Here is a 140128-nt window from a genome sequence, read left to right as displayed (position 1 = left end):
TTATGAGAAGCTTCATGGTAAATGTACAGTCACTTAATTCAAAGACATTTCTGATTGTCATAGAAACTGTCGTTTCGTGTTCCCACTGAGATGAGTTTTTTTTTGTTGTTGTTGTTGTTTTTTATGTTTGTAGTATGAGGATCCATTTGTGCCATAATTATGTTCACACAAAGACACACTAAGCATTTGTCAGCTGTGTTTGCAATGCATGCAGTGCAAACAGGCTTCCAACAGAATCTTGAGGCAAATGATTGCAGTGATTCTGTGACTGTGAAGCGACGTAAAAACTGCTGTCGGTATGATGGTGAAAAACCAACCATGGACAGACGTTGACTCTGGCTTCTCGTAAAATAAAGATGCAGTCAGACTGTCTCTTAAACTAATATAAGATAATCCATAGTCCAGTGATGAGGTGAGGTTGCGTCTCTTTCATTTGTTTTTTTGATCAAAGTCTAGAGCAAAGTCAACTGATGATTATTCAGTGCCAAAAGTCTGCTGAAGTTCTATAACCTCACCTGATCATTATTTTTCCATCATTTATGCTACAGAGCTGGCTTTTTAAAAGATTTTACTGTGTTACATGTCAAAATGCTCTTCCCTAAAAGCTCAGACTCACTTAGTATTTAATTCAGTTCAGGCACAGCCGACTGAGCGAGAGCCCTTCGGTCAACTAGGTGTCTGTGCAGACGAAGAAAAAGTCACAAGTTTTCCCTGGATGAAGGATCCCTAGCTTTTGTCTGGAGATCTCTTTTAATTTTTCTGCTTTGAAAGCACCCAACAGTTGGTGCTCCTTTACACGCCTGTGGCTGCAGTGCAGGTTTCAAGTTTCGAGTTTTATCGTCATATAAAGGAATGGAAAAATCATAACCAGCAATGAATGCCCTGTACTTAGAGGCACACGTGTCTGATGCCCACCCTGCAGCCGAGGTGGGTCAGCAGAGATCTGCTGCTGTTGGGCAAAAACACCCACTAGTCTGGGACTGACTCTGCTCCAGATGATGCCATGACGTCATGTGTCTTTCTATTTATTTTATCCCTTGTAATAAGTATAAATCCTATATTGGATGAGGCTCTCGTCTTTTTTAAGTGCTGCTCTGCTTGTCTCTCGTTTTTGTGAACAGACATGAAAGTTTAAAAAACGCGGCCAGTTTTTTCAAATCCGGTAAAACGAGCAGGGCGACTTTTCGGGCATGTTTTGGCCACATAGACAGCAGCCGTACAAATGTAATTTTGACACCAGTGGATCCTCATACTAGCACCTAAACTGACTGCTGCCGTTTGTATGATGCAAGGTTGCAAACGGCTCTTAAAAATGTCCAGAGTCGTAGGATTACGTGGCGGTTGTGAAGTCAGTCAGAACACTACTTTGACTTGTCTTTGAGGTGAAATCTTTCCTGCACTTTTTAAGAACATGTTTTAGATTTAGAGTGACGATGTTGATGTTTTAGAAACATGGTTAAAAAATAATAATATTTACTGTGTCTTAGAGTAGAATCAAACATGTAGGAATTGTTCACGTTCACACAAAAAAAAAACCACACAAAAAAATAAATGGGGGAGCACTCTGGTGAAAGCTAGTGAACCTTTCTAACCCACATAATGAGCCAAATAATAAGACTAGTGAGAGACGGGATTGGTCAAATATGATGGGAGATCTGGACTGGAACATGCTGTTTTGCAGGTTGGATTTTAAGTTTGAATCCCTCAAAATGAAAGTCTTGTAATGTTTACTCTCTTTGTGTTGCTGCCTCGTGAGGAGGGAGGTATTTATGTTTCAAATCACAGCAAAATGATTGATCATTACACACTCACACACTCGTATTTATTCCCCTTCGATATAAAAGTCCACCTTTGTTTCGTTGTTTCCTGTTAACATTTCTCCTGAAATGGACCAAGTGATGCAGCAGATGTCTTGTTGGGGGAGGCGTTGTGTGTTTGAGGATGTGGGGGGGGGGAAGCCCTGTGCTCTGGCTTTCCATTCACACTGTACAGAAATCTAGCATGTCTCTCCAAATGATTAATAAAGATGTCTTATTACCAAAGTCATGCACGGGACTTTTCTTAAATAAACTTTACTTCTTCGTTTCTTTCTTCCTTAGCTTTGGAGGACCAAAGCTGTAAAAATCCAAAATAAATGAAATAAATAAAACATTTTAATAAGATTTGTGTGGGGGTGCCTCCCAGGTGGGGGCTTTCAGGTATGTCTTACTGGAAGAGGCCCCAGGTAAGCCTACACTGGAGATAATATCCCAGAGGAGCTGAAGGAAGTGGTCGGGGAGAAGGAGATCTGAGCCTCTCTACTTGAATCACTGCGCTCATGAACTTTATAAACGGCTGAAAATAAGATTAATTAAAAAATATAATTGCAAATACAATGTATTTATATATATTTTAAATAATTGCTACCTGATTGTATCTTTATACTATATTTCGTTATTTTAATTTTATATTTTTAATAGGTCATTTATGTATTTCTTTATATAATTTTAATTTGACAGTTTTGGCCATTTGTACTTAGCCAGAGAAAAAACAAAGACTATATAAAAGATGGACATGGCTGTCATTGTTCTTGAAACAAGGACGTAGAGCTGCTGTAAAACAATCTGTAAACGGTCAGAGCATTTCCAACCCAGATCCAGTCCCACCTACCTAAAAAAAAAAAATAAAAAATAAAAAATCTTAGTTTAAGTCTTTGTTGGCAGCCTAAAAAAGCAATGATACAGTAAATTAAAAACTTCTTTTTGTATTACTAACACAAAATATCAAAGGTTTCCTTTATACACACTGGATAAAAGCCAGACTTTCAAAAGGTGTCTGTCTTAAATTTTAACCTTTTGAAAACTACAACACAAAAAAATATGGGACGCAATAAAAACCCTGAGATGATTGGATAATGCTAAAACTGCTGTACTGTCATGACTTTAAGCTTGCTGTTATGTGCACTCTCTCATTGTGTAGGTCACAATAAGGAATTATTGTGTCAAGTTATCACACGTGTCGTGGCATGCATGGTTTCTACTTTGACTCAATAACGATTATCTCCAGTTTCTACTCATGACGGTTTGCTGATTTCATTGCTGTTTCCAGCTGTAAAACAGAAACTAAATGGTGACTCTTTCTAGGCCACCTGTGCAGGTAATAACGTAGTGTTTCAATCACAAGAATGAAAGTTGATCTTTAATTTGTTTAATTAATCCCAGACGTATTATTCTGTACTGCGAGTGTTTGTGTGAATTCAGATACTCAAACAGGAATGTACTATTGTTTGCAATGCAGTACTGAGGAAATGATCTTACACCATGACGTTGTTGCAAAGTTTCCCCGCTGGAGCTGAAAATATTTTTGCGGCTCCGGGGTAAATAACTGCCTCATTAATCAGTCTGACCAAAGAAACCTGCAGGTGCTTACGCGGGCCTTCAGTTTTTAGGTTGGTGTAATTTACCACAGTATTTAATTCTGATGCTAGGCCTAAATTATCCTCCAGGAAAAGTGTAATTTTATATTTTAGCATTCCAAATCTAACTGAAGTCAGTTATCTACATTATCCCACCACTGCTGAGACAATCTGGGAGTTGTTTCCTGTTCTGTTCAGCTTTAATCTTGGGTATTACCACCATCAGGCCTGCACTGAGAGCCAGTAAATACATTGCAAAACTGAAACTGGTTCTTTCCCATATACACAATCATGCGTGTGCGTGTTTGTTTGTTGCTGCCTTCCTGATACATTCCCGTCCAGCCCGCCCCCGTGGCTGCCAGCTTGTTTTGAACTTGGAAGCAGCTTCCTGTTTGGCAGTCATTTAACACTTAAACGTGGGAATATGGTATCTAAAGGCAGAATAACACACCGCCTGCCAATACATGACTAAGAGTGTGCAGGCTAACAGTTGAGTCCAAACCAGTGTGACAACTAACAGATTTTCAGCTCCATCCAAACAGCACTGACCTTAATGTGACTGAGACAACAAACACATCATAGTCCTCTCAACGTATCTTCTTTAAAATATGTCGGGCGGGTTTAACGTGCACATAAGGTGGAACAAAAAGAAAGTGATGATCCAGTTTGCAGATATCATTGAACGTGGAATATGTGCCAGATGCTCGGTGAATGGAGTTTTATAATCCACTTTCGTGGTTGAATGAGTCTTTTGTGGCAGGTTTTTGTTGTGCGTCTTCTCCACAGAAATTATATTCAGAAATCCCCTCCTGGCTTCACTTTCTTCACTCACTTAAATACTTCATGTGTCATAAATGGTGCATGCGGTAAAGGAGGAAAGCTCATGATTCTTTCAGATGTCAATAAAACCCAATGGAAACTTGTTTCAAAAATAGTTTTATTAAATACTTCATGTCCTAGCTATCATAAATACAGAAAACAATAAGTTATGATGGCTATTCAGGAGCTGAAATGGAGAGGGGACCATCTGTTCTGAGGGGGTCTAGGTCTACGGGTGTTAGCCGCTCTGGGACAGCTGAACTAAATCCCACAGCAACGGCTGGGAGAATTAATCCTAGAATAAATAATGGGGAGACGGAGCACCTTTGGCTGAGGACAAAACCGTGTCCTGACAGGATCACAAATGAATCCTCCTCCCCCAGCGACCACAGCTTCCCTTCAAAGTTGTGTCTTCTCTTCCTGAGAGCGGCCACTTGTCAGTTTTCGTATTTTTAAAAAGTCTCTTCTGTTGAAAGTCTGCGCCAGGATTTCATTTCCCTTTAAGATTAAACAAACAGAAAAATTTAAGTGATCATTTTTACTAATAATCTGTAAATAAAAGCTACAAACTCAGGACGTACACATTGCTGCCAGACACGATTCTCTCCTGGTGTTGCTTCGTCAGGCTGAACCTCCTGAAGAACGTGGGCAGTTTGAGCTTCGCTCTGGCGGATCTCGAGGAAATGCTGAAAAGAGAAAAGACTCTCGTGTCAGACTGGGCTTTGGGAAGAATGCTGTAGAGCCGAGGCGCTAATGAGAAGCTGTGTGGACAAATGGACTGCTCGGCACTAATGTGTAAATGACTCGGTATGACAGGAATTTTATATTCAGCACTCCCTCCAAAGAGGTTTTGTTCTCATTTTCTGCCATTTAAAACATTTACAGTCCTCAACTTCCACGTTGTAATGTTTAAAGACTCAAAATGATAAACCCACCATTCTCCTTGTAACTGTTTATCTTCTATCCTCTCCTGTGCAGCTGTTTGCTTCTCTCCGTCCTCCTCTTCCTCTTCTTCTCTTACGTCCACATCCTCCGGTATCTGGTCCCACAGCTTGCTGTTGACCCACAGAGCTTCTCGAAGACCTCGACCTCGGCCTATGCAGGTCACCCGGCGACACAAAGGGCAGCCCACGGTGAGCAGACCGTTCCTCTCCGTTGACATCCTCTCCAGACACGAATCGCAGAAGGTGTGCCTGCAGTGGAGCACCCGGGGGATCCTCTCCACCCGGGAGTAGGGCAACAGGCAGACGCTACATTCGCCATCCTCACAGAGAACCATGGTCAACCCCGACAACTTGTGGAATGAATGATTTTTCTACAAAATCTAAATTTTTAATGGGTGTGAAAAGGCTTTCTGCAAGTCCGGTGTTTAGAAACAATGGTGAAGATGATGGCTCCTGCAGGTCCCAAGCTCACCAAAGTGACTCTCTAATACATTAAAAAAAAAACATTTTTATTAGCTATTAGAAGCATTGCTGCATCAAATTTAAGTTACATTTGTAGTTAAGATGTCCAATTAAGATCTAATAATTTAATATTTAAATAAAGGTTAATCTGGATTATTGTAGGATTATTGATGTTCTATTCCAGACAATGGAGCTGATTAGAAAGGACAGCAATATACCAAAATACACTACCATCTACTATCTTATGCTGATTTGAAAGAAAAATGTTTCAATAATAATAATAAAGAGTGTACTTACAGCTGGCCTTTGCGTGTAATTTATTGTCCGTCTTTGGCTGCACAGCTCAGCCTCTCTGCAGTAAATGGTGTCAGAAAGCCGGCTCGTCTGCCTCCTGTTAGGAGTGTCTGTTGGGTTTGTGGGGGCGGAACAGAAACGTCTCTAGCTCTTTCTCTTTCTCACGGCCCCATACCCACCCAGCATAACAGCTGGGGAAGCAGAGCGGCTGGGACGCTCTTTGTTCAGTGTTTGACAACAGGCAGGTGGAGAAACGGGGAAATGACGCAATGGAAGGCGGGTGTAGTCAAACAGAAAAAGTAATCTAGTTAGCTTTAACATTAAAAACATCCTTATGTTTCAAGATAAATTGAAAAGGGTTGATATCCTTTAGGAAAAATAGAAAAGGAGGGCTCGTCCGGGATTTGAACCCGGGACCTCTCGCACCCAAAGCGAGAATCATACCCCTAGACCAACGAGCCAGTTGCAGGGAATCCCGTGGTAGCGTTTTTATATGTTAACACATCCATGAATGTACTTAATCAACAATCATCGCATCGCTATAAGAGAATATAATCGCAACCTCAATATAAGGACTAACCGATGTCAGCAAATTCCTGAAAACTGTTTGGACGGAATCGACGTAAGAAATATTTTTCCTTCCAAAAATACAACTGACCACAAAGAGTAGGGACCCTACACTATTTTCTTGGTTTCTACCGTGACTGGCACAGCATATAAATCACCGGTTCTGAGACCGTCCTACTTTGGCAAATCGTCCTATACGTACGATAATTTGAAAGTGACTTCTGACAAACCGTAACCATAACCCTAATCATAACCATAACAAATATTCACATTGGCCTAAAAAAATGAAGTCAATTTGGTGTTTGTGTTTTTGCGCACGCGTGGCGCATGCGCAGAAACAACGGGTAGAGTTTTTAGTGTGGTGGGACGGATTCCCAGAACACCAGAACACAACCACAAGCCAATTCAGAAGTGAAAACGCGCATTAGCTTGAAAACTGGTAGCAGTGCTGACCACTTACGTAGACTCCACAAAAATTCACTGCAGATGTTTGGAGTAAATATGTCAACAGTCCTTAACGGTACAAAAATTGGGCTCGTCCGGGATTTGAACCCGGGACCTCTCGCACCCGAAGCGAGAATCATACCCCTAGACCAACGAGCCACGTGTTCATAAAATGTCTGACAATATCCTTTAATCTTCTAAGAAGCCAACAAGATGACCTATATTATGATAATATTTGTTAAAAAATCGTTACAGGCAACAGGGAATTTCCAAATACGAACTTTCATAGCTAGGCGTGTGGATAACAGGTCTGTTTTGAGTATTTTAAACAAGCTGCTTCCTGTGCTCTGAAGTTACGTACAGCGTGTTGACATCACATGCAGTGGTGGAGTTACCGCCATACCTCAGGAAGCGCGCTGTTCGGCAGTCCAGCTAGTGATGTAAACAAATAAAGTTGGATGAGTTGACACGGACCAGCCACAGCCAGCAGCTAACGTGAGCTAACAATGCTGTAAGCAGAAACCACCTCCGTGTAGCAGTGAGGTCAGCCATGGTTTAGCTCGCTGTGTATTATGGGTTGCTAGTAACGTGTATGGTTGCTAAGTTATAGTAAACTTCTTGCGTGGGGAAAGGGCACGTGAAGCACCCGTAAAGCAAGTCCGCTTTAAGTTACTAACAGGGCTGACGTTACTTTGAACCAGATGGAGGCTTTTCTGGGGTCGATGCACAGCCCTGATCTGAGGTAAGTTGCACTGCGCTTAAAGAACTAACTTGGGCCATGAGCATTTACAGAAATTACACCCTTTTCATTATTTGGCTTTGTCTTTCAGCTCAGTCCTTTCATCGTGTGAGCCGGAGCTTCAGGAACTGATGCGACAAATTGACATCATGATCAACGATCAGAAGAAGAAGTGGGAAGATGAGAACCGCGCCTTGGAGCTCAGGCTGAAAAGTAGAGAAGAGGAACTTTTAAACTCAAGGAGCACAATTGAACGGAGGGACCTGGAGGTGAAATAGAAGAGCCTAAGAGTTTATACTAAACAGGAGCAAAGTTCTAAAAGATAAATGATGATGTGTACACGTGTTGATCCAGTGTTGGTACTCCTCCCTCGATCCTGTTAGTGATGTTTGTGGACAGGATGTCAAAGTGTAGCTGGTGTGAGGTGGTGTCCATTGTGGGAACCTCAAAATCACATCCCTGTGTTGTGCAAATGATCAGATCAGCGAAACTTCAAGATATAAATATAAAAGGACATACGTATTAACATTAATGTTTCTGGGACATTAACAGGTCAAAGGTGCTGCTAGGTGTGCACATATACTTTGTGGCAGAGTGCAGTGAGGTGTGTTTAGTCTTGATCAGTATGTGTGGGTCTGACTCAAGTAGATGAATTAAAGAGTCTGATAGCAGCAGACTCTCAGACAGTGAGGTTAAAAGAATCTCCAGGCTGATGAGCTTCACGCCGACTACAGATTCGGCATTCCTGATGAGGTTATTCAGTCAGTTTGCATCCATCAGATATTGTTCTTCATCACAGCATGACCATCAGCATGCACTGGAGCAGTTTGCAGCCAGGATGAGGGCATGCACCTACAAGTCTGAGGCTATGATCTTAGTCACAAGTGATGGGAACATGGAGTGTGATGTGCCTGCAAACTCCTAAAGTGCGTGCTGAAATCTGGAGAATGACCTAACGAGTGTGGCGGTAGATACAAGCAGCTGAAGTGAGTCTGGGCGTAGCGGTAGGATTAGGAGCCAGGACATCTGGAGGGAGCTCAGAGTCGAGGCACTGCTCCTCGCTGTTAAAAAGAGCAAGTTGAGATGGCCTCTAGTCAGGACACTTGCTCCCTTTTGAAGGTTTCCCAGCGGCGTTGCTTTGTCTGCTGCCGCCACAAAGCAACGTCAGATGAGGAAAAGAAAAATGGATGTTGTTGATATGATTAAATTAGCCTTTATTTAAGTAAAACTAGATTTGGATCCTTTATTTTTGTTGATGATGATAAAATTTGTAGATTGTGAACCTGGAATTTTTGTGGGGCACCAACGATGAAGTGGGGTGGTGCGTCAAGGCTCAGTGTGAATAAATAAAGAGCATTTTGAGTAGAGACCAAAAATAAAAATATGCAGCTGGTAATGAGCATAGCCTCAATATAAGATAGTTGCTAACACAGCTCATAAATTGAGTGCTCATATTAACTCTTTCCAACACCATTACTGTCCTCACCCATGACTGTAGATTGGATTACTCCGCAAGCAGCTTGAAGATGTCAAGACGGGTCCACAAGAGTTAGCCGCCAAGTACGAGCAGCAACTGCGCAAACTCCGTGAAGAGGTGCGAAAACTTGTCTGTTACAAATCTTTTCTGCTTTTGCTTGGGCAGAAGTTTACAGTTTTTCTGTTTGTACTCACTCTCCTGCATGATTTCAAATATAGTAAGTGCGTTTCTATTCCTGCAGTTGGATAAGTTAAAGAGAAGTTACCATAAGCTTCAGCGCAAACACCTCAAGGACGCTAACGCAGGAGTGAAAGAGACAGACCTCCAGAAGGTGAACCCTGACATCACCCCAGTCATGCCATTGGATTGCTGCCGTCTTCTGGGTATGTGAGGTATAATGAAGCTCCCCTCTCTCTGCAGGAATATCATCAGCGCTCTCTGGAGTGGGAGCAACAGCGCACCCAGAGCCGGCAGGAGCTCACAATCCTGGAGACCGAGAATAAGAGCTTGAAAGATGAGCTCTCACACATAAAAGTAAGTTCAGTGACTTCAGCATGTAAAGAAAGCAGAGGCTTGTTTGTTTTATTCACCACGTGTTTTCTGTTGTTTCCAGTCCCAGTGGGCAGCGCACCAAGTGGAGAGGGAGCACAGGGATTGCTGTCTGGAGGTGCAGCGCCTGCGCTCTCAGCTGGAAAAAGCTCAGAGAAGTCTGCACACGCAGGAGCTGGAACTGGAGCGTCTCCGACCACTTGAGAGTTGGAAGGTAGGTTCAGAAACCTGGGGAAGGTGATAGGACTGAAGATTTTCAATTACACAACACTCACAACAAGTTTCTCCGACATGTATTAAGCCTGAAAGAAAATGAAAAAGACTTTAGTCTACCGATCAACTTTATCAGTGTCGAGAAACTGAGCTTCAACATTTAATCCAGTTCCCATAAACCTCTTAATGTTGATTTTTCAGTTAAGCATTTACAAGCTCAAAGTTCCTCATAGGTGCCAGGTTAAAATATCTTTTAATCAGCTGATGATCCGCTGTTTTGCAGGTGCTTTCTGAGGAATGGGAGGAGCTGGACTCCCAGGATGCTTTTGTGCGGCAAACCAGTCTTGAGCGCCAAAGACTTCGTAACGAAACAGCCAGATTCAACCAAGCACTGCAAGCTAAAGATCAAGTCATTCGGTGGGTGTATGTCTAGTGATGTAGTTCAGCAACTTATACAGAAGGGGGCGTACTGCGTCCACACTGTAGGCAGGATATTGCTTTGTAGCACTGTAGCTTTCCAAGTGACTGACTGAAGTATCTGCAGCCAAAACGAGAGCTGATCAAATTCTTTAAATGCTAAGCAAACTGGCCATCTACCTGCAGACTGTGTCAGTTGTAGATGTAGGGAGTGTGAAAAATGTGGTATAACTGGTCTGTGGGCTACTCCTGCTTGTGCTGTTGTTGGTCTGTCAGCGACTGTTAAATACGACCCGAGTGTTGAAAACCACAACAAGTGTCCACTGCAGCCACGGTCTGTACTTTTCATACTGTAGTTTTTCTAATCTTTAATGATTGTTTCATGGTTCTCCCGTCCCTAGTGAACAAGCCTGTTTATTTAAAATTACAACATCAGTAATGAAGTGATACTTTTATCCAGCCTGCATGAATCAACACATCCTCCCTAACATCTTTTCTTCATCTTCTGATGTTTTCTGTTGGGAAAAACAATTAGCTATTGTCCATCATAAAGGTTGCCATCCTGTGAATGTTTGCGTGATGTTCTTGTGCAGCTCTCTGGAAGACTGTCTGGTAGCTCAGGGCTGCACCGGTGTGGAAATCCTCAGACGAGAGCTGGAGAAGACTGCAGCCAAGCTCCAAGGTGCCCAAGCATATCAGGGTCATCTCAAGGCTGAACTGGCATGTCTCAAAGAGAGGTAATGTTAGTCCGCCCCTTCCTGTAGTCCAAAACCCAAGTTCGTTTTTTAGTCTTTTACTCCTTTTAGTCCTGTCTTGTGCTGAAGCAAATAGTGAGTGAGTGGGAATGGGGTGCGCCTGATTTATATCACAAGAAGAAAAATTACAGACCGAATCACTTTTCTCCAAATCAGACGTATTTTAGGATGTAGCTATCAGGAGAAAAGGAACCGTGGGAGCAAAAAGTTGCAGAGTGATGCTAATATTTTTTAGTCCTTGTGTGGGAATATTGAATATTTATGCAATGTAGCTTTTGAATGTCTTTGGACCTCGGTGATCCTTTTTAAATGTGTATATGCACTGAAATCGACCTGAAGTAAATTAAGAAAAAAAAATGCAGAGCACACAGAGTTGTCAGTGGATTTCATTCAGATCTTTTTTCTGTGCGAGTCATTGCTTTTATTTCTCTGGACTCAGGCTGCAGGTGGTGAGTAAACAGAGAGATGACAACTTGAAGACGGAGCAAGAACTGCGAAGCCTGAAAGCGGAATGTGACTCTTCTATGGCTGAAGCGAAAAGGGTCTGTGTTTTTGTTTTTGTTCATTTTTTTTTTTTTTCATTCTTGTTCTTGTTGTTTAACATCAGCTCTGCGTCACTACCTCATGTCCTGCCTACGTTTGATCTACAGCTTAGAGAGGACCTTGAGCGGGCCAGGCAGACTCACAGCGGCGAAGTTGAGGGAATGAGAAAGGAGGTGTCAAAGCTGACCAGCGAGCTGCACGAGCGCGACCTCGCCGTCGCCAGTCTGAGCGCCTCCTCGTCCAGCGTCAAGCAGCAGCTTCGCGATGAGGAGGAGCGATCAGAGAAGAAGTCTGCTGAGCTCAAAGTGAGTTAATTCAGTTGAATGCAGTGCCAGTTCACAAAAACAGTGATTATGTAGGTAAAGACTTCTTCTAGAGAGAAAACTAGAATGATCAGACGAGCCTCTGTGAGCAGCAATCCCTTTAAAAATGGAGATTTTCCAAGGCCCCTTAAAGCATCTTCTGCTAATAACAGCAAGTTTATAAATGATCTAGATTAATGGACTGCATGAATGCTGTACTGGGCAGGGACTGGACAGTGAAACTTGAAGCTTTTAACCAGAAAAATGGTAGACCCTTAACAAGCTGATGGTGTAACGTCCTGTCCTTTGCTGCTCTCCGTTTGTGTAATCGGCTCTCTAGAGCACAGGTGTCGAACTCCAGGCTTTGAGGGCCAGTGTCCTGCAGATTTTACATGTGTCCTTGATCAAACACAGCTCATACAAATGGCTTAATTACCTCCTCAACATGTCTTGAAGTAGATCTGTGCGATATGACCAAAATCTCATATCCCCCTATAAGAATTCTATCGTCCCGATAACGATATAAATCACAAAAATGTAACATTTTCTGTAAATTCTGTGAATCTCGGGCAGCTCGACTTGCGGGAAGTGTTTCCAGCTGCGCGTCACGTAGCTGGAGTCGAGTGTTTTAACCGATGCATGAAACTATACATTTTTAGACATAAGTTGTAACGGCCGCCGTTTTCTTTGTGAGTATTTATTACACGGCGTGCTGCGGGGAAAAGCCTGTTCTAACGTTTGAGTCTAAGGTTTATTTTTTAGCACCTGGCGGCTCTTTTTTTACTTCTCATCCGTAAACAATCTGCTCTTTCACGTGATTCAGTTTATTTTGAAAAGTCTGAACAGGATCTTGAGCTTTATTGTGAAAGGTTTACGTGGAACATAAACAAGTGGACACGCGATGGTGTTACCGTTGTTGTTGCTAACCATAACGCATAAAAACAGGTGCTTGTCCGTCTGTAGTGTTGTTATATTAAATATAAGAGATATAGAGAACTTTAAGAAATGAATATAGCCACTACAGTGTCCATCAAAACGATGAAAAAATATTGCCGTAAACAGTTTATTTTGAGACACCACGAAACAACCGATATCGAACAGCCCTATCTTGAAGTTCTCCAGAGGCCTGGCAATGAACTAATCATGTGATTCAGATGTGTTGACCCAGGGTGAGATCTAAAACCTGCAGGACACCAGCTCTCGAGGCCTGGATTTCGACACCCCTTCTCTAGAGCCTGTTTGTTTCCCACCTAAGAAATATTGGTACATTTATATTCAACATGAGGAGTATAATCAATCACAAAGGCTGAAAAATCTTTAACTCATGCGAATGGATTCATCTGTGTTCACATACACTTGCTTTCACTTTGCATTTAGTATAAATTTGTTTTTACAGGCGCTTTGATAAATAAGACACTTACTCACAAACCTCGATTTCCTGACGGCTGGTTTGCTATTTCTTAGCATTTATTCTGTATCTCTGGCAGATTAATGCAGCCTGTTTTATGCTAAATGTGAAATTATGTTGTATTCTTTGAGGTTCATCACATTTTTCTCATTCTTTCACAGATGACTCATGCACAGCTGGAGATGGTACAGGCTGAGAACCAGCACCTGAAAGGTCTGCTGCAGAGACTGCAGCCTCAGTCACCAAAGGTTTGTCTGCTTCGATATCAGTCATCACTCATGTTACAGACAGGAGCCTTTTCTTTGTGCCTCTTCTGTGCTTTTTTACTAAGTCCGAATCACTCCTCTGTCGCTTTTAACCCCCTGAATCACTCATCGCTCCACAGAGGGGAGGCTCCCCGCTTGCCTCCCTGAGGGAGAGTTATGTGTCTTCTCTGAGCAGCCTGGAGCAGGAGAATCGGCAGTTAAGGCAGACACTCGCTGAGATGCAGTCACAACTTGAGGCCTCCAATCAGAACAGTCAGGATAAATATGAACACGCTGTGCTCAGCCATGCTGCGACTGACCAAGAGCAGCCTACGTATAACAGGTAGCGAGTATATGTACACAGACAGGCTACTTTCCATCAGCGGTCGCCTGTAAAAGAGGAAAATTTTCAGTATTTTGTAAAAACTAAGATATAAAGTGTTTTTTCCATATTAGATTTAAATAGTTTGGGGTGTTGTTTTGTCACAGGCCACAGGAGAACATGCAAGTCAGAAAAGCTCAGGCTCTAGAGAACACCACTCGCTATGAAGGAGAGATCCAGATGCTCTTTAAAGAACTTCAAACCTCGTCCAAGACGTCCACAGGTCTGTCCCGCAGCCAGTCCCAAGGTAGCAGGCCTCATTCATCTGCCTCCTCGTCCTCCAGCAGCAGCACCACAACAAGACTGTCCACGAGAAACTCTGTGCCGGTCCTAAGCTCCAGCAAATCTGCAGCTGATGGACAAAACTTGAGCCCGGGAGACTCTCTGACCAGCAGCGATAAAGAGATTTCTTCTCCCTCTTCCGAGGTGAGCCTCATCAAAATTGATGTCCTGTAACATTTAGTTTAGTTTTTTGGGGTGATGAATCCTAAAGTTGCATTTTTTTCCCCCTCTTTAGGACCTTTTGTCTGCATCGCTGACAGACACAGTGGTCACTCGTTTCCTGGAGGAAGAGAACCTACGGACTGAGGAGCTGCTGCAGAGTTTGGACAGCCACATCTTCGGGATGAAGGAGAAGAACAACAAGACGTTCTCCACGTTCCTGCACAGCAGCTCGGAGCTGGAGTCTGCCCAGATGTCAGTGCAGGATGGTCAGTGATGGAGTCACAACAGTGCCAGCTGTGTTCTTGGGCTTTATTATATCATCATGAATGATCGCAGATGGGTTAGTGCGTCCCTTGATTGAGTGTTTTTTCATATTTATGCCTCGAGTTAAACCAAGTGTTCCTTAACAACCGTCTGTAGTAAAGGTTGTAGGCTGTTACACTTGAATGTGTGTTTATCTGTGTGCTAGAAGAAGCTGAATGTAGATTACAGGTCTGAAAAGTGAAGCCAGAAAGCACAAGTGCCTTGAAGCTGTATTTTTTTTTCTAATGGCCAGCAGGGGGCGACTCCCACAGTAGCAAAACAAATCCATTTAATTTGAAGTCTGGGAAAAATGGCCAGTGTCTCCCTTTGCCTGTGGCTTTGTGTAACACTTTCCTGATAAATCTATGGGCTCAGTCTGTTGCTTGAGGTCATAATGAGAACAACGTGATGTCTACTTCGCAAATGGTCATCCCCTTTAGTGTCCAGAAGGCAGTTAAACTTATATGCTTTAAGGCATGCCTCCCTTGTGATTGACAAGATGCTGCCCTAAATCCTGCACTGCAAGATTCAGGAAGCAGGAGGAATGTGTTCGAACACCACGTAAGTCAAATGTCCAGGTAGAAGGACAAGATGATGAAGTTTGAGTAGGAGAACTCGGTTGGTCCAAACTGCTGTTTTTGTTTTTTTGTTTTTCTTGACCTGCATATTTTATTTTGTCTGGAATGCAGCATCGATGGGACATTTGCATTTCCATCCAGACAGACTGATGGTGCAGCGAGCCAAAGGAGGGTCCATCCTCCCCATACGTCTGTCATAACTTAGAAAATACCACATCGTTTACACTGCGTCCATGATGGAGGGAGAGTCAAACACACACACACACACACACACACACACACAAACACAACCCATCATCAACACCCGTCTGCAGAGGCCCTCCAGCCCGTCGAGCGCAGGAATGCGTGCACCGTGCCAATGCTGGCATGGACCTTCATCCCCTGCGGCGTGCTTCGTCCTCATCATTAGAAAGCTGATGGAATGTTAATTTCTTCCATGTGCACCGGTGAAAAAGCCGAAGGGGGGCGTGGGGACAATTTACTGCTCTCCCAGTGAAGGACGCTCTGATCGAATGGAAATAAAGTGGGAAACAAATCTCGAGAAGTATGTGTCTTTCATTTTTGCCTTCATAATGTTACAATAACAAAAGAGAAGTGATGTTCAGCTGAGCTCGCTGACTTCTCACTTTGGTATTCGTGAGCCTGCTTTATGAGCGCTTAAAGCTCCAACAAACAGCGCTCAGGAATTTGGCAAGGCAGGCAATCCTCTGGCTCTCTGCAGAGGGAGGTGAAAAGGTTTTTATATGTGCTGAGATTCCTTGAAGGGGCCTAAGTAAAAGGGAGGAGGAATTGATTTACTTATGTAATAATTCACAGAAAATAAATTCAGGCTGTAAGATGATTAGTTTAACGAACTGAAGTCTTTTCACCTTCTCGGGGTTGATGCTGGTAGCTTGATGCAGCACGAGAGGACACCTACCACCTCGAGGACTTGCTTTGAGGCAAGTCTTTGAGAAATTACTGCAAAAGCTATCTGGACTGGTGAAGTCAGCACCGCTCGGCATGACTTTGTCATTTTGCTAAAATGGTGCCAAGCAAACTTTTAAAGCACGTTTGATCAAATTTGACTCGTTTTTATCGTTAACTGTTCAAAATACATCCTCCCTCAAAGTGGATGGATTTCAAGATGGCTGCAAAGTGATGAGAATATTGATGACTGTGCAAGAAATTATAATGAAGTCATCAGAGTCGGCCCTTTCTCCGTCCTTCATTACTTCCGCGATTCGTTTCAGACAAAAGAGAGATGAAGTGCGTTGACCTTGTTTCCCATCCTTTACCTCAGAGAACCAGCAGAGGGAGACATCACAGGTGGTTACAGATCTGCACAAGTCAATGGCAGCGCAGCTGCCAAGTTTAATTCTCCTGTTATCTGGTGATATGCTGTAATTCGGAGAGAGCTGTGTGGGCTCACAAGAGGGTCTAACACCTCACCGAACGTCCTTCGAAATACCAGACATCAAATACACATGCAAATTAGTGAATCCTCTGTGGGAATATCGGCTCACAGTTATCAACTGATCTTGATGGATTGAGATATTCAGGGTATTTGTTTGAGGAATTTCTGCTATCTGTAAGATCTTGTCACGGGAATAAAGAATGAAGCTTGATTGTTTGTGTAAAGGCTGACTTATCTCTGAATGGCTGAGGCAGTGCAGGTTCGTGGGGATTTCTCAGAGCAGACTGGGTTGATTTGCCAGCAGATTTTGAGATTTCTCAGCATTAAGTGGTTGCAAGCTTGTAGCATTGAAAGAGATTTTCAACCCTTTCAATGTTTGAACTTATCGGAGGTCAGAGATTGCTTTAGAAATGTTACCAAAAAGGCCTCAAATGTGGGTTTAGCGTGACTCAGACGGTTAATCGCTTCTCACACATTGTTGTACCTTGATGGATGTCATATTTAATATGTATTTTTATGAGTTGCTGAACTTCTTTCACAAGATAATAACTTTTCCCAGAATTGTTGCTGCCTGCATGTACTCTTTGTTGCACATTCCTCTCTGAACATGCCAGACGTGCTTCGCGTGTGTTCCACCTCTACTTCCAGCCATATCCCTCATATGACAGGAACGTCCCATTGTTCTTAAGAGTGTGTGTGTGTGTGTGTGGACAGTGTTGGGAGATGGGGGTCAAAGGGAGTGGGTGCAGGTTGCTGCTGGACTCTTCTCGTGCAGCAATATGGCGGCGGACGTTTGCTGCAGGATGCTTGGAATGCTGCAGAGACAGAGGGGCGCGCTCTTATCGGCGCGGCAACAGAGTCAGAGAGGCGACGAGGAAAAGGCTCATTCCTCTAACACACAATGAGCATGTTAACAAGTGTCCCAGTTACAGTGTGTGTTTGTACTGTAGTATGTAAACAGAGGTGGAATAAGTGCTGGGATCACAACTTTTTCTGTACAGTAGCATGCAAAATTTTGTCTTCATACCCTAAACATTGTATGACGTAAAGGCCCTGAAAGTGCATGAAAGTGGGTTTGAATTTGGGACTTTTAATTCATTTATTTTTGCATCTCATAATCTCTTAAGTAATGGTGATGTCCACAAGAAATTTCCAGCGCTAACAAAACATCTAAGGTCGGCTTAGAAGAAACTGTTTTTTTTTCTTGGGAGTATCACTATCATGGGATAGAGTTTCAGTAAACTGCACCAGTTTAGTCTGAATGATGCCGATGATTAGAGACTGGATGTTGGATCAGTTTTCTAATCATTCACACAGCAAACCCTTGAATGGTGTAACCCACACATCTCCTGGATCACTCAGTTCTACTTTGCAGGCAGTGATGTTGATGCTAAAGTAGGTACAACATTTCAAACCTGGTAAGACAGTCAAAGAAACCCCCAGCCAGTACGGCTTTGCTCCAGTTAATCAAAGCCAGCTGCAAATCTGCAGGCTGTCTGGCAAAGAAACCACAAACATTGTCAGGATTGCCAATATTACTTCAAACATACCAGCGGTGCTACAAGTTAACACTGGTCCGGGTGTGACTGCTGTCTGTTGTAATTCACGGTACCAGCTTTGTCATAGACTTCAGTATGTGACTCTTCTCCTGCTGAGTCTCAGCCAGTCTGGCCCTCTGCTGGGAAGAAGGAGGCCCACCTCTGTCATACACAGTAACAGGAATACTTAGACCTTTGATGCTTTATGTGCTCATGTTTCTTTGAGTATTTCCAGAGAATCAGAAAACTTGTAAGACTGACAGTAAGATTTATACTTTGGATCCATACCAGGCTGGTATTTGTGTGTATGTGCCTGCAGGAGTTTTGAATTCCTTCTGCACTGTCCTTTAGCCCTGAAGCAAAATGAATTGAAATTCTTGAAAAAAATAGAGCAGATAGTAATTTTTTGATATTCAGCTGAGTGAGAACGGGAATTATTTGATGTTGTCTTATATAAAAGCTATTTAGAGCATTCCTTGTCCACCGATGGCTAATGAGGTCATCCGTTTGGATCGCCTCCTGCAATTAATTTGCAGATCTCCCCTTGCAAACACCCCCGGGCTACCCTCATTCTTTCTGTCTTATGCAATGACATGCACAGGTTGAGTGCGACCTCGATGCCGTATTTTCTCCTTGTGCATTTAGGTGCAAGCGATCATGATGATGATGCGATCACTTTTATGTTGGATTTTTAGTTACATATGTAGTATTTTCCTACAACCTAATATGCACGACTTGTTAAAACACTTAATAAAGCGATTGTTTGAGATTAAACATGGGGTGATTTGCTTGATATGGTAAAGCCTGAAGAGAAAGTAGAGAGAAAACAAAACAATAGACAGCAAGTGATTATAATTTACGCCCTAAAAGCATCCTGGGATACGCTGATGAATTGGTAAGGGGAAAAGTCAGTTTACATTCTTTCAGTCGCAGTGACATAAACAGCCGAACATGTTTTGATTTGTACATCTTTCCGAGAGAAGAGCCTGAAGACGTGACGTCCTTCCTCATTTAGAGTAAAAAAAAACCCCTTCTCGTCTTTCCATGACACTGTGGAGATGTAAACCAAAGGAAGTTTTCTGCTTTGTGAAACTATTTTAGCTCTTTCACTGTCACTTGGATTTTGCACAGATGAACTGGCTAGTTTGTGGTTAATTAGCTTCTCTCGCTCTTAATACAAAGTTAATACAAAAGATAACCGTAGCTACCATGACATCACATGTTTGTTTGTTGAAGATTCAAAACGAACCTTTCCTCCGTCGCCATCTTGGTTATAAAAAAACCCGGATGTGACGAGGTGGGCAGGTTTGTGAAACTGATTATGATTAACAGCTTGCTAGCCAATGATTAATACCACAGGTGATCCTTCATTTTGCTGTGTGTGTGACAAAAATGATAAAAATAGACTTCTTTTATTCAATATAAACCCCAATGAGTGACTGAGCCTATGAACTCAACAGGAATGTATTTACAGAGGTCAGAAAACTGTTTTCTTTTTGACATTTATAGACCTCTTTGCAGCTGCAGCTATCGCCATCTGGTGGCATTCAGACAGAATGCAGGTTTTAGGCACTCGTGCATAATCTTCTGGCCCAGATGTTCTGACCCATGTTTATTAATTTAACCAGCTAAGTTAGCACTCCACTCTCTTGTCCAAATATGGTAATGTTTGGGTTCGGAAAACTTGCATGGCAACTTATTGTGAAGCATCGGAATGGCAAAAACGCAAACGATGACCCTTTGAAATAAATCTAGAACCAGAGGCTGTTGTCGGATTGTAAATAAAAGGTAGATGTCACCAGTTTATAAGTAAACTATGTCGAAAATATGGTGGACGTTAGTGTTTGTTTCATGAGTTATTTCAGGGACAATTGCGGAGAATGCTTGGGTTTACTGTGAATAAATGATCGTGAGCCAAAAATGCCTGTGTGGGAAAAACACACAGACAAAGTGCTTCCTTCACTGGTCAAACATGCCATCAAAAACATGTCTGTTTTCATATCAACCAAACAAATTGAAAAGAAATCTGATAGCTTAGTGGATTGTGTACAAATGTGTATACACGCGGTTCTCAAGAGGGAAGACTTCATGGTCCATTACTTTCAGGCAGCTGTTGTCACTTGACAAAGAGGTGGGGGCAGATAACAGCAGCGTTATCAAAACTGAATCTCTCTACTTCAACAACACCCTTTTCTCCCAGTTTTCCCTGAAGTATGCAGGAGGCTGAAACATCCAACCCTGCACCAGTCAATACTTCTTTTATGTCTTAGATTTGCACCTATGTGCTGTGGCAGGTACCTTCTCATTTGCTCTACAGAAATGATTGACCCTCATCAGTTTCCCCCCCTTTCATGCTTGGGTCAACTCTGAGGCCACTGTGTATTTAAGTCTTTAATTACACAGGCCATAAAGTCGTCAGTGTTGTGGGAGATCAGAGAGAAAATCGTCATCACCTGTGGTGATCACTCTGCAGGCGGTCCGGGTCATAAATCAGCGGGGTCTAACGGCCGCTCCTCCTGTTGAGGATTCAGATCTGACGTTTCATTTTTAATCAGGTGTGCTGTGGTTTAAACTCATCTGCGGCTTTAAATGTGTTTGAAATGTTTGGGAAGAAGTGACAAAGCTTTAAAAAATGCAAACACAGGCCAAGAATGAGCGGCATCTGTTTGCTACACAAACATTATCTGAGGTATGTGAGTGCTGCAAGTGTTTAATGTCAGTTGGTAGTTGTTAGGTATTTATTTATTCCCTTGTTGGGACAGGTCACAGCATCAGTAAGGTAGAAATTTAAAGTGGAAATGTTTGCTTAATGTAGCAGAAAATGAAGTAAAGAGGGTTTTTTTTCATTTGGGCCGTAGAGGAAATTGAACTGCACTATATGTATGTTAATAATACATTGAAGTATGTGAGTATTTGGACAATACCACCAATTTTCAGCATAAACTAAACGGTTGCACAAAAGTATTGGAATAATTAACGTATTACAGACATTCAAAGTAATCGGAGACATTTTAATTTAAACACTCTTGTTCATCAGGCTCTGTTTATGTTCAACTTTTATTATCAGAGCCAAGTATTTGGACTGATACAATTCGCCACAGCAGGTTTTAAATTTGATTTCAGTCATAATTTAAGGGGTTTAACATTACAACACAGCTCACCATTTTCAGAGGATTAAAGGTAACTGGAAAAGTGGTTAACAGTTTTATGGCCTTTTGCATTCAACTACGTGAAATTAAGCAAACTTGCATTTGGTAGCTGCTCCCTGGAACTCTCAATATGAGCTTTAGACATGTCGATCCAACTGAGTGTTTCTTTTCCTTCTCGCCTCCTTGCTCCACATTCAGAAAATTAAATTCTAAGGAGTATGTTCTGAATGCTTCCTATTTATCATTGCCCCCCTGCCGTCTAAGAATGCCATCGGGCACGTAATAACCACCTGTCACTGCACTATTAGCGGGTTGCAGGTCTCCTCCCACGCTCTTAACATGCTCTCCCTGAGCTACACGTTGCTCCAAAGAGAGTGAATTTGTATGCAAATGGCTTTGCTTCCTGTTCTCTATCTGCTTGGGCAAAGGGTGGGATTTCCTCATTCCTGACGTCTGACCCTTCCACTCATCTGTCTCACGTTTCCCTTCCCTTTAACGGCAGTCTGCCATCTGGAGATGGAGGTTATCACAGCAGACCTGTGGCCTCTTTACATTTGTTTACTTAAGACATTTATTTACCAAACCTTTGTGCTGACGTAGTTCTTGAGAATATGAACAGGTTATGTCTGTTGGTGTAGAAATCCTCATGTGCGCGCCTTTAAAGAGATCATTAGGGGAAATCTGCTACAAATGTCAAATAAAGACTCACCTCGATCATCTGAATGCTGTGGTTAGTTAATAGTGGAACTCTGATAAAAGTATAGTTTCTTTTATCATCATTAAGTATCTGGAAGTTAAGTCATTTAGAGCATTTTTAATGCTTTGTGCACCACATGACAGAATTTGAAGCCACAATATGTTTTTTGTTCAACACGATTAGCACTGGTGTGGAGATATATCGTGGTTTGAATAAACTGCACCAGTTTAAGGTCTGTGATCTTGAGGAACAGAAACAGGTACCTTGGATGTTTGATCAGGTTCTCATAATTCACTAGAGAAAACTTCAAAAAGTGCATTTAGGATAAACATTCAAGGCTTTTATCACCATGTGAGATAGGTGGCTGCTCAGAGCAAGTTGGAGCAGATGAAATGTCTATTTTTTGTTGTTTTAACCTACATTTGATATCAGGCTCATCTTCTAGCCGGAATTCCTTCTGTGTAAACAAATAAACACATTTCCAAGTAATTTTTTAACACTCGTGAATGTAGCTTATGTCTGTGAGACAGTTTAATATAGTTCGTTTGAAGTTATGAGATCTTAAAAAAGTATCAACCGAACCTTGTATACTTTGAAGGTCTATAAGTTGAACAGTTTTTGCAGCATAAAGTTGACATTTTGCACACCTACAATATGCTAAAGTTACTGTAGGGTTTGTGTTTTTCATTTAAAAAGGGACCTGAATTAACACAGATCCATCATGGAGACAAGTCAGATTTAGCCACACAGACTGATATTCACTAGGTTCTTTAATACAAGAAAATATCAAACTTAAATGTATGAATAATAAAGCAAAGACATAACAATATAACTGATGCTGAATATTAAAGACCATTTTAACAGCTCAGAAGTACAAACATGTTGCATGTCAGTAAATATGCAGTAACATTTTCATCTTTCATTGTTATCTGTGTAATAATGGTAGATATTAATATTTTGAATTGTCCACCATAGAACAAATAACTATAAATATGGCTGGTACCAATGTAAATCTTTGCTGGCGTCCAGTCTGTCGCAGCCAATCATGGTTGAAGTTTAGGATATACGCAGTCTGCCCCAGAAACACTTTCTCCAAACACTACGGTGGAAAACTGGCAGAAATCGGCCCTCAAAATCCAGCGAAACATCCGTAATTTTAGAAAGGAATGTCACATTCCTTTGCAGTTGACTGAGCCCAGTCTTTCAGAGTGCCTCCTATCAGGAAGTGCTGCACAATGGGAGCAAATTGCCAGAAACACAAAGTCAGACATTTGGGACAAAGGTGGGGGCAGACAGAGGAAACCGTGTCAGCCCTCATACAATAACCTTTGCTGCCACACTCGGATTCAATAATAAATATATCCAAACATGAGCCAAAGTCGGATCCTCTGGGGAGAGACATTGATTAAGAATAAACTCAGAAGCTTTACAGCCAAAGTGATGAGTTACTCCTCTTTGACAAAAGGGACGATTCTGATCTGATTCAAACTAAGCAAAGGTTTTTCAAACTTTAATTCAGGCAATGACAAGATACAGAGAAAACACACACACAGCACGCCTACAGCAAATGTTCTCATTCATATTTTCTGATGCATTTATTTATATTTTTCAAACTTACGGGGTTTCAGATGCTCTTAATGTCTGTCCTGCTAAAGCACGCTGTTAAAAACATGTCAAGTATTTGCGTTGTTTAAAGTCTTCAGTGTTTAATACGTGACCTAAAAAGACTACTTTACGTAAGCTGGATGTAGAATGTGAAAAGTGGCATTAGTCCTAAAAACGTGTATGAAGACAACATCCACCAGGTGCTCGCTGTGTTTTCAGCACTTATCTGCTGTATTTGATGCACTGGTCACTAAATTAGCTCAAAATGCTGCTGGTTATAAGCACTGACTAAAACCATGATTCTTCAGGCTCATATGCAGCCGTGTGTCCTGTTATTATGTGAAAAACAAGAGCTTAGACATCATATTGTTATTCGTGATTATTTGGCAAATTGAATAACAAAGTGTAGTAAAAAATATAGTCCTACTTCAAATATTAATCTTTATAGTTTTATAAATGACATTTATTTAAATGTCCTTGTTATGTTGAAAGACATAACACTTTTCAGAACCTCATAAATTTTAATAGTGGGTCGTTACAGCTTTTGATGACTGATAATGTATTGTTAACTATGTGGTGTTAGTGTGTTTAATCATTTTCAGATTCAGAGATTTGCTTTTGTTTTGGGGGGTAAGGGGATTATAAATGTAGTGATTAACCCTTTTATTACTGGCTTCACAATGGATATCTGTGTTCAGCAGTTCCAGTATCAAAGATATTTGGTGTCCGGAGGTCGACCACCTGCTCTCCGTCTGACACGCTGCCATTTCCAGGCTTCCAGCACCGAGACATCCATCTCTAGTGCTTGGCAGATGGTTCAGACTGAGAGGTTTTGCCCTCACTGTGGCTTTAGGAGGCGTCTTTATCTGGCCTGGAAGCTGTATCCCAGCCATCTGCTCACAAAGAGTCTGCATGGATTGGGGAGGGGGCAGGCGAACTTATATGTGCAAACACATACAGCAACAGCGTTGACACGAGGCTGATTGCTCAGGCTTGTGGCACTTTGTTGGATCCAAGAGTTTGGATCAGGCAAAGAGATGGTAACAGGTTGATTTTCTTTCTTTTTTTACAGACCGCAGCAACATACTCCAGGTGTTTCTCTTTGTATTTTGGAGTGGCTGTAATGTACGTGCAGCCTGCTTTCTGTTTTGTATACACTGCATTCTTGTTGCAGGAGTCCATATGGTGGGGGCCTGACAGGTGCATCTGCCTCTGAGCTGCAGGGCAGTAGATACTGAGCAGCGCTTTGTTTCCACAAAACATCTGCCTCTTGGCCTGAAGCCCTGTGAAACCCAGCTAAACCCCAGTGTGGTTTCAAAAGTCAGCCATTCATTAAGATTCTCACAAAAGTCAACTTTTTATGTTGACGCTGGCTCAGCAGCAGCAGAGTTAATGGAGATGCACATGCAGGCCTGCATATTATTAAGTGTTGTTATTATAAGCCAATCTGTTTTATTGCATTTCACAAATCCTTTCTTTGTCTTTATTTTTAAAAATCCAATTCTAAGTCAATTTTAGCTGTTTTAAGGGGTATTGCTAAATGTCTTGGCCACTGTGATACAGGAATTTGCCAGCTTTTGAGATGAAGTTTATTTAATTTTACATGTTTGATAAAAATCTGCAGAGTTCATTTGATAACCTCCTGTTTCCCAAATTCTTTAGATATAATTTTTCCAACATTGGGCAACATTCAAAGGGACGGCTTCAGAAGAAAGCTTGTGTTGTCTGTCGACACAAGTTGTGTGTTGTGAGCCAAACAAACGTTGCTTGTTTCTCCCGAAACGGCTGAAATGAGCTCAACATCTTCCAAAGGTTTCTGCAACAGTACCCACGAGGAATGTCTGTGGATCAGCTGTTCTGGTGTTTACACAGCTCGGATGTCACATCGGCACCTTCTCATTTTATATCAGAGACATCATTACCTCAGCGATATTTTTAGACTTGGAAGGCTTTAAAAATAAAATTACCATTACTCAAAAAATACAAAGGCACAGTGATAATAGAAAAGCCTTTCACACCGTGTTCTTTGTGTGAACTTGAGAAGCGGTTGACTTGAAAGCTTTCACTGTGCTTAACGCAGCAGAGAAAGAGTCTGCCCTAACCTGCCTTTGAAGGTGGCCTTCGAAACACTTGGGCTACGGTCTCTGAGGCGAGGAGGCGCGAATTACAACTGCCATCCTCATCTCATTCTTTAAGCACCTAGAACCAGGAGTTATTCATAAAGCGCGTTGCTCTGGCTGGTTTCACTTTTATTAGTGTGAGAAGAAGAAGAATTGATCTGTTCTGGTAAATGAGATGACGTGTAGGTGAACCTGTAGGCATATTGCCACAGCGGTCGCTCTTAGATATCGTCCCATAAAGCAGATTGTCAGCAGCATTCAACTCCAGTATGCTTAATTTCAAACTGTAATATTTATTTACAAGCACATCCTGGGTTTTTTTCAAGGAAAGATGTTAACCTCAGCCACAGACGGTATAATAAGATGGACTTTATCCCCATGACATCATTCTTTTATTCAGAATTTAATAGTTATAGTATTCTTCAGTCTTCTTGGTTCAGAGTGATGTCAATTTTGTCCTTGAATGGTGATCTCGGGGCTCCAAGCGGGTGTCCACATGCCTGCTACTCTTTGTGACATGATGCAATGCAAAAACTACCCATGCACGCCTTGGGCCGATTTCTATAACAGAAATGACTCTTCAACAGCAGAGTCTTTAGCTGTGTTTGGAACAGAGTATAACTGCCGCCTAAGACGTGCACATGCTTGCAAGTAACACCTCAACCTGCGTAACGGCCCAGTCATCAGCGCTTGCGGCTAGAATGCCGCGCTTGTATCTCAATGGTTTTCCAGTGAAACAAAACTTTAACTGTTGACCTGAATCACCCTAAACTGAGTCTGGAGCTGAATCAGGTGAATGCCGTTGCTGTAAAGAAGCCCACAGGGCACTCGTGGAAATATGTGTCCTTGTCTTATCTGTAAACAGCATCACCCACAGGCACAGTCCTGTTTACTGTCCCTCGCTGGTTCAGTGTCACTTGTTTACCTTCATGGTGAGGTGAGGAATTTCTGATGTCATCAGGTGCAAGAGGCCGTTTCATGTTAGACCTGCTGTAAGTCAGACATTTGTAAATGTTTTTCACCTCCAAACCAAACATGGCTGCTCATGTGTTTGGAGTGTGAGGACACACACGGGGTGTCTCCACTATCTGCTGCTTTCAGAATTGGTAAATACTCACACATACAATGAAAAAATCCACTTCATGTAGAAGGGGTGTATTCGGGGTGTAGGAGTTGGCATGCTTTTTTACGCTTATCTTAGTCCGATCCTGTAAGTGATTCACAGCCACTGTCAGCTAAGAAAAGGTTTGAAGTCATGAATTGGGACAGCCATGCAGCAGTGTTATTCACTGAAGAGCCCCCCCCCCCCCCCCATTAAAAGAAACTGTCAGTGGCTGCCGGTTAACCTCCAGTTGTTCCCTGTAGAACAGCAGACTGGAGGCTCAGTTAGACCCTATGCACATGGTAATGTGAGGAATGCGGCCATTTCCTCCTTTCTGGAAAACAAAAGGAGCTGCTGAAGCACCAGGCTTGTCCCACCTCACATACCAAGGGCAGCGCTCCCAGATCGCAGTCTGCTTTGTGTTGGCCCAGTCAGCCCATCAACAGGTCCCAGTGACTGATCTTAGGTATCACTTCTGATGGCAATCGTCCTTGAAAATATGGCGTAAATTAGACTTTCTACCTTTCTTACCCGAGGAGTACACAGCCATAACACCTGCCACCTGTAAGAAACAAGTATGAGACACATGTAAACCTGGAATATATACAAAGAAATTAAAGAAATGCTTGAGAGAAATATTTTAGTTAGAAAAACTTTACATTGTTGAATTCATTGAAAACAAAATTATGTTGATTAAAGTGAAAAATCGAAGTCACTGCTTATGTCACAATGTGACTTGGTTGCCCTAAACGTTTACGTCCCTTTAGGCACTCTTAGTAACATTTAGACATGGGGATGGGTATTCTTCCACCAGGAGGAACCTAGGGCCCAATACAACATATGGTAAATGGCCTGTATTTATATAGCGCTTTACTAGTCCCTAAGGACCCCAAAGTGCTTTACATATCCAGTCATCCACCCATTCACACACACATTCGCACACCGGTGATGGCAGCTACATTGTAGCCACAGCCACCCTGGGGCGCACTGACAGAGGCGAGGCTGCCGGACACTGGCGCCACCAGGCCCTCTGACCACCACCAGTAGGCAACACAACGACTGAGACTGTCCAAGCCGGGGCTCGAACCGGCAACCTTCCGATTACAAGGCGAACTCCTAACTCTTGAGCCACGATCGCCCCATATGATCTGACAAGGGTATGAGGATTTTATCCTAGTATCTAACAGCAATCGGCAAACCACCTTCCCAGACCATCACTGACCTAGCTCCAAACTGGTCAAGCTATACGATGTTGCAGGCAGCATAACATTCAGCAGAGCATCTCTAGAAACATGCAGGAGTACCCCACTGGAGATCATTCTGTAGGGCTCTGGCAGTGCTCCTCCTGTTCCTCCTTACACAAAAGACCTTATACCAGTCCTCCTGGTGGGTTGATGCCCTTCTACATGCCTGTCAGCTCAGGATATATCAGTGACCACATTCTTGACACTGTGCTGGGAGACATGACAAACCTTCTTGGAGAAGATCTTGAAGGAACCAGACATCTGAAAGGGCTGCTTATTCTACCAACAGTGACAGCGATACCAAATCTCAATGAAGTGAAATGACTTTGTGATTATACCGGAATTGAGTTTGGTTGTACGCAACTGTATTTTTTTAGGAGATGAGGTCTTTTGATGGCCACCACTCGATGTTTAGGCATACGCTAAAAATAACCCTCCAGCTAAAGGTTTGAGATTTGCTTCTAAAAAACAGAAATAGCTGAGTGGGTTTTTACTTTAGAGCAAATAAAACTGATAACACACTTAAAATGACTGTTTTACTACAGTGTAAATGTGATGAAATGCTAAAAAGAAGCTGCAACCAGAAGCTAAATGGCAAAAAGTAGCAAAGAGAAACTAAAATGGCAAACATAAGCACACAAAGCAACACTTCCAGATGCATTTACCCTTTATACCTGTATATGGATGAAATATTGTAAATGTGTCTACTGTCAAACTTTAAAGGCGATTTAAAAAATGCTGCAGCTAATTAGCCTAGCTTAAAGACAGGATGCTAGGAGACAGGGCTACCCAGCAATTACAGTGGGGCAAAAAAGTATTTAGTCAGCCACCGATTGTGCAAGTTCCCCCACTTAAAATGATGACAGAGGTCAGTAATTTGCACCAGAGGTACACTTCAACTGTGAGAGACAGAATGTGAAAAAAAAATCCATGAATTCACATGGTAGGATTTGTAAAGAATTTATTCGTAAATCAGGGTGGAAAATAAGTATTTGGTCACCTCAAACAAGGAAAATCTCTGGCTCTCACAGACCTGTAACGTCTTCTGTAAGAAGCTTTTCTGTCCCCCACTCGTTACCTGTATGAATGGCACCTGTTTGAACTCATCATCTGTATAAAAGACACCTGTCCACAGCCTCAAACAGTCAGACTCCAAACGCCGCCATGGCCAAGACCAAAGAGCTTTCGAAGGACACCAGAAAAAGTATTGTAGACCTGCACCAGACTGGGAAGAGTGAATCTACAATAGGCAAGCAGCTTGGTGTGAAAAAATCAACTGTGGGAGCAATCATCAGAAAATGGAAGACATACAAGACCACTGATAATCTCCCTCGATCTGGGGCTCCACGCAAGATCTCATCCCGTGGGGTCAAAATGATCATGAGAACGGTGAGCAAAGATCCCAGAACCACACGGGGGGACCTGGTGAATGACCTGCAGAGAGCTGGGACCAAAGTAACAAAGGTCACCATCAGTAACACACTACAACGGCAGGGAATCAAATCCCGCAGTGCCAGACGTGTTCCGCTGCTGAAGCCAGTGCATGTCCAGGCCCGTCTGAAGTTTGCCAGAGAGCACATGGATGATACAGCAGAGGATTGGGAGAATGTCATGTGGTCAGATGAAACCAAAGTAGAACTTTTTGGTATAAACTCAACTCGTCGTGTTCGGAGGAAGAAGAATACTGAGTTGCATCCCAAGAACACCATACCTACTGTGAAGCATGGGGGTGGAAACATCATGCTATGGGGCTGTTTTTCTGCCAAGGGGACAGGACGACTGATCCGTGTTAAGGACAGAATGAATGGGGCCATGTATCGTGAGATTTTGAGCCAAAACCTCCTTCCATCAGTGAGAACTTTGAAGATGAAACGAGGCTGGGTCTTCCAACATGACAATGATCCAAAACACACCGCCCGGGCAACAAAGGAGTGGCTCCGTAAGAAGCATTTGAAAGTCCTGGAGTGGCCTAGCCAGTCTCCAGACCTCAACCCCATAGAAAATCTGTGGCGGGAGTTGAAAGTCCGTGTTGCTCGGCGACAGCCCCAAAACATCACTGCTCTCGAGAAGATCTGCATGGAGGAATGGGCCAAAATACCAGCTACTGTGTGTGCAAACCTGGTAAAGACCTATAGTAAACGTTTGACCTCTGTTATTGCCAACAAAGGTTATGTTACAAAGTATTGAGTTGTATTTTTGTTATTGACCAAATACTTATTTTCCACCCTGATTTACAAATAAATTCTTTACAAATCCTACCATGTGGATTCATGGATTTTTTTTTTCACATTCTGTCTCTCACAGTTGAAGTGTATCTCTGGTGCAAATTACTGACCTCTGTCATCATTTTAAGTGGGGGAACTTGCACAATCGGTGGCTGACTAAATACTTTTTTGCCCCACTGTACTTAGCTTGGCAAAACTCTCAGTCTTTGGTAATGACTCACCTGTATATTCTGTTTTTCCCAAAAATATTTCTATAAATATGTCTTTAAAAGAATAAAAACTTTATTAAACAAAAAAGGTTTTTTTTCTATCGTGGGTTTATTCTACCAAGTGACTGGCATTTCTGTTTGCTTTGTTTTAATGATTTATGGTCTGATTATTAGGTGTTTGACTTCTCATGTAGCCTGCGGTATAATGCTGAGAAAGAAGTACCTGGAAATTACTATTGTTTGTGGCGTGGGAAAGGTTGCATAATCTAATTTCCAGGCAACAGGAATGCACAGTCACTCATACGCTTCATGTTACCAGCACAGTCTTTCCACATATAATTGGTGTGTGTTTGTTTAGCTGTCCTCTATGGATAGAGATGACTTATTATCACAGAGATCCTAAGCTTTATAAAACTGAAATTCAGGTTCAAATTTGTATAAAAGGAGACTATCAAAAGCATCACTCCTCACATGATCTTTGATCACTTTCATAATGACTTTATAGTTTCAACTGCCATTTCAAATCTTAAATTCTGTTTTATTAAGTATGATCCCAAATGGAGTCAAAAAGGGGGCTGTTGTATCATGTAATTGTTTAACCCATGAGCGTGTAGTGTTCTTCACTTTGTTACGTTTGGTTTCAAAATATCAGTGCTACACTACCCAATGGGTGACATTACCTCGTCTATGTTAATCTTTTATATATTAGGGTTTTACCTGCTAATAAAAATATTAGCACCCTCTGAATAGGCTTTGATATTATATTAAAATGATCAGACTCACTGCTTTCCTTCACTCAAGCTTAAAATGCATTTTTTTGCTTATCAGATGGCTAAAAAATACCAGGGGAATTCACAGGCTTCTGTAAAGCCAAACTGATTCTTTGCCCCAACTGTATGTGGGTCAGTTATGCTTATGTGCATAGTGAGGGCAAAAGGGCAGTTTTGGAGCCAGAAGAACCTACGCTGAACCAAAGACTGAATGTACAGAAACCGGCATCATTCTGTCTCATTACATATAGACAAATGTGTGAGGTGTCATAAACCTAAGCTTATCCAGAGGATCATTAAATGGTGAAACCTTTTTATCAGTTCTTCAGCATTCTTTAGCAGCTCTTGGACTTCAACTGCCATGCAAATCGATACCTGCGACTGTTTAAGATAAAGCAACCTGCCCTGTCGGCTGCGAGCATCACATTAAAAAGAGAAGACTTGTTTACACTCACTACAACCTCAAATCACTGAATCAGTTTGATGGTGTTCATGCACTCAATAACATTACTGCTGCACAGCCCCCACTGCCAGCTGATCCCAGGGTCTACATCCACATGCAGCCGGTGCTTGAGGTGGAGGGGAGAACAGCAGATGGCAGGGCTGCCCCCATCATGTCTGCTTTCTTGGGAGAACAATGCATCTCTCAGAGCTCTTATTAAAGGAGGGGAAGGGGGGTTTCAGTCCGCGGACAGCTGGCAGGCAGCATGCCTCACGTCGCCCCTCTCCCCTCCATGTCCACACATACACACTGCAATTAACTGGCACGGGCTGCGGCTTAAATATTTACCAGGTCCATGCAAACAAAAGAAAAAAAGATTAGTCCAGGTCTCAGTGATATGACATCATTTTTCATCTGCAGCTCAGTGTAGCAGGTATATAATCTGTTACCGAGTTTGTGTCAAATGTCAAGTTTGTGTATAAGGATCACAGAGCAAGAGGACCAAAACGCAGGACAGAGTAAAAGCTCCAAATCCAAATCTTTTATCGGGTCTGAGGTCATTCAGGGGTGGGCAGACAACAAACCAGGTGAGGATGAGCAGGCAAATGAAAGGTCAATAAAACAGGTACAAATGTACAAGGAAACAAAAATTCAAGAAGAGAAGAACTTTGAACAGGGAAAATAGCTGGAATGTTTGACTGTGATCGTCTATAGTTAGATAGCCATAAAAGGTGGACATGGGTTCTGGGGCTAGAAAGCGAAGCCAGTATGGAAGTGCCTTAAGCATGCATTCTTTTTTATGAAAAGCAGGGGGCGAGTCTATAGTTATAAATAACAACTGTATAACATTGTATAAAAAACTATGAGGAAAAAGAGGCTACAGTTTACATGATCTATGAGCTCAGTAAAAACTCCCTTGATGTGATATTCTGGTTTGTTGCTGGTTAAAAGTCGCATTTAATACAACACGATGTTCAGTATGGAGATTATGATCTTCATAAATCAGGAGAAAGCTGGAGATTGTGATGGGCAGGCCTACCTTGTGATCTGCAAGTTTCTGTTGGGTCCATCCTTTTCATAAAGATAACAACCACAGAAATGTTTAGCCTGAGGCTTAAAAAAAACAAACAAGACTTTGCCTAGCTTCATAGTGTGTTAAATGTATAGCATAACTTGATGTACACTTTCCCAAATATGTAATGAGACGTCTTTGTGAATGAGACCTCAGCAGCCGTGATAGGTCTGGTTGGTCGAACTGAATAAAATAGGCCTTTATTGTCACTGTACATGTACAAACAAATTGTGGTACGTACATGTGGCATAAATGCAGTTTGCTCATTAGCACAAGGATAACACTTCTATGGAACGTAGGGCTGCTTGCTAATGAAGCTAGTTAAAATAGTTTGTATTGTGCTGCCAGCGATGCATGCAGCTCTTTTCATACCTCTGATGTATGCACTGATATGTCATTGGCCATCTTTCATATACAGTCTATAATAAAACTCGCCAATAAGCTTGGAATCACGTAAAGTTGCTGCTGTTGTCTGAGCTTGGTTCTGCTGCTTTAGATAAAGCAGTGTTTAAAAGCCTCACTGTGGAAACTGGCGGATTTTTCTTGATTTTCTGACATGAAAACAAAGTTACTGAAGTAAAAGAAATTAGTAATAAAATCAAGGATTCAGTTTGTGATGAGAAACGGAGACAGACTGGCTTAATTTGGCACATCTAAGTTAATGTCTAAAAATAAAATATAATGATAATATAATAAAACTAAATAGCGTTTTGTGACATTTTTTTTATTTTGACGCAAAAATTCTTCAAAATATAAAATTTTTTTAACATTGCATTCTTAAAGTATTTGAACGGCTATTTTACTGCTTTTTATCTTTTTTGTGCGGCAGTGCCACAGAAACGTTCAAACATGAGAATGCAGGGACTTAAATCTTCCTCAGCTATAGAAACTGTGCATTCAAATGTCCTGAAGCCGCACAACAAAAAACAACAACGAGCTCTTTTACATGACACAAGCAGCCAGCTGAGGGGCTGCTGCTTCTGCTGCTCTGAATCCATTTTTTTAAACACACCGCCCCTCTCTCTTCCTCTTCCTCCTCCTCATCCTCTCCCTCCTCCCCTCTGCTCTGCTTTTGATCCCACAGGGACTCGGAGCCTTTGCATTCCTGTCATTCCAGCCGCAGCGAACAATCAGCTCTCAGTTATTTATTAGTGCGCCTCGCAGCTCCGCTCCGCTCAGTCTGCTGCCTGCTACCCGTCAGCGCGCACACATGCGCACGGAGGAAAGGAGCTCCGCACACTTGTGGACGTTTATTTTGAACAATAAGCGCAGATCATTGATTTGAGATACGACGGCACCGCTCACTGTGCGATGAGACAAAAAAATTGGTGAGTTTAGCATTTTATCTGAATAGGTTTATCTGAACGTTTTCTGTCGGTTTGTGTGTGGACGGAGTCCACTCCGGATGGAGTTACTTACTTAACAGATTACATCTGAGTCCCGTTTTAATTCATGAGCCACACACAGATCCATCCATTTACAAAACAGTCTCATTCATGCAGGAGCTATAAAGGCACAAACCATTCAAATGTAGAGTTACCCATAAAGCTTTTGCATTTTGTGTTTTATGTGTTTATAATTCAAACTCAAATAGTAAAGAATTTAAAGACTTTTCACACTTTGTAAAAACAAAACAAGAACATTTACTTTGGCCAAATTGACCCTGTGGCGGCCGGTTCTGGTCACCAGGCCCTACGTTTCACACCCCTGACATTAATGTCTTTAAACTGATTTTTAAATAATCTTTACTGCTGCTTTTTCAGCTTGGAGGATTAGACTTGATGATGTTTTGCGTAATTCACTCTTGATCTCATGTAGCTGTGTAGCTATTTTGTGCGGTCAGGACACATTGTGGTGGTTTAATAAGGCATTAATTTTACTCTCTATCCAGATTTTCACGTTGAAAGTTAAAATGAGTTAATTGTATAAAGTAACCAGTGCATTTTAAAGCATCCATCATTCATATTCTGAAGACTTTATATGTCTTCATCATGTTTTGGGCATTATCTGATCCTGAATCACTGGAATCTTTTGAGTCTGTGCGACCGTTGAGTATTATGCTTGTGTGACTGGAGAAAGTTATGCATTGCAGCATGTGGGCCATAAAAACTGGATCTCCAGTGACATCACTATCAGGGGTATTTCCAGCTACAGCTCGTGCACACACAGCATTGTGTAACAGAAGTGTGGATAAGTTTGTGCAGTGTTGAGTCTGACCACAGTTCTTTTCCTTTCAGATGTGTGATTTGTGAAGCGCCCACGCTGCCACATCGAGGCTTGTTTTTGTTTCGTTTTTTTTTTAAACTGTCTTTTCATTGGCTGACATGAGAACTGCCGAGGAGTCCTCTGGAACGGTCCTGCACCGTCTCATCCAGGAACAGCTCCGCTACGGAAACCTGACGGACACGCGCACGCTTCTAGCCATCCAGCAGCAGGCACTGCGTGGAGGCAGCAGCGGCGGCGGCACCGGCAGTCCCCGCTCCTCTCTGGAGAGCCTCACTCAGGAGGACACTCAATACATCCAGATGTCAACAAGGCAGGAGCCTCAAGGTCAGGAGCACCAAGGAGACAGCTTGCACTCTGAGAGCCCCGTGTGCCACCTGTACCATCTCCACAAGGAGGAACTGCCTACTTACGAGGAAGCCAAAGCCCACTCCCAGTTCCTGAAGGGGCAGGCGGAGCACAATGGACCCAGCATGGATGTAGAGGGAAGTGGAAGTGAGGCACAGTGGGATCTGAAGAGAGAGCACGCTCGCTCTCTCAGTGAGAGACTCATGCAGCTTTCTCTGGAGAGAAACCGGTCTAGGAACAGTCTGCCTATGAGTTCCTCACACAGCTACCCACAGCTCTATAATCATCACAATAATGTTTTAAATGCTGCGACACCTGACAGACAAAGGGCTCAGCCGTGTGCAGAGCAGCGAGGACCACCCCCAGACTATCCTTTCTGTGTCAGACTTCCTGGATACATGCTCAGCCACTCACAGGAATATGTGCAATACAACCAAGACCCCCATCCTCCCCTCTACACACAACAGCACAGGTAACATCCACAAACACATGCGCTATCAAAAAAAGAAGAACAGCCCCAGAGAAGTCTGCTGTTCTTTTATTTTGGCGGTCTTTTCAGCACTGTTGCTATCTCCTGTCTGCAGGTTTGTGTCTGCTCAGTCGCAGGAGACTCACAACAGCATCACAGCAGCTTCAGACTGCAACTCCCCTCAGAGCGACACATTAATGCGGGAGAACGAGCGGCTCAGGAAGGAACTGGAGGTGTACACGGAAAAGGCCACCAGGCTTCAGAAGGTGAGAGGATGGTAGTGAATGGTTCGTTGAGGTCGTGAGAAAACAAAAGTTTTTAGCTGGGGCAGGAGGTGACGGGTTTTCTCACTAATTCAGAGCATGGAATCTCTACAACGCATCTCCTTTTGTCTTTAAAAACATGTCGGCATGTGAGGAGATAAATGGCTGGCACCTGGGATCACGAGTGTTCAGTCTGGAATGTTAATTCCATTATTCATTCACGTAGTGTTAAAGAGACATTTCACAGCGGGTGGCATTCAGTAGACTAATTAGCCTCATTGATATTAACATTTGCAACATAAACCAGACAATATGCAGGAATTCCTCCCCCAGAGACTCATTTTCTCTCTTTCTTCCCAGTTGGAGTTGGAGATTCAGAGGATATCTGAGGCTTATGAGACCCTCATGAAAGGCTCTGGAAAGCGAGAAACTCTGGAGAAAACGATGAGGAATAAACTAGAGGCAGAGGTTAAGAGAATGCATGACTTCAACAGAGACCTGCGAGGTAAGTTTCCATTTTTATTTGTCTGTCTCCTGGCTTTAAACCTACTTTATGCGTATGTGCTCATTGTGGTATGCTGGTCATCTCTGTGCAGAGCAACTCGACGTGGCTAACAAGCACAGAGCGGACTGCGCCGACCCGAAGCAGCACGTCTTTGTCAAACTCTTGGAGCAAAGTGAGTCTGCATCAGTCTTTTGTTACAAACTCCTCTCACGCTGCAGTTCATCACAGATTCAATCACAATTCCCTGTGAAACACTGAACAATAGCAGGAACATAGCTGAGCAGGGATTGGTTTCCTTCTTTAGTGATGTGGTGCTGTCTACATGTTGTCACACAAATGGGTGTATCTCCCCTGTAAGTTACTTTTGGCACCTAGACTCCAGACCTTTTTTTATGCTGCAGTAAATGTGGCCTGGATTCCTGAGATGTTTTTAGGGCTTTCAGGGTGTTTGCCACTAGGAATGCCCCCCCTCCCTTTTTTTTTTTTTTACTGATGTGCTCAGTTTTGCATCGCTACTAATGACCTCCCTTCTCAAGGGGAACTAATACGTCTGGGTGTCCTGGCCTAACTCTACATGACCCATGACTTGCTCATTCTCCTTATTTGGGCATTTCTTTTTCATGCCATAGCTTAATGATGATCGGCCAGTTGTGAATATTTCTTTGCTCCCTTTTAGCTCTGTGCAGAACTGAGCTGTAGAGAAATCCCTACAGCGAGGATTAGGTGGAATAACACTTATGTTGGAACATTTGGGCAGTAAATGCAGTCGTGTCAGTGTCTATGATTATCTTTCCCAAACGGTTATCTCAGCATAGCAGAGAAAAGCAGTACAATAGTGGGATGTGTAGTTTATATGTTTGTGTTATGAGAACCACATGAAATATATTTTGAGCTGCTTGTTTACTTCACGTCCTCAGAGGCATTCCAGAGCTTTTACCAGTACAAGGCTATGCCTGTGTGCGTAAGTGGATAAGAGGAAGTCTGCATTCCCTCCACAGGCATGCACTCATGTTGTGTAATCAGCCCCCTTTTAAAGAGGCACATCAGTTAAACTTTCTAAAAGGGCTCATTGAAATGCAGACTAGCTTTCAAAGATTCAATGAGAAATATTGTTTTTACTGATCCCATGTTTACGAGGGCAATAAACTTAGCAAAAAATGAGGTGTCAAATGTTTTGATGTTGAACCACATGCCTTTATGTCTGTTGTTGGGTCACATTCCTTAGAAAATGCACTGAAATGCTCCCGGACTGAAGGCTTCACTGACCCCAGCGAAGGCCATGGGAGCTTCTCTTTAGAGGAGACCAATTTTACTCTTTTTTTTTTTTCCAGTGATATAGTTTTATAGGCTTAAAAAATCAAACAAAAGCCAGGAAGAATCTCAAAAGATTTATTTTTAAGTTGTTAAGAGCCTCGTCACCTTCATTAACCTGCTGTTTCCTGTATTGCAGATGAAGAGCAGCAGCGGGAGCGCGAATGTCTGGAGAAGCAGATTCAGCACCTGCGAGTGTCCAGGGAGGAGTGCCAGCGGAAACGGGAGCTGATGGAGCAGGCTCTGGCCTCGGCGCAGACTCGCAACCGTCAGCTGGAAGAAGAACTTCAGAGGAAGAGGGCGTACGTGAAGAAAGTGGAGAGGCTGCAGAGTGCGCTGGCCCAGCTGCAGGCCGCCTGTGAGAAGCGGGAAGAGCTGGAGCTCCGGCTACGCACGAGGTTGGAGCAGGAGCTAAAAAGCCTCAGGGCACAACAGGTGAGGAAAACAAGCCCCCCCCCCCCCAATGGTTCAGTTAGCAGATTTTAACAATGTGAACATGTCCAAGCGGCTTATCCTATAGAAACACTTGGCTGGCTCACAGGGTGAAAGGGACCAGCATTAGTCTGCTAGAGGATTCCTGCGTAGTTAAAGTAGTAAAAGTGGATTGAGGGATAAACACATTTTCAGAGAGTCATATTTAGAGCATTTTGTTTCCTTGGGTGTTAAACGATCTATTCTGTCTACCGTTTCAGTCCCAGAACCAGAGCACTGATTCCACAGCTTCAGAGCCGAGCTCGTCCAGGTTGCAGCAGCATCTGAGGGAGAAGGAGGAGCGTATCCTTGCCCTGGAGGCAGATATCACCAAGTGGGAGCAAAAGTACCTGGAGGAGAGCACCATGAGGCAGTTTGCAATGGATGCAGCAGCCACAGCTGCAGCACAGAGGTACAGACAAATCTGTCAAAATGGAGTGAAGATTCAAAACGTAAAAATTGCGGGATTATTTAGAAAACCGTATATTTTATTTTCAGAGATACAACTATCATCAATCACTCCCCGCGGCACTCTCCGGACAGTAGTTTTAATGAAGACCTGCCGTTGTCCCATCACAGACGTCAGGAGATGGAGAACAGGTGATCATCTTTTCATCCATACTTCATTGTTTCCTTCTGCCTGCTCTGTGGTGTTTTTTCTAAACTCACGATGTTCTCCGTGCGTTCAGGATCCGCGCTCTTCACGCTCAGCTCCTGGAGAAGGACGCGGTGATCAAAGTCCTCCAGCAGCGCTCCAGGTTGGAGCAGAGCAAGCCTGAGAAACAGGGGCTTCGTTCGGCCAGATCCGTCCCCTCCATCAACATAGCGACCGGCGGCATGGAGAACAAAGGTGAGCTTCTTCCCTTACTATTCGTGCCGAGCTGAGGAATCTGGAATCTTTAATTACACACGCTATCCTGTGACAACTGCCAGACAGAATGCGCACACCCTGAAAAAGACAAAAACAAGTAGGACACAGCCCTGTTTTTAAACTGGAATGCATATCATCTCTCACTCCAGAATAGCCCCATCCAGAATAGTCATGGGAAGAGCTCTGCGCGGCAGATGTTCAGGAGCGCGTAAATGTGGATGTAGGCGGGTAATTAAGCAGTTTCTTCTCTTTGTCTGCAGGAAAGAGCCTCTCAGATGACCAGACAGGTTCAGCTGTGCTGCAGCCCAAGCTGCTTGCTGCTGCTAAGGTCCTGAGCCGAGACTGCAGCACGCAGAGCGACGAGGCCTCACAGGAGCCTGAGGCCACAGCAGAGCACGGCAAGCTCAAGATGTGTGAAGCAAGCTCAGCGGCTACACCTGGTGGGTTTTTCGAAGTGCTTAAGGCCCAGTCAGCTCCTCACAGCTCATTTTAAGAATGTGTCATTGAATTAAATAGAAAAATCACTCCGACAAGTAGCTTTGCATTGTTTCCTCCAGTCAAATCAGCAAACATGAATATTACAGCTGAAACACTCGGATCAAAAAAGATCCACAGAGGCCTCTGGCCACGCTGCGTTTCTACCATAATATGGTTGAGAGAAAATAGTTCCTCCAGGAACCACGTGGTAACTGGGTCATGATTTCTAGAAAAAAAAAGATGTTGCTACTTAGTTTTCACATCAGGTTTTTGGTGCTTTCAGCACCGCAGGGCAAGTGCAGACCTCTTCACAGAGGATATTTCCAAAAACGAGCAACTCCAAAACAATCTGGACGTATAAATAACAAATATTTATCTAAACGAATGACACGTGCATCGGCAGTTTGCCTTCCAGTGTTGTTTTTTCTAATCTATAAATTCTGTCCTGCCTGTAGAAACCTCGGAGGAGCCAAAGCTTCCGCCGAAGATGCTAAGGAGCCTCAACAGCTTGGGCGCAGACGTGGTGGAAATCCTCATTTGAGCGCTCGCTGCGGCTCGTATGACTGACAGCAGCTCTGACACAGACTCTTGGCTGAGACTTTAAAGGGCTTCCTCGACGTCTGGCTTAAATCAACATGTGTGTGCTGAGATTTCCTTCTGCTGTTTCTGCACAACTCATAAACGGGCAGTTGGGATTCGTTCACGGTACCTGGACAGTATTTCAGCGTGACAGGAACTGGGCTGCTGACTGTGCATATATTGTGCATGTTTCTCTTTTTATTTTTTAATTATGTATTGTATTTATACATGTAAATGCTGCTCATAATTGATGTGATTTTTGTTTGTCCTAAATGTGCACCACTTTCTTTTTCTAATTATATACACATGACTCACTTCTTGGTTTTGTTTTCCAGTAGCATCCCTGTTACCATGCCCTCTGAAAGTAATGGGAATATTTATAAAATGACTCAGAATTTAACAGAGCTAAATTAACAGTTGCCCTCCTCTTTAAAATACATTCGGAGGCCTTGCTCGCAGCTCAGAGGGGGATTTGGAAACATTTTTTTGAATGCGAAGCCTGCAAAATGCCTGCTCGGTTCTCTCTTTAAAAAGCCTGTGAGGATTGACGCCGTTTCTCTGGGGTCCGGTTTTCCAGATCCCCGGCTAATGTTTGGGGCCTCAGAAGGTGGCTACCCAGCGTTTCGCTCCCCTCCCATGCCACAGCGGAGCTAATCTTCTCACATTCCTCGCTGAGGGAATGCTCCCGTTAAAGAAAAAGGCTATCTAAAGTCTGACCCTTCGCCCTTGTTAAAATGGCAGGCATTCTCCACATGACTCCTTTTCTGGGGTGGTTATTTCTTCTGAGTCGTGGTAGCTGGATCTACCACGAACGTCGAAACGGTCAACTATAATTGGCCCACATTTGCTACTCCATCGCTGTTATATTCAGCTGTTTTTCAAGTATCTCACATTTCTGGGTAGACTATACTGTAAGCCTAATATGGACTCTTCTATTTATTTCTCCCTGCGTGATGTAGGATCACTGAACACTGATGAATGTACACTTCTGTTTTCAATGAATGTGTTTTCTATTTAACTGGAATGTGCCACACTCCATGGGGAAAGGACATTAAAACTCATCATCAGTGGATTTCTGAAGAAGCCAATAAGCTTATCCAGTTTTTAAATATTAGCGTGTGAAACCTCACGTTTACCCGATATTCTCCTTCATCCTCCATCACAGTGCATTTGCTGGTCAGTGCAGTGTGTCAGAGTTACTGCCCTTTGCTTATTCTGCAACATGTTTACACAAATGGCTGTTTGAAGTGAGAGAAGTTAATATATTTTGTAATTATTATTTTTTTCATATCTACTTTAAATGGTCTTGTTTCCTGGTGCCAAAGATGGACTCTATCTTTAAGTTATAGTTGATGATGAATACAAAAGGTTGTGTTAAGTTGCCTCGCTTCAGCTGGTTGACCCAACGTGATGTTGCTGTGAACTTTTGTAAAGGAAACATTTGTATGTATGCCTTAACATTTCACAATAATAAAGTTTTAATATATTCCTGATAAAAGGCTCTCTGTTCTCTTCACCGAAGTAAAGCCGTAGATGTCACCCGCTGGTTTGTAAACATTTTAAATCTGAAATTTTGGTGCTTTTGCCAGCTTTTTTGGAACCACAAGTGACCATATTTGGACAATTAGAAGGATTTACTTCACCCGCTAACATCAGCTAGCTAGGTTTACTGAATCCAAATAGGGTGCACCAACGGTTCCTCATTAGTTCAAAGATAAAAAGTTTAAAAATCACCTCTTGCAGTTGTTATGAAGGCAGATATCAGCTATAGAAGCAACCATTTATATCAGGCTGTAAAGACGGTGACCTCGCCTTCTTCTTTTAGCTGCCCCCTTTAGGATCGCAACAGTGGATCATCTGCCTCCATCCCTAGCAACCCCCTTTGTCACACCAACCGTCTGCCTGTCCTCCTTCACTACGTCCATGAGTCTCCTCTATTTTCTTCATGCCTGGCATCTCCATCTTCAGCGTCCTTTGTCCAGTATATCCAATATCTCTCCTCTGCAGAAGTCCAAACCATCTTAGCCTCTCTAACTTCATATCCACACTTGAACTGCTCCTCTGACATACTCATTTCTAGTCACTCCCAGTGAAAATCTTAACATCTTCAGCTCAGACACTTCCAGAGTGGCCTCATTTCTTTTTGTCGCTGTGACCCTTTCCAAACATCTCAGTGACCTCAGAAATCTTCGAGTTTGAAAAATTCAGCCAAAATCCTCTATCCTCTGTCCACTTGAGGCTGATCCCCAAAGTGACAAAAATCTACTAGTTTTGTAGTTTTGGTCTCTTTAGATATACTGGATTTAGGGGATGACCAGGCTGTTGGGGTTAAACATTTGTACTTACTGTTTGACTCCAAGTTTTCTTTAAAATGTCTCTCCTCAGTCATCAGTCATCTTTCCAATAAATCTACTACACCAACTGAGCCAAGATTTTCTCTATTCTTCTGTGACTTCTATGACTGCTCAGCTGTGGTTGGTCTTCTTCAAGCAGAGACACAATATGATGTACAAAAACTCTGCAAGTAACAAAATGTACCGTATTAGTTTCACAGCAATCTTTTTCTATCTTGCTGTTAAGATAAAGGCATCTTGCATGACAAATACCAGAAGCTGTACCTCAAATCCTAAGAAAATTAAGTTCTTGAGGATTTTAGATTTCATCTCACACAAAGTGATTCTCCAAACCTGCCCAGCAGGAACTAATCCACACGAATTCTCAGAAAATAAGAGAACCTGTAATGTTACTCAAGTTAAATGGAAATACAAATTTAACCTCAAATAATCAGATCAAATGCCAAGTAATTGATTGTATTTTGATGTGGATGTGCTTTCTTATATATTCTCAAGATGTGCAGGGACATGTAGGAATTCCTCGGTAAACTTTTAATTTTAATGTAAATATTTTTGTCTTCCTTGTTCCCCCTTGCTGAGGTTGGAATTTCATTCCTCGGATGCCAGACATTTTCCTCTCGCTGCCTTTACTTGTCATAGGCGAGTGCCACTTTTCTCAGGCGGGGAAAAGCTGCAGTAATAAATCGCCATGTGTTGAGTACCATTTTCAGCTTTGGCACCATGCGGTCTGTGATTTCCCATTATTTTGGTCCTATCTGTGCAAATGCAGATCACATTTCCTGACTCGTATGTCAGTAACTGTGAGTGAGGTGAGGCTCAGCTGAGGGGAAAGGTTAGGATTACGTGAGCACTAAGTTTGAACAGCATCATAGTGGGAAATTTAGCTGAAAAGTCATCCTCATCCAGTCTGCATGGAGAAAGGTTAAACCTTCATGTATGCATTCCACATACATGCGGACTGGAGCATAACTTACAAAGACTGTTGTCAGGTTATCGCCGTGATTTCACCACTGTGACTCCTGCCAACTGTGCGCGTGATTCAATCAGAGTGGATCAAGAACAGATGTCAATGTTCTGAATTTCGACTTTGTTTGTTTTTCATGGTATGAAAGTGCAGACTCCACATAATTCACGCTTCATCTACAGTCAGAAAAATGTTAAAGTCAAGCGCCATTTGAAGCAATGCGAGATACAATCGAAGTGTGTGTGAGGAATGAAGGGGACAGTTGGTAACAAATCATTTGTCCTCCTTTCCTTTTGAGCACATTTTGTACTAAAGGCATGTGTGAAATATTTGGAAAAATAACTGTGGGGCTCTGTGTTTTGCCTTGATTTCCATGGAGATTCCAAAACTTCCTGCCTACAGCAGCCATGGAATGTGCCCCCGCCCCCTCAGCGTTTCCACATAAATCAGGGCACTGACTTCTAATTTTAGGGATGTTAGAGAGACGATGCAAATCTCTCAGAGGAGGCCACTGGAAGCAAATTTTTCGGCCTGAGTCCACTGCAACATTATTTGCTGAACTGCTCGACTTAATTCAATTAAGCTTTATTTATAAAAAGTCCGTTTACAATAACAGTCACCTCTATGTAGTACGGTAAAGACTCAACAACATTAGATCAAATGAGCACCACTTGGTGATGGTGGAGACGAAGAACTCCAGCAGAAGACGCATCCAGCAGGGAGGAGCTGACATCTTAGAGAAAAGGAGCTTACTCTGCTCTCCTACTTCAACCCAACGTCACAGCAAAGCTCTGTCGATTTCAGCGGAGCATTGTTTGGGTGACATGTCACTCTGTGTCACGTTCTCATGAGGATGATGTCTTTTTATCTTGCTAAAGTGTTTTGTCTTGGTTTTTTTTTAAGACAAAAGTCCAAGTCATCATTATCAGCTTCTGCAGTGTTTTATCAGCACTGTTCATGTGCAGCATGTCTTTAAGCTCCATCCATCTATTTTCTTCTTCTTACCCAATGGGCTGGGGCCTAGAGTGAGAGGGGGGTACACCCTAGACAGGCCACCAGTCGATGGTAGGACCAACATAGAGAGACAGACAACCATTCACACTTACATTTGTGCCATTAATCATTTTATAATCTCCAATTAACCTAAGCCTATGTATATCCTTGGATAGTGGGAGGAAGCTGGAGCACCTGTAGAGAACCCATGCAGACACGGGAGAACGTGCAAACTCTCTGGCCAGATGGTGACTTTGAATCCAGTTCAAACTTCAACTCCACTTTGCCCATCGGGGACCCTCAACATGAACATCTGAACATGATCCTTCATCTGCTCTATGTTGATGTGTATATATTAGCCTAACTATATCTCTGTAGCTAGCCACCAGCTACCACATCATTAAATGTTAACATCTGGCTAATGTAAGTAACTTTCTGCTAAACCTTACAAATCCTTTTTTTTCATGGATGCCTGGACATGAAACTTTACTGTAACATCTGGGAGAACAGCCAAACTGAGTTGAAAGAATCTGGAGTTTTGTGAGCTCTCTGTGGTGCCTCAGTGTTTGATTGAGTTCAGACATAATGACTTGTTTAATTAATTGAGTTGTGAGATAATGAAGCTGCCATGTTTAAAGGGGTTCTTGGGGAGAGTATACTTCATTAACCACGGAGAACCTCTCTTTGGTGCTTTAGCTGGTTGCTGTCTGGGTCTGCTAGTGGTTTCCAGTGAATCAACTGTGCTGCACAATCCAGAAAGGCCGATTCATTGTAGGGAAGGAATTATTAGATGAGTCAAAACACACTGTGTCTGTAGCAACACGGAGAGACGTGCTGCAGAGGACAACCTTCATGCCAGAGAAAAACCAAAAAACCAAAATAAAAAATGAGTCAACGTTAAGATCAGACATTGTACAGCTGTGAAAAGTCACTTAACTGAAGTCTGAAATGGTTATGAGTAATTAACAATGCAGACAAATGAGTAAGAGTCAAACTGGTATGTCACAGAAAAACAGTGTTTCTTTCTTTTGCTTGTACTCATGTACTCATGTTAACATTTCCTTGATTTTTAATCACTGATCTTACTAACTTACTGCTTACTTCCTTGGACTCATTTAATCGTTCCAAATAAAACCAGTCACAAATAATATCCCAAGAATTTACGAGTGTTTCACAACTTAAAGAAACATACCAGCAGGTGTATGCAACTGAATAGGCACAGCTGGGGAATTCCATGGCATGCCTCAGCATGCAGCAGTGGTTGAATAACCCTTTATGATCCAGGTGGATATAAATGATGACTATGTGGAGAGAGCTAATCGCTGATGAAAGATCGTTTGTGAATTTTCACTCATGTTAATGTAGAAATTAAGAAGAACTTGATACTGTTTTAACACTTAAGTGGGAAAATACTGTAGTGACTTAAATAACTGTTATACTTTATCTTCAGATATACTCTTTTAAAATGTTCTCTTTTAGTTTATCGTACCAATACTCTTTTCCTTTATATAATTAATCATTGGTGTATGAAGTTTATCGTTTTGATTTTTCTTTAGTTTTGGGTTCCACTTTTGTTATTACTCGTACCTCCCTGTGTTCCTCTGCTTTGTGTTTACTAGGAGTTTTCCTACTTCCATATTTAGCAGCATTTAGCATTTCCTGTTTTACTTTGAAAGAGTTTTTATTTTCCTGTGACTGCTTTTTCAATCTTTCTGTTGGTCTGGTTGTCTTGACTGTTTTTACACGTTGTTAATTACTATGTCCTGCATCTCTTTTAACTCTTTTGTATAATCCCGGTCACGCAACAGTATATAATCTTATGAAACTTAATATTAATACAATTTAATATTAATATCCTAAATTATAAAACATGAAAAAAACAGAAAAGGTGCCATAAATTTGATAGTCAGAATCAGAATCAGAAAGACTTTATTTATCCCCAAGGGGCAATTAGTTTTTAGCTTTAAAAAATAGTGCAAACTAACTGAAGTAGATGTGCGCTAATGCTGAAATACATTACAACATATTTACTTATAATAAAAGAGCAATTTTTGATTGTGCTAATGGAGGGCAGCATATTTCCAAAACAGGGCAAAAGAAAAAGCCATGGCATCAGCAAAGTCGCTGGGCAACAGAAATATCTATGCCAAATTCATCCAACAGTTGTTGAACCGACCTTTAAACAGACATTTCCACCTGTTAGCTAAAAATCAGCCAGTCCCAAAAACAGCATCATAAATCCCTTAAAAACTAAAGTACAGTTTCATATATCCTAATCCTGTTGCTGTTTCTACAGAACTTTTTCACATGTTTCCCACAAAAAATATGTATATATCTATTTGATCACACTGATGGTATGAGATGTTGTTTGTAATCCAGCAGCTGAATAGCCTAACGATATGACCCAGAGTTGTGCATAGTTTTATATCTTTCCAATGGTTTTTACTTTGTTGTATACATTTTTTCCAGATGGTGTTTGTGGTTATGATTAATTGTGTAGTTTCACTGTAATTTTAGTCTCAGTAAACAAAGATAAACTAAAGCAATAATTTTGACCAAAGCAGAAAATCACAGAAAATATTGTTCTCATTTTTTCCGTTAAGTTTAGTTCTTATTTTTATGTCAGTTGGCTAAAATATTTTTTACATGTACTTCTACATGAAGTTAATAACTTTGACATATACCAGGGGAGCTTCGAGGATGTTTTAAAAAATTGGTTATCATGTCGGGGCCCACATGAAACCAAAAGATATATGATCGGCAATATACATGGGGGGAAAGTAAACATCTGGACTTTTGGGGTGATACAGATGTTTTACATGAAAAGGGGCTAGAGAAGACTTTGAGCATAATTCTATATTTAAAAGCTGTTTTATTTAAAACATAACCCCACCTACTAATGCAAATTTTCACTGAAATATACTTTAGAATGTAAATTAAAAATACTCATTATGCAGATTCAGTAGAAAAAATATTAAGTAGAAAAATTAGCTAAGTAAGTTTTTTTTTCTGAGGGGGGGTTTAATATCCAACACTGTGATTTGCTCTGATGAGGAACCAAAAAAGTTGCTAACCAAAATGGCTATAAGATGAAAAACTTAGTGTGACTAAAAAGGGAAAAGGGGGGGAATGGAAACATGTAGAGAATGTAAAGATGTTTTGATGACCTGCTGCTGCTCTCTAGTGTTCATGTGAAGGTATTACAGTTGCTCCTCCTCTCAAACTGACACCTGGTGTGCTGGGACTGAACTTCATGCCAGAGCTTTTTCAGTAGTGGGGAAAGCATAAAGTGTAAGATAACAAAATGTCTTTAATAAGGGCTTGGATCTTAATGTTTTGAAGCTTTACTTTAAGTTTTGTTCCTGTCCTTGTGATTGGTGACAAAAGGATAGCAACATGAGTGAAAGGGAAGATTTAGAAGCTTTCTTTGTTTGTTTTGCATCTAAGCGAAAATGAAAACATAAAAAAAACCTAGGGATATGTTTTATTTGATTTGCAAAGGGAGACTGAGCTCCTGTTTATTAAAAAACAAAAATCAGGCAGTGGAGATCATATTAACAGTGTTTATTTCTCCCGTAAATCAGGAAATTTACACGTTAAAGACAGCTTAACACTTTAACAGGATTTTTGACTATTGTACATTATGAGGGGTGCCTGAAATCCTTTACTTTAAAAATATTGGGGTGTTTTTTGTCATTTAATTCTTGAATTGTGTGTCTGGTCGCTTATTTCTTTGAATTAATTACTTTCTGTGCGGATATTTCATTGCTGTTGAAGCATAGGCAGCATCAAGTGGCCTTTAGAGGAACTGCAGTTTTTTGCACTTCCGCCTTGGCTTCCTTTTTTCGGAGGTTCCCACTTGGCTCCAAAGTGAGCTCGATTGCGTCCGTCGATCACGTGACTAGAGTGTCTTAGCGTCCCCCTAACAACCGCCTACCTCCTTCAGCCCGTTGTACCGCTTTATGGCGCTAAAAACATTTCTATTGGCTAGCGATCGAGCAGTCCCTTCTCTGGTTGGTTGAATGTAGAAAGTAGGTGCAGTCCTTTCTCAGCGGTCTTCCGGCTTGCATTTTGAGAGTGAAAAAAAGAAAAGACGAATGGAAAAATTGTAATCCACAAAACGAGCATTGCCCAGCAACTCATCGATACGGTAAAGTCTGCGCACACACAACAGCCTTTTTGTCCTTTTAGCTGTAGGAAGTTTGTGCCGCTGTACTCTGTATAAAGTTCAGGATTTGGCATGAAAAGCAGGTTAGCGGGGCTAGCGCTTCCAGTGTTAGCATGCTGCTAGGTGGGATAGCTGCCTAATGAGGCAGCTTTTCGGTTTTAGGGTTACAGAGGCTAAAACAGCCACCACGGTGGATAGTATCTGACTGAGCTGAAAACGGGTGTGATTCTAGTTGAAAGGCCTTTTCTGTGCATGCTTGTTAACGTCATATTTGGTGCGCATCGACTCAGTTTGCTGCCTGTCATACGATACCGACTACATAATGTCAAACAAAGGTACTGAAGACGTTCGATCCTTTTCAGACACTCAAATACAGCTTTTTCCTGTGATGTTAAACAGCTCTTAATTTCATGGACACGTTCTCTGCCCTCCGTCTGTCCGTTTTACGTTCCCGCGCTGCATGTGAAGGGTTAATCTACATGGCTTTTGTTGTTGTTGAGGTCCTCGGACTGGATCGTCAAGAGCAGAGGTTTTCAAATATTTTGTGACCAAAGGGTGAGCTAAAATTTCACGGCACACTTGTATTTATACCAGGGGAAAATAATCTCTATTCAGGTCGGGAATTTAACCACATCCCGGGATACTTAAGCTAACCCTGTATGGTATTCGGGGCTTACAGTCTCACGTTGTCTGTACGTAGCTACAATAATTAACTTTAATAATTGGATGTTTTAGTATTTTCAGTAAGAGTGAAGATAGTCTGTATCCATAACTATGCAAAGCACGTCCATAATGAACAGTTATGCCGTAAAAGATATTTGTGTCATAAATATATTTAATTTTTAAATCGTAGTAGGCATACAGCGGCTGTATGGAAAAAAGCCTATTAGAAACTGAACTGTACTGTGCAAAAAGTCTTGACACATTGGGAAATGGGTGCAGAAATTATTTGAAACATGCAAACATACATGGAAATACAGTACATAAGGCCAAAACGGAGTTTGTGCAGTTCTAACGAGCTTACATTCGTAACGTTTTGTATTCATATTTACATTAATTTTCAAAATATCCTCCATGATTGAGCCTCCATTGTGTTTTACAGATGGCGGTGGAAACTCATTTTTGAACCTCTTTCCTCACCTCTCGTTATATCCACAACAATTTCACCCCAAAAATCTCACTTTTGGATTAATAACTCCATTAGACCAGTTGTCACAGATTCTCAGTCAGTTTCTTGTGTAATTTGGCAAATCTGGCATTCCTCAGCCTTTTCTCCCTGTTTCCCATGATGCCTATGATGGTGTTTTTAACTTTGTCATATCCTGTGTGCATCTGCTTTGCATCCTGTTTTAGATCATAAATAGTTAAAATGAGCTCCCAGCAATTCCCCCGACATGGGCTGCCTGCTTCCAGTGGGGGAGCACCTCAGATCCCAGCACCTGGAAACCTGGTGCCTGTCAATCAACCGTCAAGCGCTTCAGGTAACATTTAATCACACAAAAATGGCAGAGAAGATGTAAGTGTGTAGTTGATGTCTAATCAAGTTGTTTTTCCTCAGGTGGAGGTGGTGGAGATGCAGACAGCAGTCGGGATGGTGACCACGGTCAGCATGATCATCCACCTGCCGGTGGCGGGGGAACCTCAACTTTCAGAGATGAAAAGCAAGAGACCATGGTGGTCAGACCATACCCACAAGTACAGACGCAGCTCGGCCAGCCTCCAGCTGCCACCCAAAATGTGGCCATTCAGCCCGGCACACCTGCGACCTTACCGACCCCCTCTGTCCAGCTCCCACAGGGCCAGCCTGCAGTGCTTACTGAAAGCCAGATGAAGGTGACCTTTAAGTCTCTGTTTGAGTTTCTGTAAACTTAACCATCTCCAAAGTAAAAGGAACATAATTTGCTCTCTTATATTGGCAAAGTTTTCTGAGTGTAGACAGTGTTCAACGTAACATTTTCCCCCCTGGTCTCAGTTTTTGCAATTCCTGAAAATAATAAGACGCCAATTTTCCTTATATTTTAAAAAGTATGTTATTGTAGACTAAGCTACCCAACAATAACTTAAAGTTAAAATTAGCTCTGAAGTACCAAAAGGTTCAGTAAAACTCTGATCTGTGGGGGGAAAATGTAATGCTGTAGACAGGAATCTCATCATAGGATATTTCTTTTTTTACTTGAGCTTGAACCTTTCACCTGGGCTGTCTGAATCTGATCATCTAGCTTGTATTATTTGTTAAAACAAACAGATGTTAATTTTTTTAAATTGATGTCTTTTTCAGGCGGTCTTGAAGTCACCAATGCCAAGTCGTCTTATTGCTCCAGCACCAGCTTCCAACCAGGCTCATATGCCCATACCCCCCAAGGTGCCTGGTCACATAACAGTCACCATCGAGAGCAGCATCGCTACCACCCCGTCTATCCCTGTGGCAACCATCAGTGGTCAGCAGGTGAGTCTTTTCTACATTTGCTTTTAATGTTTGTCTTTTTCCTGCTGACAACTAAAGACCTGTACTGCTTTCTTGGTGTTTAAGGGTCACTCAAGCAACGTGCACCTGATGCCGAACTTTCAGATCATCAGGACCCCTGCTGCAGTTCCTCAACAGTCCTTCCCACCACACTTGCCTCGAGGTATATAGCGAGGAAGACTCCTGTGGGAGTACCTTTAGTGCAGCTTTGGGAAACGAGTACTTGTAAATGATCTGTCAAAGAGAAAGTAAAAGTTAGATGCAAACTGATTTGGACAGTCATCTCCTAAATGTTGTCGACAGTATGTCAGGCTTGCATTTTGATGGATTGCTGTATTTTCTGTCCTGCAGGGGCTGCTGCAGCAGCTGTTATGTCCAGCTCCAAAACTGTCTTGCGGCCAGCCACTGGAGCAAGTGCAGGAACTGCCCAGCCGACAGTGCCACACATCATTCACCAGATTCAGGTGCCCTGCAGAACTTTAAAGAAATAAGAATATTCATGTTAGTTATGTAGAAGCACAGAGTATAAGGCTGCTGCTGTTTTTTGTTTTTCCATACTGTCCACAGTCCCGATCTCCTGCAACAACCTCTACAGCTGTCCTCCCAACCGTGGTGGCTCCCATCTCAGTGACTAGAACTCAATCTCCAGTTATCAGCCAGACAGTCTCACACTCTCCAGAGGTGATACATGGGTAAGAAAAGATAAAGTCTGAGATCGTTCAGTATGTTCTTAGCCAAGTTTGTTTGCAGTTTAGTGCTACTTGTTTACTTTGCATTTTTGAAGAGGTCATATTTATCTATTTATTTATTTTACTATTTCAGGCGTCCAGCAATGACCATTCACCCCCCTCCACCCGCTGTCAGCATCCAGAGGCCTCAGGGGACCCGTGACACAGCCACACGGATCACTTTGCCATCACACCCTGCAGTCGGAGCTCAGAAGTCCCAGCCTCCGCACACAATGACACAGGTTACTACTCTTGATGATGCACTGCAAAAATATGCAATATTTATTTTGCATAATAACTAAAATCTTGCCTTTTTTCCATACAGAAATCCATATTCAGTAATGTGACACCAGTAGCTGCAGCAACTGTGGCACCAATAGTTGCCACGAACACTGTGCCATCAACAACTACAATAGGTATCAGCTTTTGTCTTGATTAGCATGTCAAATCTTTGTAATGTTACTAAAGAAGAAGCTGAAATCTTGTTTCATTTCTGTTTAGGCGCTGTGACACACACCCAAATGACAAGTAGCACGATTGTCACCATGACAATGGCCTCACACTCTTCTCATGCTACAGCAGTGACCACCTCCACCATCCCTGTTGGTATGTTGACTCTTTGGCCTCGTTCATGCAACATTCATTTTTGTGCTGCTGCCTTTTTAAATGACATGGAACAGAACGAGCTGCGTTTTTACAACTTGGAAGTAATGAAATATTATTTCTAGTGCATGCACATCCCTACATATGCTATCTCACCTTTCATTATTAGCATGTAGCTTTTCTTAACAGTCTTCTGGGGTGTTGTTCACAGCTAAAGTGGTCCCTCAGCCTATCGCCCATTCTTCACCCCGTGTTCAGCCTGACTACCCAGGAGAGAGAGCCAACCTCATCCCCATCCCTGGCCACAGGTCTTCTCCCAACCCTGTCACCATGGAAGCCCGCAGCGACAATAGGTGAGCTCACTGTGCTGGGGAATTTAGTCTGATCATATGATGGGGTATTACACAGTTGTATCAAAAATCTGTGCGCTTTCCTCTTATTTCCTCTAAAGTTGTGGAATTAATCCAAGTTTAATTTCAGTTGAAATTTTTGGCCAATTAGAAAACAAGTTGTCACATTGTGTTTTCCATTTTACCTTTCAGCATATCCTCTTTGTTGTTCTCCCTCCATAAAACTTCCAATTCAAAAGTATTAAATATATTAAATATCTCTTTAAGTCTGGACCAGCATGTGGCAATGATCCAGATCACAAGAGTTTAAAGTATAAAACATCACAGACAATGAAGACAACCAATCCGATCTTGTTTTAATTCTTGTTTCTTTCTTGTTAAGACCTTCTGTACCAGTGCAGTTCCAGTATTTCCTGCCTGCCTACACTTCGTCATACCCTCTGCCACATACCTACACCCCTATTAGCAGCTCTGTGTCCACCATCCGCCCGTACCCCGGTAAGCACTTGCTATAGTCCGAGTGTCTGCTCATTATTGGAAGGACTTAAGTCTAGTTTAGTGTAATGTAGAGCCTGGGATTTGAAAAATCTTTTACCCTTTTGTGCTCTCTAAGTTACTCCTCAAGCTCCGACTTCAGCGTTGCCAGCTCAAGCTGGAGTGGGCGTGGCGACCACTGTGCAATTGAACCGCATGCAGCTGATGGCAGTGGACCGCATCGGTCTGCCGTCTGCACAGATCAGCACCCAAGGGATCCAGCAAGCACCGATCGCAGCGCAGGGCATTCAGCCTGCATCGATAGGCGTTCAGGGTTTGCACACGTCTGCGTCAATCACCACACAGGGAATGCAGCAGGCGCCGGTCACTCAACAGCAGCAGCAACCGCAGTCTGAAGCAAAGCCTGGTAGTTACTTAGATCATACCAAATAGCATGGTCTCTGAGTCTTTTACTGAAATTTGTTTGTAATTAATGTTTGTTTGTTTTTTTAAATTCAGGGGTTGTTTTGGCTGATGGCTTTGTAGCAAGCCCCATTAGCAGCACCTTCAGCACGACCCAGCCGGTAGCCACCATGGTGCAGGCGCACACCCAGGGGGGAGGAGTGGGAGGAGCTCCCACACTGGTCTCCTCCCCAAGACCGAGTATTCTCCGCAAGAAGCCCGCCAATGAAACGTGAGTATAACACATGAAGCAGGGTTTTGCAGTAAACCTTACATCTTGTTTTTCTAAAATAAATATGGAGAATGCTGAGACATTTTGCAGGGTAGAAATAAAACTGAGATGAATACACAGATGATTCCCTACTAGAGAGATGGCTAGTTTTGAAACCAAAACAGGAAAAGTCGTAAACTCACCAACTTATTCTAACCAGAGTAAACAAACTAAAGGTTTGAAACAGCACTGAACTGAATATTTTCAAGCTTATATATAAAATCTCTTTAACCAAACATGGTGAGAGTAAAGGAGTGAGGGAGAAACACAGAAGCATCGTTGTTGGAGATTTTCAGTACTCGCTCTAAACGGAGGATTACTTTCACACGCTGATCAACAGCTCTGAATCCACAGTGTCAAAATATCCATGTCAAACCATATCAAACTTCCAATTCCAGTAAAATAGTTTAATGTTTTCTTTTCTACACTTCCCCTTTCTCAGGTGTGTTCGTAAGAACCTGATCCCCGCCCAGTCTGAAGCCAGTACTGGGAGAATTGACAGCGGCGTGAGAGGAGCGGGATCGCCTCGACCCGCTGGGTGAGCTTGTGTCTCATTTGTTACACGCGTGTTCATTTCCTGTTCTGTGTCAGTGATGTAACGGGTTTTGTTCATCCATCAGAGTGAAGCCCAAAGCTGAGGTGCACATGGCAGTGGCCCCTCCTGTCATAGCTACAGTAGAAGCATTGCCTTCTCAGGGTGGAGAGCAGCAGGCGGTGTCCTCGAACACTCAGCACCTCGCTCAAGCCATCCCCACCATGCTGGCTACACCCGGCCCCGTGCCTCCCTCACAGCCCTCCACTGTCCTGTCCTCCTTGCCGGCTGCCATGGCTGTGACTCCCCCTGTCCCGGCCTCGATGGCCAACACTGTGGCTTCCCCCACCCAGCCGGCTGCCAGCAGCACTCCAGCATGTGCCGCGAGCTCTGTCTGCCCAGATGTGAAAATCAAGCAGGAAGTGGAGGCGATGGACACCTCTCAGCCAGGTGACAAACGTGTTTGTGCTCCAAATGTTAAAGTCATCTTTATAGAAAATATAAATAAAAACTAACATGCAGGCTTCCCCTTAGATCCCAACACGAGTATGTCAGCGGCCCCAGCCCTCACCACACAGACGTCCACCCTGAGCACCCCAGCCACAGGCGATCTGATCCCTGGAGCCTCCCCGAGAAAGAAGCCCCGCAAGCAGCAGCATGTCATTTCCACAGAGGAGAGCGAGATGGTCGAGACTAACAGCACGGATGAGGAGAAGACCCCAGGCAGGCCCATCACCGGCAGGGCCGAGAGACGGGAATCTCCACCAAGGGAGTATGTCGGTATGTAAACTGATCATGGCGGTGCGGATGATGATGGTGATGTTTCCTGTCTGCACTATTAGTTTTGTAACACCTGTTTCTATGTTGAAGATGAAGAAGGAGTGCGCTACGTGCCGGTGAAGCCTCGCCCACCTATTACACTTTTGCGGCACTATCGTAACCCCTGGAAAGCTGCTTATCACCATTTCCAGAGGTACAGCGACATCCGGGTCAAAGGTGAGTGTCTTACTGGCTGCAAACACAAATATTTAATATTTCATACCAGCAGCAGCTTTTTCAGTAACTGCAAAGGGGGGTTGCTTTTTAATTTCACTGTAGATTCCTATATGTGTGGTAAATATTGATGGATATTTTTGTAAACTTTTGTGCAGCTGTATGATTAATTAATTATCCATTAATGCATCAAACATGCAGATCCTGAACTCAAAAACAGAGTTGAAAACATGGCTATTAAAGGTATTTACTTTAATTACTATTATAATTCAAATGAGAACCAAAAAAAGAAAAACAGAGGTAAGGGTGATGGGTGACACAGTCACCCGGTGGAGAGTTAGGCCATGATCAGGGACTGTTTTTGACCCTAAAGGCCACCCAGAGATGAACAATACATTATAATTGTACTTAATAAAATCACTGATGATAGACTAAATAAATAGATTTTAGGTAGATGCTTGTGCATTTTAACAACTTTAACAATAATACAGACAACAATGTAGTTAAACAACTTAAAGTTGGTTTTGTTGGGAATTAACTTTAACCTGTTAGGCCCTCAGGGGTTTTCTGAGCTTTCTGCTCGAAAATGAAATGACCAAAATAAATGGAGTATTTCTCTGCTGTTACAGAGTCTGTGTAAATAGTCTTGGTATCAAAAATAAAGGTAACACTTGTGAGATGTCATCAGACGTGTAAATATTACTGCAGATGTTACTATGTCAACGTCGCTGTGACTCAAACATAGAAAAATTTGATTTTTTTTATATCCCTCGTCTAAGTATTTTATAGCATATAACACCTTTGAAAATATGCTTCAGTTCACATTTAACTCCAGAAAATCATAAATCAAAATATGGATATTACCTGTCCACAGGTTCATGGTGACGTAACTGCTCTTTTAACTGTTTGGTGTCTTTGCTTTGTTTGGTGTTTCCAGAAATGGTTTATATGAGATTTTAGCTGAGATTCAGAGGTTTCTGTGGAAACCACTCATGTCGGCACTTATATTTCTGACCTCGTGTTGTAACTGAGTAAACGTGATCTCCTCCCTTTTTCCCCCATATTTGGGGGTGCTGGGTGCTTAACTAGTTAAAAAACACAAACAAACATCTGTCTCCTATTTTTTGTGTCACATATCAAAGAAGCATCAATATCTAATGAAAAGACTTATTAGTTTGGCCTTGCTGTGTATCATTGTGGTGTTTGGTGCAGTTTTCTTGTTTTGTGGGGTTGTTGTTGTGTTTTTTTCAAGTGGAGATGAATATCTCTAACAAGCTGATTTGTTCACATTTGCAAATCTTAATTTGTAAGAGAAATGTATATATTTTTTGAGTTTGTGCAACATGCATATAGTTTCATTTTTCAGTATTTGTCTGTGGGGCATTTTTCTATGTTTTAACAAATGTTTTTTACATGACCTTACAGAGGTGATGCTAAGGGAAACGTGCATTTTTTTTCCTTTTTTTGTTTTTTGGTAATGTGCTGGAAAAGCTTGAAAATTGACCTTGAAAGTGCTTAAAAAGTGCTTGAATTTGACCCTGAAAAATGCGTGCAAACCCTGAAAAGCTCATTAATGTGAAAACACTGTTATAAATAAAGATAAATCATTACACGTAAAAGACACTGATTTAAATTGCAGGTAAGTCATAACCATTTGTTTATCTTGACACAAGTTGAACTAAACATCGAGTGAGTTTAGAGTTTGAGGGGTTGAGCAAAAATGCACTGTTATGCTTCTGAATCATGCAAGACAAAATCAATTCAGTTCAATTCAGTTTTATTTATACTGCGCCAAATCACAACAACAGTCACCTCAAGGCGCTTTATATTGTAAGGCAGATCCTACAATAATACCAAATATGCAATAAGAGTAAACAAATTCCTTTTGTTTGTATTATAATCTTGATTTTATCATTTAAAAAAAAAAAGCCAAACTCAAATAAAATGTTATAACCGTAATTGAGGTTAAAATTAAAAAACAGAGAGGAGCGATCAGTGAAGTGTTTGAAAGGCTTATGTTGAATCTTCTTTGTCATTTTCCTCAGTTTAATTCTGCTTTTTGTTAATGTTTCAGAAGAGAAGAAGGGCTCCTTGCAGGATATGGCCAATCAGAGAGGAGTGGCATGCAGAGCACAAGGCTGGAAGATTCACCTGTGTGCGGCACAGCTCAGGCAGCTGGTGGGTGCTGACCTCCTGACCTTTATTATATTGGCCCAGTTAATATAGTTTTGTCTTTAAATTGGGGGGAAATAGTGCTTAAAGTGAGCTTCTGTTTTTAAAAAGAAATGTAATCAATTAAAAAAATTGTTACAATATTTCAGTGTGACTTTGCATTTCAGTTCAGAGACTTTTACGCTCTTTAACAAGCAGATTTTTTTTTTTTTTTATCGCTTGTTCTGCAGTCGAGTTTGGAGCATGATGTGTACAGCCGCCTCTCCACCCTTCAGGAGGGTCTGATTCCAAAGAAGAGGGCCGGCGCAGATGACGACCTTCACCGAATTAACGAACTAATACAGGTGAGGTTGTTGCTGCACATTAAAAATAAAGGTTTCACTGCTCAGGTTATGCAAATTTTAAAAAATCAGTATTTCCTAAGTTATACATGTGGGGTGGGCCGGAGTTAAGAACTTCAGGACTTCTTTTAAGATATTTAGTAAATAGATAATTAAAACCTCAGCGGAGAAAAAAAGACTAAACAGGAATGAAAACATGAAGAACGGTGCGAATAAAAACAGCATACCTGTGATGTGTTTAATGCCAGACTCTCACTGTGATTAGCAAAGTTAATGACAAAGCAAAGTTCAGTGCTTCACCCTCCAAAATACACTCATTTGGTTATAAACCATGTGGATACAAATTTTATTGCTTATTGGGTGAGTCCGCCTGCCCTGGTCCAGTGATGATGCTGAGTTGGTTATAGAAGAATATTGTGTCTCTCTGAATCCAGTTCACTTTTTAGAGGCGATTTGGTTTTGTCAACTTGTCTGAATTTCTCCTTAAAGTTTCGAACAGCACAGCTTATGAACCCACAATGTAAAGCATCTGAAAAATGAAGTTTATACTAAAAACAAACCAATGTTCTCTCTGCTTTTCTCTCTGTGTCATCAGCAGCAAAAACATGTTTAAAACTAAAGTAAAATTGATTTCAAAGTCCAAAAATTTAAACCCTGGACATCTTCTAAAATCACACAGTGGGGCAAACTGGAGTTTTTGGCAGGCCATTTCTGGCCCCCGCGCCTTATGTTTGACACCTTCATTATAAACACAGACTTGGCTCTCTATGATCCTAGTGACAGCAGATAGCCGTCATATGGTTATGTGTAACACAGCTGTTCAATGGCCAGCCAATCAAATTAAGCTTCGCTTTAAGGGGGAGGAGACAGAGGATGAACTGAGGGGCGGGACCAGGCCCAGTGTAAGATAAATAAGGATTATTTTTAGCTGTAATCATGCAAAGCTGCTCTGGAGTCCAAGAATAGAAGTATTGGCTGGAAATGAGTATAGCAGATCCTCTTTAACACAGATTGGGCTTCTGAGTTTTGTAAACTGCTGCTTTTTTTCTTCTTCTGTAGTTTGTTCATGTAGTTCCTTTTTGTTCTTGTTAGGCAGGCTGGAAAAAGGCCCACAACTTCTCTCTTTCAGGTACATGTAATGTTAGTAATGAGTTTAGCAAACTCAATCAGTACATTTCTCCTCAGGGTAACATGCAGCGCTGTAAACTAGTGATGGACCAGGTGACCGAGGCCAGAGACACCATGATGAAAGTGCTCGACCACAAGGAGAAGGTCCTGAAGCTGCTCAACAAGAACGGCACAGTCAAGAAGTCCTCCAAACTGAAGCGCAAAGAACGGGCGTAAGAGCGACCTCCCCATCTGCCAAGAAACCGCTGCCGTTCCCACCGCCTCTCTCTCCGTGTAGGGGTGAAGGAGCTGCTCAGAGTTTTGGTGCTATGATTTGCTGCATACAATCACACGCACCCTCCATATCTGTGGGCACAGAGAAGAGCAACAGGACGGCTTCGAGGAACAGGAACTGGTTCTCGTTCAAAACACAGGAACATTGTAGGTTGTTAGAGTGGCCACTTGATGGCCACCGTGTTTTGTTTTACCCCCTTCCCCTTTCTTTTAATGTATGAACCCCCCCCCCCCCGAAAGATCCTTGTTACTAACTTAGTTTCTGCCTCTTGTAAGACTTTTGGCACATTGTGTATCTGTGATATTCGGCTCTAAAAAGAGGTGCAAGGTGAGTTATCCAACGGAGCCGGTCAGAATCATTCAAAAGGACTCCTTTAGCAAACTGTAAACGGACTAATCTCAGTCGTGCTCTTTTCATCAGTCTGTGCCTTTATTTTGTCAGTGTACATGAGATGGACCGGGCCGAGCTGCTCCACACGCTCTCCAGATGCTGTTAAAATGTCATTTAAAGAAAAGTTTCAGGTTACTTCTACTGCTTCCTTTTTAAAAAAAAAAAATCCAGCAGCTTAATTTGTTTAAAGAGAAAACAAAAAAAGATATTTTATCAGCCATAATTTAGGCGTAATCTAAAAATCCGGATATGAGAAAATATTTCAAACTGCCATCAAATCTTTCACTTAATCTGGAATAAAGAGAGCGGCTGTGCTCGTTTGAACAGCGGACTGAATTCATGTAAATCACTGTAAATGTGCTTCTGTTTTTCCATCGACCTCGTTCTTTTCCAGTTTTGTACTTGATGAAACGTTTTGTGTGCTGTGTGACGTGCCGCTTTGTGCTGCAGAGTGTACGAGCTGAAGTGAGCCTGAAACATCCAGACCTTGTACATTGTTTTTGTCTGTGTAATTATAGTAAAGATACTGAAAACAATACAAGTTCTGCTCTTATTTTTGAGTTTTCATCCTGCTAATTGTGTTCGTATATAAAAACATTTCACAGCTTTATATAAATATGAGTGGATTAGGAAATTATTCTGACTCAGATGGAGTCACAGGTTGAGGATGAGCCTGGTAGCAAAATGTTCTACCTGGTTTTAAGCAGGTAGAACATTAGGCATAAAAATATATATATATATATTTTTTATAAAGCTTATAGTTGGGGCTGGATCAGGTGGTAATTAGTTATTATTAACCTCCTTCCTCACCTCACCCCCAGCCTATTACAGCCGATGGCCGCCCCTCCCTGAGCCTGCTTCTGCCAGAGGTTTCTTCCTGTTAACGGGGTTTTTCTTCCCACCGTCACCAAGTACTACATGAAAAATCTGATTCAGTCCCACGTGTCACTTAATTTGGCCACATGTTGATGCAGCTGAATTTCTTCCTTTATTTTGGTTTTTGCTTCTGGAATAATCTGACCTGTCTGTTTTTATTCGCCTTCTTTTATCTTCAGGCTGAGCCCAGTCATTCCCTTTTACTGCATGCTGTTTTACAACATAATTGCCTGTGATACATCACAACGTGTTGGCACGTATTTGACCCATGACAACAGCGTGTTTATCAATCAGGAAAAGTTATTGTCACTGGCATTTATATAATCATCATTCCACTTTTGACTCAGACTCTAACTTGTTTTTTGAACCATTTAAGTTCTGAAAGACCAAAAAAATGAAAATATGATGACTATTTGTGTGCTACTGTGTACCTTATCAACCACCATGAAACCTGACTTTTACTATGTGAAAATAACACTTTATAAATAGCAGCAGTAGGTGTTTAAAAACAAATAAATTTAGGGGGGGGGGGGGTTTGCGCTTCTATTAAGTAAATGTTTGGGATGTGGCATTATAATAGTTACTCTCTTGGTTCTGCGTTTGCAGGAGCAAAGTCAAAGTACCATAAAGTGGGGCTTTGCCAGGAAAACTTCCTGGTTTAGAGCCACTCAAGGAACTAGTCCCTCATCAGTAGCAGGGGCTTCCACGCAACACATACCTGTTCTCAGGTAAGCGCTGATTTCTCTAAAAATGTAGCTAGAAAAGATGGATTTTTTAAATATTTATATGTTTTTTGTGTATTTTTTTGGTCTTTAGTAGCAAGGTTATAAAATTCAGTGTATACTTTTGAACAAACGTGTCTTCAAAGTGAAACCCATGCTTTATTTTAGTTGCCTTTAAAGTTTGTGTAAATGTAGCAGAAGACTGCTTTTTAACATATCTAAAATATGTGGCTGTTGTATAAATCTCCAGCAGTGATATGAAACCAACTCTCAGTCAGGGTTTGTCCTGACTGAGAGTTGGTCTTTAGGGGTTAACTGCCACAGATAAGAATGATTAGTCCAAGTCCAGTAAAGGCTGTTGAGCCTTTTAGCTTGTTTTAAGGATACTGATGTATTTTCCTGTTACTTCTGATCATTATATCAACAATAATGCTTGTCATGTTTGGAAAACTGGTTACAAAAAATATTTTGGGGTGGAATAGGAGGGTGGCTGAAACACCCTTGAGCAAGTGCAAAACTGTGGAAACTGATTTTTATAGCATGGCTAAGGAAATCTGTATTGATTGTGTTTTAAGTTCGATTGCTGTAACTTTTCCTTCATAAGAAGTAGAAAAGAAAATGTTTTCGTTGCAGATTTAATTCACATTTCAGCGATGCTGCACCTGAGCAAGGTAGGAATGAGTTCTCTGTTTCTATAATTAAGATTCATGATCCTAAATCATTACAAGGCCTTTTTATTCATGATAACTCCCAATTCACCCAAACAGGGAGATTTTGTATGGGTGGACACGGGCACCGGGGTGCCGATTGGGGCGGAGGTTAAGGTCACAGACACCGGGCAGATTCAGCTGCTCGATGACGAAGGAAAGGTACAAAAACCCGACCGATACTCTGCGCTCCTGCCAGATTCTTTACAATAATGTGAAATCTGCCTTTAAAAGAGCTGTATTTGCCTTCTGTGTAATTTGAGATCTTTAATAACAAACACACAGGAACACAAGCTCAAGAAGTTAAATGAGAAAAGCATCCGGCCCATGCATCCGACCTCTGTGAACGGCGTAGACGATATGATCAGGCTGGGTGACCTGAACGAGGCCGGACTGCTCAGGAACCTCCTGGTACGACACAAGGAAGGAATCATCTATGTAAGTTTATGTTCCCTGGATTCACTGCAGAGCCGCCTAGTTTTATGACATCCATAACCATCCATGGAAATGCTTACTTGATGCGAACAGCTTTCAGGCTCAGACTTTGCCCTGCAGTTTATCACTGTGTTGTTTGTCTCCATAGAGACCAATGAGCCTCTGTTTAAAGAGAGTAACCCAGTGTTTATGAGTCCCAACGCCAAAACTCAACGGAGCGTGTGTTTAATTATGAATTGGACCTTTTTTGTGGTGTAAAAACACTGCTGTGAAAGGCTGGGGGCAAATTATACTGAGTGTAATATCCTCTATCTTATACTTCTCAGTTATTTTATCGAGCAATCATTCAGCATTTATCTCTGCTTTTTTTTTACTGTGACTAATCTGTGAGAGTTATGTATCACATGCTGAGTTTCCACCATGATAACGACGTGTTTACTCGCTGCTCTCTGCTTTAAAGACATACACGGGCTCCATTCTGGTCGCAGTGAACCCTTACCAGCTGCTGCCCATCTACACTATTGAGCATGTGCACATGTACACAGACCGGCGGCTGGGTGAAATGCCGCCTCATGTCTTCTCCATCGCAGACAGCTGCTTTTTCAACATGCGCCGCAACCGAAAGAACCAGTGCTGTGTCATCAGGTTGGGTTTTTATGTCAGTTTTACCACTCATATAGTCACAGATGCAGTTCAGACTCTTGGTTTTTCAATTTTAAGCTGCATCTATATGAATTATAATGAATAAATGTAGAGACTAGGAAAAAATGATACAGCAGCAGCAAAGGAAAAAAGCATGAGAAGGTAAAGTGGATGACTTTAAATCAGAGTATTCACTTTAATATGTTTATTCTTTATCAAAGCATTTGATTGGAATTTTATTATTAGATTGTGATCATACATAGATACATACACTTCACATAAAAAGATTGTTTAAACATATAAAACTGGTTTATACTACGTGTACATCTAGATTTAAGTTATATTATGTTTTGATGGATGTTATTTAAGACTATTTGGCTTAAGTGAAATCATCCCAAATACACTGTAGAAATTTCTTAATAGGAACAAGGAATATAAAATTATAGGGAAACAGGGAAAAAACAGAGACTACACTTTTAAATGTCTCAGTAAGCCTGCAGTCTGAGAGCACCGTTCTCTGTTGGGGTGATATGGTACTCTGGGGTCTATAAGATATGATGGGGTGTTTATATGTCAGGAGAATGGTTTAAATTGAATTCTGTTCTTTAGTTTTTCCATCAATGCCCTCTGATATTCTTCTATGAAAGTTTGGTAGAATACCTGTTTAAGTACCTTAAACCCTTCCCCCCCCCCCCCCCCCCCAAATTCCTCTAATTTCAGAAGATGACCAAATATATGGATATGGTCACCAGTAGGTCCACCACATTTCCTCCTTTGATCATTGAAACATCTCAGCATTTAAATTTCGCCCATTTATTGGAGTTATGAAATGTTTCCCCAGCACATATTTCTGTGTTTAGCTGTGTGTTGTTCACATTAATACCTCTAAGTATTTGATAAAGGCGCTAAAGGTGAAAAGATTTGTGTCACATATTCAGATTATTTAAGACTGCAATCTTTATGGAGGTGGTGCATGCGTGAGCAAGCTGGGCTAAATTCTGACAATTTCTTTAGTGAGCATCTGTTTGAGATGGTATAAAATCCTTTAAAAATCATGTTAGTGCTGAAATTTTAAGTACTCCAAATATTATATACATTTATTACATCTTATTGCACATCATTCTTTTTTCTTTTTTTTTTTTACTATCAAGTCTGTTTTAAAAGATAACAAATGATTGCTGGACTGAGTAAAATGATTAATTGGAGCTTTTGTTTATGGGAAAAAGAGAGAGCTACCTTTACAGGAGCGCCTAAGTGCCCAATAAGTAATAAATGTGAAGTATTAACAAGGTAACACCATTATCACCACTAAGGTTAAAGGTAAGGTAAAAATATTCACTAATATTTGGACATAACCTACAATTTGCGTTCTTTCAGGCAGTTACCTTGTTACAGTTAATAGAAACTACAACCTAGAACCAGTTAAAAATTTGTCCTCAGTCTCTCCAGACTTTACATTTGTCACCTAATTGAATATTAATTAGTGAACATAGTGGGTGCCTTTTGTTACCTTTATACTCAGCCGACTGTTCATGATCCTTGTCTAATTCACCTAACAAGAAAATATTTCCCGATGCTGGAAGCTTTAGGAATTCAAAAAAATGAAGCACTATATGTAAAGAAAAAAGACACTGGTGCGTTAATACATCATATACATAAGACTAAAACAGCAAAAAAGGGCCCAGTTTCTATTATTATAATGGAAATAACCAAAACTAGCATTCGGTTTTGGAGTTTCTCTAAAGTTTCAGTTCAGAAATCTTTGTTATTCAGTCTGGGTGACTAAATGAAAAAGATCCTTTAAGTATGCTCTAACAGGAAAGACCAGGACTCATTAAGTGTCCTGGTCTTTCTGGAGATAAAATGCGCTTCCTTATTAGAATGCCTTGTTATTTTATTCCTGAGTTTGCTGCTTGAGTAATAGAGAAGATCTGAACTGATCCAAGCAGAACTGCTTTATCAATGTATTGAAGTTTAATTTTGAGCCAAATCCTTTTGAGATCTTTATGAAAATATTCAGGAAATCCATCACATCTACACCCCCCTCGTGTGTTTTATCAGCGGAGAGTCGGGAGCTGGGAAAACCGAGAGCACCAAGCTGATGCTGCAGTTTCTGGCTGCAGTGAGCGGTCAGCGCTCCTGGATTGAGCAGCAGGTCCTAGAAGCAAATCCCATCTTAGAGGGTACGCTGTCTTATCCAGCACCTTTTTGTCATTTGACTTGCCTTTTATTAACTGTAGCTTATCCTCTCAGCCTTCGGTAACGCCAAAACCATTCGAAATGACAACTCCAGTCGATTTGGGAAGTACATCGACATCAGCTTCACCAAGGGCGGGGCTATTGAAGGTGCCCGCATTGAGCAGTACCTGCTGGAGAAGTCCAGGGTGTGTCGTCAGGTGGGAATTTCAGTCTGCTGAACTTTTCGGAAACAGCATTGTGTTAAAGCCAAACTTTCCTGTAGTAAAGAACACATGCATCAATGTGCAGGCACCAGACGAAAGAAACTACCACATCTTTTACTACATGCTGATGGGCATGTCGGCAGAAAAGAAGAAGATTCTTTCCCTTGGAAACGCCGCTGAGTACAAGTATCTGACCATGGTACTGTGATGTTTAGATTAAAGATTGGATTTATTTATGTTTTCTGAAAATACATGGAGCAGGTGGGAAAAATCAACCAAATTAAAAATCTTTATAGTCATGGTTTCTGTAACCATAATATCAGTATATCAGTTTCATGGGATTTGTCATAGTTTCAATAGCAAAACTGAACAGAAACAATTACTGGTGCCCTGGATGTTTGATCTGATAACTCACTGCTTATTCAGTTTTAACTCATGTGACCACACCAGGGTAACTGCACCAGCTGTGAGGGCCGTGACGACGTGAAGGAGTACGCTCACTTCCAGTCAGCTCTGAAGATTCTCACATTCACAGAAAATGACTTGTGGGAAATTTCCAAACTGCTCGCAGCCATTCTTCACCTGGGCAATGTGGACTTTGAGGGTAAAGCAGTCATTAAAAATGAAGATTATTTTGAAACAGGTGCAATCATTCAAGTAACTGACATTGATTTCCTGTGGAATTCCAGCCACCATCGTAGATAATCTGGAAGCCTGCAACGTCCACACGTCGACCAATTTCAAAATGGCGAGCGAGCTCTTGGAGGCATGTGCCGTTTTCTCTGAAGATACAGCTAGAGTTAAGAGATCATCTTGTCTGATTGTGCTACCTTGTTGCCTCAGGTGGATCCCAAAGCACTGGGGAAAGGTCTGACTCAGCGCTCCTTCCAGACTGCCAGGGAACACGTGACCAAATGTCTGACCTCTGCTCAAGCCATGGACGGCAGGGACGCATTTGTCAAAGTAAAATGAATGTGTGTCGCTGCAGCTCATTTTAGCAGTCAGGAAGATAGGCCTAGATGGTTTAAAGTAGGTAATCAGATACTACTTTCCTGTGTAGATTGTAATTTTATCCATCCACCAGTCCATTTTCTTCTGCTTATCTGGGCCAGGTCGCGGGGGCACCTTAAGCTGAGAATCCCAGACCTCGCTCTCCCTATCCACTGAGAGATATAATCTCTCCAGCATGTCCGGGATCTGACCTGGGGCCTCCTCCCGATGGGACATGCCTGAAACACCTCATCTAGGAGGTGCCTACGAGGCATCCTTGTGAGATGCCTGAACCACCTCAATCGGCTCATTTTGATGTGGAGGAGCAACCACTTTTTAATCTGTGATCTCATTCTTTCAGTCACTAACCAAAGCTTGTGACCATAGGTGAGGGTAGGGACGTAGATCGACCGGTAAATCGAGAGCTTCACTTTTACACTCAGCTCTTTCTTCACCAAGACAGACCAGTACAGTGGCAGCATCACTGCAATGGACCAATCAGTCCAGCGATTTCCCACTCCTCTTTCCCATCACTCGTGAACAAGAGCTTAAGATACTTAAACTCCTCCAATTGGGACAGTAACTCGTCCCTGACCCAGAGTTGTTACCCTTTTCCAAGGTGAGGACCATGGCCTCAGACTCGGAGATTCTCATTCCCGAATAAGCCCAGACGATGGGCTAAAGGTGCAGGGAACAAACCCTCTTGTCCACCAGGAAAACTCTAAAGCACAGGCAGCAAGCCGAGGGGATACTAAAATACCCACCCCAGCCCGCCACCTCTCACCACAGAAATTCCATTCTGAGACAGAGTCCAGCCGATACGATTACAGATTATCCATCAGCATACTGATAGGTTAATTTAGTCATCATCAGTAGCAACTGGTCACAGATCAGTTTCCACGTTAAAAAAAAGCTTTATTGCTGGTGTCCGTGTATTTGTTCCAGGGTATATACGGAAGACTTTTCATTTGGATTGTGGAGAAAATCAACAGTGCCATTTACAAGCCGCCTGATGAGGAGAACGAGGCCAAACAATCCATTGGCCTTCTGGACATCTTTGGTTTTGAGAACTTTAGTAAAAACAGGTTGGTGTCCTCCGTTCTCAGGCCAGGCCTGCGTGGGTACTCTTACTAAGCCTCTGTCTTTGTTTCTTCTTTTTCTGCAGCTTTGAGCAGCTGTGCATCAACTTCGCCAATGAGCAGCTGCAGCAGTTCTTCGTCAAGCACGTCTTCAAGCTTGAGCAGGAAGAGTACGCCCGTGAAAACATTGTTTGGAAGCAAATTGACTACCAAGATAACCAGCGAACCCTGGACGTACTGGCCAGCAAATCCATGAACTTGCTGTCGCTTATTGACGAGGAAAGCAATTTCCCCAAGGTCTTTGTCCTCATCGTACTTTAAATTCTCTAACGGACCAAAGCAAGGAAGGGTTTTAAAAGTGTAATTTAATTTTCAGGCCACAGATGCCACCCTGCTCCAAAAGATGAACCAGTATCACGAGAAAAGTGGCATCTATCTTCCCCCAAAGAACAACTACGAAACACAGTTTGGAATCGAGCATTTTGCTGGAAAGGTCTTCTATGACTCACAAGGTACACTTAAGTCATTTAAAGCCAACCTGTTGCTCTTTTGGTAATGTTCCTCTGATGTTCTCAATGTTTTGTTTTTGTTTAAGGTTTTCTTGAAAAAAACCGTGACACCCTGAGCTCAGACCTCATTAAGATGTTGGAAAAGTCCACCAACAAACTCCTGAAACAGGTGTTTCGTAATGACCTCAAATCCACCTCCGGTAGCATCAAGATTGCCAACGCCAAAATGACCATAACATCAGCCAAGGGAAACACCGGGGTTAGTGCAGCCTTTTAGCACTTGACCATTCACATCACCATCACTGTATAGAATTTTTTACACATATTTGCACTTTATTTGTATTAGCAACAAGTACCAGATGGCAAGAAGCGTGTGCCAACACTGAGCGGTCAGTTCCGCCAGTCCCTGGATTCCCTGATGAAAACGTTGACTGCATGCCAGCCGTATTTCATCCGCTGCATCAAACCCAATGACTTCAAGAAGCCCATGGTGAGGAGACAGTCTTGGTCCTCTCAAACAGAATAAAACATGCTTGAAAACTGGAAAAAAAAGAAGAAATTGCTTCAAATCTCATTTAGTACCTCTTTGTCTCAGCTGTTTGACAGAGAGCTGTGCATGCGGCAGCTCCGTTACTCCGGTATGATGGAGACCATCAGGATCCGGAAAGCTGGGTATCCTGTACGCTACACATTTGATGAGTTTCTAACTCGATATCGTGTCCTTCTGAGAACTTCCATCTGTGATCCAAATACCGTGAGTTGTTTTTGACAAAATCTGTGTTTTGATCAGCAAAATTCTTTCTATGACCAACTCATATGTAAGCATAAATCCAAATGAAAGTCTTCCATATAATGTTATTTACGTTGTTGTCTTTTTTTTTTCTTTTTTTTTTAAATGCTGGTTTAACAGGAAAGCGAAGAGAAATGCTGTGAAAGTATTTGTGAAAACCTGCTTACCGGAGAAGGTGACTGGAAGACTGGAAAGACAAAGATATTCCTAAAGGTTTGGAAGCTTATAAGAACAATCTTAGCTGAATGTATATGGTTTGAAATACTGAAATATGTGTGCACTAAGCAGTCATAGACTTCCAAAAACCTAACATGCCCTTCAAGGTTGTCTCATAGTGCACCTCTGCGGTCTGTATTTATCCCTACATACACAGTTGCCTACACATTTTTCTTAAACGTACGGCAATCTGAAAACATGCACTGCTGATAGGAAGCGGCCTTTACAGAGAAGGGCCTGTTCTTATCAACTGTGCCGCAGAAATTCAATACAGATGAGGAGAACTAAAATCTATTGGAGCACTCTGCTTTGCCAGCATAGAAATACATAAGTACATAAAAGAATCTCACTACTGTCTGAACGTCAGCAGTCAAGAACCAGCGCAGGAAATGAAAAGGAAATAAAATGGTAATTTCTGCTGTTTTCTTTCAGGACCATCATGACACAATGCTTGAAGTAGAGCGAATAAAACAACTAAATGTGAAAGCCCTTTTGATCCAGAAAGTCCTGAGAGGCTACAAATACAGGTAGGAGGATTAGATCTGCATTACGCTTTATTTATTTATTTATTTATTTATTTAGTATTCTTACATGTGAATTACTGCTTCAAATTTGCATGATTCATGCCATCTAAAGGAAAGAATTCCTGAGGAAAAGGTCAGCCGCGATCGTGATTCAGAAATACTGGCGAGGACACAAAGGCAGGAAGCTGTACAAAGTGGCAAGTCGCGTTTTCAAAAATCAGCATTGACTCGAGTGAAAATGGAGGCGTCGCTTGCTTTAAACCTTCGCTCATCTTCCGATTCCAGGTGCAGCTGGGCTTTGCAAGGCTGCAGGCACAGGTTCGCTCTCGCCAGCTCCACTTCCAATATAAAAAGAGAAGGCAGGCGACCCTCGTGCTACAGACCCATGTTCGAGGACACCTGGCCAGGAAGGAATGGAAGCGCAAGAGGAAGGCTGTAATCCTGCTACAGGCACACACCAGGGGCATACTGGCGAAAAAAGCTCTCGAAAAGATGAAGAGAGACGTAAGTACCACCACCGATGTTTCATCTTATTTCCACTGTGCTGCTATCTATCAGTTATTTTAGTTTTTATTTCACATTTATTTTATAATGTTAGAGCATAATTTCAAGTATTTATTCCTTGCTTTAGTTTACTCCATCCATAAAAGCATTTATCTTTATGGCTTTGTGAAGTTTGGTAATTTGTCTGTTGTTGTCACCAGCGAGGAGTGGCCACATACCCTGCTTTATCATCTGTTTACTCAGTGTGAGGGCAGAATTTACACAATGCACATCAAGCTGTAGTAGGGAACAATTTAAACTGATGACTGAGACCAAAACTTTAGTTGATCTGTGACCTTAGTGTTTACGGATGAGCAGTTGATTCATTTCCTGATAGGCTTCTATGTAGTCTGACTTATTTTTGCAACAAGGTTAGATGCCCCCTGCTTAGAGCACTGTTTTTGCTCTTTCAGATGTACCTCTCTGCTAAAGAGAAAGAAGAGGAACAGCGGCTCATTCTGGAGAAACAGAGGCGCTTGGAGGAGGTGTTGAGACAGAAGAGAGAGATGGAGGCCAAGCGGCAGTCAGACCAGGAGATGGTGGATGACATGTTTGACTTCCTTACTTTAATGCCCAACACTGTAGGAGGGCAGGAGGGGCAGGCACCCATGGGATATGAGGTTTGGAACCAGATGTTTTGGCAGGTGTTGAATGATTTTTAGATATAAGCCGATGAGTCACACGTGCTTGTATGTGTTTGCAGAATTTTGGTGGGAAACGGATAATTGAAGAGATAGACATTGACGAAATCCAGATGGAGGAGGATCTTCCCAACGAAGACTATGATGACCTGGATGAGTACTCCTTCGCCAAGTTTGCCTCCATGTACTTCCAGGGTGCAGCCACCCACACCCATATCCGACAGAGGCTTCATCAGCCCCTGCTCTACCATGAGGATGAAGATGATGTTCTGGTGCTTCTCTTAGTTCACCACACATCATAATTCCACGTGTTTCTGTCTGTTTTTAATAAAGTTTAATCATGTCTCTTTTGTGCTTTCACCAGGCTTCGCTCACAGTGTGGTGGATCATCCTGAGGTTTATGGGAGACCTCCCTGAGCCAAAGAAACGGGCCCAGGTTAGGGTACCCTCCTCACAGGATCGCTTTATGCCACAGGAGCTGATGTCCAGAAAGGACAGACGTCTCAGCAACATGGTGGGCCTGGATCAGGTAGGAATCAAAACCTCAAAAAACGGAATGTCTTTAAGTTTGCTCCATCTTAATCCTGGCAAAACGGAGGTTCTCGTTTTCAGTCTGGGGTCAGTCATTCCCAGCAACATCAAATTAAGACTGCTAAGAGTCTTGCTGTTATTTTGACTGAGAGCTGAATTCAGAGTCTTACATCTAAAAGCTCATTCAGTCTTTTCTCTTTTATTAAAAAAAACAAAAAAGTAAAACCTTCTTTGACACATAATAGTACAGAATGACTAGACAGCACTTAAATTTTCTCCCATCTCAATTCTTGTAACTTTCTCTTTACATAAACTTTCACATAAAAACTGCTACTGATACCTTATAGCTGCAGCCGGCCTCTCTGATCACCTGATCAGGGTCTCCTAATTGTTCCAGTCACCTAATTAAAAATCAGAGCTGATCATGCTTTTGAGGTTATAGTTTCTAAACTTTGCAATAGCCTTCCTCGGCTAATCTGTGGTTTGTTTCAAAGACTGCTGTAGACTCATTTTTGTAGATAATCTTTTCCTTAATCTTTCGCCTGTTATTTGTGGCTTTTTGTTCTTCTATTACACGTGGATATTGGCGTGCATGCAGGAATAAATGAAAGGCCGTGAGTTTCACTGTGTGTCTGACTTGTGCTTTTCTGCTCAAAGCACTTTTTGGCTAAATGTGACATTATAACACTTGATTCGCTTGAAATTCTTTTTAACCACACTCACACTCTCATGAATCTTTCATCATCAAAGAGTACACACAACTGCGAGGTAGAATGCATTACAAGTAAGACCATCAAACCAACTGGACTAAGACACTGTTGCACAAGACGCAGTCCAAAATGGCACTAGAGGATGATCTTGCAGGAGAGACTTGACAAATTTAATCAGTGTTCATTTTGATAATCATGGGCCAGTTTCCAGAGATGTTTGACCATTTACTTTTTCATTTTTTTAGAGGGTGCTGAGAAATAGAAAAGAAACAGAAGCTTCTACAGTCCCTGAGCCACCAGGACAAAACAAAAGGGGCTCCATCTTTATAGACATCCTGACAAGAACCAGGAAGGCTTCTGCTGTGCCCAACCAGACCCCTCAAAACCAGAAGGTGTACACTGTACCAGATGCAAGCGCTCGAGGACGAAAGGGCTCCACATTCACTGACCTACTGTCCAAAAACAGAAAAGTATCAAATGTTCAAGAAAATGGAATCCCCAAATCTGGTTTAAACTTCAGAAAAACCTCGATCATCATGGAGGAGGTGAGGCAGAAGCCAGAATATTTTGTTGCCGTTCACTTTTTAACCAAGCTAATGGACATTTACATTTTTCTCCAACAGTCAGATGATCAGACGGAAGTTTCCAAGCCTGCCACTCTGCAGACTGTGAAGGAGGATCCCGAAGTCTTGACTGGAGAGTCGGACACACTGGACAGACCCCTGACTTCTCTGGAAAAGCTTCACTACATCGTTGGATACGCCATCGTCAGGCCTGACCTCAGGTTACAGAAGTTTGAAATGGCATAGCTCCGCTGTTGATATCTCTTTCCGAGCTTCTGCTAATACACAGTTTTCTGCAACAGAGATGAGATTTACTGTCAGATCTGCAAACAGCTTCATGACAACAACAATCGTACGGGCTTCTTCCGTGGTTGGATCCTGCTGTCGCTTTGTTTGGGCGTTTTTCCTCCCAGTGAGCGATTTATAAAGGTGAGTACAGCAGCCGTAACAGCTGTGCGCATTTCAATGCTGTGATGTTTTACCTTTTACTCTTGTCTTTGCAGTACCTCCAAAGTTTCATCCGCTTGGCTCCGAGCGGCTACTCGTCCTACTGCGCTGACAGGCTGCGGCGCACCGTGATGAACGGCACACGAGAGGAGCCTCCCTCCTATCTGGAGCTGCAGGTGCTGAGATTTATACAGCTTCATATGAAAAATGCAGCATTTTCAAAATTCCTTCAATCTATGCTCAGTAACTCTAAATGACAACAATACTTTATGCATTAAATCTACACCTTAGCCTGATGGGTGCCTTCCCAGAAAAATAATACACAGCACCTCTCCAAAGGTTGATTCTGTTCATCTGGACGTAGCGTTTTGTCTCCTCTTTAGGCCAAAGTACTCTAAAGTCAAATGTGAGGCCATCTGTCTAACAGCTAAAGGGCTAAAATTACTCCACAACCACGTGGAAGACACACAGAAAACATCACGTTAGAGGGCTGCACTTTTTCAGAGAACTGCATATGACTGCAGACTTCTCTGACTCTGTCATTATCGTTATAAAAGAAAAGAAATTCTGTGCTGAAATTTGATGAGATGCTACATTAGCAGCTGACACTAGCTATACAAACATCCTGTAACATGCTCACATCTTTTTAAAAGAATTTCAAAAAATGCTGCCAGGAGACGTCACAGTCCACATTTACAGTGTTGGTTTGGTCTCAGTTGGAATTATGCGGCATCTGAAATCTCATTGAAAAATTAAACCGCACATGTTTCTAGATATATTCCTTTACAGTTGAAAAATGTTTTTGTGTAAGTTGAGTAAGCTACTAACTTAAGGTGCAGAAAATATGCACAAACTGTGATTTCCACTTAACTAACATGTTTATTTCCTGCACCGTGACAGGCCACCAAGACAAAAAAGCCCATAGTTGTGACTGTGATGCTTATGGACAACCGCTCCATTAACCTCCCCGTCGACTCAGCATCTACGTCTAAAGAGATCTGCCAGCTTATCTCCAACAAAATCAACCTCAAAGACAGCTTTGGCTTTTCCATCTACGTCGCCTTGTATGCAAAGGTACATGTTTACAGACGGATCCAAATTCTTTCATCTGAAATGGGAAGCTGATATGCGGAAAGCATCCTGTGGCAATCAGAGCGTCCAGAATAGACATCTATCAGCCGCTCATCTCAATTTGTTATAAACAGCTCATAAATATAAACCCTATGAGCTGTGAAGATGCAGGGCCCAAAAGCGTTAGTGAGTGAGGATTTTTTTCACTTTGCAGTGCAAAAACGCTCATTACCAGAAATAACTTGTTGACAGAGCCGAACGCTCAGACCTAAGCCTTTGATTTCCGTGGCAGAAAGGAACGAGAAGAAGCAAAAGAAAAACAGAAAAAATGTAAATAAAGCCAGTTAAAATTTGTTGTTTTGGTTTTTTTTACATGAAAGGAATATCTGAAACCTTCCTAGTTTTCCACTCAGTCAAACCCGACTTACGGTGTGACTTAAACAGCTTTTTATTGATTTATATTATTCCTGTTTGTAAATGCTCTGAATTGGGGACCAGTCTTATCTACCTTCCTTTCATAAACAATGCTCCAGAGCATGCTCTGGTAAAGGAGGTAATAAAAGAAGCATCTTTCTTTAGATTTGGAGAATTCAACCAAGCTCTGATTATTTCCGTATTGTGCAAACACTAATGCGAGCAGGAAGTCACAAAAAATACAAGCACGTGCAAAAAAAAAAGAGGCTCTAAGGGAAAGAAGCACAGAGGTGACCCAGAATACACAGTAAAAACAAAAAATCATGATGGGATGCTTGCAGTGTAGTTATTTTCAAGTGATGGTCATACTGGTTACATGCCTCCCTGATAATTGTACGAGTTAAATATGAATACAAGTATGTCAATAAATGGATAGATATTAACACGGTAAGCTGCGTTGAAGGTGTGGGCTCTGGGCAGCGGCCGGGAGCACGTGATGGACGCCATCTCCCGGTGTGAGCAGGACACAAAGAGGAGGGGAGGCCAGGAGCAGCACGCCCCCTGGCGTCTCATCTTCCGTAAAGAGATCTTCACCCCCTGGCATAACTGCAGTGACGACAAGCTCAGCACAGACCTCATCTACAAGCAGATCATCCATGGCTTGAAGTCTGGAGAGTACCAGTGTCAAAAGGTGCGCTCCTATTGCTTGTATTGTAACCAAGGATTCAACTAAGCATTCCTGCCGTACACCTCTAACGTGAGTTTTTCCCACATTTCACTTCCCCAGGAGGACGACTATGTCGACCTCGCTGCAAAACATTTGTACATCCAACACGGATCGGACAGCCGCCCAGAAAACGTGAAGGATGTTGTGCAGGACTGCATCAGTAACTCTCTGCTGGAGACCAAGACAGAGAGTAACTGGGTGCAGATGGTCAGCACTGCCTATGCTCAGGTCAGTCGCATCCTGGATCACATGCTGTAACACATAGAGGGTTAAAAAAATGTTGTGGGTAGAATCATTTCTTTTGTCTTTGTAATCCGGTCACAGGGCTCGTATGTGAGTTCCAAACAAAAGACGGATTCGCTGAAGGCGGAGATAGTCGATTACGCTCGACAGAAGTGGCCCATCTTCTTCTCCAGGTTCTTTGAGGTTGCCAAACTTTCAGGTAGGCGTCTTTGTTCCTTGTACATAAAAGTGTAAACCTTTAAGTTAAAATCAAACCGTAAAAAAGAACCGTTGCTTGAGGCTGGGGAGGTAGTTATCATTTAATTCTTGTTTATTTTAATTTTTTTTATGCTCTGTTTGAGGCTCAACACTTACGAGTGTTCAGATTGTCAGCAGCAAATTGTCAAATTTGTGAGCAAGCAACAATCAGCCTTTCTGCTTTAAAATGGCACCAAACTGACTCATTGTTGCAGTTCCCTTATTGTCGTTAAACTCGGCCACTACTGCTGCTTTTCACTGATATATTTCATATTTTCTGCATTATTTTAATATCTTAAACAGCTTAGATTAAACTCTCAGGAACAGGAAATGATCAGTTTCTCCATGATGTTCCCAGGCCCTCCACTGCCAAAGAGCAAGTTTATTGTGGCCATAAACTGGACAGGAATCACATTCCTGGATGAGCGAGAGAAGAGGCTGGCAGAACTCTCCTTCCCAGAAGTAATGGCTGTCAACGCTGTGAGGTAAACCTGTTTAGGCTTTGTTCAGGAGAATCCAAGAGGGAAACAAGATTACCTGAAGGTATACTCTTGTTAACACGGATGCGCTATCTGTGAAATTCTGGCTCCCAAAAACTATGAACAAGATAAAAGATAAACAAGATTTGTTTTTGTTCTTCTGTCCTCCTTAAAGGACAAATCTTTAATAAAAACATTTGACCTATTTTAAAGTCTTTTTAGCTTTAAATCACAGTCTTGAATATTTATTATAAGGCAAGACAATTTTGTCTTTTTGCAACTGTAATCGTGAAGGAAATATTGGATATTTTCAGAAAATTGTTCCATAAACAATTTGTTTTTTTAATAACTTGTTGAATTTGCTAAAAGAGGAATGCTTTAATCGTGTTTTTGGCTCGGTGGTGGTTCTCAGGAATGTTAAAAAATCTGGCCAGGCCGTGTCTCTGATGACGCTGAAAGGAGACTTCACCCTGAGCGGCCCCTCAGCGGCGGACATGGCCGAGCTGATTACCATGTTTGTCAGTGGGCTGACGGAGCGTTCGCAGTACGCCGTGGCCCTGAAAGAAGTCGAGAAGCAAGGTCAGTGCCCCACTTCCTCTTCCTTTGAAGTAATTTCTCCTGATTATTAACTGACTGACTTCTCAGTTGTTTTTCAATCCTCTCCAGAAGACGCCACGTTCCTCAGCTTCAAGAAAGGAGAGCTCATCATGCTCATTAAAGACAATGATTTCTCTCAGGACCACGGCTGGGTTAAGGGCCAAAACGATCGCACGAAACAAACCGGGGCCGTCCCCATCGATGCCATCACAATCCTGCCAACGCTCAGCAAACCCACCAACGAGGTCATGGTACGGAGCAGCCAATCAAATCAGAATAAACGTGAATCAACGTACAATTGACCAAATTTTGGAAAAAAAAAAAAAGCCTGAGAAATTAGTGATATGAAACATTTTTATGATATCACAACACACATGAAGACATATCTATCTATCTATCTATCTATCTATCTATCTATCTATCTATCTATCTATCTATCTATCTATCTATCTATCTATCTATCTATCTATAACTTTTCATTGTTTTCACTTTCATTACTGTCTTGCTGTCAGTTCAGCACCGGCCTCCATTTTTTTCAGTTATAGACCTTTTTGCTAGCATGAAGACTAAATGCGGTGGGTGTTTCCTTTTTTTTCAGAACCTCATCAACCTCTCACCAAACCAGAGGAAGGACATCATACAGGCCACCATGAAAGAAACAGGCACAGTGGGGAGAATTGCTCCTTATTCACTGAAAGATTTCTCTGTCGAGTATTTCAGGTATCTGAAAATTTCGTCCATTCTTCTGCTGGCTTTTTTCACCAGCAGATCAGTGAAACAGTACTGACAGCACCACTCTTTGTCCTCTTTCCAGGCAGCCCATTAAGGATGTGAACCGTCAGGTGATCGCTAGGAATGCTGCACCCGAAAGGTTGTGGGTCCACTCCAGAGACCCAATAAGACAGCCACTACTCAAGAAGCTTGGAGGCCACCCAGAGTTCACCCACAAAGCCTGTCTAGCTTTCACTGATATCCTTTGGATACTAGAAGATGCAATAATTAAAAAAATTTTCACCAATTTTTTTTACATGGTAAACCATTAACAAAGAAGCTGGGCAAAGCCTCTGGGTCTAAAAAGTGGAAAACAAAGCTGCATTCTTTGCAATGGCCAGCAGGGGGCAACAAGTCTAATTGTGCAGAGCTCTATGAGCGCATGATCTTACTTTATACGCGACTTATGACCCCAGCAAACACTTTCCTTATGAGTTTATGGTCTCTATCACTAGATTTAAGTCTTATTTTATAGAACATGATTCTAATTTAAGTTAGTTTAAAGTGCGTTGTGTTTTAGGGCATGTCAAGTCATTAACAGCATAAGGTTTCTCAGTCACAGGCGAGGCCTAGCACACAGCGATCAGCATCAGCACACCAGTCAATCAAAGTGGGCATACTCCTAACTCTAGTGTCCAGGTGGAGTTATAAAGATTTGTTATGAAGGGTGAAACTATCCACAGAGTCTGAAACAGCGGCAGGCTGTAACATGTTCATTTCTGCTGTAAAGTGGACATTTTAAGTGCATTTTTTTGGCATTTTTTTTGGCACTTCCTCTTTGGTTTCATTTTTCCGTTTCACAGGTTGCCGCTTGATGACGACGATGCTACTAAAAGGCAGACACACTAGGTGGTGCTAACCTAATAGAACATTTGCAATCATCTTCTGCTATTCAGCTGCCATTTTCACAGTGTCATCTGGCCCTGCATTCAGTCACATAAAGCCTGCAGTAAACCTTAGTGGACAGATATTAGCTAAACACCTCAACATGAAACAAAATGAAGTCATAAAATTTACCTGCTTCTTTCTCTGGACATATTCATATTTCTTCTAACTCTTTTTGTTTATTTTAAGCCCAGAACCTAGTAAGCAAGGAAAGTTGGAAACCAGAGTAGTAATAAGTAGTACACAGAAGAAGAACTGAAACCACGAGACAGCTGCAAGGTCTTGAAATATAAGAGGGGGGGAAACAGATACTGACTAATGGGATGTTACAGAAAGGTATTTCTGTAACCTCAGCTGTTCAAAATCCACCATTGTTAGCCATCCTTGACTGCTGTGTACCAATCCTGAAGTACATGGGTGATTACCCCACCAAGCAGCAGCAGAATCCCCTCGAACTCACTGACCAAATCTTCAGCCCCGCCACTAAACACGATGCTCTGAGGGATGAGATTTACTGCCAGATCATGAAGCAGATGACCAACAATAACAACCGGTAAACATGTTATTTCCTGTGTACATGCATCCAAAAATTTGTAAGACGCGATGCATGCAGAAACTCACCTGACAGATAATCACACAGTCACAGTTGCAAGAATGAACTGAGAGTAGTTTCTGTCCACAGCCTGCCTGTCTGCTCTGCACGCTCCGGTTATTAAGTTCTCTCTCAGTCTTCTTGGTCTGTTAGTCATGGATCACTCCAAAACAGTGAGAAGTGGAAAATTTAAACAGTATATAAGCCTATAATGTTAAAAAATACATGTACACATTTCCACACAACTTTCCATGATGTTGCATAAGATGCTCATGGAAGGACAAACTGTTCAAAATATCACAAGATATAAATAAATATAATATATATGTGCCTTCTCAGACACTTAAAGGGTAAAATATTGGAGGTTTTGAAGGTAGCCCTTCTTTGTTTCAGTGCAGGAGCGACCGGGATAGAAATTTTCTTTATTATTTTTTCTATTCTTCACCCAGGTTAAGCATGGAGCATGGCTGGCAGCTGATGTGGCTAAGCTGCGGCCTGTTTCCTCCCAGTCAGCCTCTTCTGAAACATGCTCAGCGATTTCTGGAGTCGCGACGCAGAGAGCCACTTGCCTCTGACTGTTTGCAGCGCATGCAGAGCTCTCTGAGGTTTGTACCGCACGCTGGCCTGTATTATGTATCACACATAAACACAGAGACGCTTTTGAGTGTGCGACAGGAAGAATGCGTCGATAGAGTCTGCTTCTCGTTTAAAGTTGGTTTAAAGAGTAAAAAAGGACTGAAAGTTGCATCACCCTCCCTCAGGTGTGAAAAGGAAATGTCAAATAATTTAACTTCTTTTTATAGATTCACTGAGATCAAGTTGTGCAGAACCTGCTTGCGGTGATGAACACAGTCCTTTTCGTACAAATGTGTTGCATCATCTTCACAGTGAAAGGACCACATTCAGAATTTGCATGACCTCAGTTATAAATATATCTGATTTGCATCCAGGCTTTCCTCCATAATGCTAACAGGCTTGCAGAGACTCATTTGTTATTAAAGCTTTTATTAGTAATCAGAAAATACAGAAAGAAAACATTTATCATTCAAACACAAGCATACTGGTCACAACAAAGGGGGGAATAATTCTACTTTTTCTTAGGACAAAAGAAGAAAGTGAAGTTAAAAGACAACCATGATGATTTACACGATTTCCTGTCTTATGTCTCATTTTGCTGTGGTGGACATTCATGTTAAACTTTTTCACATAATGTGGTATATACAAGGAAGCAGGGGGACTGCTAAATGCTCAGTTTCACACAGTTTTTTTCTACGATGTTACTGAAATCTCAGGCATTTGGAAGACCTGCCCACATGCTTTGCAAGTCTTATTTACAAGGGGCAGTGAATCGGAAGAACTGTGGCGTAAAGGAAATAAAAGTCATGTAAAGCTACTCTAGTAGAATCCAAAAATGAAAATATGGAGTTGTGAATTTGAATAATCATGCCCGTACTGGGCTCCCTTTAGTCACCTATTGCAACAAAGCAGAGATACTAGGTCAGAAATGTGGAGAAATGCAAAGTGTTGCAGCCAGTACTTTGTTTACATCATTTGAATGTTAGACGTAGGTCTGTTAAGTGTGGTCAATGTGACTTCGAGGCAATGCTGATGAATATCAACAAGCTCCATGAAGTGTTTGTCTCTTTGTTCTGTGACCTTCCCAACAAGCATGTGTCAAACTTTATTAGGTGAGGTGTGGTCTAAGTGAACGTCTATAGGTATAAATGGTAAGGTCAGAAAAAGCATTAAAAGGAGGAGCTGCGCTGGAGGTGGGTTACAAAAAGGATTGCAAAAGGAGAAGTAACTGTAGAAAGACTAAAGCAGTTTAAATAGCATGTCCTGAATGCATTAGCTGAACAGCTAATGTGAGGTGGTAAAGAGATCAACTGACTGGAATTATGGGGTACACTTGAGTCTGTGGCCTCCTTAAAATATATGTTCATATCTCTAAATTACTCATATTCTCATATACTCACACTCATATTCCAAGAAGTCCAAGACCACATGCTTTTTGGTACTGGAGTAACATTACATTTTTGGCTCATTAATTATATACACCAATCAGGCATAAACGAATACCACAGATTATCTCCTCATCGTGGCACCTGTTACTGTGTGGGATATATCACGGAGGAAGTAAACATTTTGTCCTCAAAGTAGATGTAGAAGCAGGAAAAATGGCAGGCATGAGGATCAGAACATTTTGGGGGTGTTCCCAGTCTGCAGTGGTCAGTATCTGTAAAAGTGTCCAAGTCCAAGGAAGGAGCAGTGGTGAACCAGCGACAAGGTCATGGCTGGCCAAGGCTCACTGATGTATGAGACTGAAGGCTGGCTCATCCATCCATCCATCCACTTGGCCTATCCCAGCTTGTAGCCACTGTAGCTCAAATTGCCAAAAAAAAAAGTTGGCAATTTGGTTCTGATAGAAAAATGTAAGAATACACAGTACATCACAGTTTGTTGCATATGGGGCTTCCACAGACCAGTCAGGGTAGCCATGGTGACTCCTCTCCACCGCCGAAAGCACCAAAAATGGGCACATGAGCATCTGAACTTAACCACAGAGCAATGGGCAATGGAGACCACACCTCAGAGCTTACAGGACTTGAAGGATCTATTGCTAATGTCTTGGTGCAGATACCACAGCAGGCCTTCAGGGGTTTAGTGGAGTCCATGCCTCAATGCATCAGGGCTGTTTTGGCAGCAAAAGGGGGGCCAACAGACTGTTAGGCAGGTGGTATATTTAGCATTTAACCTAAATTGAGGTGGTACTAAGAAGAAAAGTCAGTTGCTTTAGAAACACTGAACCTTTGGACTTATCTGTTAGGAAAAAGAACAAAAAGGCAGGTACCTAATAATTGTTGTTCTGCTCTAGGATGGAGCCCAGGAAGCTCCCACCTCACCATGTGGAGTTAGATGCCATCCAACAAAACAGCACCCAGATCCGCCACAAAATCCACTTCCCTAATGACACAGATGAGGTAAAAACACCAACTCTTTTAATGAAACCAGAAAAGGCCATTGCTGGGTGGAGATTGCATTTTGGTGTTATCTGAGATTAATCTCATCCTTCTCCAGATATTTGAAGTGGCCACCAACACCAGGATCAAGGATCTGATTCTGAACATTTCCAGGAAGCTCGAACTGTCTTCAGCAGATGGCTTCAGCATTTTTGTCAAAACAAATGACAAGGTTCATTCAGTATTTTTATACATTTATACAATAGACGGTCTGGCATCTTTGATGAACAAAAACCAGCCTGTTGTTGTGTTTTTTTATTCTGTTTCAGTTTCTCAGTTTGAATGAGACAGACTACTTCTTTGACAGTCTGAGGCAAATCACTGACTGGTCCAAGAGTGTGAAAAGGATTGATGGTAATAAATCATCTTCTGATTAGAATGACGGCGGGACTTTAAATGGTCTACTATACACCTGTACAAACCTCTGTGCTCGTGTGTGTTCCGCAGGTGGGCTGGTCAACTATACTGTGTTCTTCATGAGGAAGTTGTGGTTTAACGTGATCCCTGGCAGAGACACAAAAGCAGATCTTATCTTCCATTTCCCTCAGGTACATTTGAATGATGTCTCATTTTCCAATTTTCCAGCTGATATGAAGCGAGATGTTTCCATTAACACAATTCCTCCTCACACAAAGATGGAGTTGGCGATTAAAATCTAGTAACAGTTGCCTGCAACTGAAAAACGTTTTGAATACTCGGTTAAAAAGTGAAACTTTGGCCAAGACCTGTTAAAAAATAAGTTAACGAAATGTCTTTCTAATTTCCAGGAGTTACCCAAATACCTAAGAGGCTATCATGTGTGCACCAAAGAGGAAATGCTTAAAATTGCGGCTCTGCTCTTCTGCATAAAGGTCAACAATGATAAGAACCAGTTAGTCATGATTCCCAAGTTGCTGAAGGAGCTGGTGCCCACTGACCAGCTGAAGGCTATGTCTGAAAATGAGTGGAAGAAGGTAGGACGGCTTGCTTCTATCTCACCCTATCACAGGGCATCCTTCTCTGTCTGCATTTCCTCTTTTACTACATCCACAATAAATCTCTGTTGTCTTCCTTTTTAACTCCTGCAGCCAGCGTCATCTTAAACGTTCTCTTCAGTTCAATGAAATTTTATTTTTACAGCGCCAAATCGCAACAAAAGTAGCCTCAAAGTGCTTTATATTGTAAGGTAGGCCCTACAATAATACATACAGAGAAAAACCCAACAATCATATGACCCCCTGTGAGCAAGTACTCTGGTGACAGTGGGAAGGAAAAACTCCCTTTCAACTGGAAGAAACCTCCGGCAGAACCAGGCTCAGGGAGGGGCGGGGCCATCTGCTATGGCTGGTTGTGGCGAGAGAAGGAAAACAGGACAAAAGACATGTTATCTTCGTCCAGTATATCCACTATCCCTTTTTTGCATATGCCCAAACCATTTTTTTTACAAAGCTGAGTTCACTTACACTGAACACACCCAGGTCTTATTAATGCCACACCTGCTGAATCAACTAGTCACTTAAATAGATCCTGTGCGACAAACTGAAGCAGGCTAAAAGATCTTAGAACTTACAACTTTTATTGTCAATGTACAGTTGCTTGCACAATAAAATTTGGAAGCAAGACACACAGGGGAAAAAAAGCAACATAATATCTCAAACATAAGACATAAGATCTCCAAAAGCAGCACAACGTGGATCCATAAATTCTGTCACAATCCAACGAAACAGCTGAGAAACAAAGTCGCTGACATCTATCAGTCTGGAAAGGGTTACAAAGCCGAGGCTTTGGGGCTCCAGTGAACCACGATGACAGCCGTTATCCGCACATGGAGAAAACCTGAAACAGGAATGACCAGCCTACCAAAAGTACTCCAAGAGCGCATTGACAACTCATCCAACAGGCCACAAAAGACCCCAGAGCAACATCCAAAGAACTGCAGGCCTCATTTGCCTCGGTTAATGTCAGAGTTCATAACTACACCATATGAAAGAGACTGAGTTCCAAGACCAAAACCACTGCTGAGCAAAAGGAACACAAAGGCTCGTCTGAGTTTTGCCAGAAAACATCTTGATGATCCCTGAGAGTTTTGGGAAAATACTCTGTGGTGTAGCGTGGTAGTGTGACGGTCTGGGGCTGGGACCTGGAAGACTTGCCGTGATAAACAGATCCATGAATTCTGCCGTCTACCGAAAAATCCTGAAGAAGAATGTCCATCCATCTGTTCGTGACTCAAACTGAAGCATGCTTGTGTTCTGCAGCAGGACAATGATCCAAAACACACCAGCAAGTCCACCTCTGAGTCTCTTAAGAAAAAACAAAGGTGGTTCATGCTTGCAAACCCTCCAATGTGGCTGAATTACAACAATTCTGCAAAGATGAGTGAACCAAAAGACTCACTGCCAGTTATCGCAAACTCTTCGTTGCAGTTGTTGCTGCTAAGGGTGGCTCGACCACTTATTAGGTTTAGGGTTCGCTTTTACAAACAGGGTCATGTAGGTTTGGTTTTTTCCTTCCCTCTTAATCATCAGTGTTAATGCTAGAAAACCATTAACCTCATTAGAGGCAGTGGTCACTTGAAGGTGTTGTTTCACTCTGTGATACATCTGTACTTTCATTTTCAGAACATTACCGCCTCATTTAACAAACAAACTGGAATGACAGCTGATGAAGCTAAGGTGGCGTTCCTGAAGGCGGTTCACCGTTGGCCGACATTTGGCTGTGCTTTCTTTGATGTGAAGGTGAGGCCTCCAGCGAGTGCAGCTCACACGATGGTTATCTTGGTATCAGCTATCAGATTGGCTGCGTGGGCAGCGTGTTTATCTGATCGCTATTGATATCTGTCACTATTTGTCGGGCCTCTGGTCTTTAGCACTGTTTCTGCAAATAGTGCAACATGACTCTAGCTTGACAGTTTCCTCATTTGCTTATCTTTCTTTCTTTTCAGCAAACATCAGAGCAAAAATTTCCAGATATTGTGCGAATTGCCATCAGCAAGCAAGGACTCACAATCATTCATCCAAAAACCAAGGTTAAAGAAAGTCTAAAACTCTATGGAGCAATAAAAATTTCAGTGCCCTTCTCTCATATCAACATTTTATTCATGTTTTTATTCATGTTTTTTTTTTTTTTCTTTGAAGGAAACTCTGGCAACTCATCCATTCAACCGCATTGCTAACTGGTCCAGTGGAAGCACCTACTTTCACATGACTATTGGTAATTTAGTCAACGGCAGCAAGTTCCTGTGTGAAACGTCACTGGTAAGACGTGAAACACTCTGTAAGTTTTGGTTTATATTTCGTCTACATTTCCTTTTCTTTATATAACTCTCTTCTGTTAAAAGGGCTACAAGATGGACGATCTTATAAGCTCCTACGTTAACATGTACCTCAGCGACAGGAAGACTGTGCAAACCAGGAACCGCCGCTTTGACATCTAAACTCTGTGGCATGACAGTTCGCTGAAAGCATGCTGTGTGTCTGTAACTGCAGACTGAAACTTGTACTCACAGTAGTTCTCTGTTTTTGGATTAGCAATCAACTTTTTTGTGCTTTCCTTAAAAAAACATTGAATTATTACATGAAACGAAGTAGTTGCAGATTTCTCAGTTTTTATTTAAAGTCATGTATGCTCTGGTCTGTGTATGAGTAACAAAATCAGAAGTTATTGGTCTCTTTGGTGTTTTTAATGATGGACACAAAACCAAAACTGTCTCAAGTTAAATAATTCTAGCGTGTTATTATGAATAAATAAATCCAATTTGAATGAGTCTGAGTCAAAGTTAAAGACCTAGGTCTAATAAGATTTGTTCTTGAACTTCGTGTAAATGTCAGTTTCATTACATTTGTGGATTTTTTTTTTTTTAGCTCAAAATATTTGACCTGTTTCTGCTCACCAAAATGTCACAGATGTCATTTATGTGCACAGGACGCATCGTTTCACACGTGTACTCAATTTTTTAGATTAAAAGAAAGTTGAATTCCAGACAATTATTAGACATTAATTTACCTGATGTAAAAACATTAAAGATTTTCTTGGAAGCAAAGTTCTATTCAGTGTTTTGTTTCTCAAAAAACAAAAAAATGTTACAAAGTTGAATTTTCCTCACACTGGAAAATCTTCAAATCACAGTGAAAGCTGGACAAGTGTCAAAGCGACTTCACAATTTGTGTGTTTAGGTTGCACACGCAACCTTTAAATTAGCCCATCTTCAAAAAGTATATCGAAAGTTAATCTCCACAATGATTTTCCCTTTATGTCAGTTTTACAGATGCAAATTTTTTACTCTGTGTTAAAATTGTGAAATAAAACATCCCCCCAGTTAATGTGTCTTGGCGAGTTGAACTACCTAAAAGGTGATTATCATGATTGATTTGTTTTTAACTATAACCCTGTGATCATTTCTAACTGTCCACTGTCGTACAATAAAGCTCATCGTGGGACAACTAATATGAGCTTTCTTTGGGAAAACTGTGGGTTAGGAGATTGAGGAGCTCTACCGATCAGAAGATTGGTGGATCGATTTCCTAAATACTCCAATCACCATGTCGAAGCATCCTTGGGCAAGATGTTGAATCCCTGCATTGTCCCTGATGAATCTCAATTTTCCACTTCTTTTAAAAGATGCACAACTACATGACATCACTCACTGGTTTCTGAAGTCATGCTCTGAAGTATGGGCTCAAATTGTGGTCATAAATATTTTGTACTTGTAAATCAGTTTTGTACTTGCAAATCAGGATTTGTATGTGTAAAAAAGATTTGTGTGTGTGTAAAAAAGATTTGTGTGTGGACTTAGCCAAAAAATACGTGAGAAAGTCTGCACTCAAGTTTCAAGTTACAAGTACGAATTTTGACCCTATTTTTCTTCCTTTCATCTGATTGGCCAATGTCATGTCAATCACAAATTTAACTATCCAATCAGAGAACAGATGGCTTTGCCTGTCAGAGGGGTGCTTTTTTGAACTGCGCTAAACAACAGCAGTACGTTGACAGCGTAAAGACAGAATAACTCCAGCTTTGTGTCTTTTTCCATTCTAGCTGGTCAGCTGGTGGGTAACAGGCATCTCCGAAAACGTTTAGAGCACTTGTGCAAATATGTAATGTCTTGATAAATCGAGCAGCTATTTGAAGTTTACACAGCACCATTCTCGCATGAAAATATCTTAAAAGTTTATTTTGTGACCCAGAAAGAGTAATATTTCAAACTCCGCCACTCTGTGTTCCTCCGCCACTGCCTCGTTTTTTGGACGAAATGGATTCTGGGATAGTGCATTTCGTCATTTCAAGCTGATTGGAGACCAAAACAGCCAATCAGATTTTTTTGCATCCAAGTCTGTGATTGGCTGGTTTTGTGGCACAAATATAACGGTGTATAGAAACAGTGGAACGCGCACGGGCGGAAATGTTGAGAGCGCAAGCAACACATTGCGAGCGAGCGCAAATGCAAAAACTGAGCAAGAGGGGCTGCTATTGTGTGTGTGTATGGATCATAGCAAACACTGAAATACATGTTTTGCACGCAGCAATGAGTTTTGTTCACTCAAATTTAGCTTTTCAGAATAGTGGCACAAAAATAACGCCATACAATTTGAGCCCATACTGAAGCCTTGAGATGAACAATTGTGAAGCCAGACATAATCTTCCTTTCTATTATAGTATAACCAAAATTTACACAATAGACTTTTTGTTTTTATCCAACTTAACCAAAAATGAGTTAGCGAAACCATAGACCCAGCAGGGAGGTATTTAAAGAGATCAGAGCAGAGAGCTATTTTTTCATCGACTTCTATAGGACTGCAAAGCGTTTTGCAACAACAGATCTGGCCCCCTGGTGGTCATTAAGGAGAATCCAGGTTTAAGACCTTTCAACGTTGGTTTCACTTTTTCAGATGTGGAAATTGCATCCATCTTTTATACCGTCTGTTGTCAGCAGTTCCTACACACATCACCAACAGGCTCAGCTGTTACTCAACATTACAAACAAAATTTTGGAACTAACCATTGCAAGGTGAAAAGGATCAAATGGTGAACTTTGGATAGCTGTAAAAAAAAAAGGAGCAGCTAAATGTTTGATGGATGAATAGCAAATGGATGGATGAATAGCAAAGCTAATACGTTCACTGTATTATTGCAGCGTCTTTACCTTACAATATAAAGTGCACTGAGGTGACGGTTGTTGTGATTTGGCGTTGTATAAATAAAACTGAATTGAATTGAATTCAATATAGGTTTAAAGTTAGTTCAAATACACATTCGATTATTGTGTGGATGCCCTCAGTTTTCAGCCGATTTTCTCCGTTCAAATCTTTAAAAATTCTGCTCTTTCTGCTAATGGGTGCTATGACTTTTGGTGCTCATAACTTCTATACTTTTTGAGATATTGAATTTTTTTTGCAATATTTTTTGCCCATTTCTGCCATATTATCAGTGGCCTCACTGATTTTCATTGCCGGGTTGACCTGTGTTTTAGGTCAGTGAGATGAGCATCCGTTCTCAGACTGGGAGGCCCGGGTTCAAATCCAGTCAACATTTCTTTCAGTTAACAGTTAGACTTTTTAAACTCTTTTCAGCACAAATACCAGCTTTTTCAGCTGTTTTCAGCAAAAACCTCTTTTCAGCAGAATTCTGCTGATTGAACTCTTTTCAGCAGAATTTTCAGTTTTTTCTGCTGTTTTCAGCAAAAACCTCTTTTCAGCAGAAATTCTGCTGATTGAACTCTTTTCAGCAGAATTTTCACCTCTTTTCTGCCAAAATCCTGCTTATTCACCTCTTCTGAAAAATTTTCAGCCTTTTCACCTCTTATCAGCACAATTCTCGGCAGCTTCTGCTCATTTCAGCACAATTGTCAGTCTCTCCACCACTTCTTTGTGAGAATCAATTTGGCTCAGTGAGATGAGTTGCCGCCATGAGACCAGAAGGGCCAGGTTCAAATCCTGCTCAGGGCAATGTTTTTTTTTGTTTTTTTTTTGTTGTTTTTTTAAATTTCAACTTTTTCAGCTTTTTTCAGCAGACATCTTACGCGTTAAGGCATCCACACAGCATTTTCGCAGGAAATGCAAATTTTTCTAGTTTGAGGTTACTTTTGTTCTTGAGTTGATTAACTTCAAATGAAAAAAGTTGGTACTGATGCTTTTAAAATGTTTTAAATCGGCCTGAATGTATTTCTGTTTTCATTTGTCATGTCTAACTGATAAACTTAGATGTTTGTTTACTTGTGGGAGGCTGTCCACAGCTACATACAATGACGGAATTATCCTTTAAAATGAAAGCATCTCTGTTTTTATTAAACTCTTTCATCAGCAAGAAAAAAGCACGTTTTATTGACTAAACCCTCCCAGCAGTAAGAAGAATGATAAATTTATGATGCTGTGCTCTTGCACAAGGGGATGTTTTTGCTTCGGGGTAACAAGACGAATAACAGACAAAGTGGAGAAGCCGAACAAAAGCGGGGGGCTGTCCCAATTAGCAATTGGCAGTAGATTAACAGAGTAGTGATGTCAAAGCTTCTCCACAGTCTGCAGATAGTGGTTTCATTCAAGTCTACAGAATACCATTTGCATATCGATGATATAGAGGAGAAGAAGGGCCAATGTGTCTGAAACACAGCTGTGAAGTTCATGTATGAAAGAAATATTATCTCCCCTTGGTCAGTGGGTCCCCTCTCCACATCTGTCCGATGGCTATGCGACTGATTATTTTGGGCATTCCAATTCAAGATGCCCCCAGGAGGCAAGACAGCAACAAGGGCCTCTGTTTCCTCCAAGCACCCCCCTCTCAAGGCTTGTTTTTCTCTGGCTCTCCTATAGTGAGGGCTTGGGGCCCCCTCCAAAACAGAGCAGGCCATGTACAAAAGATCATCTCGGAGACTTCAGTCATAAACTTTTAACAACACAATTAACAACACAGTCCATCTTCTATCTGTCAGTGGGAGGCTGGGAGTTCATGGTAAAGGCACTTAATGCACAACTAGCCTTGGTTACCATGGAGCCATACCCCCAAAACTCATTGCGACTGAGGCATGCCATTCTTCTTTCCGCTGCTGAAATGCGCCGCTCATTCTGACTCAGCCTATTGTGAAGCGCACAAGTGGCTCTCTGAAAAGAAGGGGATGGAGAAAGAAAGGGTGGGGTCAGGGTTCAAACGAAAGGCTCCCATTGGGACTCCCTTTCTGTTATCAAATTTGTTGAGACACAAAAAGAGCTACAGTCTCATTCCCGAGAACATCTTGAGAGAGAGATAGGGGGGTTATAGGACAGCATTCCTCATGTCAGAGCGCCAGTTTTTCCACACAGCGGCAGACGAACTAGCTGTCTTCACGTACAGCTCCCTGCTCCTGCACTGATCATCTCCTCTTTGTCTTCCAGCAGCAAAACTTTTCTTTTTAGGAGTGCCCGTCCAGTAAGTCCTCTTTATTATTTGTTCCTTTATAACTTAAACTAAATACTTGCCTCTGCCGTTGATTTACTAAATAAACCTTTCTGTAAATTTCTCACTTTGCTCATGCAAACCCAAACAGCTCAATCTTTTACTGATTGCACTGTTTCAACAAATTTCTATCATTGCTTACTATGAAGTGGGCTCATTTAATCCTGTTTCACATTAGACAATGGAAGATTTCACACATTACAGCTGCTGCAGCTTTTCCATAAGCGCTGTGTGTAAAGGACCAATACCAGGATGCTCAGTCTCCTCTTCACTGCACAGATCTGCTTATCCAGATCGCCGTGATGAAGGCGTATTTCAGCTTTGTCTCTCTCCAGGATTATCTGCATTTATGGAAGATTTTCCATTCAGCTGCTCCGTTTCTGGTTTGTTATCCCTGCTGGGACTGCAGTTCTCTTTCTTCAGGGGGACTGAAAGCTCTGACTCTGAGCCCTGGCTGAGAAATGCCCTGGCATGTGGGTCCCACAACACCCACTGAAAAGAGCCACGCTGCTTCTTAAAGGGCCAAAAGTCAGGGAGTGAAATTTAGCCCAGTCAGGTTTTTTTTGTGTGTGTGAGTCATTGTGGTTATTCTGCATTGTTTAAGCACATAAGCTCACATATCTATATTATTGCTAATATATATTGTAATATATCTATATCACTAAAGCACTTCTGGATGGATGCAAACTGCATTTCGTTGCCCTGTACCTGTGCATGTGCAATGACAATAAAGTTGAATTCTATTCTATTCTATGCTATTTTTAAAAAATATCTTTGAGCTAAAAATAACTGTATGAGCACTAAAACATAAAGAGAACACAGAAACAATCAGGAAATGTTATTGATAGTCTTTGGATATGGATCTTTTCCATATACAAGTCTAGAAAGTTCTTATTTTGAAGTAATAGGAAACAAACATATATCTTTAAATGTATATCTTATTCTTTGCTATCATGTGCAGAAATCATTTTATTAGATACACCATGATGGTACCAGGTAGGTCTACCCTTTGCCTCCAGAAGTGCCTTCATTTTTCATGGCATAGATTCAACAAGGTGCTGGAAACTCCTCAAAGATTTTAGTTCATATTGACATGACAGCATCAAACAGTTGCTGTAGATTTGTCAGTTGCCTCTATGATCTCCCATTCCATCACATCCCAAAGTTGTACTGTTGGACTGAGATCACTGTCATGTTCAAGAAACCAGTTTGAGATGATGTGAGCTTTGTGACATTGTGTTATCCCATCTGAAGATGGCACACTGTGGTCATAAAGGTATGGCATGGTCAGCAACAATACTCAGACAGGCTGTGGTGGTTAAATGATGCTCAGTTGGGACTAAGAGGCCCAAAGTGTGTCAAGGAAATATTCCCCACAATGTTACAGCACCAGCAGCAGCCTGAACCGTTGATACGTGGAAGACCAAGCAAAGTTTTCCAATTTTCTAATGTCTGATTTTAGTGAGTCTGTATGAACTGTATGTTGATGTCGACCTCTGACATCAACACGCTCCTCACTGGATATTTTCCGTGTTTCGGACCATCCTCTGTAAACCCTTTGTGAAGGAAAATCCCAGTAGATCACCAGTTGAGATACTCAGTCTATCCCATCAGGCTCCAACAACCAATCAAAGTCACTTAAATGACCTTTCTTCCTCCATTCTGATGCTGAGTTTGAACTTCAACAGGCTGTCTTCACCATGTCTACATGTCTAAATGCACTGAGCTCCTGCCATGTGATTTGTTGATTTGATAACTGCATTAATGAGCAGTTGAACAGGTGTACCAAACAGAGTCTGTTTCATTTTCCAAATCTTCCTTTCATGTATTTAGCTTCTAAAGTGAACTCTCTCACAAACAGGCTTGCTGAATTTAAGGAGGGTTTTTTGCATTTGGGAACCTTCCATCAGCTACAGAAACATCTTTTGTGTGGGTTGACAGTTCAGCCCCAGCTAAACACGGTAGAAATGTTGGTTTTGGATCCAATAGAAATACCAAAGTGAAGGAAGCCTTGCCTTAAATTAATTAAAGTCAGACTTTGCTGTTCACGCCCCGGTGATGTTTCTGTGTAGAGAGTGAGCTAAAGCAACAGGGAAAAGAGAGCAAAAAATACAAAGAGTGAACAGTTGGAGCTTGGCGGGGTTGGATGGAGCAGTGGGTGGGTTTTCTAAGGAAGAGGTGATTGTAAGATCTAAAGAATATGCAGTCTACTGGGACTGTTTTTGCTGTCTTGTGTGTGTGTGTGTGTGTGTGTGTGTATAAACTTAAAAAAAAAAATCAAAAGTACTCAAATTCAGGTCAGAAATCTGACCACCCCTGCAGCCTGCAGCGCAAAATTAGACCCGTCGTAACTGTCCTGAATATATGCACTTCTGCTTATACTACAGAAATGGTTTAAAGGTAATGATAATTATAATATTTTCTGTCTCCACAGTCACCAAAATGGAGTCTGCTACAATGCATCTGCCATCCAATCAGTCATCAGAGAGCTGTGTAGTGTTGGAGACCACGATCGAGAACCAGCTGTTTGGATGGTTCTACCTCGTGGTTTTTGTTCTGGCGCTGAGCGGTAACAGTTTGGCTCTCTGGATTTTCTCTCACCAGCGTGGCGTTTCTTCTCCAGCTAACGTCTTCCTGATTCATCTGGCTGTGGCAGACTTATCGTACGTCATCATCCTCCCGCTCAGGGCCACCTACCACTTTACAGGAGGCCACTGGCCCCTGGGCGAGGTGCCCTGCCGGGTGGTGGGTTTTTTGTTTTATGTCAACATGTATGCCAGCCTGTACTTCCTGGCCTGTGTAGCAGGGGATCGATACTTGGCTGTGGTTCACGCTGTGAGGTCACTGAAGATTCGTCGCGCTCGCTATGCTCAGATCATCAGCTTCTCTCTTTGGGTCCTAGTTACTGTCTCCATGGCACCGCTGCTTGTCACCCATCAGACTGCACAGGTGGACAACATGACGGTGTGTTTGCAGCTATACAGGGAGAAGGCCTCACGCAACGCTCTGATCTCGCTGGCCGTCGCCTTCATGCCGCCTTTCCTCGCCACTCTTTCCTGTTACCTCCTCATCATTCACAGCTTGCATCGCGGCTCCAGGTTGGAGCCGGCGCTCAAGCTAAGGGCCCTGCGCACCATTGGCCTGGTTATGCTCATCTACGTGGTCTGTTTTCTGCCTTATCATATGAGTAGGGCCACCTTCATCCTGGGCTACAGCCACCCAGACGTCTCATGCCAGACACGCAGAGGCCTGAGCCTGGCCAACCGCCTCACCTCCTCCCTCACCTGCCTGAATGGTGCTATGGACCCGCTGGTCTACCTGTTTGGGGCGGAGAAATTCCGCGGCACACTGCGGCGATTGTTTTGTAAAGATAATGGCGGGATGTCAGGGGCCACCAGCGGAGAGTTAAAGGGAACACATGAGAGCTCTGTGAGTGCCAAATCTGAGTTCTGAGGAAAAGCAGCTAGACTCAGACACCTGTGCAAACTTTTCCATCACAAGCAGCTTCAGGTTGATGATACTTTGATTGATGCTGTTTCCAAAGGCTGTTTGAGAACCAATTCTAGTGTCATCCCCACACCATTCCCACCAAATCCTTAGAGAATTAAACTGACATCACTTTGACACTCAAAGAATCCTGAATTCAGCAGCAAAGACGGTGGTAGAAGTTTAACTTCCAGGAGAGGAACAAAGATCTTTAAAACCTAAATTTGGGGCAAAGTCAGCAAACTTTTTTAAATCAGTTATAACTTCTGATTCTGCACAGACTGTTTATCTTGGTGACCACTGGAATTAAAGTTGATGAAGATAATGCTTCAAAATAACTCCCACACACACAAGACTCGAGTAAATCTCATTCTTCTTTAACAATTTAACGCAATGGAGAATGTTTAAAAGCAAAATTACTGCAATTAGAAGTAAATATGACATTTGATGAGTTTTCAAAATGTACTGTTGGCTTGCTTTCAGCTCAGCAGATCCCCTGTTTTTTACTGTAGTAGATCTGGTTTCATAAGACAGACAATTTGTACTGGTTAGTGACGCCTTTGATGTTCTGTTTAAGCTTCTTGTCGTTTCCATTAAAAGTTTTTTGGGTCCATGTTAGAAACCAACTCTCAAACCAGTCAGAACTGTGCCCAATACCTGCTAATGTGGGACTCTCTGTACAAAAGCTAAGCTATTTGAATTTGTTTGGCTATAATTTTTGACAACTGACGGTTTTAATAATAATCTTTAGAAAAGGTTTGTTGCAACATAACAACTCACTTGTTCCAGAGATGAAGCAAAAAACTAATGATGCAAAGTTTTTAATTGCTTCTGCTGTCATATATAATACTTAATGGGGGTTAAACTTGAGTACTAATTGTTCCGCCTACTGCTTGTTGGAAATCCAAAACAGCAATTCATTATATACATAGTAAACTTTCAGTGTATATTTTCTATTGTTTTTTTATACTGTAAGCCAAATGTGATGAATATGCATCAGTCACAGTTGATAATATTGTTGTTTTTTTTTCATCTAAGGTGACATAGGTTGTCCTTGCTTTGTGGATAATCAAATGTGCGTGCACATAGTTTAACACTATAAGTGAAATGTGATGCGATCCATGTGAGAATTTTAAAAACTCGTGTGATCATGTGTTGTCTCCTAAAGTACAAACATCCAGTTAAATTTTCATTTGTTTGAATTTTTAGTTTCAGGCCAAATATCTGGAAAATGTTTATGCTAATTAGCATTGCTAGCATGCTGATGCACCAAATCAGGAAGTTAAACAGGGTAAGCATTACAGGTAAGGTAAGCATTATACCTTTCAAATATTAGCACTGTATGTTAGCATGCTGGTGGACATACCCACTAAGGCACTCACCAGCTTCTAGACTCCACATTTTGAAGACTCACCATTAGCACTGTGGCTGCTGTTGTGTGAGGTGAAGTTGAAGTGCTAAGTTGGTTTGCTGCATCCATAAATTGTATGGGTGAAATCCACAAGCACAGAAAAGTGCTTATTGGTGTTAATTAAGTAACAGACTAAAAAAAAGCAAGAACAACAAGAAAGAACACAGTCCAGAAGTTCAGATGAGTGACTCCTATCACCAGTATTATGCTACAGTCAAGTTAATGAACAAAGTCATTGGCATGGTGCTGTTGCCTTTGAAATGGTTGCAGTCAGTTGCCATTTTCAAGGCAATTTTAGTGCATTAAGATGACATCAGTTTGCTAACAGTTTGCAAGTGAATGAGGTCGAGTCAGCAATCTGTTTGTTGTAAAATGGCACGTGTGTTTGACTGCACAAACAGAAATTCACATTACCTACTTGCATTCAGAATTCAGAAAACCCACCACAAACAGTGATGTAGTTTCTACAGGATGGTGATTTAACTGTAACATGCAACCACAATTTATATAAGAATAGAACCAAAGTAGAAGCAGTTCAGTTGAATCTTGTATTGTAAAAAAAAAAAGATGTGTCACAGAGAAATTGTCTCAGAAAAACAAACTGCGATTGCCTTGCAATTCAAAGTTGTTGATGCAGATACTTTCAATCAGTTGCTGCTGGGTCAGTCATGAGCTGCTGAATATTCCAACCTACTTTTACTCTGGTATGACTGACCTAAGAAAATCACCTCTGATTCCAAAAACCAGAAGTAGAAGTTATAAGAAAGTCCCCCCTGACTTATTATTAAGAAGGAATAGCATGGAGTAGTATGCTGTACGTATGTTCACTTAAAGTTACTGTAAAGTAACATTTTAAGGCAGATCTTTATGGGGGAATGACACTTTTAGATCCTCATGTGGTCACTAGCGGAACTGCAAACTTTGAAACTTTGCTTGCTTCATATTCCAGCTGTGTGTTAGCATGCCAGTATTAATATTTAGCTCAAGGCAACGCTGTTCTTCACAGAGATACTATTAAGGCTGTAGCCCTTTGGATTAAGTCCAGATTTACTCTACAATGGAGTGACAATTTTATTGAGAGTGGACTGTGTAAATGTGCCCATTATTATACTGCTGTTGGATATTTCCCTGCTATCACATTTTCATAGATGCAAAAATTCCTGTATTTATGTTTCTCCAGCTCAGCTAGGAATGACGTGGACACAGTCACAGCTTTTTATAAATTCCTGACATGAGTCACTGTATATGTTAAATGTGATTGACAAATCTCCACTGTGAAAATATTTTTGGGTTTTCAGTTTCTTAACTCTCCTATGATGCTACGCATTTCTGTTGCACTGTTACTTGACAAACTAATAACTATTGTTCTATCTACAGTTTGATAAAATGCAACATGTTAAAAATATGCTCTGACTTTAATGTGCGAATGATTGTGTAATTCACTGCAGCAAAAATGCACCATTTGTGTGACATGTCCAGTCCCTCACATAAAAACTGCAGAAACTCAACATGTCTGCTGCTGTCTCCCGAAAGCAAAAGTATGATTTCACGTCCTTCGCGTCTGTGGCGTTGACGTGTTCGCCGTGAAAGTGGTAAAACTATTTCAAGTGCGGGGACAGAAGGCAGCAGTGACTTGTCACCATGTAGTTCTCTTTTCATATCATGTGACATGTTGTGGTTTGTGAGCAGCTCATTTTCCTCCCCTTATTTCTGCAAGACTTCCTGTCCATCACATGAACATGGCAACTACTTTAACTTGTATTTCCTGAATGTATATATTGTAGAAAACCCCCGAGCTCCCTTTGGTTCATCTGTGGTTTAAAGAATAGCAGTATGCAGGCTGAATATGATGCACCTTGGTTTATTTTTATCAAAGAACAAAATGATCATGTTTGAAAAACAAATCAAGGTCCTTATCTTCTTTTTTCTTTTTTTACTGTGTGGGTTTTAAAGTAAATATATCCAGTAAATTCCCTTCCTGTAACTACTAAAAATCATCATGGTCATGTTTTCTTTCTTACTTCCTCTTTTCACTTCTTGTAGCTCAATTTTTTACGTATAACTTCATTATTTTCTGAAAGTTCACATGAACAAGTAAACCAAAGAGGTTAGGTATGCTGGTTAATCATTCGTGTAAGGTGATAAAGATTTCTACTGTGCAAACAAAAGTGTGTATTTCCATTTTACAGCTGTGCGGCTATGTTAAAGAAGAGGCCGAGTGAAGGCACTAGGGCCCTCCTCTCTTTAACTTGACAAATGAGGAAGTTCAGGGCTGAGCTAGTAGCAGCTTCCTTTTACAATTTGCGGAGGCAGTGGATGAACAAGTGAAAGAAAGAACTAAAAAGTATGCACCATGAGAAGATGAAAATAGCCAGAAAGAAAAATTGAGTCTACTTTGTTTTGCTGGGATCATTTTTTTTGAGATCACATGCAAAGCTCCTGAGATCGAGCTCTTGGGTGAAAAACAGGATGCCAAGTTATCAACCTTGGTACCATGGCAATATAACTCGATCCAAAGCTGAGGATCTACTTTCCAAAGCAGCAAGAGATGGAAGCTTCCTCATCCGGGACAGTGAATCCATACAGGGAGCCTATGCCCTCTGTGTTTTGTAAGTTATTGTTTCTTTTTATTATGGCTCGCGGTTGATTCTAAAATGCCTGCATATACTTCATGTTTCTACTTCATTAAACCTTCGTGACATGCAGCACCAGCTGTGAATCGTATCGAATCGACACGATCTGGTTGTCAAACTGTATATTTTGTTCAAGAAACACAATTCCAAACATGATCGTTTGTGCACTGTAGCTATAACACAGTTATTAGTTAAAGTTCCTAAAACTGTCTCACCATATCACATTACATTTTTTTTTTCTTTTTTTGCACATACACACTGCAACACAAGACTAGTTCCCTTTTATTTGCATACAGTGCAGCCACAAAGCACCACCCTTTCCCCTCTGCACATCATCTTCCATTGGGTAACCTTCATTTAAAAATGATTCCAACTGCTCACTCAACACATTGAATCCGCTTGTTTCTTCACCTTACATTCATTCCATGTTCCAACCACAGACATTTGCATTTATTTGATCCACAGATATCAGAACTGTGTGTACACATACAGAATCCTGCCAAATGAAGACAAGAAGCTCTCTGTCCAGGTGGGTTCACAGTTTCCATCGTTCTGGTCCGAACCCAGATGAGTTATTATAGGTACTGTGAAGATGAAATGATATTTTCAAAAGTATTAGTCACACATTGCTAGTGCAATGCTCAGTTGTAACCTAATTAAAGATGTAAGCCCACACATGTATTTACTGTCCACCACTTTGACCCAGACTGAAGTATCCTAACAACAGGCGAGATGAATGCGTAAATGACTTTCAAGATCACTAGAATCTGAAGCCGCATGTATTTCTGGTGTATGAGCGCGCACGTGTGACGTTTCCAGTTATCAGATTGATTAGAATAAAATTTAATAAACACAATAATGCATCATTATAGTTGAATTTCAATCTGATGATCGAATACCCCCAGTATTAATAAGTATTAATAGCTTCAGCTTGGAGGTATGAGCATTAACTGAAAGAATAAAGATGACATGTTAAACATCAGCAGGTAGTCTCTGTTGAATGTTAGCATGCAGGCATACAGATTTCAGCACAAAACTGTCTGTTAGCTCAGTAACTCAGAGCTGCTTACAAGGCTGCAGTTTAAAACATATTCTCTTATTATACACTAAATATCATTGCCTCACAAAGCTACACTGATAGTAATTTAAAAGCCTTAAAATGTAAAATTTACAGACTTAGGATTACAGACTGGGAGCACAACAACATCACCCTAAAAAAGCCATAAATACCTCTGTTATTTACTATGATTTTTAAATCTATAGAAAAGAGACTTTATGGTTCAGCAAATGACAAATGCCTGCTTCTCATTTGTATTTAATCTGCCATTGGCGAACTACCCTACAATGAGCCAGTACAGAAACTGAAGCAGGAACTAAGAGTTTTGCAGTAAATTAGTTGGCAATGATAAAAGCAAGACTCAATCTGATCAGAAGCAGATCAGCAGATGCTTCATTATCTTGGTATTTGTTCAGTGTCAGCTTTGCAGTGTAAGTCTGAAGAGATTAGAAAACTAACAAGCCCCACAGAGAGGATATAAACACCTTGGGCTTGACAGAAAGATTGAACAGAGTATCATCTGTATGTTTTTTTTAAATACTGTAATTATAAAAAAAAAGGTGAAAATGCTAGAGAGCTTCTAAATGACTGATTTATGCACTGACATAACAGCTATGTATAATTGCTATGCAAACCCGTGGCCTTAGATAGAAATTCTGTAACAGCAAAATGTGCTGAGTCCTGAAATAAGTTTACTGGTATGAAGTAGCAACGTGTCAGGTTTCTAGGAAACGATAAGTCAGCACTGTTACCTTCTAACGTGCCAGGTAAAATGTGACCATTTCGTGCTTTTAAAAACTTGTTAGATGAGGTAATAATGTACACCTGTGCAGTTTAGTTTAAAGAAAGTGCTTTAAAATAATGTAACTGCCCAATGACTGCAAGTTTCACAATTGAGTTTTACGAGCCGCACAAGAGACTAAATGCAATGTAGCTATATAGAGAAACCAAACCTATTTAAGGGACTATAGTTTTTAAAACCTATTTCTGTTAATGGTTTAAGTGTACGATTTAATTCTTATGACAGAGCAGGGATATGTTTACTTCCTTAAAATAGCTGATGATTTATGGGTAATAATATGTTCTTTTAAATGAAATAAATTGCAAAATTACAAAGGAATGTCTTAGAATGCAACTGGAAAATACCGCAGACAGTAGACAGGTCTGACATCATATGGGAAGTAACACTTACAGGTTATGTCATCTGCTTTGGTAACAACAACAAAATTCATCCTTTTGTTTACAAAGAGTGATTAAAAAAAATGTTTGCTGTTATCTGCTCTGCAGGCATCTGAAGGAGTGCCTATTAGGTTCTTCACAATGCTACCTGAGCTGGTGGAGGCGTATTACAGCCCCAACATGGGTTTAGTCACCCACCTGCAGTACTCTGTCCAGTGGGAGGAGGAGGTAGAAGAGGAGCCAGGTCAAAAACTTCACTTTGTCTCTATATTGGTTTTGATATGGATGAGAAAGTATTGTTTGTCCTAAACACACTTTATGTCTATTCTGCAGAACAAAACAGTCATCCTCCACAGCTCCCACCCAGAAACATCCCACTTGATGTAAAGGACGGTGACTCCAAGACTTCAGAGCAAGCCTCCAAATCCTTATCAGACATATACCTGGCGAAACTGCAGCATATGGACTTGTCCATGTATGGTCACAATTACAGACAGTTGCAATGTCTCTTGTACCTACAACAGCACTATAAAAGTAGAATTTAGGCATTCGGCACCAAACTTTCCAAAACAATTACTAATATGAATTTTCCTGAAGCTAACTGAGACTAGAAGTGTTTTAATTTACATTTCTCTTATGTCTCCAGCTTACCAGAAGAGCATGAAATGGCCATCCAAGAATACTTCAGGACTTCAGTCTGCTTAGATGCTGAACAAGTTCAAAACGGTAACCCTAACCTGCCTGGCCTCAAGAAGCTTATAATGGCAGTCTGCAAGAACCTAAACAGGTATGGTGTCCATTTAATGGAATGTGTAATATTACATACACTTGAATGGATTGGGTTGATTGACCCACGCGCTGAACTTTTTTGCGAGGCAGTGAAATTTCCCGCGTCATGCCAACTCTGGAGGTGTTTCACAGAACGCTCGACCAACAGCTCTCTCCAGGGATTGGACCAAAACAAGTTGGTGGCACCCATAATCCTTTGCAGTATTATCAGCGCTTAAAAAGCTGTTCTCTTCATGTATTTCCTCCTTATTTTCAGAATTTCTGTGATTCGGGTCCTGTGTCCTGTAGACTTGAGCAACTAACAAAACTGCTCTACTCGATAGAAGATAAGGTAAAGTACTGTAATATGTTTTAACAACAGCTTTTTATATGATAATAGAAAATGTTATAAGATATTACAAAGGACGACTCTGCTTCCTTTTTTCAGGTTAAAGGTTCTGTTTTTGAGTATGTTGGATTTGATGCGGGCCCACGGAAATCTCTCATACCAGTCGTTACGTTTGAGGTGCTTTCTTTAGTACTTATGTCTACATAACATTTGTCATACGTGTGTATGGTTTATTTGATCGATTTCTTCTTTCACTGGTAGGTCAAACAAGAATCTCTTGGTATTTCCACAAAGATGTTCCTGAAAGTGGACATTGAAAGTGGGAAGCTCTACTTTAAGAAGTCAAAAGATGGACCCGAAGACAAATACTTTGTGCACAATAAAAGTAAGGACTTGAGGAGTTCATTTCTATCTCAAACAATTGATTGTCACAAAATGCAAACATCAGAATGATTAATTTAATCGGATTAATCTCAAAATCACTTTGGTGATTTCTTTTTTTAATTTTGTTGGAAGGATTTTAATAAAATTTGGTGATCCCTTGTCTCTATTGACGTTACAATAGAAAAACAAAGGTGTTAAACTCAGCGTTCTGTGTTGGCGGAATATTTTACAGTATCTTGCTATATTTTCTAGACTCGACTAAATGGCTACAGTGCCTATAGTGTCCACCAGAACTTTTGTATTTTACCCTGTGCTCTGTCCTGCTGTTTTGCAAAGAAAAGAAGCAATGTTTTTCACTTGGTCTTTATTTTGGAGTAATTAGCTACCAGAATGAAACATTTATTATTAGAATCAAACATTCTGGCATATTTCAAGAACACGCTAATCGTTAGAAGATTGCTCTTACACGTGTGAGACCACAGAGAAGGTACATTAGCCTGGTTCATTGGAGGAAGCAGTTACAGTTATTGTTTTCTAAATTACTAATTATATATAAGAACATCTTTGAGTTTGTAAAGTTCAGAAAAATGTATTCAGGTGGTACATTTGACTCGGGTCAGTATCTTAAGAAATTAGGAACTTTAAGTAGTGCCACAAAAGCAATTTTTCCATGCTAATAGACAGATAAAGTGGGACTTGTAGTCATAAGAGTTTTAATCAGTCAGTAAGCCTTAAAAATCATTATGTAGAAAACGTCATACATGGACCACTGGTGCGTGCTACTACAGACAGTATAAAAGATGAATGTAGCCACCCTAATGTTATGTATTCGTTTTGGACTCTTTGTTTTTAATCCTCAAGTTGAGCTTTTTGGCCAGAAGTGGCCAGTTTTGGAGAAGAGAATGACTCTGTTGCAAGTTTGTTCATTTTGCTGTATTCATATACATAAACTGAAGCGATGTAGCAAAGATTTTTATGAGTGCTAAGAGATCCAGTTAAGTGACTACAGTTAGTAAAGGTGAAGCCTGACAGATAGTGAACGCACAATCAAAGAAGCAGATAGATGAGTTTGAAAAAATCAATTCACCGGAGTTGTTGTGAAGGGGGACAGACTGGCGATCTGCCCAGGGTGACCTCACCTCTCGCCCTATGATAGCTGGGATAAGATTCAAGTCCTCTCACAACCCTGATAAGGATAAGTAAAAGAGAACAGATGGGAGGTATTTTTGTTTATTGGAAGTGGAAAAAAATGTTTATTACTGCTGTGAAACTTGATGTTTTAACAACAGTGTCTATGAAGAGTCCCTTGATTTTTGAGACAGCCTCATTAAAGGAGCTGCAGACTTTGTGCTTGATTCTTCAGCCTGGAAGTTGCACCTTCTCTGCAGCAAGTGCAAATAGCATGTGTGAAAACAAATGTCAAGAACTACTTTCAACTATCAAAAGCACTTAACTTAATAAGAATACTGCTCTTATCCATCAGTCCTGCAGTTGGTGAAATCCCAGAAAATGCACGCCAAGCTGGTCATTGCGGTGGAGACGGAGAAAGAAAAAGTTCTGCGGAAAGAGTTTGTGTTTGATGACACAAAGGTAAGCGTCTTTTTAAAGGCAATGCTCCCTATTCTGACCTCAGTCATGTGCACTTCATTAAATGTGATGTGTTTTGTTGTCTTGTGAATCCAGAAAAGAGAGGGCTTCTGTCAGCTGCTTCAGCAAATGAAAAACAAACACTCAGAAAAGCCTGAACCAGACATGATCACAGTGTTTGTTGGCACCTGGAACATGGGTAACAGTGATGTCATACAGAATTCAGTGCTTCAGTTAACGTAACTGTATATAATATAAAAACGGATCTGCAAACCTACAGGAAATGCCGGCCCTCCCCCGAACATCAACTCCTGGTTTCAGTGTAAGGGCCAAGGCAAGACACAAGATGACACAGCAGATCATATTCCACATGATTTTTATGTCATTGGGACTCAGGAGGATCCTTTGGGTGAGCGAGAATGGGCAGATACAGTGAAAGGTGTCCTGAGGAACATCACAAACATTAGCTTTAAACAAGTGAGTAACTGTGGCAAAGTTTTGAATTTGTAGCTGAATGCAAACACAAAGCACTAATGAATCAAATATTCTAAACATCTCCAAACATCCAGGTGGCAATTCACACACTGTGGAATATTCGTATCGTGGTCCTGGCCAAGCCTGAGCATGAAAACAGGATCTCTCATGTTTTTTCAGACAGCGTGAAGACAGGAATCGCCAACACCTTGGGTAAGCAGTTCCACTTCTCCTTGAGGCCTGTAATGATTGCTCATAAAAGTTCACAGAAAAATGACCCATCAGTGTTTACTGGTTTCAATTGCAGGAAACAAGGGCGCAGTAGGAGTGTCCTTCATGTTCAATGGGACATCTTTTGGCTTTGTCAACAGTCATCTGACCTCTGGAAGTGAGAAGAAGCTCAGGTGAGGAGAAAGTTACACTTTTCAAAGTATCTTTAAAAAGTTTGAATTGATTGGTAACATCATATAAACATATACAACATACATATACACAGGGTTCCTGGGCTCAAAATTAACCTTTGAGGGTAACTATGCAAATAACCATGATTGGTTTGCCTTTAGTTAAGGCAATACCCCGGACATTTATCAACAAAAAATGTATCTAGGCTTAAACAAATTAAACTCAACTCTTTGCGGCTTTCCTTTGATAGAAGTCACAAATCTCTTTGAAATGCGCTAGCATTTTTATAGCCTCTTCAGGGAAAACCCGATGCAGATATCAACAAAGGTGTCATTTCAATGATGGATGGGGAGGTAAAAATCCTAATTGTCTAGTGACATGTGCAAAATACCCCCCTGTTCAATTATTCACTACTTCCTAACAGAAACTTAGCAGTTCAGTAAATGGAAAGCAGGAAATGTAAATGTGCCTAACAATCAGCACAATTTGGTTTTAGCCTGCTGCTGACATTGACAAAATGTAGCCAGAAACACTTTTTTTAATCGTCTTTGCAAAAACAGTTAACATTATCTGTTAAATATTAGCTTAGCAGTTAAATTGTGCTAGCTGCTAAATATTGTAGGACCTTTACCTTAACCTATAAAAAGAACCTTGAGGTTTGAGTGCTTGTATGGTCAACTTTACAAGCATTCTGCATGACAAAATGAGCTGCAGCTTGGTAGGTATACTCAATCTAGTACATTTTCATGTTGTGCACTGTGTGCAGTATGTATTTATTTGGACAGACCACAGTTATTCTAATCAAACACAACAATTTGCACGATTATCAGAAATTAACGTTGCAACATTTGATCGCAACGCTTGATTACTGCCCTAGCTACTGCATTTTTGGAAACATTTGTTATTTTTCTTGCCTCAGACCAACAATTTGGGGTTTCGTCCAGATCTGGATCCAGAACTGCTAAAATAATGCTAACTTTCCAAAAATGAACTAGGGGAGGATGGGAGTAAAAATGAAAAGTCCATTCAGGTCATCTACTAATTGGTAGGCTGGTGGTTCAATCCCTGCCTGAACCAGTCTGTATACCAAATATCCCTGGGAAAGATACGAACCCTGAGAATGTGTTTGAATGTGTGTGTGAATGTTGGAGAGTAAGTAGAAAAACCATGGGGGAAAAGAAGCCCTTGAATATGGGTGAATGAGGCAAGTTGTACAAAGCGCTATGAGTGCTCAGATAGAGCCCGAGGTGTCCATTTACCATTTGTTATGAAAGAATTTAAAATACACAACAAAATAAAGATGTCAGCAAACCAAAAGCGCTGAAAACAAATGTTTCAACTAAAAATACTCCTACCAATAGGAAACGGCAAATACTCACTAGTAGTTCTAAGCACTCAGCTAAAGCAAAGCACCAATAAATAATCGTCTGCAGGACGATTCAGTGAGAGTTGTGAAACACACATGTGCAAAACGTTTAAAGGCAACCACTAAATAATGCTCATCGCCTAATGGCTTATAAGTCACTAACCAAGTGCGTGGCTTCAAAATCAGTACCGTGCCCTTCATCACTCTGGGTTTTTTGCAGCCAAGATGGCGTTGGTGAAAACGCTCATCTCAAGGTTTCAAAATGGAACTTTACAAACCAGCGAGTGACATCACAGTACCCATGTCCATCCTTCATATTATCTGTGTATTTGCCTAGCTGTTACCCTGGATGAACATCCTTTCTGACTAATTTAAAAAATAAAACAGCTGTTTTATTCAATATTATCTGAAACTAGAGACTGAGCCTGTGAAGCCTTCAGGCGAGTGTTCACTGAGGTTACAGTGGGAGTCGGCAGCGGCTGTCTTAAACACAATCACAAGTCTTTTTTTGGCAACCGCAGAAGTCGCCCCCTGCTGGTTTTTAGAAAAACATCCATGTTTAAGACAATTCTATGTTAGCTTCACTTTTCAACCCAGCAAGCTACATCCATCTTTATACTTTATACTTTTAAAAAAATTATTTATTTTCCATCTTTTTTACTCTCATCATCATCCCCTTATACTAGTCACACGGCCACGATGGCAACCATCTTTGTCATTTTTCATGTTGGATTTTTAAAAATTATTCATGTTTTTTATTTATTTATTTACCTATATTTAACCTGGACAACATAAATGATGAATATGTATCCTCCTCTTTCTGAAGCCTTGCTTTAAAAGTCAACGTTTTGCTAAATGGCAGTAGAAACAGAAAACTTTATTGCTTCCTCCACTGATTCCTCACATTTTTGATGTTACTCCAATATTTTTTGCTGTATTTGCAGACGGAATCAAAACTATGCCAGCATCCTGAGATTTCTGAATCTAGGAGACAAGAAGCTTAATCCGTTTGACATCACACATCGCTTCACGCACCTCTTCTGGCTTGGAGATCTGAACTACCGCGTTGAAATGCCATCTTCTGTAAGTCATAAACCTTGTTTTATATCTACTTTACATACAGATTCATGGACTTTGCTTTGTTGTGGTTTTTCTCTCAGATGCATGGTTATGTTTTTGTTTTTTTTAAACCCTGCTGGTTGTCAGGTGTCTGAGCTCTCAGCTGCTAACACTTCCAGTCACTACTTTCCCCTGTTCCCTTCACAGGAAGCTGAAAACATTGTGTCAAAGATCAAACAGCAGCAGTACCAGGAACTGCTCACCAAAGACCAGCTCAGCATGGAGAGGAAAGAGAGCAAGGTCTTCTTGCATTTTGGTGAGCTTTGATGAATACTGATCAGTACATGTAGGCATACAGCAGAAAGAAGTGTCTTCACTGTTGTTGCCATGCTTGGGATTTTCTGCAAAACACTGTCCTTTTTCTTATAATTGTGTTTGCATACATACGGGTTTTATTCTATTTTGATTGTAGCTGAAGAAGAAATCACATTCGCGCCCACGTATCGATTTGAAAGAGACACACGAGAGAGGTACGCCTACACAAAGGCCAAAGCGACAGGGGTAAGCTCACGTTTTATCACATCTCTGTTCCCCTACTATGCATCACGGTCACTTCACTGAGACTTTTAATTTTATCTGCTTCATTGCTGTAATTTTTTTTAATTTAATCCCAAATTATTTTATTCACTTCATCATGTTCGAATGTTATTAGTTTCTTATTATGCATAAAATTTAATTTTATTTGTTTTAACGTACTCTTAATTTTAACGACATACTTTTAGTGTACTTACAGCCTATTTCATTTTAATGAGGTTTCATCTTTTGAATTTAATTTTAATTTAAGTTACCTATCGTTGAATATTCTTGGTTTGGATTTTTGTTGGCTTATTATTCTTTCATCGACAGTTTAGGAAAAGTCAAAAATCACATTTACTGATAGCAAACGGTTGAACATGCAGCACGATCTCTTGAACCGATCCACGTTAGCAGGGCTATTTGCTCATGTTTCTTCCACAAATGACTGCCCATCATGCTTCTTATATGTTGGGCTATTTATGTAGAGTTATACTTGAATTGTTTTACAGTCTTCAATTTGAAAATTCAAGTATTTTATATTGATATTAAAATTAAGATGATTTTAACTCTACAGACAAAATACAATTTGCCATCCTGGTGTGATCGCGTCCTACGAAAGTCATATCCTCTGGTTCATGTTGTCTGCCAAGCATACGGTGAGTAATCTTCTGTTAAACCTTTTTTTCTGCGGCTATATTATACATACAGGGATGTATATATATACCAGGGGTGCAACAACACATGTATCGATATTGAACCGTTCGATACAGTGCTTTCGGTTCGGTAGGCATATGTATGAACAATACAAAAAAATTTATTTGTTTTATCAACTTTTCTTCTGACGATGCTGTCTGTGTTGAGCGCTCAGTGAATCTGCGTTCGACTACTCCGCCTAGGCTGCACTGTCGAGTGCAGATCCACTGAGCGCAGCGCAAGCTAGCAAGACAGAAGCTAAGCTCGTTGCAACATGGCAACTGCCTCAACGCTAGCCGAAATTGAACCTCCCCCACCCTCATTCAGATCTGGCCTTTGGAACTATCTTGGTTTTCATGTGAAGCATGACCCTGATGATAAGCGTGTCATGGACAAAAGTAAAAAAACAGTATGTTGGATGTGCCACGCAATGCTCAATTGGTGGGAACTAGTGCGTTAGCGCAGTCAGCTTGTTAACGTGTTGGCCGTCCAGTCCCACGCACGGGGCCATCAGCGGTAACTCGTTAACAGAGATTTGCCGCGTTATGCCGTTAATGTCATTTTAACGACATTAACGCTGACAGCACTAGTGGGAACACAACGAATATGACTGCACATTTACGCCGACATCATCCTAGTGCAAAGACAAGTGGAAGCAGACAAACACGCATGCTACAAACTTTACCCGAGTCATTTAGACAGCCGTTAGCACATGATTCTCCTTATGGGGACCTGATATGTTTAATAGGCTGCTGAGAATATAGCCCAGAAGAAGCGTATAAAAAGAATATAGCTTTTATTTTGGAAAGAGCCATTTCTCTGTAATAAACTCTTTTCCAAAGATGAGTGATTGTTTCTGTCTTTTGAGTTAAAATATATATTTATATGACAAATTAAAAAGGCATGAACATTTTTTTGTATCGAAAAAATATCGAACCGTGACACAAAGTATCGAACTGAACCATGAATTTTGTGTATCGTTGCACCCCTAATATATATATATATATATGTGTGTGTGTGTGTGTGTGTGTGTGTGTGTGTGTGTGTGTGTGTGTGTGGAAAAAGAGAGTTTAGCTTACTTAATTAGTTCCAAATAACTGTCTTTAACTGGACCAAGCAGCCAATATGAACTTATTGGTGCCTACATAAAATAAATAATGAGCCATTTTATCGTATTAATCTTTCAACTGCTGCTGCTGACTGCAGTCTTCATTGAGCTGTAGCAAAACCATGAACATTTCCTAAAGTTAGACCTTTTATAATATATAGAGAATAATCGTTCACTAATTTTATATATAGATCAATAATGTATAAAAATGTACAGTACTAGACTAAAGTTTGACACACCCGCTCATTCAAGAGTTTGCTACTATCAAGTGTATGAAATGAAATGTAAATGCAGTTTATACGCTCGTCACTTCTTCAGCCAACTTCATGAGCTCATCACCAGGACCACACACACACACTGACCTTTTGTTAGCTGTTTTTGTTTCACTCTAAGCTCAAACCAGCACAGAACATTTGATGCAGCACTCTGTGTCCAACTGAAAAACAAATGATGATCCCACCATCAAACTACACCCTTTCCTCCATATTTTGAGGTAGAACAATGCAGATTAACATCTATTTACTTCCTCTGCATCTCTCAGAACCTCTGATTTTTGACTGATCAGAGTCAGATTTCCACTGTTCTAATGTTCATTCTCTGTGGCCCTCGCGCTCTTCTTCTTTTGTTTTCACGTTTTGTTTCGCACTTAGAAAATAAGAAAAAAACCCTTGAACGCAAAAGTGTCCAAAGATTGAAGTGAAACTGCAGCTGAGACGTCCTTTCAGGCTTAATATGTGTAAAATATGCACAGAAGTGTTTATAAGTGTTTGTGTGAACTTGCAGGGTGCACTAATAACATCATGACAAGTGACCACTCCCCGGTGTTCGCCTCATTTGAAGTTGGAGTTGCCTCGCAGTACGTTTCCAAACAAGGTATGACCCCCCCCCCCACCCAACCTACGCCACAGATGAGTCCGCTCAATAGCCGCAGTCTGATGCCGCTTTTATTTTTCAGATCCCAGCAGTGCGCCTCCTGGTGGAATTCAGATCATGAACTGTGTGGCCATCTTGTCGACAAAATCGAAGACCAAGTTCTTCATCGAATTCCATTCCAGTTTCTTGGAGAGTAGGTTTCCTCTTTCTGATTGACCGCATCTCACTAGATTCTGCTTTAAAGGAACAGTTTGCCTCAAAATCACATAAAAATCATGCTTCCTCTGGATTGTAAGTGCTGTCTATGAGTCACAGTCAGAATGCAATGGACACTGATGGCACTCAAAGGGAAACAAATTGAAAAAGCAAACACTAAACTCTCAAATCTGTAAAAATACAAAGAATCCTGCCACCAGGTGACAAATACACTTTCCTGAAACCACAACTTTATTACTCAAAAATCCCCCACAAGCCTGGCTGTGAGAAAATTCTCCTGGGAGTTGTTTTCTCTTTGGTGAGCTACACCCACTCGTAGTACCACTGTGCAGAAATCAGTGTGCACCTACCCGTGCCGAGAAGCCGCTGCTCACAGTGTGACAGGATGTAAACATTAATACTGCCGTGTCAGCTAGCTGCACACTTCTTCTGGTCGATGTGTGTAGACACTAGAGAGAAAATACTTCCTACATTAAACTGCTTACTCTATTTAAAGTAGACCAATTCCTCTCCTTTCCAGTTCCATGCTCTTATTCTGGGACTCTACTAGAGGAGCTTTGCATTGTTCACAATGCAAAATAATCTTTTAATTTTTTAAATTTTTATTTATTTATTTATTTATATTTTATTCATGCTTGAAATGAACTGTTTTAACCTTGAAGCCCACCTTCGCTGTGCCTGAGATTATATGTTATCTACTCTTACTGATGTCATGCACAGCCAAGATCTTTGCAGTAGACTTCTCAAAACAAAGGGAAAAAGGTTACACCAAAAACTATCAATATGAATAAACAGCACTGCAGGCCAGAGCATGCATGTATGTATGCATGAATATTGGGTGAAGTGTCTCATCAAACGGGCTACAATGACTAAAAGCAAGCATTTCCAACAGAAACTGTAAAGACTACAGAGGGAGAGAACAGCGAGCACTCCGATGGGTCTATAAAAGTTTGGTTTGGCAACCAAGTAGAGGTAAACCACAGACACAGCTCACAGCACACACTACTTAGTTATGGCATCAGTCAGTCGTTATTCATAGTCATTGTTTCTGTCTTTTAAAGCTGACCCCTATCATCTCTGACCCTGAGTACCTTCTGGACCAGCACATCCTGATATGCGTGAAGTCGACGGACAGCGACGAGTCGTACGGTAATGAGCTCGCATTACAGCTTGCAATTTGGATACGGTGGGCTCAGCAGCGCTTACAGTTTGCTGGTGTGTTATCCCTAAAGGAGAGGGCTGTGTCGCGCTGCGAGCCGCTGAGATCAGCTACACCGAGTTTCAGATCACACTGACTCACCACGGGGAGAAGACGGGAACACTGACAGGTGGCATCCAGCTACGCACCTCTGAGGGCAAGCCCACCGAGAAGCTATACGGTGAGGCTGAGCTTCGACACAGGACGTATTTGTTCGATTTTTTTCTTCTTCGGTTCTTGAAGCTTTGTTCTCATTTTGGTTGTTTTTTCAGATTTCATCAAAATTGAAAGGGATGACCCCATCACCTCAAAAGGCAAATCTGGAGACCTCAATAAGTAAGATTTGGGGGGGTTTTGTGAACCTGTTATGCATTCCCTCATGTTCTGTCATGGCTCGTTACGTATAAAATCAAACACATCCGAAAAACATTCTCACCCTCAAAATCAGTTGTTTTATTTCAGGAAAATAACTTCAATTTATTGAATGAAGTCATGCAGAAATTTATCTTTTTGCTGTGAAGATTTTTCCAGCATTTTTAACCCATCACAGCTGAAAAACATATTTAACCTCTGCAAACAAATGAGTTTTACGCACACTGGCAAAAAGTCAAAGTTTTATTCAGCACAGATTTTTTTTTCTGTACCTGACTTGGAGCATCACCAGTTCGATGTCTTTCTTTGACAAAGCTTTGAGAAAGCTTCAAAAAGTGTAATATGGTTAATTTCTCTAATCACCCTGTGGGATAGGTCTAATGTGGTCAACATTTTTGTGTAGCTTATGATCGCCCTCTATGATTAAAGTCATTCAAAGAGTTTGAAAAACCTCTTCAGAACCTGAAAATGTTTGATCAGTGTCCATCTGTAAAGACTATCATATGGAACATGTGCACACCGGAGTTTAAATTGAATTTACAGCCATAAACCACACTTACAAGTGTTAAAATATGACTGTGGGAGAAAGTTTTGTGACACAGATGAGCCTGTTGCACGGAAGTTGATCCATGTTTAATACTTTTGAATCTTTGCGATATACGGGACATCATATATTGCTGTTTTCTCACAATCATCTGATGGGTGGCTGTAGGATGACTTTGAAAATCAAGAAGAGGAAGTAAGTGAAGACAGGGCTAGGGATTAAATGGTGGAAGAATGATGCGTAGAGTTCAGGCTGGAGTTGAGACAGGCTCTGGGTGGTAGGGAAGAGTTACAAATGACTGGAAAAGTAGAGTAATGAAGAAGTAGTGAGGGAAACTTCTAGGAAGGTGTTGGACGTATCCTTTGGTCCTGATGACATAGCTGTGGAGGTGTGAAGATGGAGGACAGGGGACTTTCTCACCAGATTGTTTCACATCATCCTGCAAAGTGAGAGAATGACCGAGGAAGGGAGAAGAGGTTAACCAGCACCAATTTTCAAGAACAAGGGTGACGTGCAGATCTCTAACTACAGGGGGATAAAGATGATGTGCCATACCATGAAGATAAGGGAGAAAGTTGTTGAAGCTAGTTAAGAAAAGAGGCGATGATCAGTGAACAACAGCAGCTTCATGCTGAGAAAGAGCTCTACAGATGGGATGTTTGTTTTAAGATGTTGATGGAGAAGTGTGGATGGGAAGGTCAGGGCGAGCTGCACTGTGCCTTTGCGGATCAGAGAATATGATAGGCTGATGATAGGGTGCCAAGACAGGAACTGTGGTACTGATGGGCTCATGGTGGGGGTGGGATTACATCAGAGATCAGCTCTGAGCTCCTTCTTGTTTGCAGTGCTGATGGAGAGGCTGACAGATGAGGTCAGGCGGTCGTTGTATACGTGATATTTGCAGATAAGACTGTGATCTTTAGTGAGAGCTGGGAGCAGGTGGAAGAGATGCTGGAGAGACGGAGTGTGCTCTGGGGAGAAGGTGAATCAAAGTTAAGAGAAGCAAAACAATCCACTGTCATGCTGGTGGCATAAATCGCAGCTATGAGACTGCGATTCAAGTTTTTCTGTTGCCTGATTAATTTTGATTGCTGGTTTGGACCATCAAAACTACTCAGTGTGATTTTTCTTTTCTTTTCTTCTTCTTTTTTCTGGTTAACAGGTCTTGTAGCAACCAACCACATGATATTTCTAACCCCAATTACATGGGAGTGTCATTCAGAGGTGGGAATGTGATAGATAAAGGCTGGAGTTACAGCATGCCACCGCGAAATGTTCCCTGTGGTGGACAAGCCGGAAAAGAGCCAAAGAAGGGTTACGATGTGAGCACACGCAGCCCCACGGGAAAGCCTGCTTCTGTGTAAGTGTTAGCCTCTTTCTGGTTTGAAGACACTTCAGTTTCATTTCTAAAAATACCTCTAAACCTTTATCTGATCTGATTCTATAGAAAATGAAACCGATGTCATTAACTTATGATTTCTCTGACAGGGGTGAGAACGGAAAGACGTCAGAGATGTTTGACAACCCGTTGTATGGTTCAGTGACCAAATCACATGGTCGGTCTAAAGACCAAGACCAACAACAGAAGGACCTTCTCATACCCCCAGATGTGCTATTTGGATCCTCCAAAACAGCAGACGGAGATACCGATCGCCCTCCGGTGCCCACCCCACGCAACCGCTCCTACACCTGCTCTGAGAACAAACCTCAGCCTCCAACACCAGTCAGCCTGCATCCCCCATCACAAAAGAAACCAGTGGTGCCCTCACGCTCAGAAGGCGGGATGGGCCTAAGCCGCCCTCCTTTGCCTGCTAAGTCCCGACCGGGTGTGCCAGAGCCCCAGACCCCCAAACCAAGAGACTACAGAGACACCTCAGAGCTCACCAGCAAACACAGACCACCAGGAAGACCTGGTGAGTCTCGCAAAGACAGCAAGGAACCTACTCAGGTTTCCAGACAGCTATAATACACTAAATGACATCTCTTTGTCTTTTTTTTTGTGCATCCAGACGTTTCCAAGACGGGTCGCCCTGTGAAGTGAGACTGAGAGGTACAGCTTCCTGGCTGCATTTCTGGAAATATTTTTAAAAAACCCTTGTCTCTCATTTTAGAGGACAATCACATATCTGTGCTGTCATCATAGAGAAGTCAGTTGGCTTAGCTTTGCACCTGTCCAAAGGTCTAAAAAATTCATCTGCCTGTCATCCTCAAAAACTCACTTTGTAAGTTAGACTGAGCCGGGCTAGCAGTTCCCCTTTATTTCCAGTCTTTATGCTAAGCTAAGCTAACTAGCTTGTAGTTAGCTTAGTTATCTACTTATCTGAGTGCTAGTGAGACATTAAATGGGTGTACCAGTGTCTAACTCAGCCTTCAAATGTATGTAAACTCATTTTTTAGTTTCTTGGATTTCTGCAAAGCTCGCATTGGAACGTAAGTTTGAACCTGAAACCTGCTTCTAAATTAACTGTTACATTTCATTTGGAGTTTTTACACTATACAGTAGCTGATGAATGTTTACCGCACAGTATTATCTTGCACAGACATGTTTGCCTTTAATATGTGCAAATGATGCTCCAATGAATTCCAATATTAAAGCTTGAATTACATGTTGTGTGTGTGTTTTATGTCACGTCACAAATGACTGCTTTTAAAACTTGGAGTGTAGGCTGCTACAATCTGCTGCGAGGACCAGACCGGTCACACTGCAGTGATTTGCCTCCATCTGCTGGTCCCTAAAGGAACTGCAGGCAGTCTGAGACTTGCAATTTATTCAAGGGGACTTTCTGGCTTGGTGTTATTGGAAATACATCTACATTTTCTCTTTAATCAGCTGTGACTAAAAAGGTGAGGTGGCACAGTTCCTGATGTGCACTTTTAGTACAAACTGCTTCTACTACTACACCTCTTCATTGTCGTAAGGCTGCAGCCTGTAACCTCCACCCATCTCGCTTTTGTGCCTCTGCCTTTGCTCCTGTTCCCATCAGAGACCCAGCTATTGTAGCTCAGCCAGCACACTCATCTCTGATCAGCCTTTCTTCCTCTTTCCATCAAAGGGTCATGCTTACTACATGTTCTACCCACCTTAAAACTCATCTTTATTTCATGACACATGTTTACACACCCCAGTTCTTCTGTGCAGCTCCATGTTTGAGTATTTGTTTAGCTGGAAGATGCTGCATATTTGGGGAATAGTCACCAATAGTTATAGACATGGTTGAAGACATGCGTTGGTGTACATTGGCTGTGTTTTCTTGGTGTATATGTTGAGGCTAACAGCCTAGCCAGTTCTGTTGGTTTAGTTGGTAACTCTTTTGGAACTGGCTGAGGAGAGAAGAGCAAAGTCTCTGATGAAGTCCAAGTGTGTGAATGTACTCCACTGCAAATATTTTACACATATGTTGACTTTAAAATATGACTGAAATAACACCAGCGGTTGCTGTGTTTTCCACCCTGAGTATTTGAGAATTAGAAGGCCCTATCATGGTTTTCCTTACCTTTCATGTTATACAGTAACTGTCTGTAGTTGAAAACAAAAATCCCAAAATGACAAAGTTCAAGCAAAAATACAAATAAATTCTGAAAAAACAAATTACAGACAAACAAATTCATAATTACAGAAATGTAATTACAGCGACTATGGTACCAGCTGTCTTTGCATTGTGCATTTTTTTCTGCTAAATAAAATAAATAAATATAATTTAAAAGTCATTTTTATTAAGTTCGTGTTTTGTTTTGTTTTTTTTTAAATTAAGGACCCACACCCTCTCCTAGAAGATGTAATTTGAAACTTTGGATGCATTAATTATAAACTTCCAACATATATTTATTTATTCTTTGGTTGCACCAGAAAAAAAAGATTTTGTATTTTTCATAAGCATTTTGTTAATGTCAGCTGACAGTGTTAAACTTTTTTTAATTATTGTCTCTTTAAATTATATTTTATTTTATTTAACTGAAATATATTTTCATATGAAGTTTTTATTTATTTATTAATGTATTTTTGGGGAAATCGCAATAAAATTAAGTCAATTAGATAAACAACTGTGCAAGCAACGTTTCCCATGCATGAACGTTGAGCTTAGCTCTGTCGCCTCTGTGTGGCGAACTTTAGTAATTACACCCTGGTGTGTCTCAGGAATATTAAGGCTTTGCTACGTCATCGACAGGCGACGCGCCGCTAGGAGAGGGCAGCAGTAAGAATGGTAAGGAATCACGATGAAATTATGACTTTTCTGTAGAGTTTATAGCAGATAGGTGCGGCAGGAGAGAGCCTCTGACCCGAGCACACCTCGGTGTTTCTCTCTAACCTTTATTCTTTCAGCTTTAAAAAAAAAAAAAAACAACCCACCGCCACGCTAACCGTGCAGCTAACGTTAGCATGTGTTTCTGCTCCGCAGCTTTTTTACTCGTTTTTCAAGTCGCTGGTGGGGAAGGACGTCGTGGTGGAGCTCAAAAATGACCTGAGGTTAGTATTCGTGTTCAATTCGCTCACATAACCTGCTGTTTTCCGGCCTGTGTTGTTTGGTCGGCGATTGCTGTTTGGAGCTTCGTTAATAGTCGCAGCAGCGCTCCTACAGTCACAATTTGAATATTGATTTTTTTTATTAGTTTTCATTTCATTGCAGCAGTTTTTAATACTTCTCAGCTTTAGTTCCGTTTTATTGAATTCTGCAAGAATATTCCAACACAAACAGCTCACTCTCAGTCATACACATTCTCAGAAAGTCAAGCTAACAACATTTCCTGTGTGTTTTACTCTGTGGTTGTTCAGTTTGTGAGGTTAGAGTTCCAGGTTAGTTCGTTATGTTACGCACTTCTGCAATCAGTCATCAGTGAAAGGCCTTAGACAGCGATCAGTGGTCTCTGAGTCTCTATTATGAGCTCAGCACTGAAATATTTATTACGTATTACCGTAGCTGTCACTGCTTAAATGAAACTAATCTGCATGAAACTGTCGACATAAAACACAGAACGTTTTATTTCTTGTAACTGGTCACACTGACGACCACTGATGAAATGATTGTCATGGTTGACTTCTTGTTGGAGATGATGTGGGGGGGTTTTCTGAATAAAATCTGAAGTGTCTTCAAACAGGATTGAAACTGGACTAAATGTAGCTTAAAGCAAGATTTTGAATCCAGGTTGCAGCCTGTCAGGTCACAGCCGCATAATTACATTTGTTTTAACATTACTTCAACTTCTGTATGTCGGATAAAAGTGAAGCGGAATAAAATGTTTTGTGAGATCAGAGTCACAAACCTGTCTGCTTTGTTTCCGTGTTGCAGTGGTGGTATCAGAGCTTTCTTTCATAGACGGAGTAGATTGAACAAACTACAATGAGACTTTCTTGAACACAAACTGTTCCCTTCTCAGAGTTAAACTCTGGAGCAGGGTCCTGATGCCTGTCAGTAATGACGGTTTTAAAATAAAACAACAGGTTTGTGCTGCTGCCTGTCGTTTCCAGTACAGCTTCTAAAATATGTGCAAATTACTGAATATTATATTTTGGTGATAATTCTTATTGTTTCACCACCCAGACCTGTGGAAATAAATGTTTAAATACCCATAAATTAATCAATAACTGGCATGGAAATCCTGAGGTCAGAAAGAAAACCTCAGAAGTCGTGTTTGCTTCACCTGGGCACACCTGACTGTAAATTCCACCCAAATACCGATGAGCTGTTCCCAAGCCTCATAATCTAAAGATCAATTGAGCAATTTTGGTTTGTATTTGTGAACAGAGTCATGTTCATGAATGTGTGTGTTTCTCTCCTCAGCATCTGTGGAACGCTTCATTCTGTTGACCAGGTTGGAAATAATTCATTTGTTTTCAAACGGAAGCTGTTCAGTTTTTAAATTTCTGCACGATTGCTCACTAAAATGCCGTTTTCACATCGCTGTCCTCTGCTTGCGTGTTTCAGTACCTGAACATCAAGCTCACAGACATCAGCGTCACAGATCCGGAGAAATATCCACACATGGTAAGTTTTGCTTCTGGAGACTTTTCACATTTCATACAGGGGGGAAAAAAAAGACTACAGAAACAGATTAGGCTGTCGCTGCTAAACAGGAGTTTACAGTTTTACAGTGTACAGAAAAAAAAGGCTGTTGCAGTGTACTTACAAGGTTTTTAAGGTTCTGCTACAGAGGTCTGTACAACCAGTAAAAGAAACTACATTCTCTGCTGCTGTATGTGAGAATGTAGAGATGCTGCCCTTCTACCTGATGAATCTTTTGATTAGATGAATATTCCAGCGGTGAAAATTTGCACAGGACTTCTGTTTTCCACACAGAATGATGCATGATAAATAATTAGGGGCTCAATTATCCCCCCCAAAAAAGACACACAGACAACAGCTCCTCCCGAGTTATTCAAATATGTTTACACAAATATCTTTTACATTGATTGTGTTTTTCATCTATTATACACAAAGCTTTCAAGATTTCCATCTTTGTTTTCATCATGTATGTGAGCTCCATTTGCTGCTGCTCAGTTTTTAATGAGGTCAGGAGGAAAAACTAAAGTTAGATATTTTTCCCCGTGTTGTTGTTGTTGTTGTTATAATACAGCATCAAGAACATAAGTGTAAACTTTAGCTCCTTATTTAAAAGTTGCATAAAATCAGAGTTCGGACATTAGGAAAGGCCTTGAATGTGCACTCCTTAAAGCTCACCAGCAGCTCCAGCACCGAGTGACGGCTGTCTGTCTTCACACTGTTTTCATTTGCTGCAGCTGTCTGTGAAAAACTGCTTCATCCGTGGATCGGTGGTCCGTTACGTTCAGCTGCCGGCAGACGAAGTGGACACTCAGCTGCTGCAGGACGCTGCACGGAAAGAAGCCATGCAGCAGAAGCAGTGACGGGGCTGCGGGACGGGGGGTGGGGGGTAAGGGGAACAATGAATGGGTAGTTCTGGTTTTGGGTTAAGTTTGTGCAGCCTCTCTTTGTCTCTGAAAATGTGTGTTTGACACTGGGGATCAATCATTTGCAGTTTTTGTTTTCTTGTTATTTTTTTTTTTAATCTCACAGACGGTTTAGATGTCGTCGTTTGATCCCTTTTTTTGGTTTTATATAGAAATAAACTAATCAGAGAGTCCGGAGAGGAAACCTGCTGTGATGTTCATGTTGATGATAACAGGCACGCTTTGCTTATCAAGTTGTGGCTTTTTTATGCCTCTTGGAAATAAACATTATTTTATTTATATTTTCATGACATTTGTGATTTATTTTTTATTTTTTTAGGATGATCTTGGTGACATGTTGGAGGATTTGAGTTTTTGCTGCTGAAGAACTGTTTTTCTATTCCAGTATTTTTGAGTACTGGAGTGTCCACGTCAGATTTTCAGGGCTGACGATCACATTTAAGCTCTGCTTTAAAAACCGCAGCCAAAAAAATTTAGACCTACTCAAAGCAGCACAATTTAAAGCCAAAATTTTTGAAGTTTTTTTCCAGTGAATAATCAAAGTGGTCAAACATCCAGGGTACCGGTGCTTGTTTCTGTTACTCCATGTCGCAGACATTAAACTACTGCAGGCTGTGATCTGTCCTTCCAGCTACCGAGCTGACTGAAATGAGCCTGTTACATTTTACAGAAGAATACTTTAATGGCTTTCATGCTGTGAGATGTTCAAATGTCATTAATGGTCATTTAAAAAAAAAACAAAAAAAAAACAATTATGCAAAAAGGAGTTGGCCTGTCTGATCTCCTTCATGCTGTTGCTGTTTTCTTCAGCATTTTGGGCATCAAGCTTCCTGCAGCAGTACGTCTGTTTCTGTCCGTCTGCTGTTTTTCATAGGAGTATCAAACTAGTGATTACAACTGGGAAATTACAATAAAATTAAAGCATATTCCCATACAGCTTCCTCTGATCCTTGCACCACCAACACCAATGGCCTAATTCCAGTAAAAGCTTGCACGAGAGGTATACAGTACTAATGAATTCATGGCAGAAATTAACTTTAAAAAAAATGACTATAGCACAGAAACATCCAGCGACTCGTTCACTTTCAGGGTTAAACAGTGAAAGTGTCAGGGGTAAATGAGTGTTTCAGTTATTGACAGCTTTTATTTTTTCCTTGGTTTTAGATGGAAAGATCTGGCTGAGCCAACCCTAATAATACATGGATATTTAGAAGAGTTCAAAAGCCAAAAACAAGGTTGAAATCATCTCTTCAATCTCTTTGTTCGAGTCTGTGGCTGTAACCAGAGTGGAAGGTACAATCGTTTGAAATGTTACATGAAAACTGAGTGAAAAAGCCACGGTGAATACTTTCGATTAAGTTTACTGCCACCCTCGCCATCCAATTTCAGCCCAGTGTTTCAGGAACACCAGTCAAATCTGTGCCCGTAGATCGAGGGACATTCCTCATGAACACAAAGTGAAAGAAAATAAAGCGCTCACTCTTGAGTTAATACATAGAAATCCAATACCTTTATTTTACATTCATACATCTATAACGTTGTACAATAATTTTAATGCAGTTAAAAAAAAAAAAAAAAAAAAATCCAATCCGAAAACAAGTCCTGAAGATTTACAATGATGAGTCTGCACGTTCAAAGGTTGGTGACGAGCATTTAAAAATATACACTCACACGCTCACACACAAACAGGGATCTAGGACAAGTGGCGTCCTTGAGTTGTACCTTAACAGAGCTGGGCTGAATGGAGAAGAATTCAGTCACCATAGAGAAAGGCACATTGAATACACAGTGTATCTACAAAAACAAAAAACCTCGACATTTACACGACTTTTACCGTAGGATCTAGAACAATGAGCAAAACTGTAAACCTTCACTTATGAAAAACAAATCAACCAACAGAAGTCACACCTATACGAATACATTTGAAGCAAAATGTTTTTCTTGGTCGATACAAAGCAGTACCTTGAAATGCATTTCAACACTTAGATTGGCTCTGCCCGCAGAGAGCAATCCTACGGATATAATTACACAATATGTCACAATATTTATGCAGTTGCCCACTTCGTGCACGCCAGAACCCGACACCGGTTAGAGAGTACCTCATGCACATCCTCAGACAGCAGCAGACATCTGATATGTTTTACACCAAATCCAATTATTTATTTTTTAATTCCCCGCTCACGTGAATATGGCAACTTGACAACATGTACGTACATCTACATAAAAATCATGTATAGACAACTCTATACAGCCGCAAATCCCATTATCTTAAAATATATGTACCACCCGTCAAAATTTTCAATACTTTCAGAAAAGTAAGTTCTCTGATATAAAATACTGTTTTTTTCAAAAAAACTGATTGTTTACATTCCATCCTTCTCAACAAAATAAAGCTTTTTATATACGTACCTTCGAAGCTTAAAAACACTCCCCACATACATATATATATTTATATCTATATAGAAACAATAAAGTGACTAAGACGCCATGTGGCTCTACGTTCACATGTAGTGGAAACCCGTTTAGAATGGCATACGCAGCCAATTTACATGTCTAATAAACACAGTGTGGCACTACAATTTTGGATGATTGTACAAGTTGGGGTTCATAAATGCCAAGGTCAAGATTGCCTCCTTTAAGCTGCTTCCTTCATCTGGCTCAGCATGCTTTCGTCAAGTCAGTGGGCATGTCTACTGTGGACATACGGTACTGGATCTTTGTGTTAGTGATGGCGCCGTGCTTCTGTCGAAGATGCAGCCGTAGCTGGCTCTTGTGGCGGAAGTGCAAGTTGCATTTTTCACACTGAAAAAGAAAGTGCAGCGGCGTTATTTTCACTCGCTTTGGTTGGACTCGACTCAGGAGGTTCCTAACTTTGAAGTATCATTCTTACATGGTAGGGCTTTTCGCCTGTGTGTATGCGGAGGTGGCTCTTCAGCGTCTGCAGGTGACGGAAGCGGGTTCCACAGATCTCGCATGGGTATGGCTTCTCGCCCGTGTGGATCAGCACATGAGCGCGCAGATGAGCAACCTTGAAGAAAAAAAAAAAGAAAAAAAAAAAGTGGGAGTGAAACTTAAATTAAACTTTTCAGACATCGCATGTTTTATATCAGCACGTCTATGGGCACTCCTGTCGAGCTAAATATGATTACAGCTGCCCATAATTACAGCTCATTAGCACGGTTAGCTGATAATACAATAGAGAGGGAAAAAATTTTGTAAGACACTCTTGAGTTTAAAAAAATAAATAAATAAATAATGTAAGGGCATAATTACCTGTACAAAACGAGCTCCACACGTCTCACATTTGTATGGCTTCTCTCCTGAGTGGATGCGAGTGTGAGTTTTGAGGTTAGCTGGTCTGTTGAACTGAGCACCACAGATATTACAGCGATACGGCTTCTCTCCTGAAAACAAGAAGCAGCACTTTAGATTTCAGCAGCCCCTAAAGCCGATGAGTTAGATAAATGAGACTCGTGAATTGCTTTTACCTGTGTGGACAGTCTTGTGGCTGGCCAGGTTGCCCTTGTAGCGGAAAGCAGCCTGGCAGCGGTCGCACTTGTATGGCTTGTCGCTGTGTACTTGAAGCATGTGTTGTTTCAAAGCTTCGTCTTCAGCAAATTTGGAGTCGCATTCGTTACAGAAGAACGTGCCGTTTTCTGTTTAAGAGAAAAATCTGATGTTGACTTGTGCTCCGAAAGCGCTCAGATTCATTTTGGAGGTGAAAAGAAATCTCAAACTCACCACAGCTGGAGTCTGAATATTCTGAATGAAGCTCTGACATTTCCTCTGATAGACGGGACCTGGAGTGGTTGGGACAGACTTCCGAGTGCTGCGGGGACTGGGAGCCACAGGACGAGCATGTGAGGCGGTTCAGGTAGTGTGGAGGGTGGCCATCGCCATTCCTCAGAGACCCCTCAAGCGCACTGCAGACACAAAATCGAAAACTAATCCAGTCAGACATTTCAAATCAGATTCTTCCAACATAAATTTTATTACAAAAATAAAAATCCTACAACTATCCTGCCTGATATTTACAAACACTGAATTTCACTTCATGCCTGTTTTTTCTTATAAGAAAAAGAAATTTTATGTGCTCATAAAGAATCTTAAAATCTGCCCAGTGTGTCATCACCTCAACTATACATTTCCTTGTTTTGTTTAAAGCATGCAGATGTGTACGTGTAAAACAAAAACCCACCTGTTAATGATGTTGTTGAGACGACTAGCCTGGGGTACTGGTAGATCCTCGCTGTTGCTCTTGCTCGTCGTTTGTGGGTCAAGGTTCTCCGAGTCGTTGGGGTGGAGGTAGGGTTGCAGGGCAAGGCGTTGAGGTGAGTGAAGCCCAGGATCCCTTAACCCCACCTTGTCCTCCTTGGCGCTCTGATTCAGCACAATGAACTTGTACTTCTTCCAGTTGCGAGCTTTGGGGTCCTGCGTGCCTTGTGGCGTTTGCGCTCCAGCAGCTTGGGAGAGGCTGGCGTTCTTGCTGCTGCTGGACTCTGTCGGGGAGTTGGGCTGGCAGTCTGATTTGAGGGGGCTCTGCGGGCTGCTCATGAGGCTCTTGCGTCCAGCGGAGATTCCCAGGGGATAGTGCTGATGGATGAGATCTTCCTCGGCCTGAGGAGCGTGCTCTTTGCCCAAGTCTTTCTGGTGCTCAAGGGACAACATGGGAAATGCACGCTTCCTTGTGCTGAAACCGACAGACTGGCTGACCCCCTCGTGGCTCTCTTTCCTCATCTCATCGTCTCTCACTACCTCCCTGGAAGCATAGGTGGTGGAGTGAATGATGCCGGAGGAGTTTGTGCCAATGGCTCTGCTGTAGTCTGCCCTGATGCCGCTGTCATGCGGAGGACAGTGCTTGTGGTGGATGCTGCTCTTTGAGAGGTCAGCAAAAGCATTTTTGGTATCGGCCAGCTTGCAGAGGGGGAAGGGGAATCCTGGCATGGGAAACTGCCCGTAGAGATGGTAGTTGCTGGGGGTGCTGACCCCGCTGAACATGTTTGAACCGTAGTGTCTCCCGTCCCTGAACGGAGCTACACGGCTGTGCAAACTGTCAACAACATCATGGGCTCTGTAAGCATGGACATCCTGAGGTAAAACCAAGGGACTGACCAGAAACTCGTCTCTAGGCAGCTTGACAGTCGGATCACTGTGAAGAGAACGAGGATGCCGTAAACATGGAGGTATTCATAACCATGGATTTATTCTTATCAGCAATTTAAAAAACACAAACAAAACAAAACTGGCTTCCACCCACCTGGATTTGATGAATCTGTGGCAGGTGTCTACAACGTGGTCCATCTGCAAGTAGATAGCTGTATTCATGATAGCCATGATCAGACTCTCCTTTAGTGTGAGACGGGAGGTGTACATAAACTCTAGCAGGATGGCAAAGCCCTCTGGGTCCACCTTTGGGTCCAGACTGATAGCACTAAGGTTGCACTTGTGGGAGTCAGTGAAGATAGTGTAAAACAGCCCACTGCAGCAAACGAAAGGAGCAGACATGCAAAGATCAGTCGCTTGTTCAAAAGAAATAGAACGGCACAAACGCCGATTTTAGTTTCACACACCTGCAAGCCATGAGAACGGTCTTGTGTGCACGAAACTGCTGCCTGTTGACCAGGATAGTGACATCTGTGAGGATATCTCTACTGCGCAGCCGGTTCAGGTTGAGCAGAACATCACTTGCATGGCGCGTGAACTGTATGCAGCTGTCTGCTGCGCAAGCCATTTTGTCAAGTTCTGCAAAAAAAAGGGCAAAAGCATAAAGATTATTCTAATTTTTAAAAAAGAAAGCAAGTTTAAATAAAATATTCGTGTATTTGGCTGCCATGCCACAAAGAGTATGTGTGCTTCAAGTAGATGAACTTGGGCTCAAGTTACTGACGATCCTCCGAAGGCAGCACGCACATCACCAGAAGGCGGCGCCATTTATTAAGTAAACACTGTCTAGACATTTAAATTTCTTCTTTGGAGTCATTTCTCTCCCCCTCACTTTCTCTCTCTGAACCTCTGGTTAACAGCTCAATGCAACAAACTCCTTTGCACACGTGAGCATTTTAAGACCATCCAGACCTCCAGACGATATAAATGTGCACGGTTTAAATACACTCCACAGAAAGAGAAAAGTTCATGTTGGTCATTAAAACTTGTACATTTTTAAGGCAAACACCTGCGCATTACGCATTAATGAGCTGTAAGATGGGCGTTGTGGTCTCAGAGTTGGGGCTCTCCTTCAGCGCATTCGCAGCTGTACAAATAAAAGCGAATTGACTAAGTTATTACTCTAAACTTTTTGTTGGCACACAAATAACCTCCAAATTTTAAATTCATCCGCAAGATGGCCTCACCATGGCACTTTTTTTAAACTCACACCGGTGCAGCTGGGAGGGTAACACAAGTGAGAGTTTGACTTGTTTGCTGTGGTAAAACCGGTGAAGCCCCGCAGCGCTGCGCAGCGCATGTCTTTAAGCGCATTTCTGGGTCAATTACTGCACGAGAGCAAAAAACTAACATTTAATTAACTGAAGGAAGAATCGGCTTCACGAGACGGCAGGGGACTCATAACCGGATATTTACTTCAGTGTAACTAGACACGTCCGAAAATAGAACCAGAACAGAATGCACCTTAAAGTGACTGATGGCCAATCATGAAGTACTTTCTTCAGTACTTCCCCCCCTCCTCCTGTGAAACAGAAAACCTCCGAGGAGTATCACAGCTTTTAAACTTCATTTCAGTGATAGGACGCGTTTGTATTTATTTTTAAATCTAAAAATATCTATAGTTTTATTTTCATTTCTCGGGTCTCTCGTCTCAGACTGCGCGTAAATTACTGCACAACCGAAACTGCGCACGTCTGGGTGAAAAGCTCTCAACTCGGCGTAGTTTGGTTATCATGCAGCGAGCTGTCACAGTGGAAACATGAGAGACAACTTGTAGCCTCTGCCGCGGAAAAAAACCACACACACACACTCAATCGCTCTCTCTCTCACACTCACACACACACACACCTTCCAACTCTAATATTTCCGCTCCAGTGTTACGGTAACAGCGGGGCTCGCTGTGCGCAGCTCTTTGCGCTCCATTAGAGCAAATTACGGAGGAAAAAAGAAAAACGCTGAGAACCTGCGGCTGCCACGCTGCCAGCAAAGTTCGTGTGAAAGCGCAGCGAGCCCACTCAAAGTGAATCACCGGGCAAGAGCGATCGCAACCGCCCGGACACCTGATTTCACGCGATCTCCGGGCGGCACACGCTCATCCAGCCCCGCCGTAGCTACAGCCTCCTGATAGGACGGGCTGTCAGCGCGAGCGTCGCGAGCCGGAGCTCAGCGGCGGCCGCCGCTCTCAGCCCCGCCGCCTCACTGCGAGCGCGCGACCGGGCTGAGAGCAGCAGCCGCTCGCGCTGTCACAGCCCGTCAAACAGCCCAACAAGCACACAAAGCACCGGCATACATGTCGAAAACAGCAGCAACAAATAACACATAACAACTTCGCGCCAAATTAAAGCAGAAAAAAATAATATGGAATTTAAAAAATCACCTGGTAGCGCTTTCCTAGAAACTTCTTGCATCACCACTTCTAAGAACCCCAGTTCTAAGAATCAGACGAGCACAATTCTCGGAATTTGAGCCCCGGACCGTACCACTCTCCCGGGGCAGGGGAGAGGGACCTCCCGAACTGCGAGTTAAAACAACCCGTTTCCAGAGCAGATATCCCTTCCGATTTTCACGCAAGGCGGCTCTAACGGCGAGAAAACTTAAAAGCAGCGTTTAAATAAGCACAAAAATGTGTATAATATTTTAAAAATTTGAACATTTAGCAGCCACATCCCCCGCCTTTTGGTTCGATCCGCAGTCACAGGACGTCGAGCAGGCGACGTCACCAGTTCCTTAAACCCGGCCCCCGAAATTCTCAGAACTAATTTATATTCCATGACTTAAGCAGCGCATCGTTTGGCTGCCCGTCGTCGCATTTAACACACAGACCGTACATGTACAGCACACAGACAGCCCTCTTAATTAGGCCCATGCGGACAGGCTCGCTCCTCTCTATGTCCACGGTTCTTTTTTCTTTGTGGTTTCCTGCAGGTTTGCTGTGACCACATAGACGGAGAATACATCGAGTCACCACCGGGGTTTGTTGCAAAAGGAAAGCTTCGATAGATTTATTATTCACAAGTACTGTAGGCAGCCTGTTGAGCAGTGTGGATGCCACTTGTTTTGTTTTTGGGGTGTTTTTTTTCCTGTCAGTTAATCAGATTTTTCACTAGGTAGGTTGAGAGTTTTTCTTGTGATATTCTCATGCGCGCATAGCGGTTTCTTGCACTGCCTCTGCCTTTTGGTTTTTGCTTTAAAAGCAGGTGAATCTGAGCGGATTGTCGCTAAAACAGCTGCTAGTAATTGAGAGCTTCGGTAAATGAACTTTGAGATTGTGTAGGAAACTTGCAGAAAGCATGAGGTGAGCTGAGGAAGAAGACTGCACAGGAGTGAATGCATTTATATTTTTAATAACGTTTTTTAAATTATGCGAGGAGGTGAGATGTCAGGCTCATAGGTAGTGTGTTTTTGGCGCTATTATAATGTTATAGACGGGGAACTTGTATTCTGTTTCATGCTGCATGTACTTGTCCTGTTTTTCTGATTGGATTACTGGGATTAATTGGGAAGGGGAGGATGCCTGTCAGGTGATGTGCACACTTTAAATGCAAAGTGAAAGATTCCTGGAAAATTAATTAAATGCATTGCTGTGATTTTCTTCCCCCCACTCTACTTTTTTTTTTTTTTTTTTTAATTTAAGGCATGTGTACTCCCTGTTGCATCATTTCACAGAGTTGGGCAAGAATAAACTCCTCAGCCTACTGGAAGTGTGTTTTACTTGGTGCTTTCCTCTCTGAAACCAGCAGCAGCACTTGGGCGTCTGCGTGAAACTAGAACCAAGTGTGTAGATTTGTTACATCCCTACATCGAGGGTAGAAGTGGTGTGAATTTATGCGCTTATTACTCGCTAATAGTTGGCTTCTGTGTCTCGTTTAGGGGATGCCAATAACTGAAAAGTACTATTCATTTCATGAGTTTGTGGGCTTGCATTTACTGTCAGTGACTCACCCTGGAAACTTTGCTTGTGGTGATTCCAAACCACGGATTCCCCGTCTTTTCTCATCCCGTTCACTCCTTGGCACAGAAGGAGCATTTGCTGAGCTGGAGAATATAACACAAAATAACAGTAATTATTGGAAATATTAGGTCGAATGAATAACAGACTTATGTCTCCTCGAAAGAAGAGACACAAGTCTCCAAGTAATTCACATTTGTGGTTTCTCTTGTGTTTTATGAGATATATAGTGGGTAGCACTGATTAAATATTCAAATAATGCATCTGATCTGCATTTACTGTAAATATTAAAGGGCAAAGAGTGACTGAAGATCCATTTTAGTGGAACATACAGCTGAGTTATGTGGATTTGTATTTAATTTATAAAGCCTTGTAGTCTATCTTTTACATTTTTGTAATTTAATGCATTTGTATAAAATTCAGAGTTATTTTACATGTTTTTTCTAACTGTCCACAGGTCAAATTTTTCTGAGAGAAAATAGTTTTAAAATATCTGACACCACAGATTGCTTTTTCACAGCCCTTTACCTCTGAATTCAGCGAACAACAAACTGCGTTTCCTTTTCTTTTCCTTCTTTCTTTGTTTTTTTATTAACCCTTTGCATGGCGACACACTCTGTAACCATCATTTCCCCGTGGATTGCCCGAGCATCCACCCATCTGGATCCGGCATCCCACTAAAAACACTCCAGGTGTTCACAAACCATTGGGGAAAGGGGGGGAAAAGTCTCCAAAATAATTAAGACGCGCGCTTTTACAGCAATCTCCGATTCAGCATTGCCAAATAAAGACTATGTTGAGCTCCAAACAAAGAGCAGCGTCAACTTTATTTCAATCCACTTGGGGGATGTTTAAGGCGCTCCAGCACAGTTATGCATAATGCACGGCCATAAACCATCCAGGAGTTCGGAGAGAGATGTGTAATTTACCAAGGCCCCATGCTGTGCCCGGCTATAGAAGGAAGAGATAATTACTGCAAATCCTTGGCAAACTTTTACTCAACCAGTTCCTAGCAAAAATAAATGACCCACTTACAGAGGACAGAGAGACAGTGCTGAGTGGCTGATCAATATGCCCCCGTCTGAACTGATAGAGAGTGTATTATTGCGTTATGAACAGTTTATCGGTTAATCCTTGATCTTCTTTCAGGCTGTACAATTAAACAAGCGTTCGTGACGTCTGGGTCTCGGCTCCTTTGTCTGAGCACCACGCCGTTCAGAGACAATATAAACAGGCTGTGACAGTGATTCAAGTCTGACCGACCGGTAACAGCTGCACATTTAAAAAAAAATCTTGTACACTTCTGACACAATGTGAAACGTCTCTAAGCCGTATCATTGCCTATACTTGGAGCATGATAGGTCATTGAATAGAAATGCCCACTGACAAAAGCCTGAGGCCCGGAGGTTGCCTCACTTTTTTTTTCATAAACTGCACACTTTTGTCTCGTTTCACAGCAAATTTCTGCCAACTTCAGTGTTCATTGTCAGCAAAGATGTGAGTGTGGAGTTTTGTTCTGAGAGGCATGATGCAACCGCACTGTAACACCAAACAGATAATGCTGTTAGCTACAGAGGTCTTTTTAGTTCCTTTCTTTAAAAGAATTTCTTTTTATATTGTTGAGTTTCACTTTTTTAACTCCATGCATCCCAGAAGCATTTTTTTTTCTTTCTGCATTTGTCCACAACTAAGTTTCTCTTTGTAAAACACAATCACTACTGCAGGTCTGAATTGTGGCACGACTGCAGCGTGGCAGTAAAAAGGGTTTGTTTTCCACATCTTATTGTATGCATTTGTACGTTTTCCTTGATCCTCCGTCTGATGAGGTGATCGTAAACACACCGTACTGCATGCATGATTTACAGCAACATGAGGTGTAATAAATAAATTCACTTCAAAAGACTTCCTGTGCAGGTAACGATGAGCTCACGTTGCTCAGAATCTTGCCTTTTGCTTTTTTAATTAACAGACGAGTCATATTGTGGCGTGAAATCATGTCTGTTTGCAACAATACTGCCGCGTGTGTCTGCACTCACACGCTTGAGTTTGAACGTTGCTTTTTGGTGCCCCTTGACTAGGTTAAACGCACGTGCGCGCGCACACACACACACAGGAAGATTACCAGCAGCTCAGAATCACAGAGATAAAGAGCTTGCAGACGTTCACATTTATCTAAAAGGAGAACAATTATTATATGTTCATGACAAAAAGCGATCATGACCATTTTTGCAAATGCATTTTATTCAAAGGGTGCTTCCTAAATAGTCATCAGTGTACTTTTTACACTGTTCAACAGAGGTCCTGAAAAGCTTTGAGAAAGATTTTTTTTGTCGTGTTATTTCCAAAACAAAAATATCATTCCACTTGCAAGAAAAGTAAGTTTTGGAGAAAGTTTCTTCAGTGCGCCTATGTGGATAACCTTGAGTTCACTAAGCAAGCTACATGCTAAGGTTATAGTCAGAGCAGAGGCGTGATGGTAGGCCAGAATTCCAATTTAGTCATATCAAAGCATGTAGATTCAGGACTTTCTCAAGGCCAGCTGAGAGGAGCCAGGAATGCAGTCTGCAGAGTCGAACTTGTTGGAATTTTCCACACATACCGAAAACAGTCTCCTGCCAGTGTGCCATCTGCTGGTTGATGGGTCAGTTTCTTCCACGGAACATGAGAATAAATAGTGGAAGCATGCGGCAATCTCTACCATCTTCACTTATCTTCACAATCTGAGGGCTTGCATTTTTTTTCACACGCCCAGGGCTGCAAAGCGTTCGAGTTCCATGTGCACATGAGGAGTTGTTAAATTTGGAAACAACTTTTGCAGACATTACATTTCAAAGCCTTGTTATGCATCTCCATGTGGATTCAGTTTTGTATTTTAATAGAGGTATCCGCATTCTGACAGGCAGCTTTAGCACAAGGATTCAAATGGTAAACAAGTGGGTCTTATTTCTTTGCACCACCCTCCGTAATGATCCAATAAGAACCATCTCTCTGAATCGACCCCCCTTTCCTGCTCTACTGTCACAACACCTATTAGTTAGCATCAAGCTGTAGATCTTGGTATGCTGGAAGTGCACTGGAAATTTTTCAAGGCTCCTTTCTCGTATCGCAGCATTTTTGTTTTGTCTGTGTGTTCTGGCATGTGCACTGGATTTATAACCACTGTAATCCCAAACAGATAGATAAAAAAGATCAGCTTTTTGAATGCAAACTGACCTAAACACTGACAAAATGAACAGAAGATCTTCCTGTTAAATACTGACACAACATTTGGCTGCTTCTAAGATGTTATCTACTCCATTTTAGGCTTTCTGTTATTTTAATGTTCCCACTATAACCTCAATAAGCAGCTTCTTACTAGAGAAAAAACTATTTGCTGTGCCATGCAATATTGTCAGGTTTTGATCACATTATACTATTATTTTAATGGGCCTGTTATATTTTCAATTGAGTCTTACTGTAAGAAAATTACAGCTATTTGCTCCCTAGAATATGAATCCTGTGGTATCATAATCTGCCATTTCTATATTTCTATTATTATCTCAAAAAACGTTTTCTTTCAATAAAACAACGACAGTAATTTGCTGTGTAAAAATGCGAGCTTTAAAGTGCTGCTAGTTGTTGAGTTGCTGTTAAACTCATTTCAATGTTCCAATAAAATTGCTGTAATTTCTTACTGTAAAGTCATGGTTATTTATTATGTACAGTATAATAACATCAGTTGTTTGGTTGTCATTATACAATTATTTTAATGCTTATTTAAGGTATGGTAATTTGCTGTATATAACAGAAGCGTTACAATGTAATAGTGTTAGTTATTTGGTTGTTTTTCTTTTGTTCCTGTTCTGATCTTAATAAACTGTTTTTATTTGAACACCTTTTTGGTAATCTGCTGTATAGAATATAAGTTTTACAGTTAGTCGAGCTCATACGAGTCTCACCAGAGAAGAAATGCTGAATTGTAACATAAAAATCTGCACATGCACATAGGTTAATGTTTTCCCCTCAAAGGCATCAAAATGCACAGAATTCCACTGTTTTACATCAATTTAGTTAATTCCACATTAAAATTTAATGTTGCATGGATGAAAAGTAACTTAAGTTTATCTGATTGGGATGCGGTGGGTAGGGAAGCACTGCTGTGCTGCGTCTCTGGAAAACACCTGCTTCTGCAGTTCAGCATATTAATTTCACACTGTGATTGGACATAATTGAGACATTGTTCAGCTCTTTGGTGACACAGTGAGAAAACACAAACACGCTGTCTCAGCTAATGGCAACCAGTGATTTTAGTGTCTCGTGTTAAAAGCGATGCACTGTAAACAGACCTTTGTGAAAATGCCGAGCGCACAGGTTCAGAACGATTAATTCCAACCTTGCTGTTCTCACTGTTTAGGCAACAGAGGTAATATTTGGAGTGTATTTCCACTGTGCTGATGGAATCTTCCCCTGTCAACAGGTTTGCGGGGATGTAAACGGTCCGGGCTCAAAGCTGCTAAACCAGTTTGAATTCTTGTGAATGTTCTGAATGTTCACTCCCACTGCACAGCGACGCTAAAGCGTTTGTCAAGTAAAAGTAAAACTGAAGGGGAACACTCAGTGGGAGCACTGCTGCAAACATGAGTTTGTAGAAATTCACTCCACACAGATGCAGTCGCAGCAGTGTGTTTTGTTAGCGGGGACTGAGCTCTCACGTCGCCCCCCACTCCTCCCCCATTTAACTGTTGCAGCTCTGCCTTTGCTGGTTTTTCCTCTCTCTTGCCCTCACACTCCATCATGCTGCGGCCCAATTTTGATTTCCACCATATCAAATTCTCACATGTTGCACTGCTTCCACTGCCAGGTCAAAGTAGCCGCCTGTATCCAGTGCCAACTGCTGATACTGGTCTACAGGGCTGGCTAAACAGGAATTACACACACCTAGCTCTAGGCCACAGTTCAACAAGAGCTACGTACAAAGCAGCAACAGTGCACTCAACACATCCAGCACTTCAGCTCCTTGTCTCTGCTGCTTCTGTGCTAGAAAACTCCTAAAATATGAATGCAGTCCTGGGTAAAATTCTTGTTAGACTAATATACATTTTTAACTACCTCAAATCCAGATATGGGAAGTCACTGCGGTTCCAAATATAAAACGCCTTTCATTATAAACACAGGAGCTTTGACATTAGCCCTCATGTTTTGGTCGAGAGTCCACATCTGCATTCATTGTTGCCAGCCTGTATTTGTATACAGTTATATTTTTATATCAGCTTTTATGTGCTATCCTCCAGTCGAAGCAGTAAATGGATTTAAATCCAATGTGGAAACGTGGGATGAAAGCAATCCCACCAAGCCCCAGAAATCAGAAAACTCTGGGTGCTGACGTGGATTCAAGTGGAAGATAATTCCAGCATTTAATGTAAATAAAATATCAAGGAAAATATCATGCATAATTTATTAATGCACATTTACATTTCAAATGTTAATATGCAGATAAAGAAAGTGCCATGACTCTCTTTTTTTCCAGGCAAAGCTTAAAAACGTATGTGCAAGTTTTCTCAAAATGTGTTTCATTTTCTCACAACACTGACTGCCTCATCAGCACCCACACCCAGTTAATATATAAAACTAGACAGCTCTTTGTTCTGAATGATTAAAAAAGAAAAAAAAAAAGAAAAACTCCCACAGATTATTTTTGCTGGGAAAAAAAAATCTGCTCCTATAAGCGTCACACCTCATTAACCATTTGATCGAGTTCAAAATAAAGGCTCTCTTTTTTTGGCAGTGAATGCATTTTTGATTCAAAGTTAGTAACACTAACATATACTGCATCCCTTTGTGCCTTCATTAAAAGCATCTCCACAGCCCAGGAAATGCCAGGTGGAAGTTCATATTGTGACAGATCCTGCGCTCGACACATTCTTATAATTGTTATCTGCTCTACATCACACAGTTACCTTTGATATCTGCTGCACTCTCAGAGATGCTGTGCTCTGCATGCACGGGACCACAAACAGTTCTTAGTACACATCACCACATAACAGAAAATTAAATTTTCCAACCAAAGTGTGGATTGCACCGAGCACTAACGTTCTTTTAACTGTAAAACAAAACATTACACCCAAGAGTTTAGCTTTTGCAGAACATAGATTTATCTAAACCACTCACCTTTGTTTTGTTCTGTGTCCTTTGTGCACTCACGAGAAGATTTTTGGAGTCTACACTTGGCATGAAAATCAAAAGTGAATCAAAAAGGTCCCTGAAATTGTTCATATCGCATCTTTGCTTGCGCTAAATGTCTATTTTACATGTTTTTACATATTGCAGATAAAAGCTGTGAGGGCATTATTTATTGGAGTCTGTACTTCCATTTGCTTATCAGATGTCAGTTGTTTTATCATGACCTGCACTCACTGTATGTCCTTTTTTGTTACTTTGCATGGTTGTTCATATTGTGGCTGCGCAGACAATTCAGCAGTATATTGATTTGATCTCAGAGATTAACTGACTGACATGAAAGATATATGGAAATTTATCAATACAGGTGTTAGCAAACAGTTTCTGGCCTTCCTGTCAAAGTGTTTGGCTGTCTGCCATCCTGCTGAGGTATGATGTTCTTACTTTGACTTATGAATGATGAATAAAAGGGAAATAGTTTCAATCAGGTTAGCTCGTCCTACCTCAGAAGCCAAATTAAATACAATTAGAAGATCCAACAAAGGAATTTAGTTTATAATGATAACTTAGCAAAATGCTAAAATGCTATTTCATATGCTTGTAATGTTATTTCTTAACCTGTTGGAATATCTTTGTCTCTTGTACGATGGACAAAAGTAAATTAGCATTCAACAGATTCAGAAATTTCAAATACATTTCAATTAATTAAAAGTTTGCTGATAATTTCTTCCCTTTTCAGCAAAGCTACAATCGTCATTCATTAACCAGCAGCAGCACCCAGTTTTTTCTATTTTTTACTCACCTTTTTTCTGCTGGAAGGAGTGAGGCATGATGGGATGTGTAGTGGGAATAAGGTGGCAGCGCTGATTTTTGAACTGCACGCTCAGTTAAGGAACCGGAAGCGCCTCTGCTGTAGCTTGAAGAATTGTTTTCACCAGAGTTTTATTTGTCTGGCAAGTAGCTGGATGATCCGGGATGCTGAGGCAGACCGGTACCAAAGCCTCGCTCCTGAGTCGCAAGCAGCCAAAGCTTGAAGGGACGAAGCTGGAAAAGGGCACCGAAGCGGTGAGTTGTCGGTGATGGAGAAGCTCTGGCGAAGCCTCGTGTCTGTCGTTGTGGAGCAGGATGGGAACGCTTCTGGAAAGGCAGGCACGGCAGCGGGGCTGAAGTGAGTCAAATCCACTGAGCACGCTTCACGTTAGTGAAATGGTCCACAGGGCATCTCTGTGGCTCTCTGAGCTGATAGGCCGCCTGCACTCTAGCGTTCATTGATTGTAGCACTCACAGTCGCTCCACTTTTCCACGAATGCTAAAACCGTGGGGCAGGCTCAGTTTTGAAAAAAAAAAAAAAAAGAGAGAGAGAGATTAACAGCCTGTAAAATAATCCCAGTTTTCTATATATATTTCATTTGAATGAAGAGTCTTAAATCCCATTAAGCCATAGCAGCACAAACCATAGACTAGCAGTGCCTTTAACATGGAGGAACTCGGGCCATCTGCCAGATCAGTTTTTCATATAGGGCAATGACACATTGTTTTATAAACAGAGCTTTTATACAACAGACATTTCAGTGTCCCGAGCATTAATCTACCTAAGCTTATCTCAATCCATGGAACTAGATATTGCTCTTTATAACTTGTCTACTGGAGGGGGTGTTATTACATCACACCAGCTGTCACTCCAACACGGCACGCCCAACAGGAAGGTCAGCAATGTTTCAGCAGGAGACAAAATTAGGGAGCAACGCCCTGACAGGAGTAAAAAAAACCCTGATATTCATCCTAAACTGTTTTTTTGTTTGTTTGTTTGCTTTTTGTCATAAGGTACTAGCAACTAATATATCTGCATCTCATTAAAATGTAATCATTTGATGGCAAAAGCACAACACAACTGGTGCTTGATGAGGTACTTGTGAGCATGAAATCCATACTGTTAAAAGCATTTTGCCAAATGCATGTGCATCAGTTCTAATCGTACTTGACACCTGATGTTGAACTCAGATTAAATGAATACACATGCTGTCTGTGCAGATAAGCTCACCTCACCGGGTAAGAACTCCCAAAGCTCTTACCATTACCAGCATTACATGCTGCACAGCTTTACTATGTCAGCTGCAGGCAGTGTGTTGGATAGAAATGCTATCATCTTTATGGAAAGGCGTCACGTGGCTACATCAGAATGTGCACTTCTATGAGCAGAAGAAACTAAATATCAGAGAAAAAGCAAAAGATATACTGTATTGGGCGTTTGACAGATCTATCCACGTTCAGTACGTTCATCGCAGCCACGGGATAATCCACTGGATGAGTGGACTAATATTCAGCCAATCCTGCTAAAGCCAAATTAGTCCAACACATTTCCATCATATTTCAGAATAAAGCAGCCCTAACAATCTGAGCTCTTGGGATACTGATGGCAAATGACCGGTGAGCCCTGCAGATCCCTGTGATCCAGGGATAAACTTCCCATGAAGAAGCCTAAGCCTCTTAAGTGATACACAAATGAAAGCCAACAACAGGTCACACCGACTCAGAGGAAAACTTTGATTACTGTACTGTCCTCTTCCTGTCACTGGCAGCCCCAGTGAGGCGGAGAGAACCTGGGCAGCATCAAAGGAACAAAACAATAAAACAACATCAAGACTAACTAAGGTCCAAGCGGTCACCCCCCCTCTTCTTCCACCCTGAGGCTTATAAGAGGATGGCTTCTGTTGAGCAGTGTATGAGTGACCTTAATCATAGGGGATATTTGGGTTTTATTTGGCAGCGATGTAACGCACGCGGTCATCACTGCGTTCGACTGGCAGGCATAAAAAATGAGAGGGGGGCAAGGTCGGTTTGCAAAGTGTAATCCATATCATCCCGTTACAGAGGCTGCACATGCCGGTCGCCCCGGGCCAAACAGCATCAAACACATTTTGATGCTGATAATGATGTCGGATTATGCTGTCATCTGATGTAATTTCGGCCTGCATCAAATTAACAAAAGAGGGATCAACCGAATTCTTTAAAAGAGGCCTTTTTAAGTTGTTGTTGCAACCTTCTAGATGCAAACTTGAATTCATTTCATGTTTACTTTTATCCAGGCAAACTTATACATAACATATTTCTAGCTTGGCCTTTCCCTTGGAAATATAAGATCATCCTCGCCCGCCACAGCATGCCTCGCAGTGATTCTTATCAAGACTTTATATGAAATATTTTGACCCTGCTCTGTCTGGAGAAAAAATTTACACCTGCTTTATTTTCCAAAAAACCCCCAATTTAATTAAAACCCTTAGTACTCCGAGAAGACCAGCTTGAATTTGTAGATAATTACCAAGCCTATCTATCAAGTGTGTCACTGTCATATTAATCATTTTTAACACTTAAAGATCTGAAATGTCTGATCTCCCATAAACGGTCCCCAGCATTGCACCGGTGCAGTTTCCTGGAGCTGTTTCAGGATGTTTGTGTTTCAGATAACCTTTCTAAAGGGAGTCGACTGCAGGTAATTATCACGTAAGCGAAGGAAAATACCTGCTTGTCATTTTCTCTTACCTGCTATCACGTTTTTCACATCTGAAATCTAGCTCCACTAGCAAGCAGCCTTTGTTGTGCCGACATGGAGCTTCCATCGCATCCATGGCTGTCGCTATCAGCTGTAATAAAGGTCACAAGAGCCAAATATAGTGCTTTGCATTAGCTGGCATTTATGGAGTGAAGAGAAAATACAGTGAATGACCCACGCAACGTGTGACAGGTGATCTGAAGTGACAGTCTGGGATTGTCTTTCTTCATGTAAACACACTTAAAAACAGATGTAACCACACTGTGATCTTCAGTATCAGGGATACAATTTGAGGGATTACCCCTCAATAGCCAAGACTGAGGTATAATTTGTTAGCAGAAACCGAGCCTCATCCCTCAGGAAACATATTAAAGTCATCTGGATAGCTGCTGTATTTATTTTGGGCATTTTCAGTTCAAACTGAAAATCATAATAATAGTTTTAAAGCCAACAAGGAAAAGCTCCTTATGTCCTTCCACCTCAGCTACTCTGCAGTTGAATTGCAGCCCATAGGTAAAGTGTGGAACATCTATGATGTGGATCATTATTGTGGTTTGGGCGGGAAGGGGGTCATACCTGTGTGTTTTCTGAAGGAAATCCCTTTTTGATTTGTCAAAATCGCTAAATCTAAAAAGTGACCACAATAGTAAAAAGTAACATGGCCACAACTGTTATTCCAGAAACAAACTTGAAGAAGACACAACTCTAATGTTACCTTGTTACATTAGTATTATTCTAATTTGTGTAGGGGTTTTTTGAAGCTCAAAGTGACCATATTTTTTTTTAAAAATAAGCTAGCGCTAACTAGCTAGCATCATTAGCAAGCTGCATTCCTGAACTTTACAGGTGCATTGCACAGACACTGATGCTACAAACTAACAGACTGATGAAACAGTAGAATTTCACTCACCAAAACTGAAGCACAAATCTCTTACAGGGTCTGTGCCGCACAGCAGCCATATAATTTAGCACATAACTGAATAAAAATGCTTCACAAGGCTAAAAGACCAGAAGGCCAAATTTCAGGTTCATTGCTGTTTTTGTTTGGAATCAGAAAGCATAAAACGGACCTTATAAAGTCAAGCCTTTTATGCTAATTGCTATTGTTTAACTGAAATACTGTGCTGCTGATTAGTTTGAATACTTGGTTCATCCTTGTGTGATAGCCAGGCGTTACTGGGCCAGTGGGGGAACCCTTGGATCTGTTGCTGCTGCGCAGCAGGGGAAACTGAATCGCCACAAAATAATTTCTAAAATGTATTTTTTGCTGTGAACTGCAGTGGACCTATTTTCTTTGTGCACAGAAGAGCTGGGTTGCTGATGCTGCTGCACTAACGGTTTGCTGCTCTCTGTGGATTTAACCCGCTGCATTTTTCAATATATGTACAGCTGTTACATGACCTATCATGGCTGCTGTCCAACCCCTATACTATAAATGTGGAATAAGACCAGTGATACTAAAGAGCATCATCAGATTAATTCAAACTGCTGCCCCTGACCTTGCTTACCATGGACATCACAGCTTAGCCTACTCATACTGCACTCTTTTAACTGTCCAGGACTCTCAAATGGCCAAAATGATTAACATTTAACTTATTATAAAATAAATTTCACAATCTAATTAACCAGGTAACACCAACACTTTATTATCTACATATTCATTACCTGATTTTATTTATTTATCAAATTCAAGCCAATCAGATGCCAACGCCAGCTCTTTCTGGCCATCTTAATCTTTTTAAACTTAACATTTTAAGTACTTAAATTTTTTTTTACATGTTTTTCAAACTGCCTCTAGAAAATTATGTCACGCTGTCAGTTTCTGTTTCTCACAAATTTAATTTTTTTGTCTTTTATCCTC

At 41.5% G+C, this 140128-nt stretch overlaps 9 protein-coding genes and 2 non-coding genes across 17 annotated transcripts; 7 read left to right on the top strand and 4 right to left on the bottom strand.

The window, feature by feature from the left end:
• Window positions 1-4314: 4314 nt before the first annotated feature.
• Window positions 4315-7387, bottom strand: LOC113016724 (RING finger protein 208). The gene is made up of 5 exons (XM_026159783.1): window positions 7328-7387; window positions 5917-6023; window positions 5149-5641; window positions 4795-4899; window positions 4315-4711 (listed from the first exon to the last, which is right to left on the bottom strand). Exons 3-5 carry the CDS (start codon window positions 5490-5492, stop codon window positions 4666-4668), a joined length of 495 nt encoding a protein of 164 aa, XP_026015568.1. The 5' UTR covers window positions 5493-5641; window positions 5917-6023; window positions 7328-7387; the 3' UTR covers window positions 4315-4665.
• trnap-ugg (transfer RNA proline (anticodon UGG)) lies at window positions 6303-6374 on the bottom strand. Its single transcript has one exon. It is a non-coding gene; the product is annotated as a tRNA-Pro (tRNA).
• On the bottom strand, window positions 7012-7083 carry trnap-cgg (transfer RNA proline (anticodon CGG)). Its single transcript has one exon. It is a non-coding gene; the product is annotated as a tRNA-Pro (tRNA).
• A 222-nt stretch (window positions 7388-7609) lies between the features above and the next one.
• Window positions 7610-15820, top strand: cep63 (centrosomal protein 63). 2 transcript variants are annotated; one of them, XM_026159777.1, is made up of 14 exons: window positions 7610-7666; window positions 7755-7932; window positions 9162-9257; window positions 9382-9471; window positions 9561-9674; window positions 9754-9903; window positions 10186-10319; window positions 10913-11056; window positions 11514-11616; window positions 11725-11922; window positions 13489-13575; window positions 13713-13915; window positions 14062-14380; window positions 14472-14733. In XM_026159777.1, the coding sequence occupies exons 1-14, from the start codon at window positions 7626-7628 to the stop codon at window positions 14670-14672; spliced, it is 2058 nt and encodes a 685-aa protein (XP_026015562.1). In that variant the 5' UTR covers window positions 7610-7625; the 3' UTR covers window positions 14673-14733. The 2 variants fall into 2 exon arrangements, with proteins under 2 accessions (XP_026015562.1, XP_026015561.1); XM_026159776.1 differs by having other exon boundaries at window positions 11514-11922; window positions 14472-15820.
• Window positions 15821-33981: 18161 nt separating this feature from the next.
• On the top strand, window positions 33982-41863 carry amotl2a (angiomotin like 2a). Its single transcript, XM_026159779.1, has 11 exons — window positions 33982-34176; window positions 35086-35891; window positions 36004-36154; window positions 36512-36656; window positions 36748-36828; window positions 38107-38402; window positions 38660-38850; window positions 38937-39038; window positions 39128-39288; window positions 39570-39749; window positions 40242-41863. The coding sequence occupies exons 2-11, from the start codon at window positions 35173-35175 to the stop codon at window positions 40325-40327; spliced, it is 2112 nt and encodes a 703-aa protein (XP_026015564.1). The 5' UTR covers window positions 33982-34176; window positions 35086-35172; the 3' UTR covers window positions 40328-41863.
• A 6718-nt stretch (window positions 41864-48581) lies between these two features.
• On the top strand, window positions 48582-60179 carry sap130a (Sin3A-associated protein a). 2 transcript variants are annotated; one of them, XM_026159433.1, is made up of 21 exons: window positions 48582-48826; window positions 50198-50325; window positions 50403-50677; window positions 51123-51290; window positions 51375-51471; window positions 51660-51772; window positions 51876-52000; window positions 52131-52278; window positions 52362-52452; window positions 52538-52642; window positions 52851-52992; window positions 53372-53487; window positions 53603-53890; window positions 53983-54157; window positions 54639-54734; window positions 54817-55178; window positions 55263-55508; window positions 55599-55724; window positions 57796-57899; window positions 58124-58237; window positions 59420-60179. In XM_026159433.1, exons 2-21 carry the CDS (start codon window positions 50214-50216, stop codon window positions 59576-59578), a joined length of 3162 nt encoding a protein of 1053 aa, XP_026015218.1. In that variant the 5' UTR covers window positions 48582-48826; window positions 50198-50213; the 3' UTR covers window positions 59579-60179. The 2 variants fall into 2 exon arrangements, with proteins under 2 accessions (XP_026015218.1, XP_026015219.1); XM_026159434.1 differs by lacking the exon at window positions 48582-48826 and adding an exon at window positions 48945-49179.
• Window positions 60180-61574: 1395 nt separating this feature from the next.
• On the top strand, window positions 61575-86673 carry myo7ba (myosin VIIBa). Of its 2 annotated transcripts, none has more exons than XM_026159694.1 (48): window positions 61575-61630; window positions 62258-62295; window positions 62392-62493; window positions 62617-62769; window positions 63227-63411; window positions 65470-65591; window positions 65662-65804; window positions 65896-66009; window positions 66261-66414; window positions 66500-66576; window positions 66654-66773; window positions 67746-67885; window positions 67966-68176; window positions 68256-68391; window positions 68475-68647; window positions 68735-68878; window positions 68984-69142; window positions 69299-69391; window positions 69827-69921; window positions 70031-70115; window positions 70204-70422; window positions 70875-71081; window positions 71165-71374; window positions 71467-71631; window positions 72589-72888; window positions 72967-73127; window positions 73209-73335; window positions 73410-73529; window positions 74254-74427; window positions 75302-75529; window positions 75626-75793; window positions 75890-76007; window positions 76404-76530; window positions 76937-77103; window positions 77194-77372; window positions 77720-77841; window positions 77936-78090; window positions 79177-79330; window positions 79819-79974; window positions 82245-82350; window positions 82448-82561; window positions 82659-82743; window positions 82837-82937; window positions 83157-83342; window positions 84990-85106; window positions 85313-85396; window positions 85506-85625; window positions 85709-86673. In XM_026159694.1, the coding sequence occupies exons 2-48, from the start codon at window positions 62278-62280 to the stop codon at window positions 85802-85804; spliced, it is 6690 nt and encodes a 2229-aa protein (XP_026015479.1). In that variant the 5' UTR covers window positions 61575-61630; window positions 62258-62277; the 3' UTR covers window positions 85805-86673. The 2 variants fall into 2 exon arrangements, with proteins under 2 accessions (XP_026015479.1, XP_026015478.1); XM_026159693.1 differs by having other exon boundaries at window positions 77191-77372.
• Window positions 86674-90587: 3914 nt separating this feature from the next.
• Window positions 90588-97567, top strand: gpr17 (G protein-coupled receptor 17). Its single transcript, XM_026160178.1, has 2 exons — window positions 90588-90765; window positions 93227-97567. Exon 2 carries the CDS (start codon window positions 93235-93237, stop codon window positions 94243-94245), a length of 1011 nt encoding a protein of 336 aa, XP_026015963.1. The 5' UTR covers window positions 90588-90765; window positions 93227-93234; the 3' UTR covers window positions 94246-97567.
• A 220-nt stretch (window positions 97568-97787) lies between these two features.
• On the top strand, window positions 97788-115133 carry inpp5d (inositol polyphosphate-5-phosphatase D). Its single transcript, XM_026159635.1, has 27 exons — window positions 97788-98298; window positions 98788-98851; window positions 100667-100802; window positions 100892-101033; window positions 101205-101345; window positions 101438-101522; window positions 101604-101678; window positions 101775-101852; window positions 101937-102060; window positions 103543-103649; window positions 103743-103845; window positions 103927-104123; window positions 104216-104333; window positions 104428-104524; window positions 106833-106971; window positions 107155-107263; window positions 107420-107508; window positions 108098-108179; window positions 110108-110197; window positions 110280-110390; window positions 111306-111385; window positions 111475-111562; window positions 111646-111792; window positions 111884-111947; window positions 113690-113887; window positions 114016-114440; window positions 114537-115133. The coding sequence occupies exons 1-27, from the start codon at window positions 98159-98161 to the stop codon at window positions 114566-114568; spliced, it is 3261 nt and encodes a 1086-aa protein (XP_026015420.1). The 5' UTR covers window positions 97788-98158; the 3' UTR covers window positions 114569-115133.
• Window positions 115134-116647: 1514 nt separating this feature from the next.
• smx5 lies at window positions 116648-119730 on the top strand. The gene is made up of 5 exons (XM_026158668.1): window positions 116648-116729; window positions 116925-116992; window positions 118305-118335; window positions 118449-118508; window positions 119261-119730. Exons 1-5 carry the CDS (start codon window positions 116727-116729, stop codon window positions 119384-119386), a joined length of 288 nt encoding a protein of 95 aa, XP_026014453.1. The 5' UTR covers window positions 116648-116726; the 3' UTR covers window positions 119387-119730.
• A 1201-nt stretch (window positions 119731-120931) lies between these two features.
• On the bottom strand, window positions 120932-138333 carry bcl6aa (BCL6A transcription repressor a). Of its 4 annotated transcripts, XM_026158664.1 has the most exons (11): window positions 138258-138333; window positions 135520-136044; window positions 128555-128647; window positions 125020-125191; window positions 124707-124928; window positions 123648-124598; window positions 123191-123372; window positions 122938-123105; window positions 122723-122853; window positions 122340-122477; window positions 120932-122251 (listed from the first exon to the last, which is right to left on the bottom strand). In XM_026158664.1, the coding sequence occupies exons 2-11, from the start codon at window positions 135545-135547 to the stop codon at window positions 122108-122110; spliced, it is 2229 nt and encodes a 742-aa protein (XP_026014449.1). In that variant the 5' UTR covers window positions 135548-136044; window positions 138258-138333; the 3' UTR covers window positions 120932-122107. The 4 variants fall into 4 exon arrangements, with proteins under 4 accessions (XP_026014449.1, XP_026014450.1, XP_026014452.1 ...); XM_026158665.1 differs by lacking the exon at window positions 138258-138333 and having other exon boundaries at window positions 135520-136048; XM_026158667.1 differs by lacking the exon at window positions 128555-128647 and having other exon boundaries at window positions 120933-122251; window positions 138258-138332.
• Window positions 138334-140128: the final 1795 nt, after the last annotated feature.

This window comes from Astatotilapia calliptera, chromosome 23 (assembly GCF_900246225.1).
Source record: "Astatotilapia calliptera chromosome 23, fAstCal1.2, whole genome shotgun sequence".
In the NCBI taxonomy this organism is placed as follows: domain Eukaryota; kingdom Metazoa; phylum Chordata; class Actinopteri; order Cichliformes; family Cichlidae; genus Astatotilapia; species Astatotilapia calliptera.
Note: the sequence above shows the minus strand (reverse complement) of the source record. Positions and strands in the feature narration are given on the sequence as shown.

What these genes read in the sequence shown, in the direction of transcription:
- gpr17 (XM_026160178.1), top strand. Translation starts at nt 93,235, where the DNA reads ATGGAGTCTGCTACAATGCATCTGCCATCCAATCAGTCATCAGAGAGC.
- inpp5d (XM_026159635.1), top strand. Translation starts at nt 98,159, where the DNA reads ATGCCAAGTTATCAACCTTGGTACCATGGCAATATAACTCGATCCAAA. An exon ending in ACAAGAAGCTCTCTGTCCAG is followed by an intron (nt 98,852 to 100,666) that starts GTGGGTTCACAG and finishes TCTGCTCTGCAG; the next exon opens with GCATCTGAAGGAGTGCCTAT. An exon ending in GTCTGCAAGAACCTAAACAG is followed by an intron (nt 101,346 to 101,437) that starts GTATGGTGTCCA and finishes TTTGCGAGGCAG; the next exon opens with TGAAATTTCCCGCGTCATGC.
- amotl2a (XM_026159779.1), top strand. Translation starts at nt 35,173, where the DNA reads ATGAGAACTGCCGAGGAGTCCTCTGGAACGGTCCTGCACCGTCTCATC. An exon ending in CGGCGGCATGGAGAACAAAG is followed by an intron (nt 39,289 to 39,569) that starts GTGAGCTTCTTC and finishes CTTTGTCTGCAG; the next exon opens with GAAAGAGCCTCTCAGATGAC. An exon ending in AAGCTCAGCGGCTACACCTG is followed by an intron (nt 39,750 to 40,241) that starts GTGGGTTTTTCG and finishes TCCTGCCTGTAG; the next exon opens with AAACCTCGGAGGAGCCAAAG.
- smx5 (XM_026158668.1), top strand. An exon ending in GAGCTCAAAAATGACCTGAG is followed by an intron (nt 116,993 to 118,304) that starts GTTAGTATTCGT and finishes TTCTCTCCTCAG; the next exon opens with CATCTGTGGAACGCTTCATT. An exon ending in CGGAGAAATATCCACACATG is followed by an intron (nt 118,509 to 119,260) that starts GTAAGTTTTGCT and finishes CATTTGCTGCAG; the next exon opens with CTGTCTGTGAAAAACTGCTT.
- myo7ba (XM_026159693.1), top strand. An exon ending in AACCAGTGCTGTGTCATCAG is followed by an intron (nt 63,412 to 65,469) that starts GTTGGGTTTTTA and finishes GTGTTTTATCAG; the next exon opens with CGGAGAGTCGGGAGCTGGGA. An exon ending in TTATCTTCCATTTCCCTCAG is followed by an intron (nt 82,938 to 83,156) that starts GTACATTTGAAT and finishes TCTAATTTCCAG; the next exon opens with GAGTTACCCAAATACCTAAG.
- bcl6aa (XM_026158664.1), bottom strand. Translation starts at nt 135,547, where the DNA reads ATGCCTCACTCCTTCCAGCAGAAAAAAG. An exon ending in CACAGATTCATCAAATCCAG is followed by an intron (nt 124,599 to 124,706) that starts GTGGGTGGAAGC and finishes TTCTCTTCACAG; the next exon opens with TGATCCGACTGTCAAGCTGC. An exon ending in CCACAAGACTGTCCACACAG is followed by an intron (nt 122,854 to 122,937) that starts GTAAAAGCAATT and finishes TCTTGTTTTCAG; the next exon opens with GAGAGAAGCCGTATCGCTGT.
- cep63 (XM_026159776.1), top strand. Translation starts at nt 7,626, where the DNA reads ATGGAGGCTTTTCTGGGGTCGATGCACAGCCCTGATCTGAG. An exon ending in ATGAGCTCTCACACATAAAA is followed by an intron (nt 9,675 to 9,753) that starts GTAAGTTCAGTG and finishes TGTTGTTTCCAG; the next exon opens with TCCCAGTGGGCAGCGCACCA. An exon ending in TGCAGCCTCAGTCACCAAAG is followed by an intron (nt 13,576 to 13,712) that starts GTTTGTCTGCTT and finishes ATCGCTCCACAG; the next exon opens with AGGGGAGGCTCCCCGCTTGC.
- sap130a (XM_026159433.1), top strand. Translation starts at nt 50,214, where the DNA reads ATGAGCTCCCAGCAATTCCCCCGACATGGGCTGCCTGCTTCCAGTGGG. An exon ending in CAACCATCAGTGGTCAGCAG is followed by an intron (nt 51,291 to 51,374) that starts GTGAGTCTTTTC and finishes TTGGTGTTTAAG; the next exon opens with GGTCACTCAAGCAACGTGCA. An exon ending in GAATTAACGAACTAATACAG is followed by an intron (nt 58,238 to 59,419) that starts GTGAGGTTGTTG and finishes ATTTCTCCTCAG; the next exon opens with GGTAACATGCAGCGCTGTAA.
- LOC113016724 (XM_026159783.1), bottom strand. Translation starts at nt 5,492, where the DNA reads ATGGTTCTCTGTGAGGATGGCGAATGTAGCGTCTGCCTGTTGCCCTAC. An exon ending in AAACAGTTACAAGGAGAATG is followed by an intron (nt 4,900 to 5,148) that starts GTGGGTTTATCA and finishes TTCTCTTTTCAG; the next exon opens with CATTTCCTCGAGATCCGCCA. An exon ending in ATCGTGTCTGGCAGCAATGT is followed by an intron (nt 4,712 to 4,794) that starts GTACGTCCTGAG and finishes TTAATCTTAAAG; the next exon opens with GGAAATGAAATCCTGGCGCA.